Source organism: Pectinophora gossypiella, chromosome 4 (assembly GCF_024362695.1).
Source record: "Pectinophora gossypiella chromosome 4, ilPecGoss1.1, whole genome shotgun sequence".
In the NCBI taxonomy this organism is placed as follows: domain Eukaryota; kingdom Metazoa; phylum Arthropoda; class Insecta; order Lepidoptera; family Gelechiidae; genus Pectinophora; species Pectinophora gossypiella.
This window is the reverse complement of record NC_065407.1, coordinates 10,096,411-10,240,589: the sequence shown is the minus strand read 5'-3', so window position 1 is coordinate 10,240,589 and position 144,179 is coordinate 10,096,411. Positions and strand designations below refer to the sequence as shown.

Genomic DNA, 144,179 nt, shown 5'->3' with positions numbered 1-144,179 from the left:
ACGCCGCCGCTATAGACTCGTGATAGGCGAATGACTCATAGGAGCATTTTATGTTTCCATAAGCTTAACATTTCACAATGTTTAACAACGCTATGTAATTAATATAATACTTATTAATTATGTATGTTAGATTAGGTACTTTGTTTAAGTTTCATTCACATCAGTCAAACCCCAAAGGTCGAAAGGCGATCATAGTTTATATTGTAAAGTTTTTTCTATTGATATATCAGAGGAACGGTGGCGGTTTAGGTGGTGCGAGACCTCGAAGGACCCTCTCAGCCCCTTAAAATAAAAAAAAATGTTTACGGCCACCCGGTATGAGCAATCTAACCCGATGAAGTTGGCCAGGGTGAACCAGTCTTGGTTGATTTTGGCGTCCCCCCTATTTCGGCGCCCGGTGCGGTGGCACACCTCACACCGCCCTATGGCCGTTACTGCAGAGGAAAACGTGTCCCAAACCAACTCACGCGCAGAACATAATAAAACAACATCTAAAATCCGAATCTAGAGAGAGCATTGCAGGTAATTAATTAAAATGAATGTGCTTTTTACCTGGAAAACATGTTATTTAGTACATACAAATCATTATCATGTAGCTAAGTACTAGCTACAAGAATCTTTTATAATAGATTGGGAGATCACAAAACAGAGACTACTACCTATATTTATAATGTAAGTATAGTTAGTCTTTATTTATGGCGATTGCCAACCGCCTGAGTGTCTGGCAGAGCTCAGTCATCACAACGGACTTTCCCAGACAAATGCGATGCCAATTTTTTTTATATAAATAAGTAAATACGACGGGACTTTTTATGTCTCACCACAGATAATGCCAAAATATAATGCTCGTTTCATTACATCACTCGTTAATTTATCAGACTTATTACTAGCTAATAATATAAGGTGGGTGGGTATACAGGATGTTAGTGACATCGTAACGAACTCTTTGAGGGATGATGCAGACCATGATTCTGAGTTGATATCAAGTGGAATTTTCCGTCGCAAAAGTATGGAACTGAAAAAACAAAAAAATATCATGAATTTTCTGACAGGAAATTTGCTTTATATCAACTCAGGATCATGGTCTGAATCATCCCTCTCAGCATTCGTTACGATGTCACTAACACCCTGTATAGGTAGGTACATAAGTATCAATTGTATTGGTAATAATACTATAGAGTGGTCATCAAATCAAACTAAATCAAATATTCTTTATTGCACAGCCATACAAGAAACCTTTTAAAACATACACAAGAATGACAGCATAATTGGCGACCTTATTGCTCTACAGCAATTTCTTCCAGGCAAGAAGAGTCAGGAAGCATTGATTGTTAATTTAGATCAATTTTGAGAGAAAGTTCTAATGTTAGTCTGATCTTTATTATTTTCTCGATGCTACGTGAATACTAATTTTGTTCTATGTGCTTATTGTCGCTAATGACATTAGCTACTTGACAAATGGGTACACCTACAAAGGTATTTTCTATAAAAGCAATTGCATTTGGCCAAATTTCAGTTCCCCGCTGCCGGTCATGCTTCGTACACCACCAGGTGTATCCTTGACACACACATTCCGCCAAGTCACGGCGTGACTGAACTTCAACGGGACTGACGTGGCCGTACTTTTGGGGCAACTAGAAATCCTGATTACATCATATTTGTCATACCTTGTTACCTTGTTAGGTAATGCAAATTGGAGATAATGCCAGCGTCAGCAGATTTCGTCATACAGTAACAGTTGCCAGACGTAAGGTTTGCTCGTATGCAAAGGAAGTTTTAATAAACTGGAGTAGTGTTTAAAATATTTTTTCTGCTTCATGGTATACCTATACCTACGTTAACGTGTGTTTCCATAGGCGCATTTATGGAAAGAATAAAAGAGAAAATTGACCGAAAAATTCTGCCTTGGACAGGACTCGAATTTATTTATGGCGTTGATGGTCTAGTAATTAGGACACGTGCTTTTATCGATTGCGGTGAATGAGGGACTTTCCAGGCTACGTTCCTCAAAAACAATATAGATGGCGCTGTATAGATTTTTCTTCGTTTTACCTTCTAATTTTGTGAATAACTGAAGTATGCATCTTTGTTTTTGGGTATAAATGATGACCCTTTTTATTACACCCAGGCATAATTACATCTTTCACCCATTATTATACTGATCAAAATAAATAGAAGCAATATAGTTAGCAACATAATTCTATACATAATGTGATCCAAATATCAACAACAATTAGGTTTATTTATGCTTCTGCCATTATTCATAATACTGAATTGTAGCGTTGACAGCGACTCTCCGAACGGCGATTCCCGCTACGGCGAGTCTATATTGGAATAATTATGTACCCGAGTAATAAGAAAAGTAATGAAAGAAGGACCCAGAGCTACGGGGCATAATGCCCTTGCCCAGGGATACGGGTGATGACCTCAACGATTGCAGAGACGGGATGGGAGTCATCGGTACACGGCATTGCAGGACGGAAGGGCCAAGTCGCAGGGGCTGTAACCTGGAACCTGACAGAGGGCAGCGGTAACTGTCAGTAGTATTCAGAGGCGGAAGACAGGAGTCCTAGTACTTACTGCTTTTAAATAGACTACTCTGGGCGCCATGCCACCCCACTCGCATCAGACAGTGTACTGCGGGGCGGAAAGCAAGAGAGAAACCACTGCCCTAATTTTCCTCAAAAAAGTAGCATGTAGGATGCTACATCGACAAGAGCGTGGCTCTTAAATTAGTAATTCGTGAATACGCGTCATTCGGCAAACTGTTACAAAAATGCGAAGAGATTTTCTTTAGGGTATCGCTTGTTTTTCAGCTTTAAGTGCTTAATGTGGTGTGCTCACGTCAAAGTGTTTGTACAAGTGGCGAACATAATGTTTTACATTATAGTCACAATGTTCAACCGTGATTTTATAATAACATTACTATGCCCATTACGTCAGCAATAGAGTAAGACAATACTATAATATTATATACTTAATACTACCTTGTTAAAATCTCATACACGTTGTCAGAGGTAAGTACAGAAAAGAACAAAGGGTACTTTGCAGGAAACGACTTTCGGCCTTTTCAATAATTTATCAAATCGAATACACTTTATTCCACAGAACTTTTAACAAGTTTTTTCTTTTCTGCTGTAGCTATTAAAAGTTGCGATAACCGAAATCTGAAGTCAAAAATATTGCACAGGCATTTCATAGATCAGTAATCGCAAAAATGTTGTCCGAAATCATCTAACCGATAACAAATAATGTTATCTAAGTATCTTCCATGTAATACAAACACCTGTTGTTAATTTCCACACCTGGCTTTTGACTCATAATTAAACATTTAAAGAAAGTGGAAAATATTTATGAAGACTACACGCAGATTATGTTTATAGAGATTGCATTTTTTAAAGTGTATAAATTGACTCGAACACATAATTTAATAATGTTGTGAAATTCCATCCAATTATTAGTAAATATTGAGATTTTAATCTAAAAACGACATAATTATAGAGCTTATTCAAAATAGCCTAGTTAAAGTTCAGCTTTTGCAACGCCAATGTTCTTATAATCTTAACAAATAATTCCTTTCATTCACATAATCATTATGTAGATATTACACCATATGATTGTGGGAAATATTATACTGAATTATTCATAATCATTTTTATAGCACGTGTCAAAGTGAGTCCAAACATCGGCGCGGGCGCCTGCCGCCTGCCACTTATCTAATCTAGTGCGGTAACGTCTGACAAATTATTATTTAAGATATTATCACTTGCAATTTTCCGCATATTTTCTATTAATATCAAAATTCAAGGAATCAGTTTTAATAATAGTCAATGGAATCACCTAATGAAATGACTTTCAGTTGATTAATCATAAGTAGGAGATACTTAATTATCAAGTGGCAACTTGACAGCTTAAAATAGATTGATCAGTACTCACCATCTAACTTACCTGTCATTTTCTTATCCGCTGAAAAGGAAAAGGACGGGTAATCGACAGCATAAAATTTATGGAACACACGTCAAGTTTAGACATAAATTTAAAAAGCTCTCCCGAAAATTTATATTTGAATAACCCGATAGAATTAAGTTGACAGCACGCGTTAAACGCCCATTCAGTCATTCCTTAAACGTAACCTTTTCCTTTTCGATGGGTACTTGACAGATATAAGTAAATTAAAGTAAAATTAGGAGTGGTCAAAAAGCGATAATTATGTGAGAGGTGGTGAGAAAGCTCGGTGAGGTGTGGGTACTTGGTTCATCTTGCGATGGACTCCTACAATTGGAATATACTCGTGAGCTTATGCATTTTTTTTAAAATTTATTTGAACGATAAACTCAAACTGACATCAGTTTGATGAGAGAATGTATGTGTATGTATGTTTACGAGTTGCCATGCTATAACTCAATTATTTTGAGTATTTTCCTTAATTATTACATACTTATTGCGCTTATCACTAAGTACAAGCAATACTTAAACTAAGTGTTCGATTGTTAATACTTATGGTCCTTCAAACGTCACTCGATTAGAATTACATATTACTCGTCTTTCGCACTAGGCGGTTCACTATATCTGTGTCCTGCTGTCATTTTAATCATGTTTAGTTTGAAGGACCATAGGAAGCTACATACTCGCACGCAATCTCATTATGCCTATGTATAATTAATAGTAAGTATCGAAGGCAAATCTATAATGTCAGATGATAACAATAAAGTTGAAAATGTATTTACGGTAGACATACCTACCATAAATCTTCCTGGCGATCGATACTATACGTAGATAGATAAAATACTTACTTTATTGAGCACAATGGACACAAGATACAGAGATAAGGACAACATATACAGAAAAGCACAACAGGCGGCCTTATTTCACATGCAGCAATTTCTTCCAGGTAACCTTTATTAAACCTCCTTTCTTTTTTTCCTTTTTTACTATATTGTTGCTGACTAATAATTGGCCACTCTACTACTTCTTACTACTACTTCTTTGTTCGTACTTCTTCGCATCAATATGCGAGAAACAATATAACAAAGAAGTACAGGTGCGTGTATGAAGCGATTGATGAATGTGGAGGAAGCAAGAGAAGTGTGTCAGGATCGAAGCAAATGGAATTCTATAGTCTCTGCTTACCCCGGTGGGAAATAGGCGTGAGTTTATGTATGTATGTATGTATGTACAGGTGCAATAGGCGGCTTTACTGTTAAAAACTATTTCTTCTAGACAACTAATGTTATAGAAACGAAATATCTGTTACGTGAACTTGGTGTTGTGCATATAAATTGCAGATTATTTTGGTATACTTATTTATATATTAAGAACCTAATACGGCATTATACCAGGTAAATTTAGTTCTATGAATTACCCGGGATAAACAGTAGGTATGAAACATTCTTAGTATATTTGTGCCTACACTTCATACTCAAGGATAAAATGAGTTTAATTTTACCGCCGTAATTGCATTTATGGGCTTAAAACCCAAGCGACTGGTTTTAGTACTAATAAAAGTAAAGAATCCAATTTCCTATGGGTATGCTACGGGTTGGAATTACCAATAGACTGGTAAAACCGTGTAGCGCATGGACGGTTATGAATAGGCCTATGAGAAGTAACATCACGCCGGTATCTTGGAAGGGGTAGGCAGAGGTGGTGGTGGATTAGTAAGTGAATACTCACTGTTAATGTTCGGCAGCGGGTGCGCGGAAATAAAAAAAAAACAGAATGAATATCACTTTTATTGAAAATATTTACAAGGAAAAAGAAAATACATACTTAAGCAAAAGAAAAGCAAAAATAAAATAACCTAGAAACTCAACGACCAATCTTTGTGACAGCAAAAAATGAAAGAAAAGAAACAAAATACAATCATACCATAAAGAAGAATAAAACAGAAATTCTTAAAAACTAAGGAGTTTGTATATAATTATCAAAAAGTAGAAAATCTATATAAAAATGTCCGTGCGTCGTTAACACCCACTTTTCACCGACAACAGAAAAACTTCGGGCACAAAACCTGGAAACCACGTTACATCAAATATCTATGATTCAAATATAAAGTCGAATATATTAGGTTAGAGCCCCAGCCGGGATTCGAACCCGTGACACTACGGTACAAGCCACGCGTTCTCTGAACAGGGCTATCACGGATTATTTATTACTATAAACAAATAACATAGTATACATATTGGAAGTAAATATATTTTTGGATTTATTTTATTTTTAATAGGCTAGTTTCCAACTAGTTGACTAGTTGGTGTTGATGTTACTGTTTGCTAAACGTCAAAACACAAAATTAATACTATGGAATTTGTATGAGTAAGCACACTGTGACGTCATAGAAAAATGTGATAAAATGTCGGACTTATTATTACGTTTTTTTTTTCTTTTTTTTAATTTTGTTTATAACTTCATAAATGACACTTAGATTGTTTTACAAACATCGCATTAAAATTCATAAATAAGGAATCAGAAATCAGAATCATTTATTCAACGTAATTATCATGGATAAACTTGTTGAAGGTCAATGTAACATTTTTGAATTTACGTCATTTCGCAATGTATTATGGCTGAGGAGAAGAAATGACAAGAAACTGCAACAGCAACACATCTTTTAAAAACCAATGAGGGTATACATTACAAGTTATTTAATAACTAGAGGAACACATTAATTACCAGAAATTTTTATCATTTAGGTAGTCAATAATCTTATAATAAGCTTTTTTACATAAAGTAAGCTTCACATGAGCTTTAAATTTATTTTCTGACAAATTTAAAATATAATCTGGTATTTTATTGTATTGTTAAATAGAAAAAAAAATGTTTTTCGTTAGTTTTAGGTCTGTCTTTATTTAGTAATCAGAATTTCATAATTTAGTCAAAGATAAATTATAAAAAAGTAATCTGGAAATACAAGCCAGTCTAAGATGATCAAAAATCAATCTCATTTTACTTTTCGACTTATTATCGAATTTTATTTATGAATTAAGTAACAATGAGTACGACTTTTGACCGCTTTTATTGATGACGTCACAGGACAGTATTTCCATACAAACTCCAAAGAAAACTTTCGTTTTGTCGTTTCCTCCAAAGTAACTCATTGGACTAGGTTGTCAAGTGGCCTATTAGCTTAGCTTCACATACTTAGATCGAAATTCGGTTGCAGACTTCGACTTATTAGTAGGGACACTAAAGTCCACACGCGGAAAAGTTCCGAACGTTTGGGTACTTGCAAAAGTTGCAATAAATGACAATCATGTGCAATACCATCCTACTAATAGTTTCCCTGTGTTTTCCAATAAACTAACTACCTACTTACTTTCAGATGTACGTGTTTTCCCGATTAGTTATGGTTTCTATAGGAAAACGCATTTACAGGCGACAAGGGATACCCAGTTACAAATTATACTAGCGGCACGCTATGATGGCCTGTTTAACGAAATAAAGTACAGTAATTCGCTCCATCAATATAGTCATAGCTAAATTAATCCTTTCACGGACAGAGATCATGGGTCATCGATGGTTCATAATAGGCAATATGACACCTTGGAATCGGAACGTCATTAGACGTTCTGTCCTTGAAAGTGTTAATATAAAACTTGAAGAATGCAATAACGTATAGCCACTTACTTAGTTTTTTTAAATACGAAACTTGGTGAGAGGGAAAAACGTCAAAACAGCCGTCTTAGCGAATTGCTACTTTACTTGCATTCGTTGAATGGTTAATTAATTCATATTCATTTATTAATTGCAAAGTCACAAGTACCTATTTAGTGACTCACGAATCTATTTGGTGAGAGCCCTCAGCGTTCCTCATTTCTTCGGCCAAGCAGTGAATACCATATACGGCAAATTCACACAATAAGTCACGTAAAAAAAGCATCTTACAAAAATAAACAAACCTAATATATTTTTAAAGAAGGAAATGGAAAATAAACTTATTATTTCCACCTAAATACCCGTGAAATCCTTATAATTAATTGTTCAGGTATACGCCTGTATGACTGGGCCCAATTAGGGGCATACTTTACCTATCGAAATTTGTTCACAAAAGGAAAGCTTAAGATTTATAATCTGATTCTAGTTAGTCGGTGAATAATGAGGCAAAGGTGTCGGTAAAAGCTGACTAATCGCTGAATGGAGGTATATATACAAAGACTACACATAAGTACATTGGTCGGTTCCAATGAAGATATTTAAGTCATGTATTTTTGCGTTCGACTATGTTTAATATTGGTGCTGACTCTGTAGAACAAAACATAATTTAAAAAAATATTTTAGTTTGACAGCCCTAAAAATTTAAAAGCACAAAAAAGGGTAAAGACTGTTTTAGAATCTGTGTTGGAATTGCCACCACTATTTGTTTAAGCTACGTTTCTTTAGTTAATATTACAAGATCGAAGGTTATACAGGGCGTTAGTGGCATCGTAACGAATATTGAGGGGATGATTCAGACCATGATTCTAAGTTAATAATTATCAAGTAGAATTTTCCGTCGCAAAATTCATGATTTTAAAACCTTATTAAAATTATTTTTAAGTAATTCTACTTTTACCTTTGCACCGGAACATTCCAGTTTCATATCAACTCAGAAGAATGAGCTGAATCATTCCCCGCAGTGTTCGTTACGATGCCACTAACGCCCTGTATAACCTTCGATCTTGTCATATTAACTAAAGAAACGTAGCTTAAACAAATAGTGGTGGCAATTCCAACAGAGATTCTAAAACAGTCTTTTTTTATCCTAGTTAGGATGTGAAACAAAAAAGGTAGATTTATATTTAATTTATTTTTTTGATTTGCCTTGATGTAGATTTGCCGCGGATGGCATTAACTACTTGGCCGGAATTTACATTTCACTATTACCATCGACTATTACTAATTCAATAAAAAAAACTGCCGTATCATTAATTATTACCTACTTACTACATGTTAATACAATGTTTGCGAGTGATATATTGTGGTGCTAAACGATATGTGATCGTGACTAATAATGTGACTAAACTTTACTTGAATTCGTTCAAAATTTAGTACATGATTCCACTAATTTGTAGACACAATGGGTCCCCTGTGTTATGGGGTGGGAGATACCTACACAAAAACCTAAAAAACACCACACTTTGGGCTCCAGGTTATATAAAGTTCCTATAGACGTCCCACACTGCTGGGCACAGATCTCCCCTCGATCACCCCGAGGGGATTATGAAGCCTGTTAGATCTTTTAAATATTATTGTGAAAAAAAAATTGTAAGTAAGTATTTCATTTCAAAGTTTATACACCCGTTGCTATGACAACAGCCTACTTTGTTTACATTTTCGCATCATACATGTATTTCGGTCATCGGCTTCCCAAACGAGGCAGGAAAAAGGCTCACTAACATAATGTTATGAAATAACTACTTTGTAACGTTATTTAAGGAGGTCGGGGAAACACTCCCACTTACCTTGTTTCACCACTTGCTGATAAACAGTCTGATAGCCTATCAGCCGGAAACATCTAACAGTCAGATGAGTTCTGAATAGTTCTCAAATTCAATATCAGGTAAGAGCCCTGGGCATTCCCAATCGCAACTTGCTGATAAACAGTCTGATAGCCTATCAGCCGGAAACATCTGATAGTCAGATGAGTTCTGAAAAGCTCTCAAATTCAATACCAGGTCAGAGTCCTGGGCGTTCCCAATCGCAACTTGCTGATAAACAGTCTGATAGCCTATCAGCCGGAAACATCTGATAGTCAGATGAGTTCTGAATAGCTCTCAAATTCAATACCAGGTCAGAGCCCTGGGCGTTCGCAATCGCAACTTGCTGATAAACAGTCTTTAGCCTATCAGCTAGAAGTGTCTGATAGTAGTGGTACTTTCAGCCAGATGAGTTCTCAATAGGTCATAAATTCAAAACCACGTCAGAGCCCTCAGTGTTCCCAATTCCTTAAGTCAAATGAATATAACTTACTAGGGATTTTAGAAAGACCACATCATAGCAAAACAATACATAATAAATTAAAACAATATAAAAGTAAGTGCGCAATGCAAACTAATGTGAAATAGCAATTTTGTTTTTTTAGATGAATTGCTTCGATGTCCCTTTTTTCCCCCTTCATCGTCTGTATGCCCATCATGTTAGAAATGACCACATTGGAACTTTTGTTTTCACTCATCACGAGTATTACGGCTTCTGTGGTCTAGTGCTTAGAACGTCGGTCTCTCGCTCACAAATCGGACGTTGCGTGTACTATAGCCAGGCCCGATTGCTTAACGTGCCCTCTGAATCACGGATCATCTTACTTTCGGACAATCGAGTTATCAGCCTATAACTAGAGTTTACAAACCTCCGGATCGTAAGCCTCGACCACAGAGGGTGTTAAACAAAATAATATACTGATGTAAAATATAAATGATGAAAGATGTAAAGTTTTCTTTCACCCGGACCATGCGTGTTCTCTGCTTGTAAAAAATACGTATTCATTACTATTACGGTGAAATTATAATTTAGTAAATAAGTAGAACTCGTAATACTTTGTACGTTCATGTCAAATACGTCATGTAGTTACTTAAGTAAATACTTGGCGTATTTAGTTTAGTTTAGCGACTGTAATCCGACTTAGACCCACTACGGAGAAAAATAATAATAAAATCTAGAGATTTATACTTATAGTTACTGGGAAACTCATTTGGTTTTATAATTAACATCTATTCTAAGTAAGTATTTATATAATTAGGAATAATACAGACTCATACGTAGATGTATTAAACTTATAATTATACGAATGTAATGCGAATGTAATGCTTTGTCTTTTTGCTGGTTTTTCAATGTTAAATCGCGTGATTTATATGAAAGTTGACATACTTATTAGATAGACTAAACGTCAGAGATAGACTTTCCACGACGGACTAATAGTGCTTATTCTTCGGAGAAGATAAGAAGTGCATAATATTGAGATATAACCGAAGTCCAAAATAATAGCCTATGTTTCAAATTTCAAAAATATCTTTATTTAGTAGGTAATATAGTTACACTTTTGACATAACAAACGTCTCATCCGCCTAAAACTACTGTAGTTTCTCGCAATCTGTATAGCCTGGGAAAAGAAGCTGCAAGAATAACCTCGGCACAGGGGCCTAGACGTTCTTTTTAATAAAAAAACTTAAAATACAGTTAAGTTTAGTAATTTAGTAATTTGGCTGCCTAATACCAGTAAACATTTTTAAAGCATTATAATACCACTTGGCTGTTTCATTAACACTTCCATACACGTCTTGAGTTTTTTTTAATTGTTGTCCTCCTGTGGGAAGAAGGAAGGGCACCTAGCAATCGATCGTAAAAGTAAAGTTATTCCTGCCGTAGATGACTATTGATTTCGACCTTATTACGTAAAATTGGCGGTCATTGACCTTTATTGGTATTCGTAAAGTCAAGTCATACCCGCATAATTTGAAAAGACCATTATTATATTGCGTTCTTGTAGCGGTTAGCTACTAATACAATTGGCTGGACTATTATAGACGGCGATACGGCTCACCACCTATCAGGTTGCTCTAACAGATATCTCAGTGAGGCATGGGTACTTCGTCTTGTGATGGATGTACCTCTGATTACCCCAATTGGGGTATAGTCGTGAGTTTATGTTATGGTATTTTGTAGCGGTTGATTGGGAGCAGTGAACATGGGGGTTAAAATGGCCACATCGAATCAATTCATCTAAGAAAGCAATATTGCAATTTGACATTTGCGCATATAAATGTGAAATAGATATTGTTTTCTTCGATGAATTGCTTCGATGTGGCCATTTTAACCCCCTGTTCATATAGTTTAACTCTAACAAAGTTCCAATATCAAAAATGTGATAATTTACTACCGATCTGTGTTGTGCGGGCGATGAGTATGTGTATATTCAATACACACCTGCCTACCCCTTCAGGGATGAAGGCATGATGCTATGTACGTATATATGTTGTTGTAGAAATTCTTGCATCGCTGTTTTTCTTGGCCATAACACGTTCCGAAAAGGTAGTAAGTGACAGAACTAAAAAGTTGAATATCGACTTTTATTTTATAAGAGTTCTATGTTCACGATAGATTGAGACAAAAAATATGTTTGATCATGGAAAAACTAATAACAATGATCAATTAATTGCTATATCCCGGAAATTACCAAAATGTCAAGAAACTGCAATTTCATTGTGAGATATGACGTTAAGATAAAGCACTGTTCTCTCTCGCCACCCGTATAAGGAAGTAGCGTGGATTGCATTACTTCTTTTGCATTGTTGATTTAATCATGTTCGTATTGGAAATTCCCTTCAAGTCATTGCGTAGATAACACCTTTTCAGGTATTTTGATGAGGCAAAGAGTAGTTCAAAGAATCGACATAATTTGTTTCACTTTCAGCAAAAAATACCTACAGTCCGATTGTAAAAGCTGGAGCGCTTAAAATATCACTACGCAAATATTACTACTCACTGTCAAGGTCGACGACCTAGGTAATTACAATTAACAACATATTTATGTTAGGATAGATTGGCAATAGCATACAGGCATGCGTCGATACCTGTAAGTGTGTTCGTTTTACCGTTGACTTGAAAAGTCCGATGGCAGTCGCTTCAGTAAAAAACATACATGTCAATAACTTCAGCTTAAATAAGCGAGCTCCGTGAAAATAGAGAAAAGATTAGTAAGCTGCGACTTTGACATTGAAATCACCGTCGAACCGATTGACCCATCTGTGCGGCGCATAATCTACCCGACCTCATCGGTCACGTGAAGTGACTCACGTTCCACGAAGCCGTCACTCCAGGTGAGAGATGGCCAAGCGATAGCAGGGGCTGCTAGACTTGACTCACCAGGTGTTTACCCTTAGCTTAAAGCATTAAAGAAAATCCTTCAGGTGATCCAATATCGTCACCTTACAGTAAAAACCAAATAATGATTTTCTTCAACAAAACCTCTATTTCTTTCAATTAATTTCAATTCGGGTAAAAATTGAGACCACTTTTTTTATCTGGCGTGAAACTAACTTTTCTATTTCGAGGTTATATAAAAAAAATCACATCTCTTTTTTTTTCGTTTCTCACTGTATCCGCTTATCTAACCCTAAGATATGACAGGTCCGGTTTTTTACGGAAGCGATTGCCTGTCTGACCTTCCAACCCGCGAAGGGAAAACCAGCCCAATACAGGTTAGGTCACATACCCCGGACGCAGAGCTTTTTCGGGTATGTGGGTTTCCTCACGATGTTTTCCTTCACCGTTGAGCACGTGATGATACTTTATGATCCAAACATGAATTCGAAAAACGATTTCGAAAAACTTAGGTTTAGGCCCGTGCTGGCTTCGAACCTACCATTCTACCAACTGGGCTACCACGGCTCCTCACAAAATCACATCCGAATTCGATTTTTCAAATAGGCGCTTACGTGGTTTTCACTATAAGCCGACGATATACAGTAGTGATAAACCTCGTGATATTACACGGAACGCGCAGACTAATTTTCCCCTGGGATATAATCCAAGGAAATATTTGATAGAAATGTAGACGAAATATTAGGTGACGCAATGGCCAGACACCGAGGATCCGAGCGTGATTCACGGCTGGGTTGTTTTTTTTTACTCTAGCCTGGATTATCACACTGTTGGGCAAAGGCTTCCTCTCTGAACTTCCCCTTCTCCTGAGCGATTTCTCTCCAATCTGCTTCAACCGCGCCGCGTGAGGTCATCTTTTCATCGCTTTCTGAGTCTTAGGCCTCGCGTCCAAGAGGTGTCTTTGCCTTTTCATGCTGCATTTTCGTCTACTCCACCGCACAGCTTTTCAGCCACTTCGTATTTACCCGTGACTTATGGCTGCTTAAAAACTGTGACAAATAATTTGATTCCAGATCATGGAAATCGGTGGCGCCGTAAATAATAATTACTCTCAAAAAAATACTTTCATATATTATAGTAAATAAGACTGGAAGTAGGTAAAAATAAGCAAGTTGAGTATCGCACGATAAAATAATATATAAACAAAACACTAATAGGTATCACAACATCACAACGGTTTGTATCATGTGATGTGTCGCGACTGGCGAGCACGTCGGCAGTGGACCAATCAGAAAGATTTTATATTTATTTACTTACTTACTTACAAGTCATTTCATAAAACAACTTTATAATCAGCCTGTGATACGCCTTACTATTTGGCACAAAACTGTCTTACTACTGCAAATGGTTCAACTAATGTTTTATTAACAGTACGCAATGTGAATTTTACATGTATACATAAGATGACGCCTATTTCCCGCCTTTCTCTTTCAACCTTACCACTTACGCTCGAATAATAAATAAGAATAAAATCAAAAGGGTTGATAGGCGTCTAAGTCAAATTAAACAATAACCGGGTTAAAACAATCACCGCGGATCAAACGAATAAATTATACTGTGGGGTAATAAATATAGCTACCTACTAAGTATGTGTGTGTGTGTGTGTGTGTTTGTGTGTGTGTGTGTGTGTATGCGTCTAGGGTCAAGCGAGAGAACATGGGCCCAAGTATTCATTTACGAATCTACCACTGCGGTAGAGGAACATTTGTTTTCAGTTAGATAACTAGAAGTCAATTGGTAGATATTAAGTTCAACACCTTTATAGTAATATCCAGCGTAATCCTGCCGCATGCCTGATATGGAGAACGGCAAGGTTTCGTCCCAATACTTGCACCTTATGTGATACTTATACATATATAGGTATGTAACCACAAAACAAGATGAAGGGTAAGATGGTCAGACAGGCAGTCGCTTCTATATAAACCGGACCTGTCCAATCTTCAGGTTAGGTAAGCGGACCCTATGAAAAACGGGATAACGCTAGGGAGATGATGTATCCACAAATAAAAATGAATAACAGAAATATGAAACTTGAAATAACATGGGTTACTCGTATTATTATAAGTAAGTATTAAACTGATATTCCAGTTCAAATATCTTTGGCAAATGCACAAGGAAAAGGTCGGAGTAATAGGTTTTTGTCGCCAAATTTTCGGGAACTGTAATAATGATAAACTGTTTTTTCGATCATGACACACAGGGGTGACGCGTGCTCGACTTGTGAATGACTATCTTCACCTGTCTGGCCACGATTTGATGAATCATGCCCTCTTTTGAATAGTCTCTTGTTGGCAAATGTCCGTAATCTTTATTTTAACTGTTGAAATCAGTCGCCGCTTATAGTTATGCAATTGCGAATATTTATGTTTTTGGAGTTTAGAAGGTGTGTAGGAGGATCTCGATCTTCAAACGCGACCCTTAGGTACTTGTCCGTGCTACATGCTTTGATGCTCTAGCTACTATTACTAAGTAGGTACAAATGTCCCGAAGTTGACTACCTATACAAAGCTTCAGGTAAACGATTGGAAGATGTGATGTTCTTAGTTTAAAACAGGGTGTCTGTGAATTTGGCAAACGAACGTGGAATCAACAAAACACTAAAAGAGTAGGTACCTAGCATGCTCTGGAGAGAGCACGAAGTCGGATGGCTGAGTGCCATGATCACGCGTATTTTAAAGGAACTTTCATTATCTGCAAGTAGATATCTCATTATCTAACATAAATATTAACTAGGTTCCAGTTAAAAGTTGCGAAACAATGGAATTTATATGGACTATTAATTTACCGGCATTCTTATCGTCCAAGCAAATGGGCATATAATTTAAAAGTAGTAAAATATTATTAAATAGAATTAATATAAATTATTATAATTATTAACTTATAAAAGAATAAAAAATTGAAGTTGATTTTATTCTTACCAGATTCTACCCAATCATACTTATCACTCGATTATTATCATTACTATAACTATATGCGCACATTCTATAGCAGGGTCAGTACCATTTGCACAAGATACGGGACTGATTGCTTATCTATATAACCCTAGTTAGCCAATGCACGCTAATTCCATAGATAACCTAAATACAATACCAAACTACGCACTACTACGAACGTAGTACGAACTCGAACTCATTTGCACTTTCATGAATGAAATACCGCACTCTACTTCCTACTTTGCCTTTTAGCACAAAACATCTTATATCACTCTGTTACATTTGAGAAAATATACTTTACATCCACTTATTAGTATTCAAAATTCTCTGGCAATGTGTTATAGTGCCAATGTTAGTAAGTCATTATGTAAATTGCAATTCAATAATATAATAAAACAAGGTTGATATTCCCGTTATGTGTGGTGGTAGACATAGGACGTTATAGACCGAGAGTCGGCGTCGTCTGGCCGTGGTTAGAGCACGTGGTTGAAGCGTGCTGATAGTTAGCAAGACACGGACATCACGAGACCACCATTGAGCCATGAGAACTCTAATAGATTGTCAGACACAACTTGAATTGGCTCTATCCCAAGTTATGGGCTGTGACAATTTCTGTATGGCACAAAATCGCAACAATATCGCAACAATAAAAACTGATCAGTCCGCTCCCTTTGTAAGATCACCAGTCTCAGTCACGATGACTATTGATGACGTTATGTGTTCTGCAGTCACAATTGAATTAACAAAAAGTATTTTTTTTTCTTAACAGTTCTAAAATATATCTAATAGGAGCTATTTTGAATCACGTTTCAAAACGATTAATTTTAACAAGTGACTTATATAACGTTTAGTGTAGGTATGTTTGAAGGTAATTACGTACTGTATATATTTGCTAAACAGAAACTGAAAATGAGCTATTTATCGTTGCTCTGTGAATTTCATAACGTTCAGTGGAAAATCACAAAAAAGTAGATTACGGCAAAATACCTAATAGTAGGTACCATGTGGCGCGTAGAAGCATGCGGTCTCCAAACGGCGGTGCCAAGTCAATGAAGTAATCTTGCCTGCTAAACCAAGTTCCTTTGATCACCTCAAATAATCTTTAAACAAACTACATTAGAACTGTTTTAACTCGCCCACAGAAGTTTTATTTATTCGTAAACCAAACAGTCGTATCTTAACGTTTGATTTCACAACGAACACTTTATAGACGAACTGAATAAATTACGCCATTTAATATTCTGGTTCCCCTTTCAAATTGTGGGCCAGAACGAAATCCTGATGGTAAAATGCATTGGTACTGACTACCTGACTAAGACTTACTTACTTCCGGAAGGCACGTTAAGCCGTTGGTTCCGGTTACTACTTACTGAAGTAAGTAAGTGGTCGTTACGTGAGCCATGACAGGGGCCTTTGGCGGCTCAATAATTACCCTGGCACCAGGGTTGATGAGGTAGGTAATTCACCTCACAACCCACACGAAAGAAGAAGACCAAGACTAGTTACCAAAGCTAGTTGACCAAGACTTTTATTTGGGATGAGGATAAAATCTAGCCCTAAATAGAATATTTCCGTTATGATTGCACAATGTAAGAACTTACTCAACTTTTTTTAACGAGACTTATTGAAGGTTTGTCCTGATGGTTCAACTACTTGACCGTACAAACGTTGTAGATTTTTCATTTCAAAATACATTTTTTAATCGACTATAATATGTTACTGCAAAGTTAGCGAAACATTATTTAAATTATATTTCCTTACAATAGGTATTAATGTTACCCATATGATTAGGACATATTAAGTAGGTTACTTTAGCATGTCAACTCTTGGCCTATACGGTGCGCAGGGGTCGTCAGACGCGTCACAATGATTGAATGTTCGCAACAGTTGCGTCAGACGGTGAAAGTCACTTCTTGGAACGGTTTTTTATTCCATAACAATTTTTAAGAGGAAAATCTCGGATTTTCATCAGCTTTCTAGTGAAGCGTCAATTTGTAAGGCTCTTCACGATAATGCTGAAAGTAGATGCAGAAACTTCCGAATCGTACGCACTTTCGTCTCTTTGTATGGAATTATAAACACTATCGCAAAACATAAAGTCTATTTTTGTTTTATTTTGACAAATTCGGCGCGCTTAATGTGTTGAATCAATGTTTTGAGTTTGAAGCATGTACAGTACATTCGATTCGGAAGAATCGTGGTGTGCTTTCAGCTTAGTGGAGGAAGGGAGGGTATATTAAAAGTAAAGGTTAAGTCATATTTATATCATACGACCTATATTTTGTGCATTATATATTTATAATGGTGCTAATTCCTGTAAATACCATCTAATTTTATTTTAAGTTATATCTGTCATTTTCTTATCCGCCGAAAAGGAAAGGGACGGGTAATCGACAAGCATAAAATTTATGGTACACACGTCAATTTTAAGCACAAATCAATCAGTCAATAACCCGACACAGTTAAGTAGACAGCACGTCAAACGGATTGCATACCAGCGACGTACCTTTTGATTCGGCCGGGTTATTCATTCATTTACTCATTCTTCCTAAAATTAAGAGCTGTCTGTGAATCATCCGTCCCTTTCCTTTTCGACGTACGTATATGAAAATGACGGATATAACTTAAAATAAAATTAGGCGGTGTCTGCAGGAATCGGGGCCAAAATCTATACTTAAATAAGTACTGAATTCAGTATCAATAGGCCTACTTTAATTATCTAGTCCTTATGGTATGGAGTCATAAAATTGAATCCTAAACATAATTTGTAACGAAGAATGGCACGTACATATTGTTTCTTTATATTCAGAAGATCTGTTTACTGTAAATCGCTCCATAATTTATTTTCTTAATTTCCATTTTTATTTCAACTATAGATTTGCTTGTTGACATTGGTGCTATGTCAACGGCCTTTATCATATCAACACACTCACTACATTTCCATTTCTTTATGGCTTTGTTTATAGATCAGCGGGAAATTACAAAAAAAAAACTAGACAATAATGTCAATAAACTAGAACACGTTGATATACTTCTTCTTTTGTCGTGTGGGTTGTGAGGTGGATTACCAACCTCATCAACCCAGGTGTCAGGGTTATTATTGAGTCGCCAAAGGCCCATGACGTGACTCATGTAACGACTACGGACATGCACCAGTAAGTAGTAACCGGGACCAACGGCTTAACTTGCCTTCTTTCTTTTAGACAATCAGATGATCAGACTGTAATGTCCTCACCAAACTAAGGATCACAAAGTAATTTTTGTAATTTCTCCCCTCCGGGATTCGAAACTGGGGCCTCCGGATCGTGAGCACACCTCTTAAGAAATACTAACATTATATTATTTGAGATTGAACAAAGCCCCAATGGTCACTCAACTTTGCTTATAAGCCAACTTGTGGCTCTGGTGACATAGCTCTCATTTTAAAACGATTCCGACACCTTTGACACACATATCAACACAAGCTGCAAAACAACGTGGTAGTCTGTGTCAAGATAAGTAGGTAAACAAATTATATCTTGCTAAAAATACAGAAACAAGGAAAGCTAGGCTATTTTTACACGAATTCTATTCTATATTTAGATCGCCATCTTATCGTATGAACGCTGTTCTAGGAAACATGTGTAACGGCATAGTACCTTACCGTGACGCAACGTCAAAGAACCTTGACTGTTTTTTCTTGTCCTAATATTAATCAAACACTTAAAAGTACGATTAAAATGTAGTGTTATGGACATAGATATACGTAGAGGCCAGAATTGTAGAGCTTTACAGATTTGGAAAATGTCCACACAGGACGTCGAAAAACCGTAACATTGATGAATTACCGGATGTCTAGAATAGCCGACTCTTGTTTCTTTCAAAGTTTGCCCGATTTAATGAGAGAGTGGACTGAAGTAAAAGATATTGGAAACAATTGGGTAAATTGATAATCTGGTTGGTTATCATCATCAAATTCCAAAGGATATCTAACGAAAGGACACTTCCTTTCACTTCATTAGATCTCGGAACTAGAGTCGAAATGTTACAACAAGAGTTCATCAACTAGGTTCAATGACATCTAAAAAGAGACAGTCAGAAATTATCTGAGATTAAATTTATGATCCAGTAAACATGACACGAGAAAAAATACTTTATGGTTACGTTACGATATCAACATGTATTTATTTCATGTATGTGCTGTATCAGTACAGTGCAGAGTCTGTCTAGATCTTTTTTGTCGTGTGGTTTGTGAGGTCGCACCAATCTTGAAAAAAGGGTTGTCAACAGGAGGTGTCTAGGCATTATTGAGCTGCCAAAGATTCCTAACATGAAATGTAACGTTTGGATACCAACATTATTCGTCATTGACGTCAGGCTGACCATCTGAACAAATATGGAATAGTAAGTAGTGTATCAGCTTGGTAGTGGAGATACATACCTTAATAACGCAATGTGTTATTTTCATTAATAGCGTAGACTAGATATTATAAATAGGTACTCTCATGGCGTAATACTTGGGGGAGGGGGGGGATGAATACGTAATAAGAAATGAGGGACTTTCCAGACTACGTTCCCCAAAAACAATACAGGGTGTTAGTGACATCGTAACGAAAACTTTGAGGGATGATTCAGGCCATGATTCTGAGTTGATATCAAGCGGAATTTTCCGTCGCAAAAGTATGGAACGGAAAATAATTTAAATAAGCTCTAAAATTTTCATGACTTCTCCGACAGGAAATTCCACTTGATATCGACTCAGAATCATGGTCTGAATCATCCCCTTCAGTATTCGTTACAGTGTCACTAACACCCATACCTACTTGTATGGCTACTGTATGTACTTGTATGGGGTGTAAGTGACATCATAACGAATACTGAGAGGGATGATTCAGCTGATTATTCTGAGTTAATATCAAGTGGAATTTTCCATCGCAAAAGTATAGAATTGAAAATAATTTAAAAAAACTAAAAAAATAACATAAATTTTGCGACGGAAAATTCCACTTGATATTAACTCAGAATCATGGTCTGAATCATCCCTCTGAGTATTCGTTACGATGTCACTAACACCCTGTATAGATGGCGTTATTCAGCTTTAACGTGATAAAAAATTACCTATTTTCTCATCGCTCGGGTACATAATTACTTATTCCAAAATACAGCGTAATTGCAGAAGCATATTATATAAAAACAATTGTTGCTTGATATTTGGATATTTGGTTATCATTATACGTATAGAATTATGTTGCTATCTATATTGCTTCTCTTTATTTTGATCAGCATAATAATTGATGGAAGATGTAATTGTGCCTGGGTGTAATAAAAAGGGTCATCATTTATACCCAAAACCAAAGATTTAAAAGATACATAATATTATGTCTGTTATTCATGAAATTAGAAGGTTAAACAAATGAAAATATGTACAGGGACATCTATATTGTTTTTGAGGAATATAGCTTGGAAAGTCCGTCATTCCCCTTGGTACGCTTATATTATGAACTGATAGAAATAATAGCTTAATTTTAAAACCTTTCTATAATCGTATTTAAACCTTTTTATGGTCGTATTATACTGTTGGTTAATGTTTATGGGTTAGGTCAAAATGAATTGGGAAGGTTGTAACATCGGAGACAACGCAAGTATTAGTCGATTAGCGTCTGAAATATTTGAAATGTATTTTTTATATACTTAAATGAAGAAAAATAATAATTTTATCTGATGTAAGAATTACTGTATCTGTCTGATAAAGCCTGATGAAATGTTTGTTTTTTGTCGCGTCATATTGGTACCTACGTGTTGTGCTACAATAGTTACACAACATCTATGAATTACATTAAGAACACTAAGCATAATTGGACGTAAGTTTTTTTATTAGTTGCTTGTCTGTTTCCATAGACAAAGTCGTTGGAATATGCTAACATTTACAAAGAGAAAATTATCGTCGTGCGTCCGAAATTTGTATAGTTATTTATTTTCTTTATTTTTCTTTTTTCGATAAGATCTCATTATCATATTATAAGTAACCTATACTTTGTAAGTTTTACTACTTCTAATCTGACTATTACTAGTCCTGTAGGTCACTCTTTCCAGAATTCAAGATCCTACCGCTCTCCTGCTTACATATTATGCCAAATAGCCTTATTCACACTTACGAATCCAGATGTATTTGATCGTCGACCTGCTAATCTACTGCATAGTCTCCGTCGACATCCTAAAAAGGACCAATTGGTAACACCCCAACATCATCACTAATTTAAGAGCCACACTCTTGTCGATGCAGCATTCTCCATGCTACTTTTTAGGCAAAAATAGAGCAGTGGTTTCCCTCTTGCTTTCTGCCCCGCAGTACTTTGTCTGACGCGTGGGATGGCGCCCAGAGTAGTCTATTTCAAAGCCGTACTAGAATTCCTGTCCTCCGCCTCTGAATAGTACTGACAGTTACTGCTGCCTTCTGTCAGTTTCCAGGTTACAGTCATTAACACAAATTAAAAAAGAGCAATTCGTTTATATAATAGCGCCATCAGTATATAACCGCCTACCACCAGAAATACAGGATGCAGCGTCCACCCAAACTGTTAAAAAGCTCATAAATAAAAAAGAGTGGTTACTTAAGAACACTATATTATGAATTACTATATTCAAATAATATTATAATATATATACCTAAATAATGTACTTACCATTGCTTGTACCATTGACATGTAATTTATGTTACCAATAAAGATTTGTATTTGTATTAGTTAATCACTTTTGTGATTATAACTAAGATTATAAGAATTAACTGAACGAACTAAGGTATTATCTTATCTTTAAAATTGAATACAATTGTTAGTTATTTGTCAGTAGAAATGATAACAGGGAATCCCATTATTGTGGAAACATTCCACCTACCACATTCATTCAACCTTCTTTGGTCCTGATGAGGACCGATCACATTGGATCGCCATCGTAATGAAAGGATCGGCCAGTCTGCGTTACCGACTAAACCGTCCGCAGACTGTTACCAGGGTGCGCCGGGCGCGAGAAAACTTCAATGCGCCGTTCGGGGAGGCTCCTTTCATGCACCCCATTCTCTATAATTAAAAAACTAATTTCGGTTTCAATGATTTCAGTTTTATAACAACCATGTTTTATTACCTTGTTGACGAATGATTTATAAATATTGCATAATATAATAAATAAATATTGCTAATATTTGCAGTAATTATATCTGTAAGATAGGTCTTGGATAGGCTATCCGAAATTTTTAAAAACTTAAGTGATGAAAAATATATACCTAAAAATAGATAAATTCTCTCTCTTCCGGGCAACAGCAAACCAAGAAACTAACAAAAATATGTTCCTATGTAGGTACTTACTTTTAAAAGATGTAAGACTTACTTATAGTAAGTACATATACTGGGTTATAACATATATTCTCATTAAATGTGACTAAGTATCAATTGTGACGATATCTATTTCCTACTCCGAGAATTGGAATTAAATATCCGCTTGACCAAATTGCGTAACGAATGACGTCATTAACCAACCGAAAAATTGCGACAAAAAACCGCTTAAACGATCCAAACCTCCATCAATTTCTAAACGGTACAGAATCCGGATTGGTGATTCACAGAACGCATTAGTCTGCACCTTTCGCTCGAAGGCGTCCGAAATTGTCGACCTTGACATTCATCGCATAGTTTCTGAGGTCGCGAATGGAATTTATTGGAGATGGCATGTATGTGCTAAAAATAAGTAGGTATATTATTAACATATCCTCGTAAGGCCGAGATTTCCAGAGAGACAATAGTTAAATAAGAAAAATGGGGTTTGGATTTTAAAAAGACATTTGGTGCTATGACTTTTGTTAAATTTTTGTCACTAATTATAGTTTTTTTCTACTCCTCTACTTTAATCTGGCATTTAAATAACCAAAAAGTCTAATATAAGTACATACATAATTAAACTCTTTGAAAAAGTGTACGCTCTATGGCCTATAAAAGCATTGTTTACAAAGTGTAACTGTACTATAATGTCGCCAAAAAAGCATTGTTGTTGTTTTTTTTTTTGACCTGGAAACTGGCACCTTTACTTTGTTTGGTGCCATAGATATACTATAAAAAAAAAAGTATACATTTGCCGCCATTTTCCCGCGCGTTGGAAAATAAATTGGACAAAATACCGATCTACATATCAACACTGCAGTAAAACCTACCAATGTACCCAATATTACCATATCACACAATACCATTCAAAATTTACATCTTCATTTTTATAAATAAAATTTTTCTTTGTATAATTTTTGTTTCATTTAAAATTACGTCGTCGTAGAAAAAGTATTGTATGCAACGTTGTATAACTAGGTCAAAAAATGCTCGTGGCGTCTCTTATTGCGATGTTCGCCAAGGCTCACATCGCAACTCACGCCACTCGCATTTTTTGACCCTTCTTATACCACTGTTGCATAAAATACTATTTCGAAGCCGAAAACTTTTCGTTGCATCGTTCCTTTAGCAAGCGAGATGAGATGTGCTTGCATTATTCTCATTTTCTTACCATTTTGATAGTTAAGATGATTTAAAAATTATAAACTTATAATTCTTATTGTTTATCGATAACATTATATCTATCGGTTTTCTTTGATACTCTACATTAAAGAAGGTGACAACACCTTCTGCAATTCGATTCACAAGTACACAAGTAGGGTCGATTAATTCTTTAAAATATAAATCTTTCAGACGATTGTCTGAGCCGAGGTGCACGCCCATTAGCACCTGAGGGTACCCAGAGGGCCTGTCTTAAATTTTGTATCAGGTGAGAACACTCAGCGCTCCCTATTTGTCCGATCAAGTATAGAATGCCATATGCGGCTAATCTGCGCAATAAGTCATTTAAAAAAAAAAGAGGTTGTGTGTAATTGTAATATTATAGTAACGAACGACTGAAAGGTAAAAGTGTCAGATTTGCAACTTCGTCACTGTGGTGTAATTTCTTTCGAATATATTTTTATATTTCACCAGCATTGATCAGCTTAGAGACCATTAAAATCTGACCGACCTTCATAATCGGTTGTTTTCGATAACATAGTTAGGTATAATTAATACCACGCTTGTATCGGTGGTTATGTCAATGGACTCGGTTTACACAATCTTAAAGTGACATTGACTTCTGTTACGATGGAATTCGTAGACAATTTGGTGTATGTATTAATAGGTTTACTTAAATGTTTATTAATAATTTTACTCTTCATACTGGTTAAAGGTTAATTATCTATTAAAATTCCATTACTTATGTTGTACAGATTGTTACAGTCTGGTAATATTTTATGAAATGACGAAATTGGCACTATTACACTATGCAATTCATCGGGCCGGATGCATCGGGGTCGAGCAGTGTAATACTATTTATACCTACACCCGATACATTGGGCTGTACCCTCTGGCCTAAGCAGAACACCCTCGTGTGCGGGTCTTGTCGCACGTTGCGTTCGGTGTTCGTCACAGGATCTCTGACCCTTACGTGTAGAGAGGTCCTAACCTCCCTCTCGAACACCCCTCCTTCCTTATAAATGATGCATCGGGCCCGATAGATCGGATAGTGTAATAAAGTTTTATGTTCGTCTTATCGTGCTGGAGAGATCTACACCACATTGTACAGTGCAGTAAGTTCTATGCTTTTAGGTTATTGATAGATAGAGTTCCCGCATCTCTAGGTACGCGCATTCTTAGCTAGATAGATAGATTAGTGACATTGGACGAATTACGGGAATACTGAAGGCTTGCACACGATCGCTGACGTAGTCTGTAAATGTGTAAATTATGATGACGATGGACGTGTACGTTCTGCTTCTACTATTTCACCAGATATCCACTAAACCACGCAGACAAGACAAGATAAAAAATATATAAATAAAGTTTGGATTAATGTCGAGAACCACAGACAAAACAGAGTCGAGTTGCTAGTGTAATATAAGTTGGTAGATAACATTTTGTATACTTATAGATAAACGCATATCTGAGCACATGGACTTGCACGCATACGTCAACCAACAGCGTTATATGAATTGATAAGTTAAGTCTTTCACAAACGATGCTGAAATGAGTAATATTCCTTGGTTTTTTTTTTCAATTACAGTTACCATGGTACTGTATCAATCTGTTCAAACATTAGCCCGAACGTGCCGGGCGCCATGTTGCGAGCATGCCTTGACATGCCCGAACATGTTGCTGACGGTTGCGCACGCGCACCTAATTTGACACAAATTCAACTTTCATGTCACCGCTCAGGCGCGCCCGCCTGACTCTCGTCACGCTATAGATAACATTTGGCACGTACGCGTAAAGCATCTATCAATATCTACACGAATCGGATCCACTTGAGAGATATATCTTTATTATTCGCTTGTTTTTGTTGGATAAAAAATGATTTTATTAGCTACCTGCGCAACTTTTTGAAGTGCCATGACACCCACTTATAGTGAAAAATTCATAGGTGCCTTTTTAAAAAGTAACAAAACTTCGCCAATAAGCACTCTGTTTTCAGTCCACTGTATTGAAACACAGATTGAAATCGAGGTTTTGTTGAAGAAAATCACAGCAGAAAGTGATTTTTCTAAAAGGAGCTTAGGTGCGGGGCTTTCACTAAGTATAAGGCGACGTTCTGCGATACAAATCTAGTCTAGTAGTAGGAACATGTATGTCTACACCACTAAATACTCCATTAGGGATAACTGGCTTGAGTAAATAAAAAAAAATGTAAGTACCTACGCATGTATGAAACACGGCATAGGTACCTAAATACATAAAATGGACGTCATCAGAAAACCCTTGTCCCATACCAGTTTTATTATTTCCTTATTTTCCTTCAATTCAAAGTTCCCCCTTTTTAATTTCCTTGTTTATTTACGTCTAAGAGTGTACTACTTACGTACGCTAAATTATTGTAACATTGACGGAAATAGTAATATACTGACGGCCAGGTAAAGCTTTACTTCCTATGACTTCCTACAATAAATTCCCCGTATTTTCCAAGTTATGTATACTTACGTACACTGATGTATGTACTACATTGGTACCAGTACACACAATCTAATGTTATTTTAAGTTATACCTGCCATTTTCTTTTATTTTCTAAGTAAGTTTATCACAATATACAAAATTAACAATTTAATCAAGCAATATTATTGTCAACGGCCGGTATCACCTCTTAGATGATGTTGATTGGCTATACGGCTCATCACTATCACGTTTGTTATCTACTTTGTTTACCTTGCAATGGTTGCACCTCTAGCTCAATTGAGAATATAGTATATTGAGAATATAGTATATTGCGAATATAGTATATTGCGAATATAGTATATTGCGAATATAGTATATTGAGAATATATGAATGTGAACTATCACGTTGAATTAATAGAAAGCTCAGGTGAGGCGAGCATATCTCTGACTCTCTCAAATATGAAAGCAAGAGTCGTGACCTTAAGGATTTTCTATATTGATAATACATAAATCTAGGTTGAAATGAGACCACGGTTGCATTAGCAATCTGTCTGAAACCCGCATTATTAATTAAATCATAATATAACATAAGATCCCTATAATATTACTAGCGTACTAAAACAATTAACTTCTTTGAATTTATTTATGAAAACATAATCAAAGATAATTTTCTAAAAATATAGGTACGACAATTCATACCGCAATTTTTAACAGATAACAAAAATGACATCAAGTAATTAAATTCATGATTGTAAATGTAAAATTATTAATATACTTAATATAATTAATAATTACATACCTACACGTGTTGCTAAGGAAATAAAAGTAGTTACTTATGAAATACCTACTGTCTGTTGGTGGTGACCTTTTGACTGTCACAGTTATATCATTGCTTAATTGATTCTCTATCATTTTATTTTAAAGAAGTAGAACTGTGACTCATTCGATATCATTTGACATTATAACTTGAAAGTTGTCGAGGAATGTTATCGCTTTGCATTTTAAATTAATTTGGATGTAATTATTTTCTATTTTTAGAAATATCGGAATATTTTATGGCTAGAATTTTGGAAAGTAGAAGATTATATTAAGAATGACATTATATTATACTTAGTATAATAATTATGAGTGAGAGGTACACAGTTACCCCATCTCGTAGGAAAAAACTTAATCCCGTTTTCGATATAGGTACTAAAATACAAGCATCTGAACGTACCTACCTATTCAATTATGTTTTCTCCTTTACCTACTCCCAGTTCAGCATAGCTGTAATTTCAGTTTTTTTATATAAAGATATGAATATACTGAGATAATGTTATCGTTTCAAATTATTCCGCGTACAAAATTAATCAATCTTGAGCTCAGTTTTGGCTTAATAGCCCGACGCTTTTTATGTAACGTTCATAATGAGTTCCGAGAAATGCTATAAGGAAAAGACCTAAGGTTTATCTTTGGTACTTTTTAGCTAACACTGCATTCTTTATATAACGGTGCTTACATGCGTATCAATGTTGCATAACAAATATTTATTCGGTTATGATTTAAATAATAACCTGTCAACCAACCAACCAACCTGTAACCTGTCCTGTAATGTACCAGCTGTCTGTGTCTGTGGTGTCCGGAAGTAATAAACGTTTCTTTCTTTCTTTAAATTAAGAAATTGACGGAAATACAGGGCGGGAGGGGTTCATTCCCCAGCAATGGGACATAATAGAAAAGAGAAAACTTATTCACCTACATCATCTTTCTTACTATGCATGTAAGTTCATCATACAATGGATGTACTACCCCTTACTATCCCAATTGGAAATATAGTCGCGAGCTTTGTTTTGTTTCCATTTTATTACAGAGCCATTGACAGAGGGGTGATCAAGATATTCATATATTGAAATTGGCTATTTGACAGAGTTGGGATAAGTAATTTAAAAATTACAAATGTTTATATTATACCTTTCGAATCGTATCAGTTTCGAATCCAGCACAGGCTTAAACCAATGATTGTTGAGTTTATTTTCGAATTCATGTTTGGATCACAAATGATTATATTATATCACGTGCTCAGCGGTGAAGAAAAACATCGTGATAAAACCCACATTCATGAGAAATGCATTTTCGAAGGTATGTGACCTAACCTGTATTGAGCTGGTTTTTCCTTCGGGTTGGAAGGTCAAACAGTCAGCCGCTTTTGTAAAAAACCGGACCTGTCAAAATCTTCAGGTTAGGTTAGCGGACCCTGTGAAAAACGGGATAATGCTAGGGAGATGATAATCTTATTAAGTGTCCAATCATCTGACCTCTTCTGTCTTCAGTTACTCTGAATATTTGCCTCTTTTCCCTTACTAGCACTTACTCATTAGTACTTAACCCTTTCTGTGCAACTTATTCTTTATGAAAAAATGTTACACTATAATTGATGTCGTCATGAAATATTTCGCAATTTTACACACCTCTATGAAAGGAAGGCGTGGCTGTAGATACCAGACTACGGATTGTGAGGAGGAAAAAATATTACTGATTCATATTTTACACGGTATGACGTCATAGGAGGTTCTATATGAGGGTCTTCTTATCTTTTCTTTACTCTCAGCATATAATCTTGCATATACTTATAAGCATATATACCTAAGTTATTTTCAGAGATTCGTATGAGAATAACTTGTGGGTACTTCTGTGTACAGTCATGAACGAAAACACTAGTAGGTAAGTATTCTATTGATTGTAATATTATTGGACATAAACATAACATTAAAACACGATTATTAGGTACAAAAGTGACAGGAGAAGTATAACCGGCGGCCGCAACGTAGCATAAAAATAAACAATTCGATAGTATATAAAGGGAAAAAGTTACGCTGATTCTAAAACCATTTCGGGATTTCGTGTTAATTAGTTTATTTCTTTATTTTTAGGTCTCAAATCAGCCGGAAGTAGTCTGTTTACCTATATTGTCGTTATATATTGATTACCTAAATACCGTTTATAATTAAAAAAATAATAATATACGTATGTAACCCGTGGTCATCACTAGGGTGAGGTGCCCTACGAGTGTGCGGATCACTTCAATAATATAATGAGGATCACTAATTCCCATGATGTTTCTTAATTTAAACTATACAAACTTAATTAAAGAAATGAAAAATCTTATTGGGCCTGAGTACTCTTAGGGACCGCCCACAGTTTGGGCACATTACGTTAACAAAATAACAATATTAAAATTGTAATACAAACTAAGGAACGCAAAGGTATAAACGTCATTCAGCCTACTTTAGGCGATATTTAAAAAAAATAACAACTGCACGAAAAGAAGAATTATTCAATTCTATTATAACGTTTCATTTAAAAATATAAAAAAAATCCTTCAAAAATACTTTACCCACCCTTTCTAGGTACTTTAACTTTCTACTCGGGTGAGAGTACTCAGCGCTACCCAATTGTCCGGCCAAGTAGTTAATGTCTACGATAAGCCACGTCAAAAAAAATAACTTCAAACAAACTTTCAAACACTGAAGTTTAGACTTTATAGTATTTGCAACGTGTTTCAAAAGTCTACTTTCAGAAATATCATCCTTATAAAAAAACATTTCTAGATCATTTTAAATGTCAACATGAAGAAAACCGCAACATTTGCATCGTGTTTTGAATCACGCAGACGGTTCATCAAACTTGTGGCGCCCATTTTCTGCAAGTCATTGAACTTCAACACGTAGAGAGTACTTGTAATCTGAATGGTCAAAAACGTAATGGCTGTTAGTCATAGGGTCACATTACTATTCAGTTTCGTAATAAATTTTTTTGTAGTTGTCAGTACCGGAATTATTATTGTCTTGAACTATTGCGGAATACATCTCCAGCGCAGAGCTGCTTTCTGAGAAACTTAATGAGTGCCTTCGCTTCGTGATTCTTTCAAGATGTTCATAGAATGTCAAGGATGCTTGTCACAGTGTGCATGGACAAGGCCTCTCGTAATCCATCTGGTGTATTGTACGGGTTTTCTCTGACGTCTTTTGAGAACTTTGCGGAGATCCCCGCCGTTATGGTAGGTAATATTGTTACACACTAATACGTCATAGTTGAGTAGGTAAATGATCAAGTTAAATCCGCTTTTTATGTAAAGGATATGGCGGAAACGAAATTGAACATGATATGTAAACGGATCACGTTTTGACTGCGCGTATCTTCTTTATATCGTGGCGTAATCAAAATATAGGGAGGTATTTGGACTTTAGACACTATTACTGCTTTACGCTACATCTCGTTGCATTTTCGTCAAACGAGGCAGTGGTCAACGTAGATCTGGTTAAAATACAAAAAAATAACATAACATAAGCTAGGTCAGAACTATATCCCGATTAGGATAGTCAGAGGTACATCCATCGCAAGATGAACTAAGTACCCACTTCACCGAGCGTTCTGGTTCTGTTAGGCCAACGTGACCACAAGACCACAGTGACTATAAAAAATGACTTAGTGCACGAATTTATAACTATCGGTGAAGAAGAACCATAATAACCTAAAAATATCGCAAACGGACATACTTCTCTTGCTTCATTAGGTGTTCCACCTATCTCAGGCAACAGACTCACGCACATAGATACAAAGAACTAGAATACCTAAGCCATTTAGCAACTGTGTCTAATTTCTGCATGTGTGTTGAGATACTTTTTCCTTTCTTTCATTGTGTGTTTGTAAAGTTTCGTAGGTCTTCCTCCCCCGACCTCTTTCATTATTCTAAATCACTACCCACAAAATAATGGCAGCAACTTGCATAATGTTTGCATCATTTTTGCTTAAGAGTGTTTCAAACTTGCTTTGTTATGATTTCTGTCTACACTACATCACCTACTCAATCTGAGAGTGAGGTTACATTTGTATTCACAAGGTTGGGTCAAGATTACGAGCCAGTGATCACGTACCTATCTATGTAGAAAAAGTAAGTATTACAAGAGTGACTGATGCAAGCGACTGTTTAGTTTCTGTATTTTTCGCGTTTAGGATTTGTGTGAGAGTGGAATAAAGATAATCGTTAATAAACATACCTAAATAGAACAATAAAGTACCTACGAGGACTTGTTAGTTGTACACGCCGCTTATGCTGAATGAGGTCCATTTATTGAGGACGTCCACCACCGCCATAATGATTATTTCGACCAACCTCATAATTATATTTTTAGGATTATGTACCTAAAAGGTTAAAACGGGACTTCGCTGCCTGTCTGTCCGTCCGTCCGTCTATCTATCACCAGGCTGTATCTCAAAAACTGCGATAGCTAGACAGTTGAAATTTTCTCGGAGTATGTATTTCTGTTTCCGTTAAAATAAAATATATATTTCTTGCCCTTTTTTGCTCGATATCAATAATGGCAACAGGTAAGCAGTTGACATATTCACAAAATACATGGGCCTCCATAAAAACCGCTCTGATTACCGTGACTATTCTGCCTGTCTGTCCGTCCGTCCGTCTATCTATCACCAGGCTGTATCTCAAAAACTGCGATAGCTAGACAGTTGAAATTTTCTCGGAGTATGTATTTCTGTTTCCGTTAAAATAAAATATAACATACTTATTTTTACTAAATAACTTTCTATTAAAACACATAATAACGGGTTCTTACCGCGTTTAAATCAGGGATATGAGACTCCCGATATTTCGACACTGTTTCAAGTGCCATGATCACGGGATGACTGGTTACTATGTGTTGACACGTTATTATATGTTTTAATTATGATAGTAACCGCGTAAACCTAAAACAATGTATAACTTTCTATTATTATTCTTCTGCATTTTTGTCTCATATAATAAAATATTTATATTATATTATTATTATTTATATTATTTATTTATTTATATTTATTTGTAGGATTGACGATTATTCATAGTATACGCTATAGATAAAAGTATTATACTTACATAATTATTATATGTATGTAGTTTTAAATGCACTTTCAAATCAAGTTCAAAGAAATAAATGATGCAATGTTGATCTCGTTAGATAGGGATATGCGGCTCTATAAAATGATGACGTTTATTTCCAAGAAAATGACATTGCTTAGGGCCTTCCCCTGTCTTTTTATAAAACATAAAACGTAGCAGGAAACAGCAGAGATTTATATTTTACTACAGGTAAGTAGGTAACTGTAACAAATCATACTAAATTACCTATTTTTCTTCAAAATTAAATGTTATGCTTGAAATACAATACGGTTTGAACGGACTTTTAGTAGTAATTTTCCAATAAGTACCTTCTAAGTCACTCGAAGGATGTATCTACCTATATTTATACGATCCTAACCACCCGATTACACTAGCCATAGCGCGGCCAAGCAGTTTAGGACCCCGGCACCAACCCCGCTGGCGTAGTCGATGTTTTCCCAAACTAGCTAAATATTTATTGTTTTATCCACATGAATAATAAAAAGGCAGAAATAGTAGTCAATTTTACTTCACCGTTTAAAATAATTGTACCTAACTCATGCATATTTTTTTACGTGACTTACTTGTAGATTTGCCGCAAATGGCATTAACTGCTAGGCCGGCGAAATGGGCGCTGAGGGGTCTCACTCGGTAATACTTATTTTCGATGATTATAAAAAATATATTCAAGTATGATCGCTTAATATGATATACAAAATGATGATACCTGTATTGGTACCATACATAGAAGACATACCTGTGTATGTCAGCCTATGCGCTGCTGGGCACAGGCCTCCCCTCAATCAACCGGAGGGGATATGGAGCATACTCCACCACGCTGCTCCACTGTGGGTTGGTGGAGGTGTTTTAAGGCTAATATCCTAATATCCGTGCCCTCCGAAGCACGGAATCATCTTACTTTTTCGGACAATCAGATAAGTAGGTACCATACATCTTTAAAATCAGACTCTTGTATCCTTATACGTAAATTCAACGATATTGTTTATTTTGCGCTTAGAGCCAAATTCTTCACTTATCATTATCGCAATAGATTAAATCATTTGCGTCAATGAAAGCAATCGTTTGGATGTAATCTTTCGATTTCCCAAAACAAAACATTCATGACTTATATAAATACTTACGTGTATCACGGCTGTAAAGTCACTAACAAGGTAAGCAGAACTGCAGGTCCATCATAATGATGACTCGCAGTTACCTATAGTCACACCCCAGATACTATGGAAAAAACCTCATGTTATATAGACACTACACTACATTGAGGTTATCGTACAGTCATGAGCAATTTAATGTACCCACTTTAGTACTCTGTCGCACTAACATATTTGACATTTAGTGAGACTTACAGTTCAATTTGTCAAAAAAGTTAATGTGACATGGTACCAAAGAGTATACATATTAATGCTCGTGACCGTACACGCGCATCTGTGTGTGTGATGTACGATTGCAGACTTATAGAATGGACACTCTCCGCCCCGCACCAATTCTTATCAGCGCCGATGTATATGTCACCCCCTTCCCCCTTATTTTAGTCTATTTAGCCGTAAGCCGGACCGCGCGCGGACTGTCTGCTCATTCGGACGTCCGTCGGAAGGCAGCATACGGTAGGAAAGATATACAGGGTGGCCCAGAAGTTCAGGTTCAAAATGAAAAATTAGATAGAGGGGCTCATTAGCTACCAGAAACACCCCCATGTACGTATGTTCAGCAATTATTTACGGTTTAGGAGATATGACCCATTTTGTACCTTTTTCTAGATTTTCTACCTTACTTCAGAAATCATCATTTTGTCGCTATCCCTTTCTTAATAATTATTTTATTTTACTTCACAACTATGCCTAAGGCTGTGTACCGCTCAATCAAAGATAAATCAAATTCAAATCAAGTATAAAAAAAAAGGTATCGGAAGTCAAAGTGAGAATTCGACCAAAATTGTTACAGTTGTTAATACTTCGCCGAAGAATAATAAACACATGAGATTGTCATGGACCATGAAAGTATTTCTAAAAACTGCTCCATTTAATAGGCTTTTAGAAACATCCAAAAAAAGTACCCTTAATAAGGGCATAAAACTAAGTAATTAGCCCTCAAAGATTGCAAGACAGACAGATTTGAAGGAAAATTTGACATTCTCATACAATGTAGCTGCTTCTTTCTAACGTTGTTAAAGGTGCTTGCATAAGTTCTCTACCTTCGGCTTCAACAAACTATAGACAGAACACCTATGTATGGCGAGCGTGTAATAATTTCAATAAATATGTAAGGAAGTTGAAGCGGCGAGGAGATTACTCAGTCAAAGGTTTTTTGATGCCTAATCTTCTTTTTATGTTCTTTATTTTAACTTTAATTTGCCTGTGCACAACTCTCTGATATCATATTAAGTAGTTTAGGGTTATCAGTGGAAACCTGTAATTAGTTTTCAACTGTTATGTTTTTTGTCTACTTTCTGTATTTTATAACTGTTGGTTTTCCTTAAATAAAATAAATAAATAAATTATTACATTTTTTATTTATTATTTTATTATATATTAATTCATAAATAAGTTAAATAGAATAAGGAAAACGTTTTTTGTCACATTTAGATCTGTTTTTATTTAGTAAAATCAGAATTCCATAATTTATTTTTGGCCTAGAAAACTTCTCAATTGTAAATAAAATTAAGGAAACTTTAAAATATTATAGTATGAAGTCACGACTGTATCCCTATCGGGTTTGCCAGAGGCGCAAGTTATCCATCAAACACTCCTGTGTCATTCGTCCTAAGATAGGTACTTAGATTATAATGAACTTAATAATAAAACTGTATTGTGGTTTGTTATAAAGGCGTGGTTGGCGGATAAAATAAATTATGATCTAACTGAATGTTTATGTTTATTTTAGCTCTACTTAACTAATGTCATTGCTTATTAACACACGAATACGCAAAATTCTAAGTTTATTTTGACGTCAGCATTAGTAAGTATAGTGATCTAAGTGATAATTAATATAACTATTTTAAGTGAGTAGGTACCTAAGTAAGTATGATCTACCCAAGTCTTATTTCCAGTCCCGGTGGGGATACACAATATCCCAAAAATAATTTTGTGATAAGTACCTAATTTAGTTAAGACATTGCAGGCTGATTACCCGAAGGCACATTTAAGCCGTTTGTCCTGGTTTCTAATGTAAGTAGGTACGTAGTCGTTACAAGAGTCATGTCAGGAGACTTTGGCAGCTCATTAATTACCCTGACACCAGGGTTGCTGAAGTTTGTAATCCACCTCACAATCCACACAGTAGAAGAAGACTATTTCTTGTTATGTTACCATTATCTTAGGTATGGCATACCTATAGGATCAGGGGGGTTAAAATGGCTGCATCGAAGCAATTCATCTAAGAAAGCAATATTGCTATTTGACATTTGTTTGCATTGCGCACTTAATTTTATACGAGCAAATGTCGAATTGCAATATTGCTTCGATATGGCCATTTTAACCCCCATCTTAATCAGCCTGAACCTTAGATCCACCGCCGCGAATTTCTATGATCACAATACCGCTTGCACGCTTGTGGTGCCAGCTCTGTGCAGATCCATTTGAGCTCTTTAATATAACTTATATATTTTCATTCCTCTGACATTTAAACCTGTCCCCTGGTGACGTCACAATGATGTAGAAGACGGCACATGACGTTATCTTTGATAATACAGCTCAATTTGCCCGGAACAAACATGAGTTAGCCATGTTTTGCAGTGTTCTTGTTTGTTTTGAAGTGTAGAGGTATATAATATAATGCGGTATTATAGAAATGATATGACTAACTTTAGGAATGTTACGGAGGAAACGACAAACTGACGCTATTGTAACAACCTACGTTAGACGTTGGAGAATTTAACAGTTTTAACAGTGGTTTCCCTCTTGCTTTCCACCCCGTAGTACTCTGTCTGACGCGAGTAGGATGGCGCCCAGAGTAGTCTATTTCCAAGCCGCATAGTAAACCAACCAACCAACGACCAACGCACTAACGCTAACCATAATATACCTACTATAATAATGTGATGAACAGACAAGTACTTATGAATCAAAGGATTATAAAATTCTATAAAGAAGGTAAACTGTGATATTACCTATCAAAGGGTCTGCACGGCAACTGCGGCGCGTGTTATATCGATGCCTTCGACCAATAGACGCAGCGAATGCATTTTCGTAGATCAACGTCGAACGGCAATTGGTTGAAGCCCTCGATATAACGAGGGTAATAATGACTTTTATCTTCGTTTTTGGGTATAAATGATGACCTTTGTTATTACCCAGGCACAACACATCTTCCACCCATTATTATTCTGATCAAAATAAAAAGAAGCAATATAGGTAGCAACATAATTATATACCATATGTAATCCAAATATCAAGCGACAATTATTTTTATATATGCCTCTGCCATTACATTATATACCCGATTATTGAATAATTATGTACTAGAGCAATGAGAAAATAGGTAATTTTCTCGTTAAATTTGTACAACGCGCAACGCCGTCTATCTGGGGAAAGTAGCCTGGAAAGTCACCTGTGCCGCGAGCACTGGATTGTATTCTCCTATGGAAGCCCAGAGTGATAGATGGTAAGCACATACGATAGCCAGGTGCCACCCGGCACAGGTTTTTAAAAAACTTAAAGGGAGGCATCGAAAACCAGTCAAATGTAGAACCATATACTTAAATGAAAATAAACATTTTTTTTTATGCGATAGCCGCATGCTAAAGCCGCATGTCGTCATCAAACCACTTTGCTTGCTTGTGGTCTTTTAAAGGAAATTAAAAATCTTGATTACCAAATGATAGCATCCGTCTAAACATCCGTTTATATAATTTAATAAGTTAATATTTCATGCTTCATATTTAGTCAAATATAAGTATAGACGACCAATAATAAAAACGGTTCTCGTGCAGACAGAAAATATAATATATTTTTACAAGAAGACAAAAAAGAACAAAAGTCATTATCAAAATCAAAGACAATCAAAAGAATAAATCAAAAGGTAAAATTATATAAAAAGATGTGCTATCTTGCACAATAAGTAATCCTTAATATTGCGGACTTTGACAAAAGCAATAGTAATTTTACACTACCATTAGGTACATCACGTTGTAGGTTGATGACTGTTTGACAACCTGTTGGACTTTAGTCGACTTTACTTACTTATCTTTTAAATCTAAACAACATTTTGGGTCCAAAGGCGAAGTTTTCGTGAGGACTTTGCTATTTAAGGCAAGTCACTTTGTTAAATTTACGTCAATAAAACTGCAAAAGTATAGACCTATTCACCGGTCACGGTCCACCAGGTCTATAAACTGTAGTTTACTGAAAGTAGAGAATTAGTGTGTGTGTAGAGAAGGCGATCAACCACAATACGTTCTAAAACAAGATGATCACCTGCTAGACGTTTAAATACAAGATGTTTAACTACAAAATGATCAACTATAAGATGTTTAACTACAAAATGATCAGCTATAAGATGTTTAACTACAAAATGATCAGCTATAAGATGTTTAACTACAAAATGATCAACTATAAGATGTTTAACTACAAAATGATCAGCTATAAGATGTTTAACTACAAAATGATCAGCTATAAGATGTTTAACTACAAAATGATCAGCTATAAGATGTTTAACTACAAAATGGACAGCTATAAGATGTTTAACTACAAAATGATCAGCTATAAGATGTTTAACTACAAAATGATCAGCTATAAGATGTTTAACTACAAAATGATCAGCTATAAGAAGTTCAACAACAACATGATAAACTGTCTATTTGACGAGATGGAATCCATCAGATAACCTACATCAGGACAGGTTACGAGTTATCTTATCCTGCCCCTCCCCCGCCAATAAAGATTACTGACGTATTAGTAAAAAAAAAAGTAATGCTCGAAAACCAACGGCCTCTGTGGTCCAGTGGTTGAGTGTTGGACTCACGATCCGGAGGCCCCGGGTTTGAATCCCGATGGGGACATATCACAAGAATCACTTAGTGATCCCTGGTCACCTGATTGTCCGAAAGTAAGATGATCTGTGCTTCGGAAGGCACGTTAAGCCGGTTACTATTTACTGATGTAAGAGAGTGATTGTGATAATATATAAGCCATGTCAGGGGTCTTTGTCGGCTCAATTATAACCCTGACTCCAGGGTTGATGAGGTGGGTCATCCACCCTACCCACACGATAAGAAGAAGAGAAGAGAGATGCTCGAAAACCTAAACTTTCTAATTTCATAACATTCCTGGGAAAATCTGAAATAGACGCAATGAGGCGCACATATAATTACGATGTTCTGACTCATTCATTATACGGAAACATGTCGATGTTCTGATAGATGGACCGAATTAACCAGAATATAAATATACCAGAACATAGGCCGGTAAAAATAACTCTATCTGTGCGAAAATACTGCAGTGATTCATTATACATGTTTGTGGGTAATATGGAAACAGTATATTAACATGAGTTAAACCTATTTATACTGTTCTAGATTCAAAAGATGCAATATCAATTTATTTATGCATAACATAAGCTCACGGCTAAATCCCCAACTGGAGTAGTCAGTGCAGTTTCTTGCAAAGTAATAAATGAACTGGTTGCACTTAAAACCTCCTGGTTACATGTCGTTTCTGTAATAGACCAAAAACACCTACAAAAACATAAATTTTACAATTATGACAACCAATGGTTCATAATTTCACCACTGTTTATAAATAATTCGCTGGGCTCAGTGACTGAACTTTTGATCTTTGATTGTAGATTCATTATGAACTCAGTACCCACACTTCTTCACTAGGCGGTGAGCCGTATCGCCATCGTCAAGCTGTGTTAGTGAAAATTGTATGTTAAGATAAATTAATATCTCATTCGTGTAAGTCCGGTACCGGGCTTCGAGCCGGCGTTTCTCGTTTGAGAAGCAAGCAGGTAACACATAGGGACGACAGTGACTTTATTTTACATATGACTTATTGTTGATTTGCTTCGGTTGGTATTCACTACTAGGCTGAACAAATGGGGGAGACATTTTCCTCAGCCAATATTACGATCATTATCCCGTTTCTTACAGGGTCCGCTTACCTAACCTGAAGATTTGACAGGTCCGGTTTTTTTACAAAAGCGACCGCCTGTCTGAACATCCAACAGGCGAAGGGAAACCCAGCCCAATACAGGTTAGGTCACATACCTACGAGTGCATGTGGGTTTCCTCACGATGTTTTCCTTCACCGTTGAGCACATGATAATAATTTATGATCCAAATATGAATTCGAAAACTAATTCGACAATCATTGGTTTAGGCCTGTGTTGGATTTGAACCTGCGACCTTAAAGTGAGAGGCGAGCTTACCAACTGGGCTACCACGGCTCAGCCAACATTACCATATGCCCATATAAAAGACATCAACGAGAGCACTCCTATTTTTACATTTCTATTATTTTCATACAAACACAAATTTCTTAATTTTTTGTACCCCTTCTAGAATCATCAGTTGTATTGCATTTTTTTTATAATACCTACTGGCCACTATTGCCCAAGAAACCAAAGCATAATAGGTATTAAGTCAAATCATTATTATAGTAATTTGTATTATAATAATATCAATGTCTACTACGAAAAGCGCTTCGTTGTTTAGTTACGTAAATATTGACTTTGGAGCTTTGATAGCTAATTCAAATACAAAGAAAATCCTTTTAAATTGTGGGTACAATAATAATAGTTTTGGGTACTATGACCTAAGGTTATTCATATTTACAATATCAAATCGGATTTCAGAGAAAGGTGAGAATGTTCTTAGGCAGTGTTGTTAAGAACCAATTGCGTAGAGTTTTGAAACGTTTCAGGGATAGGTACCTAAATTAAAATGGACCGTGTGAGCACCTATATTAAAAATTGACCTTTGTTTGGATAAGACGTTGGAGACTGAATAACTTGATTGTCAAAAAAAAATAATGTTTGTCACGGGCTGCTAGCCCAAACGCCTCAAGGCTCATCTAACCTGCACTGGAGCAGCATTGTGGAGTATGTTCTATACCCCCTCCAGATGATTCAGAAGAGGCCTATGCCCAGCAGTGACCTTGGCTTTTATACTTTTAAAATTGATACCTACATAACTGAAACTCATGCTCGGACACATAAGTAGTGTTTTTTATTCGCTCTCAGTTTAATATAGAAGCAAACTAAACCCAAATAATTATTTAATAAACTAGACTTAACAGCTTCTTAGTTTCGTCAGTTTTATCGTTAACCACGTGGTAATAGTCAACGAGCCGCGGCGCGCGGCTGCGCACGCGCCGGTCACACGCTCCGAATATAAACATGACGTACCTACCTATCGTGAATAAATCGTGACGCAATCCGCTACGCAGGTCTACGTCATGATTATGTCGCATCGTTTCGAGAACGACCTTGACCGCCGTTGACCTGCGTTTTTTTTTATTCAATTTATCATTTTAGTTGTACTTATTAACTAGGACATGCAAAGAATGTAAATCGTATACCTAGGTAGGTATTTACATGTCGCACTTTTAATGAATAATAAAGTCTGGTTCGCGACAGCAGCGCGATTAATTTAGTCGAGTAGGTAAGTATGTAATTGAGGTTGCCTACCTACCTAGCGACGTAGGGCAAAGTATAAACCTATTAGCTTACTACATCTTACTGATCTAGTAGTCACCCAAAGGACACGTCAGGGTCCTTGATGGTTGATGATGGTTGGTTTCTCATCCACCATCCCACACCAACCAGACTACATATAGCGAGGTGCAATTCTTGTTATCATCTCTCTGAATTCCTAAACACAAACCAAAAATAGGTACCTCTTTGACCATACGTCGTCGTAACATATTAGGTAACTAGGTACCCACCTAGTCAAAAAGATTTTAGTTAAAAAGGTTTGATAATAATTTAAAATTATAATTAGCCGATTTTGGTTGAAATATATTTTGAAATGCCTTTAAAATCAAAATAAAAATAAATTCATTTTACTTTTATTTTTATTTGGCTTTTGATTAATATTTTTGACGATATCTTGCCAGTAGTAAGTCATACGACCTATTTCTTTTTAATTTACATTTAACTTTTTAAATGACCACAAAATAGTAAGTATTATTTTTGAGTTTGGTATCTACTTAGTCAAAATTAAATGTCCGCGTTGATGCCTGTAATTAAGTTTAGTTAGTTTTAATTAGAAACGATAATAATAATACATTATCTAGAATATCTTATAGCTGCCTTTTTTACGTATTAATTCTAATAAAAAGTAAAATTTAACAAAATTCAAAAATTCAAAATTCAAAAATATCTTTATTCAGTAGGTAACATAGTTACACTTTGAATCGTCAATTTTTACATAACGAACGTTTCATCCGCCTAAAACTACTGCAGCTTCTCACAACCTGTATAGCCGGGGAAAAGAAGCTGCAAGAAAAACCACGGCACAGGGCCCTAGACGTTCTTTAAAAAAAATAAAAATAAACATAAAATATTGATATACAATTGAGTAATTTAGCTGCCTAATATCAGTTCTCAGACAGTTAATCCCATGCATTCATATCTTCTAAATAATCACTAACTTTATAATAACCTTTTTTGTAAAGTTTTTGTTTAACTACTGTCTTAAACTCAGGTCTTAAAGCAGTTGAAAGGCAAATTCTGAATGTCAATGGGAATCTTATTGTAAAAACGTATACATTGCCTCTTAAAAGATTTAGTAATCTTATGTAATCGACTGACTTGTAAAGCAAGTTTATTATATTAACATGTAAACTTTATAACGCCTTCATATTATTATGATCATAAATTCATAACTGACTTCTTTGCTTCTACATTTGGACAGGCGTTTAAATTTTTTGTTCATAAATTACCATAACATTAACCATTAACGAATTTAACAAAAGGTACCTAATAGATATCTTATGGGAAAAAAATTGATCATGAAATAAGATAATTGTTTAGTTGTTCATAACTCTTGTAAGATCTGTTACGTACGTTGCATTTGCCTAATTTAAAAAAAGTAAATACATAATGTTGCAACATAAAAATTAAAAAGACAACTGAAAGTTCTAATAATAATTTAAGTACTTAATTTCCGATTACATTATGTACACGTTTAGAGATATTAATAATGAACGAAGTAAATTTGCTCCAACGCGTAACATTTATTGAATAAATTACTCTTCAAAGTGGTTTTCGTAGAAGGGACCAAATTTTTGCTCTGGCAATAAAAAAATGAGTGCTTGCTTACACGTCAAATGGTTGGTTACGATTTTCGATAAAATGCTTGTATTTCGTCACAATAAGTGAAAATTTACAACAATTGGAAGCTAAATATTAGAATTATAGACACTGTAGAAATATTTGAATGTGTATAGGTAACTGCAAAATCATTCCTTAGCTATAAAACTAATGTGTTAGTAGGCTAAGCTTATCACAAAAAATGGGTAAGTGAGTTTGTCGCCATAAAATGTATTTTATTAGCTAGTAACGTAAGATTTTGTAACGTAATCATAATTTGGTTGTAGGTGGCCTATTTAGTTACTTCAGAGGGTTGCTAGGGGCGCGAGAAATGAGGATTTTGATCCTCGGATTGGACGGTGCCGGGAAGACGACCATCCTGTACAAACTACAAGTGGGGGAGGTGGTCACCACCATCCCTACCATCGGATTCAATGTAGAACAAGTCACGTACAAGAACCTAAAGTTTCAAGTGTGGGATTTGGGTGGGCAGACCAGTATTAGGTGAGATAAATAGTTTTATTATTGAGGTTATGTCCCTATGAGAATGCTTGTTACTTTGTGTGAATATCAAAACTAATAGTTCTTATCATAGGTAGTTATGATTTAATGTCAGTACCTGCAAATACCTTTTATTGAAACCAAAAACATGTTAACTTACCAAACCTAAAGATTGTTGTTGATTTGGTTTCCTCTCATTTCATTCATCTTTGTTTTGATTTTGCTTAGAGTTGAATAAATACTGAATGTAAATTAGTTTATCATGTTTATTTTCTATGTGTTAAATTGCTTTAGTATACAACTCGAAAAGAGCTGAAAGGGTAGAATAAAACATACATACATAAACTAATAAATCCCTAATAAATAATAAATAAAGCCCGTAATCCCTAATGGGGTGGGCAGAGCCACAAGTAATCAAAGACAACTTGCAGCCACTGTTGATACGAAGAAAAAGTAGAATAAAAAGTTGTATTTAATCTATTTCAGGCCGTATTGGAGATGTTACTATGGGAATACAGATGCAATAATTTATGTGGTAGACTCCGCAGACAGAGATCGAATAGGAATTTCCAAAGATGAACTTGTGCATATGTTAAGAGTAAGTAGATCATAGTACAATTGTTTTCTTTATGTTTGTGAGCATAATGCAATTTCAAGGCATTTAGTTGAGTGAAGCAAATCACTCAAGGCATGGTTGATTGGTTTTGGTTGGATGAAAATTGAGATTTAAATATAGATTCTGGCAAACACAATTATGACATTTTTAAAACTAGCTGTCTCTTTTTTGCATTTATAGTAAGTGAAGGACTATGTTTAGACCAGTTAAAGTAAAATAAGAAATGTTTTGTCTGCTAGATTTGTCATTGACGTGATAATAAAAATAATAAGATAGACAAAATTACTTTTATAGGATAAATCATGAATACCGTTATAGTATCTCTAACATGTAGCTAATGGTTAAATGCTAATGCTTAACCGTAAGGCAAAAGTCTAACAAACTATTTACCTCGTTTGAGAAAGAACAGAAAGAAATGCTATTTAATAATTTTAAAACAGTTTTGAATGCAACTTGTTGGTGTTTGTTTACCAATTTATTCATTATTCACATTGATAATATCCCAATAAAGCACCTATACATGTAATTTGAAGGAATGCCTAAACAATCTATAACTGCTTCTAACTGGGAATCAAACCTAGAATTCTGAATGTTTGTTCAAGTGCTACACCACTATACCACAAAACTATATTTTTTAAATCAATAACAGGAAGAAGAACTAGCAAACGCGATTCTGGTGGTGTTAGCGAACAAGCAAGACATGGCAGGGTGTCTGACGGTGGCTGAAGTGCACCAGGCCCTGGGACTGGACGCCCTGCGCGACCGCACCTTCCAGATCTTCAAGACGTCAGCCGTGCGCGGGGAGGGGCTCGACCAGGCAATGGACTGGCTCTCAAATGCGCTGCAAGCTAGGAAATAACAATAATCGGTATGGTGTTTTTGTTCAGCTACATATTTTCCATTACAATCTAAATTAACACAAAAAACATTAATTATGTACCAGAGTATTTGACAGTCATGCGTGGTAATTTTCAATTAAATAATATTTAAAGAAGTACCTTCAGCACTAAAAATCAAATGTCAAGAGAAATTAACAGCTGACAATGTATTTAAATTGTATTTTATAGAACATATTAATTTTTTTTCGGAGTTATTTATGTATAAGATTCCTGACTGACTATAAGACTGACTGTACCATACAATTTTCAAAATAAGTCAAAAAATATTTTATCAGTGAATTAATAAAATTGAAAACCTAATCGAAAATAAGTAAATCTTTGTTTTAATGGTTTTGCAATTTTTTTTCAGGGGTTATCTGAAGAAGGAAAGAGAGGCAAGATTGGGCTGTACTGCGAGTGTATATGTGAGGAAGAGATAACGATATAAAAAATTAAGATAGATAGTCATCTATAACGCCATTAGTTTTAGTGTACAGTGTCGCCGCCCCGCCGGACGCAGAAATGTTAAGGGTTTTAATCTATATACCTATTTAAATATTATAAAGAGGTTGTATACCATACAGTGACAGGTCTAGTAGTTCCAGAATTTATTTAACAAAATATAACTTACTGTTTCGGACTGTGCATGTATTTGAGACTTCGTAAAATAATACTATAGAATAATGCAGTTAACGCACACAAATATCTGGCTCACAATTTACTCCTATGTAGAAATCTAATCTTAAAAAAATCAAATTACACATGGAAACATAAACAGCCTATACATGTCCCACTGCTGGGCACAGGCCTCCCCTCAATAAACCGGAGAGGGTATGGAGCATACTCCACCACGCTGCTCCACTGCGGGTTAGTGAAGGTGATTGGGCTAGTAGCCCGGGACCAACGGCTTAGCGTGCCTTCCGAAGTACGAATTCATCTTACTTTTTCGGACAATCAGGTGATTCAAGCCTACAATGTCCGTACCAAACAAAGGACAGTCTCACATAGTGATTTCGACAATGTCCCCATCGAGAATCGAACCTGGACCTCCAGATCGTGAGCCCAACGCTCTAAGGTTAGGCCACGGAGGCTGTTACACATGAGCAACTTTACATTTATGAATTGAATGATGTAGTCATATTTGGTTTGCTATGCTCTCTCCAACATCTTTAAAAATAATTTACGGATGGAAAGTAGTATTTGTCTTTCATAAAATAGACAGCCATAGTGCAAATTATGATTTTAGTTATATTTTATATCAAATGTTTCATGTTTGATCCGCTAGGTGTATTTTACATGAAACCGTGGCGCTAGTGGCATTTGCATTGTATTATCTTTGCCTACTTCATAAAATAGTTTGGAATAAGGTACAATTTTATGAATTTTAGATTATTGGAGCAAATTCAATGCATTTAAAGTTGTGTTTTGTACTTGAATATTGTAACGCAGAACATAGGCCGCTCATTAGACAAACAGATTATTAAATAGCGCAAATGCAAATGGTATTTATATACTGTTAGATTTATTTATCCATCAAGTATTTAGTACGTACATTCGTTTTGGGGCCCGCGTTATTAATGATAAGAGCGTAGCTAATAGGCTACTTGACAACCTAGTCAAATGGGATACTTTTTGCAAAATGTCAAAAGTTTTCTTTGGAGTTTGTATGGAAATACTGTGACGTTATCAATAAAAGCGGTCAAACGCCGTACTCATTGTTGCTTAATTCATAAATAAAATTCGAAAATAAGTCGAAAAGTAATGAGATTAATTTTTATCATCTTAGACTGGCTTCCTAGATTAACATTTTTTATTTAATTTATCTTTGACCTTAAATACCCTATTCAGATCTAAAAAAAAGTGGTCAACTGTTTCTCCTATTGCAAGTCAACATTTTGTACTTAAAGTTACAGCCTATGTTCTGTCTATACATTCAGTAAGATTCACTCCTAGTATAAGGAATAATGCAATGAAAATGTTGTATAATTTTATTACGGTTCATATTCATCTCATGTATTGTGTGAATCTGTGAACGGTTCGGCGGCGACGCTTTTCAAATTGTTTCGTAGATCAGGGCGCGTGGCGACGGATGCGTGGACATAAGTTATTATAATTATTGATATATATTTTGTATCAGTGACGTTCACCAAGCTAATTTATATTCTATTGCGGTAAGAGAGAAGATTGTTCCAAATACATTATCATGTATTAAAAATTTGGACCAGTTTTATTTGTCTACATTTAAAAAAATAAGGAACCTTTATTTTTCGTATCATAGTAAAACTTGCTCGGAGGGATTAAAAGGCCAAATCACCTAAAAAGCAATATTGCTTTTTAGATGACCTTCGTCGATGTTAACCCCCCCCCCCCAGATTTCATTCAACTTTTTCATGGTGAGATTTGTGAGGCCTTTTTGGAACAAGGAAAATGGACACGCGGGCGTGGCATTCCGCCTATTCTTTCGTTGTAAATGAATTCGAGTGATTCCATAGTAAATGTATGTTGCTTGATTTTTCCGCGTATCGTGTTTGCTTCTGTACCCGCTCTTTGGTTGTAGGCGAAACTTTACAGCATTTTATTGTTTTGTCTTCGTAATATTTTGAACGTCAAAAGATTATCTTCTTTTTTGTAAACAGGTAAAGAAATTACCTATGCGGAATTTCCCGTATAATTTGTCGTGTCGACTAACAGATTCGAACATTTAGTTCCTTAGCCACTTCAACCTTTCTTATTCGATCTTCCAATTTCGTACAGCTTTCAGCTCTACCATCATTCTTCAATCAATCAATCAATCAATAATACTTTATTGCACAATGACATATACAAAGGACATAAACATACGAATAAAAACATAAGTACAATAGGCGGCCTTATTGCTAAATAGCAATTTCTGCCAGGCAACCTTAGGGTGAAAGAAGTTAATGCATTGGAGCACGGGCTGGTGCAATAAACATATAATGACACGAACAATAATAAAAAGAAAAATAAAATAAAATAAGAAAATAGTAATAATAAATAATATATATATATATATACATACACATACATACATACACACATATACATACATACAAATAGCCTATACAATATAATAATACATATAAGGAGAATAAGGAAAAAAAAAAAAAAAAAAAAAAAAACACTTCCAAGTTCATTCTTCATCAGTGAAACATTGCCCAGATTTGGTGTTGAAGCCGTTGTGGTGTTACTTTATCTAGTCTCCTTTCATTACATTGAACACTATCTTGTATATCTCTAGTTTTTCTGAGCCTCCATTCTACAAGAGTGAATTGAAAATAATTTAAAGAAAATACCAAATTTCTATTTCATAAAGTTATTTATTGGAAGTTATATACTTTTTCGAGTGCTTTTCAATTTTGGCGTTTTGGCCCGGGAATGTGTTTTTTGGTTGCGGTTGTGGTCTGTGACGAGGCGGAAGAGCAGGGTGGATATGCCGGCGATGAGCGTCAACATGGCGGCGATCGGCAGCCAATACTTGAGCCGCTCGTTGGGGCACGCCAACTCCTCGTCTTCGTCACGCCAGGCTTGTCCTGGAAATAATACATTATCATTGTCATTGTCTTGTGTCCAAGTACTCGGTCAGTATTTGGACACAAGACAACCACGTAGCCGGAAAACTAAGTGATAATAAAATAAAAAATACATGAATTTTGCGACGGAAAGTTCCACTTGATATTAACTCAGAATCATGGTCTGAACCATCTATCCTTAGTATTCGTTACGATGCCACTAACAATCTGTATACGACTTGAACGCCGCGCGCACTTACGTATTGTTGTCGCGTGAAGAAAATGTTAGGTACCTACAACCTACTACGATAAATTAAGAAGATATAGTTCCAGGTATCAGGGATATTAAGCAATAAGTTAAATATACTTTATAACTGTACTAAGAAAGCTTGGAGGTGAGTTAATAAATGAAACCAAAATAGGTAAGTCGACCATTTTTATTTAACTATATTTTGGAATTAATTTATATCGACATTTCATTGTGTACATTGTTTAATATAAGATGTATAAACATATTTATTATGTAAACTTAATTACAGGATTATTTCAGTTTTAGATATTCAAAATGGGAAGCGAAGACTAAAACAGGATTTTTTGTTGCGTCGTTGGGTCAGTCGCGGGACACAGATCAAAGAACCCTTGTTTAGCCTTCGCTTTTGTGTTATTTAAATGAAAACCAGGACTTCTGTTCTATCGGCCACTTAAGTCGGTTGCGGTTGATTCTGGGACAGTTTCTGTTGCTGCGCCGGAAGATGAGGCGGAGTAGGAACGCGACGAAGCTGACCACGAGCGCCACGCCGGCGATGATCGGCAGCCATACCTTCATGTCCGGCCCCCGCCAGCGGCCTCGCGAGCCTGACACACACCACCAACAATCCCGTTACTCAGCCGCCAACGTAAACCAGCAGCACCTCCTTAACTCACTACTCAGGGACGAATTCGCAAACCGATACATCTCATCACTGTACTCCGAATTCCACGTCCGTGTAACAAACACAAATTTATTTCTATCTACGGTTAAAATTGCCGTTGTTTCAAATTCCCGATTTTAAATTGAGCAATCATAAGTAAGACTGCCCTCCTCATAGATTCATTTGAGGAGGGCAGTCTTACTTATGATACATGTAAAAGCAATTGTTATCGGAATGTTACACAATAAAAGACACAATATAGGAAGTAAGGCGTAAAGCGTTGCGAATTATGCAACTGGGCGTGTTAATAAACCTGTTGGGTTTCCTGTAGTCCTGGTCAAACACGCGAGTTACAAATAGAATATAGGATGTGGCGGAATTGATTTTGGATGACTTCTGTCGTTCTGTATATTTTATACCGTAGTAATCTTAGGAAGATATTTGTACGATAAGGTTTAAGAAATAATTATTTGCCGCAATTCAAAGTGTTCCAAACTGTGTTACCTATTCGTAAATGAATTAGCAAATAGCGGGGTAGGTTGTACCATTTGAAAAGCCTATTTTTCCGTCGCTATTTTTTTTTGAATTACCGAAAAAAGAACGCTTCCTCGTGAAAATTAAAATTAGGTACATCAGATCATGAACTAAAAAAATATTGAAGCCAACTTACTAGGTCTGCGTCGCGGTTGTGGTGTGGAACTCATGGTGTCAGTTTACCATTGTCGCAGAGATCAATGCAAATATTTCATATTGTAGTTTATTTACGGCAAGAGAGGTTTTGGAAATTATATCATTTTGAAATAAAATTGTATTTTTTTGTTAGTCTTTACGGCTGATGTTCATTTTGATTATAATCCGTCATAAAACTGTTGCGATTTATATTCTCTTTGCCGTCATACAATCCACTAACGAGTCCAGAATTTATTCCAAGGATTTCTATGATCAAAAATTTTCGTTCAAAGCTCGGGACTCTTGTAATTTATAGAATCTATACTATAATAAATGTTCGTAATTTAATCTTAAGTTTTAAAATATTACCAAATTCAAAATTCAGTTCAATTTCTGTTACTCATTAAGAGATCACAAGATATTAAAAAAAACACTATTTTGTCAAATGAAATCCTTCCCTTAAATGAAACCTATAGTATAGGTTTAAAACGCTGGCTTCTTTTTCTTTTTAAAAAGTAGGTGTGGCTTCTGCCATGTTGCCTTCTTTCAAGTTGGCAATTCTTACTTTCATCTTGACTTTGACACGATTTTACTTCTATTTTCTTTGAACTTGACAACATCCATCCAATGTAACTTGAATCAAAAACAACAAAAATAATGTGTATCTTAAAAATTATGGGAAAAAATGATATGTTCACTTAATATTCTCATTTGTTAAAGGGCGTGTACCTAGACAAATTGAGAGTTGAGGAGGTTCTATTATGAGCCAGAGAAGACCAGCGGCTGCGGCTGGCGGTGGTGGAGGGGGTCGGGGCGGCGGTGAGACCAGTCTGGTCCCCATCTTAGGTCAGTGAACCTATACTTTCTCAATACCAACTCAAAAAGCTCACCTTGATGACTTTACAAACAACTAAAACTTCGATGCATTTTACTCTGAAACTGTCCTGAGTCACTTCAACAACTTTTACTCGAAATATCTTAAGGGTATAGTCCTCTCGTTGATAGTCCTCGATCTAACAGTGCTCCGTCGTTGCAGGGGGTGTGATAATAGGATCTGGAATACTGTACTACGTCTGGAAGATATTTTTCAAATCTAAGCCGCAACTTCGTTGCAATACGAAAGAATGCCTACCGCCCCCGCCGGGAAAATTTATCCGCATGAGGTCTTGCCAGTGTAACGATTAGGGCAATACTCTGGTGTCTTCTGTTCTTTATACCTTAATTTTGTAAAGGCCAGAGGCGTGTAACTAAATAAACTCTTGAGTTGAGGTTTTGATAATTATGAGCTCAAGAAGATTGGCGCGGCCTGGTGGCAGGCCAAGGGAAGGGACGTGGTGCCGCCGGTGCGCCACGGAGACTAGTTTGCACCTCATCTTAGGTCAGTCTACCAACGTTCTCAATGCCAGCTCAAAAAGCTTAGTTTCCTAAAACAATGCCTTAACATGCAACTAAGTACACATTGCAACGTTTTACTCAAACTAATGTGAAATACAGTGGAATTTATGTCAACACGTTTAACCGAAACACCTGTAGAGTCCTGTTGTTGAAATTGCTCGATTTAACAATGCTCCGTCGTTGCAGGGGCGGTGACAATAGGATCTGGAATACTATACTACGTATGGACGAAACATTTACGTTGCGTGCCCAAACATTGCACTATACAAAATTGTACAAATCCCCCACCGGACCATGTACCCACGTACAATTCTTGCGGGTGCGGGGACAAATGCACGACATCTTGCGGATGTAAATAGGGAAAATTTATCAGTTTCTTTGTATCTTGGTTTTTAGTCAATCCCGTGTCGGAATACACAAAATTTCGTCAGAAAAATGACATGTACTAAATTCTATTTATTTGAAAGTAGCGTTCTTTATTCGATGCCCTGCAATAAAACTATAAAACTGTAACAACGATAACTCGTAATATATATTTTTGATGTTATTATATTTCATTCCATAATATTATGTTTGATTTATAAGTCCTGTTCCCGTAATCTTTGGTTACTTTGAACAAATTCCTAAAAAATAGTCTAAGCTTAAACAGCATATCACTAGGCCTATATATAATTAGAAGAAATCACTTTCACCAAATGTACATAAACATTGATTTAGAAAAGGCAAGGATTCCTAAAATAGTCAGATACTTCACCAGAAAAGTCAATCAAATGAATTACTGAAACCTAGTTGCCAGCCAAATTATAGTCCACAATGGTTTAATCAATCACATGTGTTAGAAACAAATAAGTAAGAAAGGCGTAGTCATATCACCCCTTTTATTGAACGTTTTCAAAACTGTCCTACGTACTTATGCTAGCAAAGATAATTTCAATTAGATAATAAGTTATAGAATTTTGTCAAAATTATAAAAATGATAGATAAGTTTGATAAAAACACCCGAGTCTCTGTTGGTCTGTAAATTTTTCACCATGTTCTGAAAATCAGTGCTCAGTAGATATAGGTAGTGGTAATAATGATAAGTTATAAGAGAATGCTACCTGATCGGTCCTACGAAGAATAAATCCGTAAAGGTTTCTAATTAAGCTTACGACTTGACCCTGTCTCCGTCTTAAAATACAAACTGACAATCATATTAACGTCGTTTTATCGTTTCAGGGGGCCTGATAATAGGAACTGGTTTGCTGTATTTCGCTTATAGGATGTTAACACCGAAAAAAAAGAAAAAGGCATATAACCCATTGATAGACGCAAATGGTCCGCCACCCAGCGGCTGCGTTGTTATGAAGTCATGTGATTGTAACCTAGATTGAACACACGCCTCTCGTCTCGTTCAGCTAAAGAGTTAGTTGATAATTAACCTTGTTTCAATTGATGATTAATGTTGCCAATGCAATTGTCTAACGGCTCGTTGTAAAGGAAGACCTAAACGGGTCCTGTCTTTTGTTATTGTCATTGTCCCCAAGAAACATTTTAGAATTAAATTATAACCGAAACTGTGCATTTTGTTTTCTTCTACGATTTAAATAGCCCTTGATTTATTTATTCCTGAAGACACTTTTTACTATATTCGAATTGCTAATAGATAATTGTATTTTAGATTAGTTGCAATACTCTCTTTCAAGTAACTTGCTGGAAGAAACTCTATTGTAAATCTTTATAGGTACTACAGTGCATGATCTGGAAAGCATTACTTCTTTTTTGTCTAAAGTTTATTTTAACACAAGACCAACATAACGCAACACGGACCTCCGCGGACCGCTTGTTGCTCTATGAAGACCAAAGACTAGACTGGATAATAAATAATATCATCCTCACGCCTCACTTTATAGAAATGCAACCGGGAAAAAAAAATGTAATATGCGCTTTGCTCTCCTTGACATATTTCAAATTGCACATCAAAGCAAAAATCTTTGGTAAAAACATTAAGTACCTAATTTATACTTTCATAAAAAAATGTTAAAGTAATAAATGTAGCGTTCGCTACTAGTTTTGCCACCAAATAAATTAAAGAGTGACGTATTTACGTAAAATGAGTTCCAGAAGGTCCGGTGATGATAATAACTTGATTCCTATCATAGGTAACTACTATTAATGAAATATTATCATGCACTAGTAGGTTTCCTCCCAAATACCCAGAGCTATAGAGCATAATCCAGATATTTCTTACGGATTACCTGAAAATTTCACATAAGCTCACGTCTATATTCCCAATTGGGCTGGTCACAGGTACATCTATCGCAAGATGAATTGAGTACCCACGCTTCATTGAGCTTTCTGTTAGACCAAAGTGATAGGGCGTGAGCCGTATCACCCTCATGTAATTTTTCGAGCAAAATTGCACACTTGCACAAAATGCGAAAATTGCACATAAGATAAATTAATACCTCATTGGTGCAAGTCGGGTACTCGGGTTCAAACCCGCGCTCCCCGTTTGAGAAGCAAGCCAGTGACACAAGGACCGCAGTGTATTTTTTAATCACCTGCCGCTTTTTCTTGCTATCGACTTTTCTTTTTGGTACGCTGGCTTGCTCATGATCTTTTATTCTTCACCGATTAAGATGTACCGTTCCGTTATGTATGTATGATCGATAGCTTCTTTAAATTAGTAGTAAGTATGGTAGCGGTATAAGGGCTATATGAATCAGGAAATTTCGGTTGAAAACGAGATTCGTTAAGGCTACTAAAATCTTGTACCTTTTCGGAAATAACATAATTTGTATAAAATCTTAGTAAGTATTTATTTCGTGGAAAACATCAGCTAAAGGCTAATTACAAGTCTCCACCTACTAGTGGTTATTTACCCTTTTACATTTATCCTTTACTTACTTTTACCCTTTTTTGTATGTACTTACTTTTTATCATTATCATTTCCAAAGTATTTTTAAACATTTTTTTTAATCTTTATTTAATGAGCTTTGTCTCAAAAGTGACAATGCCGCTCAATATTGCCTCATAGAAAAAAGTAAAACAAGGCTTGAAACCCAGTATTCACTCACAAGTATTCCCTCACATCTCAATACCCAAGTATTCACTCACATCTCAATTTCAAACCCCGCTTGACCAAATTGTACAGCATCTTGGCCTCCTTAGATAACGGAAAAGCCAAAATGCTGTTACATGCACCGATCTGATAAAATTCAGGACACATACCTAATCTGCATTGTAGATCTAAGGGATTCATTACGCACACATTTTTGAACATTATTGCTGGTGTTTACTATTGACTAGATTCTGCCATTGCAGGTGGGGTCCTAATCGGAGCGGGTCTATTGTTCCTAGCTTGGAAACTATTCGGACAGTCGGCGCCGCCTAAGGCAAAATCCAGCGGCTTCCCATTTTGTCCGGGAAAGAAGACGCAATATGGAAAGTGTGTCGTTCAAGACAGCCCTTGTGGGTGTGACTGACACATCTCCTGTTAAGTTCACTTCATCCAATTCGAGAGAGGGAAATGTATAGGTATTTTTTGGATAATATGACGTGCATCATATTGTTATAAGCTCGTCGACTTAAACTCTCACAAGTAGAGTAGATAATAACTATCACAAGTGTATACAAATTAACAAAATCCCATAAACCATTGTTAAATATTGGAACTTCTTGTTTCAAATACATTTCCGTTAAACAGCATTCTCTTTGATTTCTTTACTGTCACGAATAAAAATGTCTTCTTTGACATCATAATGGTCATATAGACGAATACAAAAATTAAAGATGTTTAGATAATTAGGAAAACAAAAATATCAGTAAGATACATTTTCCAAACTGGCTAGTTGCATGGTGAAAAAACTTTTGAACGACATCTTAATTATTATGGGTGACAGAAGACGGCGGTCGGGAGGTGGCGGAGATGGTAACGAGAATTTGATACCCATCATAGGTGAGTCACCAAGTTTTGTAAGTATATCTCTGATCATCGATGGATATGCTGAATTGGGGGCGAATAAACTGGAAGCGTTCAGCAACTAATTTCCCAGGCATGTCGTAATACTTGGAGGGATTGTGCCTTTTTATTATGATGGATCTTTATACAGGCCGTACATCTGTCACCATACGGTTCACGATATCGTGGAACTTCTTATCAAAAGTGGCTGCAAGTCATTTTCTGATTACTTGTAGGGATTACCACCTAAGTAGGGATTACGGGCGTCGGCTTATGTATATATGTGACCATCGATGGACTTTACAACAATACAACAGCTTCAATATGCACCACATGGTACCTGGACTACGCTCTCTGCGCAATGACTATTTGTTATTGAGCCGCCAAAAGCCAGGACCACCGGCTTAACATACCCTCCGAAGTACGATCATCATACTTACGGACAATCGGGTGAATAAATGATTTGTGATATGTCTCCATCAGAATTCGAAGCTAGGGTCTCCGAATTGTGGGCACAACGCTCAACCACTGGTCCACGGATGCCGTTATTTTGATAAGTCTCTTATTATTTATATAGGTACCTATTAAGACATTACATATCGTTTCAGGAGGTGAGCAGTTGGTAGAACGCTTGCCACTCACGTTGAGGTCGCAGGTTCGAATCCAGCACAGGCCTAAACCAATTATTGTCGAATTTGTTACGAATTCATGTTTAATCATAAATGATTAAATCGCGTGCTAGATCCCACATTCCCGAGAAATGCATTTTCGGAGGTACCTATGTGACCTCACCTGTATTGAGCTGGTTTTCCCTTCGCGGGTTGGAAGGTCAGACAGGCAGTCGCTTCTGTGAACAAACGGCCCTGTCACATCTTCAGGTTAGGTAAGCGGACACTGTGGAAAACGGGATAATGCTAGGGGGATGATATTGTTTCAGGAGGAGTAATAATTGGAGCTGGACTTTTGTATCTGGCGTGGAGGTTCTTTGGCCAAAAGTCTGCCGAGCCAGAAGATAAGAAAAAGAGGATCCCCATCTGCCCGAAAGGCACTCAATTAGCACCATGCATCGTTAACGAAGAAAGGCCTTGTGGATGCGAGTGATAAAATTAAAAGCAATTTTCCCCCATAACTAAAGACATTTTTAACTGGAAAAACGCATGCTTTAAAACTTGCAACTACTAAAATGTCTTATAATATTATCCATGTATCTTTTACGCCGTCTAAAGAACAGGTAGAACTGAATGTGTCCTGTCGGTTGAGCATGCACAATCTTCTTGATAATCTCGATAATCGTGTTATATAATTATCTTTTCCGACCATTAGCGATCTGTTAAAATTGGTGCGGGATCGAAAGTCTAAATAATTGGTCTTCTGTTTTGTTAACAGTTTAATACATTTCGAATTACAAATATTCAATATATTGGTCTAATATATCTGCAGTTGAATAAATGACGTGATGTTTTAATGTTATTGTTGGTATATGGTTTTTATTCGTCAAATAACGAGTAATGGGGTTTTTGAGAAGAGGCAGTGTCGGGGATGGAGAGTGCAAATGGACCCCTATTGCTGTTGGTCTATATTATTCTACCTTTAATATTAGATAAATATTATAAAGTTCTAAGCCAAGTAAAGCCAAAACAAAAATGATCTGCGTAAATAGGCAAAATACTAGGTAAATTTCAACCGAATATTATGCACAGCTCTAGTAAAGAAAAAAAAAGAAAAAGTAAGTACTCAAAAAGTTTGCATTGTGAGTATTTTATTTCTAAAATCAGACTTCGCTCGTTGATGTCTTTTATATGAATTTGCGGTTCCATACATAAAACTAAAGGCCGAAAGTAATCTTAACATAACATTAGCTCATGACTACATCCCAATTGGGGTAGTCAGAGGTACATCCATCGCAAGACGAATAAAGTACCCACACCACACCGAGCTTTCTTCTAGACCGACGTGATAGGTGCTAGGGTGCCTAGGGTGTGACGTCCTAATTTTGTGCACCAATACTAATAATGACATCAAATACATCAACGACCTCCGTGGTCCAGTGGTTGAGCGTTGGGCTCACGATCCGGAGGCCCCGGGTTCGAATCCCGGTGGGGGCATGTCACAAAAATCACTTTGTGATCCCTAGTTTCATTAGGACAGTACAGGCTGATCACCTAATTATCCGAAAGTAAGATGATCCTTGCTTCGGAAGGCACATTAAGCCGTTGGTCCCGGTTACTACTTACTGATGTAAGTATGTAGTCGTTACACGAGTTGGTATTCCACCTCACAACCCACACGATAAGAAGCAGACATCAAATTGAACAAAATATAACGTGTTGATAAAATATTATGAAGGTAAGTAGAGTATAAAAATTTCTCGGCCAATGACAGTTCCATATATGGACGTTTAGGACACACTACCCACTAAAACTACACCAGAAGCTCACTGATCCACATATCTAAGAAGGCAAGAGGCTCAAATTATTTTTAGGAGTTTTAATCATGTGTTAATAGTGTGATTAGTACTCAATGCTTTAAGTAGGCACCCAATATCGATCACAGTGTAGACTTCGTTTTACTTTTTTTTTTTTAATTTGTTGGTTTGGTTTTGCCTCAGATGGAGAGCGCTGAGGGCTCTCACCCACTTTCACGTAGGCATTTTAGTGAGAAATGAACATTTACGATATCTTTGAAAATATAAAGTAAATCCTAACTAAGTATAACTGTAAATAAATTATAATATCTCATTCCAAATTGCAGTGTTAGGTGTATTTTTATGGGGTATTTAGATCATCGAAGTCAAGTTTTTCCCGCTTTCCATAAACGGTTGTCACGTAGCGATATCTTAATTAAAGCTAGTGGTTTCCTACAAGCCGACACTATCCGCAAACCACGTGCGTGAGCTCAGTTACCGAAAGTCAGTAAATATTGTTGTTGAGATGCGGTGCCCGGTAGCCGGCAGGTGCATTCCTGCAGCCTCCCTCACAGCCAAATTGGGCCTTACCACTCCCCGATATGGTCCACCATGCGATTGTCCCTCACAAATATGTAGAGAACCCTGTATGGCATGTACGAAATAGTGATAACTCCTGTGTTTTTGAAAGGTTGTAAGTGGTTTGAAGTTGTTAAAAGTAGTCTTAGTAGTAGGTGGATAAGGCAGGGTTTGGTGCGGTGGGTGTAAAGTTTGGGAGCGGGGCGCGGGGCGGGATGCCGTCGGACTGGTTGCCGAGCGACGACCGCGGCGCGCGCGCCAGCCATCGCCTGTACACTCCCATACTTAATATTTTAATTAAAAACCACGTGGTCTCTTCAAATTTTACTAATCTTTTGGCTTCTGTCTTGTAAATTTCTTGAATAATATGCCGCATCGTTATGAAGTTAGGTGTCATTAACTCTGTTCTAAAATTCTCCTGCTCTAAATAAGTGGGGTCGGTAAAACATGTATTATTTTTCCTTTCATCTCAGTACTCACACTTTTCACACTATACTTCTTCACACAGTCCATACACACTTTCGTGTGTTGTCCCCTATCCCAATATCACTTTTCTAAAATGCACCTAAGTACTTATATAATGTATTATCTGTTCTATAATTATTGCATTGATATATTGAAGAAATAAACACGTTATCAAGTAGATAGTAAGTAGTAGTAGATTGATTCACAAGTAAGAATACAATCGAATAATGCAAACAAAGGCAATGTTCTCATAATATTATTATCGTTATCGCTGGATTGTAAATTACGTGCCTGTATCTTGCGAATGTTAGTGGCCAAGAAAAAACACTGTTTTGATATTTATATGTAAGTAAGTACAATATTTATTTAAATTTTCAGTACTTATTCTAAAGGTTATTTCCATCAATTTTAAGTTTTAGTAACAAATTTGGTAAAGTTAAACTTATCCGAAAAAGCTCGAAGCTCCAAAGGGCAGGACAAGTTGCACTCGAGTGTACAGGGCCAGGCTCAGGCACGAGTCTTGTAAAGAATTTATAGGAGAGGCGGGCGCGGGCCGCGGCAGTATACCGCGCGCCGCCTGCGCCCGAGTGCCGTGTGTGCGCCCGCGCAGACACACGCGCCGCGAAAAGTAAAAGTTTCAGTGAGTGCAGTGTGGTGTAGTGACGAGCATAGTGGAATGGATGGCGAGGTTTGTCACTTATATTCATTGTTTTTCTCACGCCGTGGGAAAAACAACTCTCATTGTACTTGTTTTAATTGTAGCGAGCGAAAGTCGTTGAAGGGTTGTGATCACGCGATGTGTGGGGGTGATAATTAAGCGGTATTAATCTGCTGCTTCTGTGGGTACTTGCGTAAGAGCAGGTTGTTTCAAAAGCTCCAGGCTTCTAGCCGCGGTGGGTTGGCAATCGCTCAACTTGAGTAATCTATTTTGCTACTTAGAGCTTTTGAAGCTTTCGGTTTAACTTAGTCGTTTGTTCTTTAATTATTATCCTAAAGCAAATTATGATTTTGTAACAAACGCTGTGATAACTTTGATTTTAATCAGTTAAAACTTGTAGATACCTACGAAGGTTTTTATTACCAAATAACCCTGACACCAGGGTTGATAAGGTTGATAATTCACCTCACTAACCACACGATAGAAGAAAAGATTACCGAATAGACAAATCTACGTAGAGTTTTTCAACTTGATGTACTTAAACGACATTCTGGTACAAACTAGTACTTACATAAATAAATAAAAAATAAATTAAATAGTAGGAAACATGTTTCAATGTCTATCATATGCGATATTAAAATAAGCCATTATATCTACTAATCCAATATGTTTAACAGTTTGTGTTGATGGCACCGGTTTAATGTGGTATTATGCCTCATTTGCAATCACTACCTTGATAGATCTTCCATTCAGTTATTCGTACTGGTTTCTATCGCATACCTTGTTATGAATCGACTTTTGTGTAGGTATACTTGTAAGGTACTTAGGCATTCATTTGTGTAGGTACCTACCCACTTGAAGCACCTTGGTGTTTACCATTCGCTACATCTTTCGTGTCAATGGCATATTACAATTAACATAACATAAACAGCCTATATACGTCCCACTGCTGGGCACAGGCCTCCCCTCAATCACGCTGCTCCACTGCGGGTTGGTGGTGGTGTTTTTACGGCTAATAGCCGGGACCAACGGCTTAACGTGCCCTCCGAAGCACGGAATCAGCTTACATTTTCGGACAATCAGGTGATTCAAGCCTGAAAAGTCTTTACCAAACAAAGGACAGTCTCACAAACTGATTTCGACTATGTCCCCATCGGGAATCGAACCCGAACCTCCAGATCGTGAGCTAACGCTCTAACCACTAGACCACGGAGGCTGTTATATTACAATAGGTACCAGTCAGGAGGCTTAATTCTTTTTTTCCTTGTCTTTCTTACTGTATGCAAGCCTTCCCTCTTTACGTCGATGACACATTCAGGTTACCACTGAATTCGACTTTATAGTTTGACTAACTTTTGCCCGCGGCGTCCTCGCGTCATATTCAGAGTAACACGGTTCACCTTTCCTAATGTACCAATTTTTAGCTTCCTACCTTGAAAATAACTGCGAAAGGTCCCATATTTCACTCCCTCTTTGAAGAGATTTTGTTAGTCACGAATAGTCCGCATACGAATTTTTAGCTATCTACCATGAAAATTGCGGAATGCTCCATACAAACTTCCATACTCCATTTTAGGGAAGTGGGAAGTTAGAAAGAGACAACAATTAGCCTATGTCACTTTCCATCCCTTCAACTATCTCCTCTTAGAAAATCACGTCAATTCGTCGCTTCGTTTTGCCGTGAAAGACGAACAAACAAACAAACAGACACACACATACAAATTGACATCACGTTAAATTCGCAATTACGTGGAATTCAAACATAGCGATATACATATACCTTTATTCCTTCGGGGATGCAAGCGTGATGCTCTGTCATGTTACATTCAGTTTATGTTTTTTAGTGAATTGGTGTAAATCTGGTTATTACTTTTTTCTTTGATGTGGCTTATTGTGGAGTTGCATCGGCTGGAATTCAGTACCTACTAGAATTATTCCACCCAAGTAGAATTATTCCATACGTACCTAATTATCCAGTGATCCTGTCCCTCAGGGTGTCGCTTCTGGCTATTTTAATATAACATAATAAAATGACTAAATCTGTCAGTAAAAATATAAGAAAAGGAAAAAGATTGACTCTCTACAGTTATGTGAGAAGTCTTTGGCCGCTCAATAACAGCCCTGACACCAGAGTTGATGAGGTTGGTAATCCATCTCACGACCCATACGATAAGAAGAAGATTTATTTTAATTTCTGCTTATGATAAATGATTAAATAAATAAAAACCAACGCCATAAGTAGTCGTAAAGTCTCCTAACTCCCTGACTCTGAGTGCTTGACTCGGGGGACTTCGTGCAAATGTTTGCCTAGATAATGTACTCGTACGGCGATTGTGAAGGAATTCCGCGACCAATCGGCCTTCGAGGTTGGAATACTTAACGAGGCCTACTTGACATAAGATTGACTTTAAATTATCTAGCGCGGTTGCCACTCACAGACTTATCGACTTTAAATATTGAATGTTTGTTCAATAAACAGTATTAAACAGGCCATGAATATAGTTGACCGCTCTGTTTACGTGAATTTTGTGATAAGAATTCTGTACGTTTCCTATTAAATAAGGATCTTTGGAGAAAGAAGGATACACCGTGCCCACCCCGGATAGGAAAGGTCATGAGGATAATGTTTATTTATCTTCCATATTTTTCTTATATATTGACTGTATGGTGGGACTTTTATTCGTTTAGGGAATAATTTACAACATCTACAAGCCTGCATCGTCTCTATATTTGTTGATGCTATCTATACGTATAATTAGTATTAAGAGTACGGTTAATTTTTGACGTGACTTATACAATAAGTAAGTCACATCTACAAATTTGCCGCAAATGGCATTTACTACTTGGCCGAACAAAGGGGAGCACTGAGGGTTCTCACCCGGTACAAAATTTAAGATAACCTGTCTGAGGGTGCCCAGTTGGGCGCGACCCTCGACTCAGGGCGTCGTCTGAGAGGATAATATTTCAAAGAATTAATCGACCCTAGCGGGTCGATAGCGATAGGCGCTGAATGACGGAAATCGTCGACCACGCCGGCGGGGTCGGGGTTCTGAAGTGTTTGTTGTCGCGAGCTAATTGGCCGCCTCTATGGCTAGAGTCGGGATCGTATATTACATCCTTCGGGCGCCGATACCAGGTCCGTTGGTCGGCCGGTCGGTTTATAGAGATCATATTCATATTTTAATCATTAAGCATTATAAAAAGTCACTTTGAGATACCTAGTTTGGTTAGGACATTTCAGGCTGATCACCTGATTATCCGAAAGTAAGATGATCCGCGCCTCGGAAGGCACGTTAAGCCGTTGGTCCCGGTTACTACTTACTGATGTAAGTATGTAGTCGTTACAAGAGCTATGTCAGGGGCCTTTGGCGGCTCAGTAATATCCCTGACACCAGGTTTGATGAGGTTGGTATTCCACCTCACAACTCACATCACAAGAAGATAAAAAGTAGGTAGATTCTTACTTATGTTTGCGAGTCTGTTATTTGTGGTTCTACTCTCATGTTTCTTTAGGATAAAAGTATCGAGAAACTATCGAGGTCTAGGTACGGTCACGAGCATTAATATTAATATACACTTTGGTACCATGTCACATTAAGTTTTTGACAAATTGAACTGTAAGTCTCACTAAATGTCAAATATGTTAGTGCGACAGAGTCCTAAAGTGGGTACATTATATTGCTCATGACTGTACTTCAGGATGTTGTGAATAAAGCGATTATATCAAGAAAAGGTACGTAAGTGAGAATGTTCATGATGGTCGCCCCGTTACGATCTTCGCTGACCCCTAGTTGCCTGTTATGACATCAATTAATTACAAAGTCATAACCGTAGTTAATTATAATTTTATTCCTCTATACGGGACTAACATGTCTATAGATAAGGGATTAGGGACGTCTCTCGCAGGGTTTCTGTTTTACGATGCACCGTTATAGATATGCTGTTAAAAACTTGTGTTAGTGTTATTGGTCAGGGCAACGCACTGGCTGTCATAAATAGTGTAATGTAAGTTTATTTCTCTGAACCAGCAATATTGATCTCAAACAGCCAATCATAAAGAGTGGTTGTTGTCAATAATGTAGGGGTATGCATGTAATATTCCACTCTATGCATTCTTCTTCTATCCTGTGGGATTACCAACATTGGTATCAGGGTTATTATTGAGCTGCCAGAGGCCCCTGAATGCAACATGCATGACTCTAAGCATTTATAGAAGCGCTTTAGCTGCTATATTTTAGTTTAGTATCCGGACTAACTACCGTGTTACATTTTGAAGATTTTCCCGTTAATCACGTTTCCCGTTAATAACTATATAACACCTTATTTTAAAATGCTCGGGCGAATAAGGAGCTTGGCGCCAGTTTTATATGATCCATCCGTAATTCCTATAGGGTGGCTTAAAATTGGTATCAAGTAGTGGAACATCATACTATTACGCCTTCTAAAATGAGGCCGAATCAGTAAAGGAATCCTAATGTTCTACCTAGAAAGGTATTTATTCTATTCCCTAGCGCTACTAACACACAAACAGCAGCTCCATAAAACCATAAGGCGGTACATTAGCGTGCGCGCGCGCATCTCGCCGTCACGATCGCACGAGCCAACTGACATTTATGCGCAACACGGGGACCCCGTATAATTTACGCAATATCTGTGTGTGATTGTCGTATAAATCAATTTGTATGCATATTCAATGAAGTTTTCTTTGAAATGAATATATTTTTTTTTCAGAGTTGTACCTACCTAAGAAACTATTAATCTTTTAAAAGCTTTTAATAAATAAGTATAGAGTACCCGTCACTACTATTATTTTGTATTTTTTTTCTTTTGTACCATACTATATCTGTTGTTCTATTTTATTTTTTAATAATATAGGCTCGCGTTTGACCACAATCTCACCTGATGGTAAGTGAAGATGTGGTCTAGGGTGGATCACGCTTACTCACTCTATATGCCTATTCACTCTAGCCTTGAAGACTCCATTTCACTATTTCTGTATCTTGTGTTCATTGCGCCCAATAAAGTATTTTTAAAGACCCTACAAGTCTAGTTAGTCGGGTCGAATAATATTCATAATTCAAATCTAGAGCTAAAGAAAGACGGTCCAGTTACTTTCATTTCACTGTAAATTTTGTAAGGTAGGGACAACTGTGCCTAATAATAACTGTATTTTTTTTCTTTATTCGCACAATGTACCAGAACTATTTCCAGGTAAATAGAAACACAAAAACGTTATATAAACCTTCTTTCCTTGTATTTTTATGACGTAACCACAACTAACGGTGGACAGACAAAGATATGCGTGATTTACAGACAGAGTACCCTCATGCAAATTGAGAGAACTAGTTCTAACGACAAATTGATACGTAACGTATGTGACATAAGGACTATAACGGTATAACCAACCATTGAACTGTAAGGAGTCAACGTATAAAACCTTAAGATGCCACCACACCAGCTTTAGTTTGGAAATATTTTTGTAAGTACATTAGATTGTAAATACATTTTACGATTATATTAAACCCTTAAGTACTTAACATGTCAACATTTATTAACCAAACTCGGTTGGTTTGGTTGTCGAACCAACTGAGTGTGAAGCTCCCCAAGCCAGATGCAGTCTTTGGCGCAGGACAGCGACGCTACCTACTCCATTTGTCCCCCTCTCGAAGAACCTTCCACCGGGTTTTGAGCTGACCAGGCCGACCTGGAAATCTTTAAATAAACTCCGCACACAGGTTGGCCGAAGTAAAGATAACCTGTCCAGGTGGGATTTTATCAACGGATCGGACCTGAGCTGCGTGTGTGGTGTTACGCCACAGACTATGGCTCATCTAACATCTTGCCCCGCGTGCCCTGATACCTGTACGCGAGAGAAGCTGATGAATGCCACCGAAAATGCTGTCCGAGTGGCAAAATACTGGGCTGTAAAAATCTGAATGCCATCCAAAATGACAAGAAGAAAAACCAAACTAAGTAAACAGTTTTCGTCTTAATTTGATACCTACTATTAAACAGAATGACTAGTTAGTACAATACATACATACATACATAGATAAACTCACGCCTATTTCCCACCGGGGTAAACAGTGACTGTGGAATTCCATTGCTTCGATCCTGAGACACAATCGACAACAACATTGACAGTACAATAAGTGATTATATATATCCATAAGATAACAATTTTATATATTATAATCTCAATGACCCCGATTCCTGCAGACACCGCCTAATTTTATTTTAAGTTATATCCGTCATTTTCATATCCGTCGAAAAGGAAAGGGACGGATGATTCACAGCTCTTAATTTTAGGAAGAATGAGTGAATGAATGAATAACCCGGGCGAATCAAAAGGTACGTCGCTGGTATGCAATCCGTTTGACATGTACTTAACTGTGTCGGGTTATTGCCTGATGTAAAATTTTTAGACGGTTGGTTTAGATTTGTGCTTAAAATTGACGTGTGTTCCATAAATTTTATGCTTGTCGATTACCCGTCCCTTTTCTTTTCGGCGGATTAGAAAATGATATAACTTAAAATAAAATTAGATGGTATTTACAGGAATTAGCACCAATGTGCGGTAAGAATTAGATCTGTCTAAATACTAAGCCAGTGTTGTGACGTTCAGTAGCATAGTGATGTATCAGTCGATACTAAGTCGATCGATTCTCTTCTATCTAACACTATCTAGTTTTGAAGATGCGTTACGCACACTAAGTACTTAAATGATTACGTATAATAATTACTTTTACTTTATCAAAGGTAAACAAAAACCTCGTTTGCTAATTTAGTGCGAGTTTAATACAGTGTCTGTGAAGGAAGCAAGAGAGTGTCAGGATCGAAGCAAATGGAATTCCATAGTATCTGCTTACACTAGTGGGAAATAGGCGTGAGTTTATATGTTTAATACGACTTTTACAAACACGGGTGTGACAGGACCTTTAGAGTCGCATTTTAATAATATATATTTATATCACCAGAATGATCTTACGGTATTTCACGTGGTCACGAATAAGCTTCTTGCTTTAATCAGCAGACGAATGTACATGATTGACCTTTTTCTAATCGGTTAAAGAATGAGATCGCTACGGCCTGCTTTTTAGCTCAAATCGTGAGTTTTCTTTTAAGAAAGGCATAAGGGTAAGTTCGTGTCATTGTCGTGTCGTCGTCTCGTACTTACAATAGGCGAAATGCTGGTAACCCTGTCACTTATGCAATTTGTCATTTTTAATGAAAAAAACTGGCTCCAAATTTTAGTTTTTATTTTTAGGTTTTTTAAAATGAAGATGCAGATCGTATATCTGCTTGTCCCTTTGTACAGGCAGATATACGATCTGATACAGAAGTAGATAGTTCAGAGTAAATTTATACTTTACAATTCATCTTCATTATAATTATCGTCTATTCTGTGGGCGCGAGGTGTTGACATCACCATAAGATTTTTTTTATTCCAATTATTTTCTAATAAAATGTTTTTATGGAACTTCTGTTGTATTGCGAGGTGGGGTTAAGTTGTTTATTTTTGTGTTTACTTTAAGCTCTTTTACAAACTGCAGTACTAAACTGAGAATTAAATGTAAATCCTGACGCTAAAATAAATAGAAAATAATGTTTTATTGCCACTGAACTCGTTTTAGTGCAACATACCTAGGTAGTAAATGCAAAGCGTAGAGCACTCGACATTCCTAAGGAATCTAACATCAATCAAAGGATTTAGAACTTTATTCCGTTTAGGTGGGAGTATTTATACTCCCACAATGTGAGTCTCGATAGTAATTCTGAGGGTACTGTTTGATTAAATGCACATTTTTATCACGGGTTCTAAATGAAACTTAGGGAACTTTTTCAATTATTTTTAAACATTATTTAAGCATCAACAATGCGTAGATCCGTAGTAATAACAATCTGTTCAATTGTATGCAGCCAAAAATGCCACGAATGCGGAGAGCAGCATAAATCCAACATCGGAACATTTTTTGTGCCTTTTTGAATTCCATTGTGTCAGGTATACGGGAGGATGGCCATGCGTTACAAATAATTAGGACAAAGCAGGATGTTCCACACGCACGTAGCTTTGTCAGTCGCCATTTGTAAAATGAGGGGTCTGAATTTTATGGTAGAGTCCGCTACTAATTACTAGATATTATTTTTTATCAGCTGTGCTTTGATTAATACATACTACAGGTGGTTCCGCTACAGATAAATTCACGCCTTTACCTATCCGTATTGGGATAGGCAGAACCTCAAGTAATCAATAAAAGAACCCACAGCCACTTCTGATATTCAAAACATAATTATATACATATACCAATAAACAGGCATCGCTTACTGAGGGTCATCTGGAAATTATATCAATTGCAGGACTAGTCCCGACAGTACATCGAGCATATTCATCCCGAAATGCGTCCATCTGCTATCAGAATATAGTTAATTGATTCCAAATGTTATTGATCCCGAGATGGGCTGTCCGTCCATTAATGATCTTTAAAAGGATTCGATTTCATTGCTGATAATTTTAACTTTCCCGACCAATAAATTTAAGTAAATGTAAGTTACAAAGTAACTTAAATAGGATCGGAAGAGATTATGTGTTTTATTTTATTTACCTAGCCTCAAGGCTTTTTTGTTTTTATTGCTCTAGATTACATTTATTGTTGTTTAAATATTATAGAGAACTTACTTAAAATGAGGTAAGACATGAACCTATTTACAATAAAAAAAAAATCTGTTTGAGAAACAAAATAAGGTCTGTTCAAAACAGTTCTTTATATTTAAGACATATATGTATGCATAATTCATATAATTTCATAACAAAAACAAAAGTTTATCAATAACCGAGGAGGCTCGAAATTCAAAACACAATTTAGTACTGTTATTCCGATGAATTTGCTAAATTATATGATTGATCCCTAAACGCGGAGCAGTGGGTAATTATTTTCCAAGAACCTGTCGGAATGCCCACTGGACTGACCCTGGGGGCAACATACTGTCCGACACGCAATGCTACTGAATTTATGAAACGCCTGCCCGAAGGACGGTCAGCAGGCAAACTATTGAATAAGTATGGAATATTTTAGTTTTTAAATATTAAAACATAGTATCTAGGGGTACTTAGTAATAATAAATGATTTCGCTTCATAAACTTTTTAAATATTTAGCTTACTTATATAAAGAAAAGACTAAAATCCTAATAAGTTTAAGTGGGTAGGTACTTATATAGTTATTTCAACCTACTAAAAAAATCTTTAATTCGAACACTTGTGTATCTTATGTAAGTATCTAAAGTTTTATAAAACTTATTGTTTAAAATATACATTTGTAGCTGCTAACTATACCACACGATACGTTCAAAGCGAGCCAAGATTGTCAAGAAATGGGTGCGAATTTCGTGACAAAATTAGTGTCGAAAAACTCTTTATAAAAATGGTCCATTTACTTACTTACTTTTTTCTTCTAATTAACAACAGTCTTCATACGTACATAAACTCACGCCCGTTTATCCCCAATGGGGTGGGCAGAGCCACAAGTAACTAGAACGTAACTTGCAGCCACTTCTGTATGATGAATATGAAAAGATGAGGTTGCCAACTACACGATAACGTTCCGAACCCACGCCAGTTCAAATAGAGGTCATGATAAATAAAAAAACTGAAATGTAATGGCATTTTAAGTGTCGATTTAAGAAGTATTTGCCGCCCATCTCCCGTATTCTACGAAACTGCAGATTGATAAAGTTCAACGGAATCTGAACTTACGCGTTCGATTATGCACTGCTTATAAAATAGTTTTAAGTAGTACCTTGTGTAACTTTTACTATTTAGTATTTACCAAATAAAATAGTGTATTTCTTGTATTTGTTTATATTACTACATATAATGACTCAGTTAGTTTAGTGTTATAGGCTGATCACCTGATTGTCCGAAAGTAAGATGATCCGTGCTTCGGAAGGCACGTAAGCCGTCGGTCCCGGTTACTACTTACTGATGTTAGTGAGTAATCGTTACATGAGCCATATCAGGGGCCTTTGGCGGCTCAATAATAACCCACACTATAGAAAAAGACTGGATATACTTAGTACTTACCTAATTTATTAAATTGAGAACCTTACGATCTTTGAAACAAAATTTATATTGTTTTAATGTCAGCCTGTTGTATTTGCTTCTGGTATATTAAGCTACGATTTGGGTCATTACTTTTTAATGGAATTCAAAATCAGTAGCGTGGACAAAGAGAGAGCTATAATGAATTATGTGGTAACAAATGAGACAACAACGTCGCCCGACCCTCCGGACAAACTACATAGATAATGGATGGGATTGTAAGTAAAGTAAGTAAGTAAGTAAGTAATATATTTATTTCCTCTACAAATAACATTGTTCTTATACTAGTTTACAATCATTTTATAACATGAACATTAATAATATTTGTAGAGGCTGGAGCCTAAACTAGGGTACCCTGTGTTATAGGTCTCCAGGCCTCCACCTCCAGGAATACGGTCATTAATAATGTTATAAATAGAGCAATACAAAGAAAGTAAATAATAAAAAAAAAACGTAAGAAATATGAGAAAAGTAATTTAAAAATACTGTTACAAAAAGTTTGTGTGTGTGTGTGTGTGTGTGTGTGTGTGTGTGTGTATGTGTGTGTGTGTGAGTGTGAGTGTGTGTGAGAGCGAGGGTACTAAACTTGGGTTCGGAATAGTTTCTTCTTCTTCCACTATTCGGGTGCTTATAAATTGGAGCTAAGCAGTTATCAATAATAGCTCCTCAGTCTCGTCATAACTCAGACTCATAAGCCAAGACATCACCGTTTTCTTGCATTGATACACGTTTAAAGGGTATATTTTGTTCACTGCATTATATCTGTTGTATAGGTACGACATTGTACATACGAGATAGTACATGCGGGCTCGGTGGATGCGGGATTCAAAACACAGCTGTGATCGCCTAAACAATGTAATGGTTAAGCAGTAGCTAGAAATATCAAAATAACTTTTTGTTACGACTACAGAGTAGTAAATGTAAATAAGAAGCATCATGTGGCTCGAAAATAGAATAAACTAGAATGAGTTGTAATTTTTATGAAGATTAGTACTAAGTTAGTCGTCATAAAATGATACAGTACAAGTAGATACCGATATTCAAACACTTTCTCTTACGAAAATAATATATCCGGAATGCTTACTCTTTGGTAGTACTAGGGATACTTAAGTATATAACTCATAGCATATGTACGAGTAGTATTGTGAAATATCATAAGAAAATTGTTTAAGAGAAAACAGAAAAACAAAAACCGTTACCTATAATAGAAACACTGAAAGGCAACATATTATCAAAGAATGCTTAAATTAACGTCCCAAGCGCTCAGGAACTTAGTTTCCTTGTAGGTATGCGCACGCGCAAGGCACGCGCTTTTCATTTGTTCATCGCGTTGATTGACGATGGGCTACTGGGCACCGAGAACGTTAGCTCGCTCTTTGGAAATATAGCCGTTGCAATGCACAAGGGAGTATACACTACTTCTTCTTTTTCTTTCGATTAGGTAGTAAGGTCGATAACCGACCTCACCAGCCAGTGAGCTAGCAAGTAGCTACCGACGGCCAATGGATGTTGAAATAATATTTTACTTACTTGAATATTACTTACCATTCATTGATGATCACGTCACATCATTATCTTAAAATTGCTATGAATAAAAATACTTAAGTTAAAAAAAAATCATGAATGACAGACAGCACAATAAAATATTCTATACCTACTAGGTATTGCTGTACGCTATAAATGCACCTTCTCACAAACAAAGACAAATCGACAATCAACTGTCTGGTACTGCAACTGTCAATTGTTGTATCTACGTATGTAAATATTTTAGAAAACGTCCGTAGCGGGATGTAGCAACCCTATATAATATAAAACGAGCGTAACAAAACCACTACAAACATGTTAGGATTTCTGAGCTCAAGAATTCTTTAGCACTTTACTAGGTATAGATGTAGCTGGAAGAATCCCGTAGTAAACGCGGCCCCGCTTGCACTTGCGGCATGGGTTACGCATCGCATGAGGCGTGGCAAATAACGCATGTTTCGACCGATAGACAGACGCCGTTATCTATGTTTGGTTGAATACACAAACATGACACCAGACCTATTTTACATTGCAGCCACACCACATAAATCCACCAACTACTATCCTCACACTTCTTCCACTGTCATCGAAATCTGCATACTTACTACTACTTACTCTTGATCTGGCCTTTGTTTAAAACATTTTGAATATGATAGGTTGAAGGCTACACATTTGTCGCGGTAATAGAGATAAGTTACCCTTTGCAGCGGAGGCTGACTTGCACAAGGTACGCAGACCATGTGCAATGGATGGCGTGCAAGTTCTCTCTAATTACACTAGCATTCTCTGCTGACCACCTTTATAAGTACCCCCGGCTTGTCTTCGACCCTAAACACGTTTAAAACAAAAGTGAGCGTGTGTTTGTGCACTAGATTCCTGAGCTGCTGGACTCGATCTCTCGGCTCTATCTTATAGGAGAACTTACTAGCCTACTAGTAAGTTCTCCAGTCAGTTACATAGTACAAACCTATTTGTACTATGTAACGGTACTATTTCATACGTTCGATCAGTGGTCTTTGAAAAGCTGTAACTAGATCGTTCCAAGAATTTTGATACTTACCTACTTAGAAATCAAATCATACTTCTGCACACACACACATACATAAACAGCCTATATACGTCCCACTGCTGGCATGCCCTCAATCAACCGGAGGGGGTATGGAGCATACGTAGGAAAGTATGCATAATATGAATGAGTAAAACTTGTACGTTCATAAAAAATGCACTTACTTAAATTGTATAAATATAAAATGTATAATTTTATTTATTAAAAGTATAGTTTATAGGCAGCAGTGATGAAGAAATAAGTAATTTAATGATCGATGAGAAAAGTTCGAAAAAGTAGTTTTGAGCCATGGTTTGACTGATTTCCAAATTATCTTGGCCACTGTTTGCACCAACAGCTCCTATTGAACTTTATAGAAAATAAGTAGGTAGGCACTGCATACCGTTTCAAATAATAAAACACAAATCTCAAACAGTAAGAATCCCTGTGTCAGGGGTAGCAGAGGACCGCGGGACCGGTTTGAAGGTTGTACTGGCATTTGTGGAATGATAATGTGATGACGCGAGCCCACGGACGTATGATTATAATATGCGATTCGGATTTCAAAGCAGTACCTCAAATACCGTCGTTTAATTTTTTTGGCATTCCAATTCAGGCGGTACGAGGATTAAGAACTAACAAAAGGGTCCAATTGGTGGTCGATGGGTATTGTATAGTAAAATGAAAATCAAAATAATTGGTACATAAAGGAGCCGTGGTAGTCCAGTTGGTAGAACGCTTGCCTCTCACTTTGAGGTCGCAGGTTCGAATCCAGCACAGGCCTAAACCAATGATTGTCGAATTTGTTTTCGAATTCATGTTTGGATCATAAATGATTATAACGTGCTCAGCGGCGAAGGAAAACATCGTGAAGAAACCCACATTCCCAAGAAATGCATTTTCGGAGGTATGTGACCTATCCTGTATTAGGATGGTTTTCCCTTCGTGGGTTGAAAGGTCAGACAGGCAGTCGCTTCTGTAAAAATCCGGACCTGTCAAATCTTCAGGTTAGGTATATTATGATGAAATGTGGTATATAAAGGTTAAATAAAATTCAGCAAGATCACACACTTCACCATTGTTAGGCATGCAAAAATTTAAAATTTCAAGAAGGCAGGAAGAAGTAGTAGATTACCTATGCCCAAACCGGAAATTCTCGCGAGGACCTTACTTTCATTTCATTTATAATATGACAACTCTCGTAGCATCACCACCACCTGACCACCGGACCTGTCAAATCTTCAGGTTAGGTAAGCGAACTCTATAAAAACGGGACAATGCTAGGGGGATGATGAACTTTCGTAGCATCAAAAATCATGCTTACCGGGTGCCACATGCGGCAAATCTACCATAATCAATCATTAATAAGTCACATAAAAAACACAAATCGCGCTTACCCTTCTAGCGTACTTTCTCAGCATTACATTACTGATTGTTGTCTCTTCATTTCCTCATAATTAAGGCGTTATTGAAAGGGCGCGCAAGGAAGCCGCGCCTCGATGGCCAATCGTCCATGGCAGAGACAATACAGGAACCAGCCACCCTGCATGAGCATCGTCAGGCGTGGTTGGACATCGTCGCGTGCCATTACACTCCAAAAGGTTCCTTTCTGATTGTCTATATCACTGACACTCGAATGAATTGTGCGAACAATGATACTCTGCAGTGCGAAACAATGGAATATTGTTTTTATGAGTTTTGCTGATGGTTGTATTTTGAACATACATACCTAACATACGCTAATGACTATATCTCAATGGGGTAGTTTAAGGTACATCTATTCCAAGATGAACTAAGTACCCACACCTCACCGAGCTTTCTACGTGATAGGTCGTGAGCCGTATCGCAAAATGTAATTGTTTGAATTATTATATATTCTAACTACAAATTCCGTTCACGAGTTTGTTCAACTTCATAGCGGGCTATATACGCAGTACTGTACCACACAGCTCTAATACAAATTGATAGATGCTTTAAAGCTAATAGAGAACAAACTACGCTCTTAATACGTACTACTGCCTCATTTACGATCTTAGCAATTCGAATGAACGCTCCTAAAATATAATTCTACTTTCATTATCTTCGTCGTAACTTTGTTTAATTTTGTGGGTTTAATGAGTAAATAGCTGAAATCGCAACCAAGTAATTTACATTCTCCTATAAACGCGAATTCATCATGCTTCATATCAAGAATTGGGTAGGTAAAATTAAAGAGCAAAAGTTCAGTCACTGAGCCCAGCAAATTATTTGTAAACAGTGGCGAAATTATGAACTATTGGTTGTCATAATTATAACATTTATGTTTTTGTAGGTGTTTTTGGTCTATTACAGAAACGACATGTAGGTAACCAAGAGGTCTTAAGTGCAACCAGTTAATTTATTACTTTGCAAGAAACATATTGGACTTTTGCAGCTTGTTTCTTTTTCATACAAATTCCATAACAATGTCGTGTCAAAAGTAACTGATTTGACTAGTTGGAAACTGTCCTATTCTTCTTCTTCTCTGGTGTGGGTGAGATCAATGACCGTCCTCGTCATTTCTGGTGTCAAGATTATTATTGAGCCGCCTAAGGCCTCCGGCATGGCTCAGATAACAATTACATACTTAGTTAAGCAAAAAGTAGCCAGTATCGACTGCGCGGAATCATCATTATTTTTCGGACTTTAATTTCAGGTGATTGTTTTCTTTTTGTTAGGCGTCTCATCACGGGGAATCCAACCCTGGACCTCCTAATTGAATTAACTGAGCTAATGGAACAGTCCCTAAGATTAACAGTAGCATCAGCTATATCGCAACCGGTAAAAGCTTGCCCCAAGGCACAAAGGCATTCTGTCCCAGTTGGCACGGCCCACTTATACGCCACAGGGGATCTTTGTATGCACGTGCCTGCAGATGTACACGTGCGATGCATCGAGGATTAGATGCTTTCAGTTATGCTGAACGTTTTCAAACGCCACATGAGATGTCTATAACTTATAAAGAGTACTCTATAATTTATCGATAATAGATATGGCGTCTAGTCTCATTGAGGCAACTGGGGATCCAGGAGCTGGCAGCTTTTTTCCGTGGAGAATAGGCCTGGCAGTTCAGAGGGGAAGTGCTGCCAGCGTTTTGGGCGCACTGCCTCAGTGTGGCGCGCTGGAAGAAGTGTTCTATGTATTTATAATACTAGTGACCCGCCCCGGCTTCGCTCGGGTGCAATGCTGAGGAAAAAATGAAATTATTTACGGCATCACATTAAAAACCTCAAAAATAACAGTATTTCACCACTATTTTATGGATTTTATTATACATAATTATAAACCTTCCTCTTAAATCATTCAAAATCCGTTGCGTAGTCTTAAAGATTTAAGCGTACATAGGAATATAGGGACAGAAAAAGCGACTTTGTTTTATACAATTTATAATAAGCTGGTGTTTTTATTGTTATTTTTATATTCTTTCGTATATTTTACGCGCAGTTACAATTTACAGTTTTAAGTAAGTATATGAAATTATAATCAATCACTATTACAGATTAACACACCAGATAGAAATCCATGTGATATCAATTATGTTGAGTCTAGTAATTATAGGTAATGTTATGTTGTTAGTATGGAGTCAGACCTAAACCAATGATTGTCGAATTTGTTTTTTAAATTCATAAATGATTATCACGTGCTCAGCGGTGAAGGAAAATATCGTGATGAAACCCACATTCCGGAGAAATGCATTTTCGGAGGTATGTGACCTAACCTGTATTGGGCTGGATTTCCCTTCGCGGGTTGGAAGGTCAGATAGGTAGTCGCTTTTAATGTTCAGGTTAGGTAAGCGGACCCTGTGAAAAACGGGATAATGCTAGGGAGATGATGACATATAGAGTCTAGTTACTTCATAATCACCATAAACAGCCTATACACGTCCCACTGCTGGGCACAGGCCTTCCATTAATCAATCGCATGGGGTATGGAGCACACTCCATCACGGTGCTCCACTGCGGGTTGCTAGTTACTCACTTATATAAAATATTTAGCCATTTAAAAAATGAGCGAAAGCTGTTTTTTTTATTTTATGCTGTTACGACGGCATACAATAAGTATAACCTGCTATACTTACCTAATTATATTATTCATTTTAATTAACCTCATTGCCTTTGGTAAAAAGCTTTTTTTAATAAGTTTATATTAAGTTAAGTTTTTATTTTGTTAAATAATTCATTCCAAGAATTCATTTACCATCCAACGCCAAGTATGCAAACAAGAAAAGAACCATACTCGTCAAATAGGTAAATATAGACATGGCGGTATATGGGTATTCCGAATTTTCTCCTAGTATACATTATATTTTATGTTAAGTATACTTACCTTAGACTTTACTTATAAGTATAATAGAGAGAACGTTTATGAGACGCAATACTCTTCTCGCATCCAATGAGGACTATAGTAACATTATATTAAGTATACACATCAATGACTACTATTGAATTAAATATTGTTACAGTGAAGATGCGTGCACGCCGCGCGCGGAGGCGGCGCCGCTGACCGCGGGCGGTGAGGGCTGCGCGTGTGCCGCCTGGCCGTCGCGTCGCGCACCCCAACCTATCGAGATCCTACGCCCCAAGCCTCGCAGGTATAACACTAGCATTTTATCTATTAACCTATGCCACTGCTCATCACCAAATATTATATCGTTGGTGTACAAATTGAACCCAAAAACAAATCCTCGCCAGTTGGTCGACCAAATTGCAGCATGGCTTATATATATGTTTCTGCCTAAATTTTTATTTTAATAGTGTTTTTGTTTTGGTAAAATGTTCTCGCGGCGTCCAGTGTAGCGACTCAGTTGGTTATACAGGGGGTGACTGAAAAGCAGCAGCAATGCTGAGGCTCCTCCTTTTCGGCCGCAACTGATAATGTGTTACATGTAATTAGGTTTAAGCAATTTTGTAAAATATTTGTGGTTGAATAAACTTCTTTTTATTTATTTATTAAGTAACAGAAAGTTTAGTGACCTGATTCGAATTGAAGTAATCCTACGGTTCTTACGAATACGTGAAACGGTAACGTCACATAAAATTGTCACCGATTTTTAACCGTATCGAAATTGGAATGCGTTGAACGCGGATTCCGGTGAGTTCGGAATTTGATGGACACAGAACACATTCTGAATCAGCATAAAAATATGCGGATTACTGCAGATGCTAATATGGGTCAGTACTCGAAGCTCGCGAGTTATTCAGACCCGTTAGTCTGTCGCGAAATGAATCAAATGCGCAGACAGGACAACTATCCATTATGTCTACACGTTAAGTCTCGATGCGCAGGAGAATTCTAAGATAGCAGAGTTATTTGTAGGAAGACCAAATAGATATTGTGCAGAGTGCTTGATGGCGCAGCAGAAGTTAAGTTAAGAAAATACGCAATAAGTAGAAGATTCGAATAATAGAAGTTAATAAGTCACATATAAATAGGAATCAAAATAGAGTTTAAGTTCACCCACACGGAAGGAATAAGTGAACAGAGAAAATACCTAATAGTACTTTTTTAAATTTAATATTCACTACGTTGAAGTAAAATAAAGCAGACGATAAAAACTATCCGTCAAACTAAAAACAATATACGTAGAGTTTAGTTCATAATGAATATAAATAAATTATATTTATATCTATAGATACTGAATTTCGACTGGAAATACTTTCTATAACATTAATGTAGTCAGCCTCGGAACTACGCCTGGTAGGTAGATATAGTAAATACTTCTATTGTATAAGTAACTGTTTTCCGACGTGAAGTTTGAACGAATGTTCAGAGGTGATTTCACTATGAGTACCTATAAGTAAGTAGCTAGGTTGGTGTATTTCAGGCTTTTAGGACAGAGCTAAGACTTTATTGTTACTGTTATCATAAATGAAATCAGACTTGTTTTAATCGTATTTTAAATTAAAGGCTTTGCCAAGTTTGTAGTTGTTTACGATATTCGTTTCTGAAAATATCACAAAACACCTTAGCTCCGTCTACACGGAAATACGGCAGTTTTTGGGGCGGCTCGACTGCACAAACCAATTAGCGGACATTTGTCTCGTTCGTCCGATAAGGCGATACATCGACATTACACCGGCGTGGGCTCCAACTCCTCGACATTCCACCAAGCCGATAAATCCAGTTTGCGAAATCCTGCGGAGTTTTTTAGGAAGCCCGCGGGCGATCTGCAATACGGTAGCGGAATGTCGACCGCAAATGACTAAATAATGCGCTTCGAATATCCAGTTCCCAAACTTTTTTGTTTTTCTCAAAGTGCGCTGTTGTATGAGCCAAGCAAGCGTTGAGTGCAATCATCGCTGCGCTCACACACATGAAAATGTTATGGGTGACCAAACTGTTGAATCTTCTATTTAAGTCATATCCTGCAATCCATACAGAAAAGCTCAGCTATTTTCAGTTTTATTACATCGGCATTATAATACAAAATTATCGCATAGAGCAGGTCATGAGAGTTCAAATGTTGACTAGAAATTTCGTTTCGTGTAAAATCCCCACAAAAACTGAGCAAAGCGACAATGGCGGTAGACTTTAGACATAATTGTAGTTACACAAGGTTTTTAATTAACAGTTTACGTTCTGAATGGAGTGTTTTTTATCTAAATATCAATGAATCAGTACTTTCATTCTTATGAGAACAGGTCTATGTTTATACTTCATTTGTTAGCATTAATATATGGTTTCCCACTTGCAATGTTGCTGTGCTGTGACTGAAAGTTGCATGTGTTACGATTGTTATGTGACATGCCTTGAAAGTCAAATTATTTATTAAATAAAAATACATAAACAAGTACATTCCATCCAACTACAGTTGTATCAACACACATATTATTAAAATCAAAACATAAAAAAGGGATAAAAAGCTATAAATAAAAAATGTCCTCCAGCTCACCACATCGAGGCAAAGTCCCCAGAATACTGGTCACGTTGCCCCTCTGCACCGCCGAACTGACCCTTTGGGCAAAATAACTGCCTGCTCTAGGGTCGGAAGTTGCCTCGATGAGGCGAGCCGAAAGTTGATGTTGACGAAGAATGCTATCGCTAAAAGCGCAATATCATGTTATAAGTAAATTGCATAAAAATTAAAACGTTACACAATGTAACATGCACCGTCAATAAACAGTACGGTGACGTCAGGCTGCTTGCCTCTTAGTGTATTAGTCTAGAGGAACTAATTACTTATTCAATGTTTTCAATATTTTTACTTATAATTCCAATGAATGTTTCGAGTTTCATTCAAGGGATAACGGAATGCTTCTGCACTTTTGCAAGCTTAAAGATATATCTCACTAGAGGCATCTCTACGCATATAAAAACACAAAACGATACGTTTAGTATGGGAACTTGGCGACCACGTGCGATGTCGCGCGGGTTTCACCGAGTTCTTGCGCGGGCGCATGACAATAGCGCACGCTGGGCTTCGGCGGTTGGGCTAGAAATTGTAGAGTTGCGAAAATAGCAGAACTATAATAAGTCATTTAGTAAATAAGGACTTTAAGGAGTGACTATATAATAGAACAATGTAAAATTGGCGTTTTAATTTTTAACAGAACCTGAAAATATGTTTCTGACGCATCTGACATAAATACAGGTAAGCTTTAATTAATTAAAACACATAATACCGGGTTCTTACCGCGTAAAAGTCAGGGATATGAGACTCTCGATATTCAGATGGTTCAGAACATTCCGACATCAAATGTAAAAACAAGCGGCAAAGAAAGATTGTAGACAGATATGTTTGCCCTTTATTTTGTTTAAAAAATATGGATCTACCTACTCCACTCCAATTTCATCAGACATTTCGTGATCACGGGACTTGCAACAGGGTTGAAATATCGGGAGTCTTATATCCCTGATTTTAACGCGGTAATAACCCGGTATTATGTATTTTAATTATGATAATAACCTCGTAAACCTCAAACAATGTATAAATTTAATTAATTCATATAAAAGACATCAACGAGCACACTGCCATTTATGAAATACTCGCAATGCAAACGATTTTAGAACTTATGATTAATGTTAGGCGAGTTTACTTAAATTTAATCTCTTGAGGTTGCCGTAGAACAAAGTAGGGATATTTAAGAATACTGTTGTTTTTAAGAAAACTGGCACTAAGTAGACCACTGAGAAAACACTAGAAGATTATCAATTTGAAAGAAAACAAGAAACATTTATTACTCCCGGACACCACAGACACAGACAGACAGGTACATTACATTCAACACAGGACAGATACCACACGGAAATCAATACACAAAAAAACAAACAAAAAGAACACCAAGATCAAAAATTTTAACAAAAAAATAATTAAGAAAAACAAACCAAAATCATAAAAAATAATAATAATAACAGAAAGTTGTCCTAAATGCAACGCGATGACGGTCCGATCATATGCGATGGCGCCCGGAATAAAAGGACCTCGCTCAAAATGCCGAATGAATGCCGATTCTATATTACCACTAATTCTACACCCTACCCTGTCGTTTTCTTAGCGGTTGCCACGTGAAAAGCGCAAACAATGAGTAAGTAAACTTGAATTAAAGGACTTTCTCCGATCAACCTTGGGATGGGAACGCAATTGTGAACCTAACCACGAACAATACTTCAACACTTTTATGCAATGAAAGTAACTGTTACTTATTAATTACGTATATATTTTTAAATACCGGTCTGTGAAGCTGTTACTGTGAGAGTCTTTGTGTTCCGTGTATTTGGCAGCATTATGCGGAGCTGTAATTTGCGTAAGCTTTAGATAACGGCTTTGAATACTAAATTTGAACCTCTTTGAACTGTGTTTAATTATTATGAATGATAAATATTCGCCTGAGACTCCCGTCGTCTCGTCGAGCTTGGTTATATACTAGTATCTTATAGAAAAAGCTATGCCAAGCAACAACTGTGAAAGGCATACTTACAATACAAGAAATAAAAATAAAATTGTTGTTCAAAATTCTAGATTAAGTAAATTAAATTCATCTTTTTTGGGGTTATGTATACGTTTTTACAATAAAATACCAGATAATATTTTAAATTTGTCAGAGAACAAATTTAAAGCTCACGTGAAGCTTACTTTATGTAAAAAAGCCTATTATAAGATTAATGATTACCTAAATGATAAAAATGTCTGGTATTGAATGTGTTTCTCTAGTTATTAAATAACTTGTAATGTATCCTCATTGATTTAAAAGATGTGTTGCTGTTGCAGTTTCTTGTCATTTCTTCTTCTTGTCATTGCGAAATGACGTAAATTCAAAAATGTTACATTGACCTTCAACAAGTTTATCCATGATAATTACGTTGAATAAATGATTCTGATTCTGATTCATGAAATGTGCTCCAAATGATGTCTGGGCAAACTAACGAAGTATTCTGGGAGGAGGATCCGAGCAGTTGTAGTACTCATTAATACTTAGTTACACGCCCGAAAGCACCCTTACACCCAAGGTTGACGCTTGCCAATGCATAATGTTAAAATGTTCATCAAGCCAGTGATTCACCTTCAACACCTCGCATCTGGCGACATTGTAAGTCGTTACATGAGTCATGTCAAGGGCCTTTGGCGGCTCAATAGTAACCCTGACATCAGATACACGATAGAAGAAGAATGAAATCGAGATACGTAGTTATTAATTTAAGGAAATAGTGTCCTGATAACAAGAGGATTAATTTTCATGAGCTCAAAGATAAGACGAAAAGAAAAAAAAATAGATTTTACTACCTACCTTGCTGCTTGAGCCTGTACTTAAGCAGGTATTTATTTTTAACAAACGCCTAGCGGCATGACTGCCTTCCTCTAGAACACTCTGGAGATAACTAGAACTTGGCAACTTTGCATTTCGAGACACTAAGTAAATAAGTACATACATAATAATTACCGGTTAGTACTCAGCTGTTGTGGTGGAATAGACCTAATTAATGTTAAGTACATAAAATTGCCTTTTACTTTTACCATGCTATAAAATATATAAGTTTTTGTAATTTTCTAGCTAATAGAATTAAAAAAAATAATTATATATTGATATCCTAGAATCTAACATACAGGGAGCGATAATTACATCCTGCGCAGTGACTGTGCTCTATATTTAGTGCAACTGCTTATGGTTTCATTCACCTCACTCTGAATGCAGATTGAACATATCTTTAACGGTATCTATTAATATTTTACGATTGGCTCTCATTCCACTCTCGAACTCAGTTGATAATTACCAGAAACACTTAAGGGTACATCGAACATTTCGAATGCCATGAGAGCACGGTAATAAAACATCGCTTGTGATATAAGGCTAACGACGATGACAGAAGTGCTTTGCGAACGGTACCATTAATCCGTGAAGCACACTTGTCGATGAAGACTACCTCTACGCAGCCCCACATTGTAGCGGGGCAGCGAAACAATGGTTCTTGAGGCGCGTGAGCGGGGCGCACCGGCGCGGTGGCGCGAGCGCAGTGCGGCCGGCACCTTGGCGCAGACATGCTGTGCCCCGCGCGTTGCTCTTGCTTCCTTTGCCGCGAACTACAGTCCTGTCACGCCGCCGACGCCCGTAAACCTCCCAACAAAATGTGCGACAATTTTATCCTTAAAAAGGCTGAGGCATGGGAGCCCATGAAATTCATCCGCGGAGCCGCTCGCCTCTCCGTAAGGCATTGGCAAAATAGAGAACCTATTAATCCGTCTAAAAACCGCATTACCACCCATAAGTCCACCAGTTGTGAACAGCTGTACCCCCACCCTTCGGAAGACGATTCAGGTCCGTTCGGGATGCGCAGAGCACCCAGCACGGACAGAGTTAAACCTGAGAGTAAACCACTTTTTAAGATACTTGGAAATTCCCGGCTTAAGAAAAATAACAGCAACGATGTCACAGAATGTAAAGCTCGTCGTAGCGTTCTGAATTTCAGAAAAAATGAAGCACCGAACGTCAAAAATATCCACGAAAAATATATTCCGTTACCATTAGCGTCTTCACCCGAGGAACATATTTACAGTGAACCTAGACCCTGGAATTCACAATTTGATGATTGTTGTCGACCACCTGTGTATCAAAGTGTAGAGAAGAAAAAAGATGAATCAAAAGGTTCGGTATCAGAGAAGAAAATTTACAGCAACCGACCGCCCTGTTATGAGGAACTAGCTCAGAGATTATCCCAAGAAAAGAACAAAAAAAGTAATTTGCCAATTTCTGAAAATGGCCTAGCGAATAAGATAACACAGAATAATAACAAGGTGGTTATATATTTCGGAGATTCTATTATTCGAAAACACAATGAACAAAAGAAGGAAGACCCTAAGAAGGAAGAACCACCGGCAAAAGAAGAAGCGATTTATGCAAATCGTCTTCTAGATGAAACCGGGAATCTAGGGCTTAGCAGAGAAGTGGATAAAGGTGGGACAAAACTAGTTTCTGAAGTGGAAGTTCCAGAAGCTATCTATGCTGAAGTTAGATCAGAAGGTAGTAAGGATACTTCTGAAGTGGTAACAGTTAATGATGCAACTTATAAAAAGGATATCTTCGGGACTATAAGTTCCGACGGATTTCTCGTAGTTGAGTTTGAAGGTAATTTTGAAAGAGCTCGTCAGTTAGTGGAACTAGTGCATTCGGGAGGTGGTACCGATCATCATGAAGCCACAGTGCTGGATGAAGATGATCACTTCGATTGGAGTTTCATCCAAGACTGGAGGAAACGGTAAATATTCATTGTCTTATTAAATGCAGTTATGTTTGAGGTCCCAGACGACACGACCTCGTTCATAACCCATTGTTTTACGACGGCTATAAATTCCTAATTAGTAAGAATGTTGATGTCTAAATACTTAGAAAGAAAGATTTAAAGTAAGTAATTAGTTCTATAACTTTAACAGTCACTTTCATTTATGTTTGAACAGAAATATTAGCATCATAATAGCTGTTGCTTCCTGAAACGTATTCAAAACCATTTTTATTTTATAAATATCTTGTTAGATACAGCTGGTAAACCAGCTTCAAAGTACTGAAGCTGTTAAAAGTCAACAGCTTATTCATTACATGAACTCTAGCTGTGTTTTGTTTGCCACTCGAAAGAAACAGTTGCAGGAAGACATTCGCATTAATTGCATAGCAATTCCCGTGATAACAATCGGCTGTTGTTGGTCGACGAACTCGTGCGAGCTTCTGCCTCTTTGTCCCGATACCATCAATCTAACATTCATCTGCAGTTTTTACAGAGTTTTGAACCTTATGATCAAAGCCTAAGCTAGAACAATCGTGTTATCGGACCTCATGAAATATTTAGTTGGTTATGTAGTCACACCTTTGTGCTGTCAGTTACATTGCATTCCCCATTTTTTATCTTATTGCAATAGTTGATACTTCCCTGTTACTGTGAGTTCATTAATACGACTTGTCTGCTCGTACCTACTACATTGTGCGTAATTAAAAAACATGACGTTTTCCAAATTTTTGTTTCGTAATGATTAACAAAGAATCCATCTCCCTTATTATTTTCACTTTCGTATCTATTTCGGTACTCTGTATGGAATTAGTATCTTTATAATTAACCGCCTCTAATATGTAACTGCTTAATTCAATTACGAATTTTAATACTGATGTTACGTGTAGTGCAGAATTTTATTACCTCTAAGTTAAAACGTTTCTAGAAATTTCAAAACCAAGAAACACTGTTTATCTAACTCTAAACAGGTACCTATACACACTAATAAAGAATTATCAAAGTTGATACAATTATTATATTATAAGTAGTTATTCAAGTTTCTCTTCCAAGTCATCATCCTATGGACCGCTCTAATGATATGTACTATGCGCCTGAAATTATAATCTTGGGAAAATGGCAAATACAACCAGGCGAGAAGCCTAATTATTAACTCTTAATAGGAAACAGAGCCGATAAAATAAGTGACCGAATGAAGTAAAAGGCCGTGAAGGACGATCAAGGACGGACCGAACAACGCCAAACAAACTCTTTAAATCTACTGTTCAAAATTGACCGTAATAACGCTGGCAAATAAGCCTGACCGGTACACCACAACACAATGTGTTCACGCTTGGGCGACAATTATTACACGATTGTGTTGGCTACCTCTTCTACCTAACATGATTACATGACGCAACTTTTGTTTACCAACTATTTTAAAATACATTTCCAAATTCATCTGTCCGATCTCATTATGTCTTTATTCTCCCACTAGAGTTTCTTTAATTACTTAATTCTGATCAAGGATGTAGGTAGAGGTTAATTTCAATTATTTACACCTGTGTGCTCTACCAATGTCGAAATTTCTCAACGTGATTGCTTGTTGTTGAGTCGATTTAATACATGTATGTTACCTAATATTTATTTGTAAACAGTTATTATTTTGATATACCTACCTAATTAACGAAGTATTTTACTATACACTTATCTATGGTAGATTTAGTTTTGAAGTTTTGGAGGCAAGTTTTTTTTTGACGTGACTATCATAGTTTCGCCTCAGATGCCATTAACTACTCTCCCCCGATACTAAAACAAATAAAATTAAGACAAGCTTGAAGGTGCTCCAGTTGGTAGGTATTCTTTGTTGTTGCACAAGTATATCGGAAGTGTTTCCGATCTGATGTTTTGTCCTTAGACACTCTTAAATCCTATTGTTCATCTACATACATTTATTATTATAATTAAGATTACACGTTATAAACCCACAACTTAAATGCATCATTAGCGTTGCTAATTCCCACACTTTTTATTGACTTGTCAACACTTCCTTAATCGCATTAGCAACCTGTCTTATTTAATATACTTTATCATAATGTCTTAGAACGTACATTGCCTTGTTGGGTACCTGCGGTTTGCTTTCTCCATCGTAAGTGTTGCGATGAGCTCGGTCTTGCATGTTTGTGACATGTTATGTCATTGTTTAACTTCCTCTACGGATTAGCGTTATTTCCGAGTCTAATCTGTTCTGTGACTTGTGTAATTAAACGCTTTCAGATCCAGATGTTACTGGACTGTATTTTGGAAAATCTTATTATGAACCTGATCCGATATAAATCACCTGTCTCGTCCAGTTCGGCTAGAATCCGATTTGTCTTGCTTGTTTGTCCGTCACGGTCACGCTTTCCAGTTTAGTCGCGCCCTTTATGCTGCTTTTTATGAGTTTCTTCATTGACTTGCGATTTATTCCTGTTTGCGTCTAATAGTTCACAAAGACTGTTTGCAATTCTGTCGACTGTTTTAACTATAGTAACACATTTTACAGGATTTAATGATGTTTCAGATTGCTTTTTTCTTATTGCATGCGCTTTATGTCATTTGTCAGAGCATTATACACATAATAATCTCTTCAGTTATATGTACTTCTCAAATGCTATTCATTTCGTCATATCACAAGTCGCAGGAATACACTTTTGTAATAACTCTTGGTTAGATACTTCTATCTGTTTCTAGAACATGCCAAATGATAGGTATAAAACCTTTTCCTTCCGTGGCCATACGCGAAATGGATTATTTACTATTATACCCCTCTACGTACTTACTTATATACTTATTATTCTTCGTTTACCTGATGAGTGTCGACTCATAATTATGAGCAATTTAAAGCTTCCTCGGTAGATTTGAAATAGGTGCGGTACCTATTATGACGTAAAGTTTTACTAGATCATTTACAAGCTGATATTACTGACATGATCGACATAAAGAGGTTTAAATGGATCATGGTGACTATAAACATTTATTAGAATGCTTATTAGAGCGAAATGGTTCTTAAAACTATATTGCTGTGTTGATATCCCTAGTCGTTTGACCTCGAAAGTCCCTTCACTGTTAGGCCCTCTCGATCGGTAATGGAGAAATTGCCTCTAAAGTAAGATAGACAGCGGTTGCCGAAGGTTCATGTACGTTCAACGGTTATTGGAAGAGACGTTAGTCCGATTGGCTGCGGTCGTACTGGCGTTCAGCCACGCTCACCTTCGTCACGCTGCTTACAAGCAAGCGGGATCCGAACTGCGCCCGTTATACGATAATTTTGTCGAAAAGGAGCTAAGGATGATCCTAGATGACGATAGTGGACCTGGCGTAGGGTAAAATTAGAAAGAAAGAAAGAAAGAAAGAAACATTTATTACTTCCGGATACCACAGACACAGACAGACAGGTACATTACATAAATTAAATTAAAAATTAAATTAGCAGCGAGCTTTGTTTTATGTTATGAGTAATAGAGTACAACATACCTAATATTACTCTTACCAAGTTATGAATTAAACGAGGAAGTCACCTTTATAGTTAACATCTTGTGGCTTGACAGAGCCGAAAAGTTTTTCCTCTACCTGTTAGGCATTGGGCACAAGGTACCTAGATATTGGCTGATAACTATAACATAAACTAGCAAGAAGAACTTCTACTGTTACTGATAACCGTTATATTGTTGCAGACCTTCAAGTGGCTGCCGGCCGTCTGAAGAAGGCGCATGGTGCGGCGGAGTCGGCGTGACAGGTGCGCGGGCGCTTCGTGTGCGAGTGTCAAGTGGTGCGGCGCCCGCGCCCGCTCCAGCGCACGCACGTCGCCTGTCGCCACCGCCGCATGCGCACCGTGCTACTACGCCGCCTAGACCGACCTCGCCTAACAATAAACGTCAGTAACTTCCTTTACTTTTAGTAGCAATGTTGTAGTGATTACTGGAGGGTTAAAATGGCCACATCGAAGCAATTCATTTAAGAAAGCAATATTGCTATTTGACATTTGTATGCATTGCGCATTTACTTTTATATGCGCAAATGTCAAATTACAATATTGCTTTCTTAGATGAATTGCTTCGATGTGGCCTTTTTAACCCACCTGTTGGTACGTAGTTGTTAATATAATAAGCTCCGCCCGACAGTAATTTTAAAATCGGATAAGATGCATAGTGTAGTGTACCTCATGGATCATTCTTGATACTAACTCAGTTGTAGAGATTACTCTATTTTTTCCTAGAATGTACAAGTGAGTTTAAATACCTACATAATATACGGATAACTAACTACTTACTAATTTCCAGAGTAGGTAGATGTATACTTTTATAAGTACAGAAGTTTTTCATTCCCCCATGGATACGCTACCTGTCTATGTGAAGGCACAAAAGGGTACTTAATAGGAAAGTTAATGTCGCTCTCTCATCTCACAGCCCATCAAGAAGATCCAGCACCTACATCTCCAGAAACTCCAGGCACAGCCCAGCTGAAGCCCGTGAGTGCTGTATCCCAACTGACAGTCGCAAGCGCACCGGTACGAAGTGCGCCTGCGCAAAGCAGCTACGCTTTAGAACGTCGAGCGCCTAAACATGACCACCATCACCGACCAGTGGACACAGTACCACCGGTGCAGGTAAGAATTTAAGATAAGATCATTTATTTCATTACAAAAGATACAAAGTATAAAAATATTGGTGCTTAAGTTTGTGATGCTTCAACTAGGTAATCTTACCTGCATCTTACGCACAAGAAAACTACAACTGAGAAATGTTGCCTCAGTTGTAGTTTTACAGTTGTAGCTTTTTTAAGGCCAGGCGCGCACTACGAGTTTTTCGCCGCGCGGCAGAAAAGAGCAGCGACATAATGTCACACTGTAATACTGCGCTGCTGCGGTGGCTCTGCCGTCAAGTGCGCGCAATACAATTTAAAACTGTTTGGTACAATATTACAGTGCGACATTACGCGGCGAAAAACTCGTAGTGCGCGCCTGGCCTAAGTACTTACAAAATAAACCGATATGATCTTTGACACAAATTCAGACCACTCAAACCACCTACACATTTTGTAAATTTCAATCAGTTAATAAGTACTTAGCCGCCGTCTAATTCAGATCATTTTTAACACCTACTCAATCATAAACGCGACGAAAGATAATATCTACAATCGTTTCACCAATGTAACACTTATGTTCGAGTCTTTGCGAATACTTACTTTGGAAAGTTTTAAAGCTACTGATCTTTACAATCAGATCAAGGACGATAGTGTTTGTAAGCTATCTCAAATCATATCAGAAGCGCTGGCGTTGTGGTCATAAAAGTAATGACGGAATTTGTGCGGAAAGATCGTGTAGACTACAACACCTGCCGCAAGACCTGCTCCCGAGACTAATGAAGTGTTTTTGCTTTGCTTCCAAATAATAATTTTGCATACTTACATAAAAACTTTTTAGTGATCACCGCCATTTTCTCGTAAGTTTACAGCTTGTAACGTCACAAACTAAAACTTGTACGTTTCACCGGCAGGTATTTTACAAAACCTAATCTACCTTTTGATTTATCCACTATTAAAGATAACAAATTTAAAATGTTTGTTCAGCGGTGACTATTTTCTTATCAATCTTCCGTAGAAGCTTGAATAATTTGAAACAAGTTTACAAGACATTCACAATTTATAGCCATATTAACGTGTTAGATGAAAAATTATGCAAATGTTATAGTCTCAACTTTTTCATTCATAATATTGGCGTAAACCTTCATATTTTTTTAAGGATTCCAAATATAGCGCGGCTGCAGATATAACTTCAAAATGATGAAGTATTTGGGTGGTGACTGTCGTAATACGGTTAATCATAATTGTTTGAGCCACTTGTTCTGTCTTTTTTATTTCTGTTAATACGCCTAGCTACCCAAGGGAAACACCAAAAAGACTTTATAAATTAAAAACAAATAATTAAAAACTTTTTGCTTGAGTGTGTGAACCCCGACGGTGTTAGTGACGTTTTTGTTCTTTCTCTTTGTTTTCTGCTTGCTTATATATATTACGTTTTTATTCTTGCAAACATCATTGTGAATAATAATAAATAGACTGCTGTGATTGCGTGTGCTGTCAACAAAAACCAGGCCTGGTTAAAAGAGTGAAGAAGCTGATCACGTAAGTGTTTCCCTTATTCTTTGAGCTGGGCTATTTTCAGGGTATGGAGACAGCGCAAGTGGTTAGGATTCTTCCTTTCCACCTTTTTTCTTTTTTTGCATGAATGTGTATCAAACACATAAGATGGTCCTTCGAACTACGGATTCATATCCGTGAACCAGTAATTTCTTACCGCAAAATCGCATTCTTTGATTCCGCAATTTGTTGCTCTTTCATAAGTAACAAATGGTAATAGCTTACAGACCGATGGGGCTGTAGTTATTTACTTCTATACTGCTTTATTACTTACTGCATTTCTATACTCAATTTCTCTCTATTCGCTGATTATTTTACCGCATATTAACCGCATCTGCATTTGAATGTACCATTCTTTTTGAATAAAACTGCTCGCTAATAATATTCAGTAGTGATTTGTTAATAAAATAAAACGCAACGCATTACTTTGTCACATTTTTATCCACAATTTTGTTACGAGTGTTCAAGTTATTCTACTAACTAGATATACTCATCCTACTTACGTATTGAGCGCAGAACCAATTCTATATCGCATCGCATTAATATAAAAATTGTTTCTTATTATTTAATAATTTTAATTTTATTGCTGATACATTTTTTATATTTCATTTACAATGTCTAAAAAGGCACCTGTTGACGAGGATGTCGAGGGCCCCATGCCACCTAATATTCTTATAAATGAAGCTCGAGTGCAAGCTTTCTTTCAAAGACTTCAAAGCATTTATGACGTTTCACGGAATATTTCTACAAAAGAGTTGCAAAATCGGTTCATAAGTTCAGCTGCAAATATAGAACAATTACGCGCTGAGTATTTAACCGCGTTAGATAATTTAAATATCGCTAAAATACAATATGATTCCACTTATAAGCCTGATTACTCATCTTTTCTCGCTTTTGAAGATATTTATTCTTCTATTAAAAACAGTTTGAAACAACTGCAAGTCTCAGTAGACCAATTGAGATCAACATCAATGGAAAAACCGCGTCTTAAACTGCCGCCGATTAATTTGCCTACGTTTGACGGGGATATTAAAAATTGGCCAACATTTTTTGAATGTTTTAACAACGCAGTTCATAACAACACAAGTCTAACTGACTCAGACAAAGTCTTTTATTTGACAGGAGTTTTGTCTAAATCTGCGTTAACTACTATTGCTGACATTCCTCCCACTGCTGATAATTATAGCACAATTTATTCTGCTTTGGTTGATAAATATCAAGATATTCGCACGCTAGGAACTACCTATTTACAACAGATAGTTAATTTGAAACCGCTGACTTTGGCGTCAGCTGATGGGCTTAATAACTTTTTAGATAAGTTTGCCGCATCAGTTTGTGCATTTGATCGACTAAAAATCAAAGATAAAGTTGATTTTATCTTTTTATTTTTGGCTTTGCAAAAACTTGACAAGGAAACTGCTTGCCTTTATGAAAATTCTGTACGATCAGAGAAACTGCCGACTTATGATAGTTTGATTCGGTTCATTAAAGAGCAAATTAAAATAATTGATCGCACTAGTAACAAACCATGTCAGATTTATGGCAATAAAAACAATAATAATCGCTTCCAAACGCCAGCTATTCCAAAAATTATTAACAACCCAAAAGTTACGAAATCTTTTGTAACTTCGCATAATGCAAACCTATGCCCTTTGTGCTCAAAATCGGGTCATGAACAATTTTATAAATGTCCTGAATTTATGAAATTGAGTCCCAGAGATCGTTATGGTGTTGTTAAAAAACATTATAGTTGTTGCAATTGTCTTAGTTTCAGTCATAGAACATTATCATGCAATTCAAATAAGAATTGTAATATTTGCCATTCGAAAACGCATCATTCATTATTGCATTTTCCGCAACAAAATGATTCGACTACTTGCACCCCCGCGTCCGCACAGACACCCGGTCCGTCGAGTGCTGTGTATGTAGCCGCAGCGTGTGACGTTAAGCCGTTGCTTGCGCAGCCTCTGCCGCAACCTGCAGTCACGTCGCCTTTTCCTGCTCCACCTCACGTTGTCACTGCGCCTGTTACTGCACAACTGCCATCGAATGAGTTTTCGCAGTTGTCGCTTTGCTCGCAAACATCGCTGCTTAATCAAAGCGCTAAAACGGTGTTGCTTGCTACCGCTCGCGTTGTAATAAAAAATACTGATGGTAGCGAATATATTGCACGCGCACTAATTGATAATGGGTCAATGAATGACTTTATTACAGTTGAGCTATGCAACCGCTTATCTTTAAAAATGCATACGCTCCCCGGCCAAATTACCGTGAATGGGTTTGGTGGGTCTTCAAAACAAGTGAAAGGGGTTACTAATGTTGTAATTCACTCGCGTTTTGATCATAAAGTATCGTTTCCGCTACAACCGCTGGTTGTTGATAAAATCACTGACCGCATACCGACATTGCCTATTGATAGGTCGATGTTACACTATTTATCCCGCACTCCGCTCGCCGATGACACATTTTCTGATCCTGGAGAGGTTGAAATGTTAATTGGTGCTAAGTTATTTCCGCGCTTACTGCTTTCGGGACATATTCAGGGCCCACAAGGGACACCTGATGCAGTTCAAACCCCGCTTGGTTTCATTTTGATGGGTGAAGCTCCGATTCATAATCGGTCTCCCTGCAATCTTGCACAGGTTACACATAATACTACGTTATGTACTTTTACTGGACAGTCGCTAGATACCATGATGAAGAAATTTTGGGAAATAGAAGAAGTTTCTACCCCGCACTCTGCTACGTTTAGTAAAGATGAACAGGCCTGTGAAGAGATTTATAAGTCTACCACTACTCGCGACTCGACATGTACACACGTCGTAGCACTGCCGTTTAAAACAGATCCTTCTGTTTTAGGTGACTCAATTACGAGTTCTAAAAAAGATCTTAAAGATAGACTCACCACAAAGACTCGCATGATGTTGGACGCTAGTGCGCCCACAAACACTGGTCAGTCTCTCAATGATGTTTCATATTCGAACCGCTTTCAATTTGATAATGTTTTTGCTTTTACCGATTCTACGGTAGCCCTTGCATGGGTTCATTCCAGTCCACACAGACTGAAGACATTCGTGGCGAATCGAGTCACAAAGATACAAGAGTGTCTTAACCCGCAAAATGTTTTCCACATCGCTGGTAACACAAACCCTAGCGACTGCTTGTCAAGAGGACTTACACCTGCACAGCTAATTGATCATCTAACATGGATGAACGCGCCTTATTGGGTACGCAATGATATTTTGGAGTGGCCTATTAAAGCTTACGTGGCTAGTCAAAATGATAATGATCTGCCCGAAGTTAAAATCCTAACATTGTCTAATGTTACGGTACCCTCTGATGATAAAGAGGAATCGCCTCTACGCTTATTAAGCAAACGAATCTCCCAATGGTCGAAATTGCTCCGCACAATCGTCTACGTTTTGAGATTCACGAAACGTTTAAAAACTCGCGGCCATATTACGACTGATGATCTAAACGCATCGGAAAAGATCATAGTTCGTGCTGTTCAAAAAGAACATTTTCCAGATTTATTAAAGGCGTTGCTACTTAAAAGGCAATGTCCAGCTGCATTTCGAAAACTAAGGCCTTTCTTAGTCGATGGAATTATACGAGTAGGAGGACGACTGGAAAATGCAAACTTGACTTTCGATCATAAACATCCTATGCTTATGCCTAACAAAGATAGGATTACTGAACTTCTTATTGATTTTGTTCATCGCACTGCTTGCCATGCTGGACCGCAACACATGTTGTGTTTGCTCAGGCAAAGGTTTTGGATACTTTCCGCACGCCGCACTGTTCATGCTAGAGTGCACTCATGTGTTCCATGTTTTAGGGCACGCCCTAAACTTGCTTCTTCGCCTGTTATGGCTAATTTACCTTTATGTCGTTTGCAAATGTCCAAACCTTTTGCTCATACGGGCGTCGATTATGGTGGACCGCTGTTTATTACCCTAAATAGGAAACGCGGTGTCAAAAGCCAAAAGGCATATTTATGCGCATTTATTTGTCTTACAACTAGAGCAGTTCATATTGAAGTGGCTACAGATTTGAGCACTGAATCATTTTTGAATGCTTTTAAGAGATTTTTATCTCGAAGAGGTCCAGTAGAAAAACTTTATTCGGACAATGGCACAAATTTTATAGGTGCTAAGTCATATTTGAACGAACTTTATAACTTTTTAGAGTCTGACGCTTTTGATACTGAATTTAAAGCCACTTTGGCTAACAACCGCATTGCTTGGGAAATGATCCCTCCCAACGCTCCTCATTTTGGAGGAGGATGGGAAATTACGATTAAAGGGTTTAAATCGCATTTATTTCGCGTAATTGGTTCTCAGATTTTAACGTACGAAGAATTATTGACAGTTCTATGTCAAATCGAGGCTTTGCTGAATTCCAGACCGCTAGGAATATTAAGTGAAGACCCCAGTGAACCTTTACCTTTAACTCCTGCTCACTTTTTGAATACCGCTCCACTGGCTCATTTACCTTCCGTTAATGATCCTGCAGTGATTCAGAATTTGTTATCGCGATGGATGTTACTAGATAGACTTGTGCACTCGTACTGGCGAAGATGGAGTAATGAGTATTTGCATACACTTCAGCTTCGTGACAAATGGAACACTGATACGTGTCCAGTAAAGGAAGGAACGGTAGTTGTTATGATGAAAGACAACTCACCGCCCTTACATTGGCCGTTAGGTATTATAATACGCACTTTTTACGGAGACGATAATCAAGTTAGAGTTGCATTAGTCAAAACTAAAACTGGTACATTCAAACGACCTGTGGTTCGTTTATGCCCCCTCCCTCATTTAACTTAAAAACGCACCGCTTTTCATTTCTTTTATTGTTTTTTGTTATACTTAGAGTTAATTTTTATTTTGTTATATTTCTGCTTTATTGAAAGGAAACCTTTCAAGGTGGGGGATGGTGTTTGAGCCACTTGTTCTGTCTTTTTTATTTCTGTTAATACGCCTAGCTACCCAAGGGAAACACCAAAAAGACTTTATAAATTAAAAACAAATAATTAAAAACTTTTTGCTTGAGTGTGTGAACCCCGACGGTGTTAGTGACGTTTTTGTTCTTTCTCTTTGTTTTCTGCTTGCTTATATATATTACGTTTTTATTCTTGCAAACATCATTGTGAATAATAATAAATAGACTGCTGTGATTGCGTGTGCTGTCAACAAAAACCAGGCCTGGTTAAAAGAGTGAAGAAGCTGATCACGTAAGTGTTTCCCTTATTCTTTGAGCTGGGCTATTTTCAGGGTATGGAGACAGCGCAAGTGGTTAGGATTCTTCCTTTCCACCTTTTTTCTTTTTTTGCATGAATGTGTATCAAACAATAATATAACCTGACTGAATATCAGGTGTGGCTGCAGCATTTTCTTATTGATGTCTTGCTCTCTCTGTCCTTTTCTATGCCAAAGTTCGAAAGCTCTGAGTTTCCGAAGCCCGTTGCGGTAGCTTTGCGGTTTAATCTAGTTTTGCAGATATCGTTTGTTTAAATTGATCTCGGTAACTAGATCTAAACACGTTACGTACTTGCGGTTAGCGATGTTGCAACTTCAATTACTTACTTAGATTGTTTTTATACGGTAACCACATGTTGCGAAATCGTGTGAGCTTAAGTGAACAGGCTAAATCCTGTTTACAACTTTAAACTATCCCAGTTGCCGCTTGTTTTTTTTTTGCCGTTAGACTTCGGTCGTTGGTCAAAACTGTTAAACGTTCTAAAAGAAACTAATCCACAATCTTTTTGTATACTTATATTTATTTTTGTTCAAACTAATTAAAAGATTCCAGAATAATCTTAGACATTACGAGATCTGATCAAAACCTTCCTAATATACACGAAATAAAATTAAGTTTAAAAAGTACACTAAAAGTTTCCCTTACTTTCCAAAAATTTTTAGGAAAAGCCCAATGCTTTTCTTATCTTCGTAAGTCTTATTTTGTCTTCTTTTAAAGCAAGATGAATAAAAGTCATGTAACGAATCCTCCCCACAGCCTCCGTGGTCTGGTGGTCAGAGCGTTAGGCTCACGATCTGGAGGTCCGGCTTCGATTCCCGATAAGGACATTGTCAAAATCACTTTGTTTTCCGTTTCCTTTCATTTCGTGCTTCGGAGGGCACGTTAAGCCGTTGGTCCCGGATATTAGTCGTAAAAATACCTCCTCCAACCCGCAGTGGAGCAGTGTGGTGGAGTATGCTCATACCCCCTCCGGATTGCGGGGAGGCCTGTGCCCAGCAGTGGGACGTATATAGGCTGTTTATGTATGTAACGAATCCAAGCTAATGTCCGATACGATTTGGTCGTGCACGCACGCAACTTCGGTATTCACTACGGTATTTGCTTGTAGGTACTTACCTACCTACTTTCTGCCTGAACCAATCGGCATTTCGTATGAAAATGTGGAATCGGTTCCAATAGACAAATAATGAGGATGTTTAAAATTCAACGAATTAACTTACGTGTAACCATAATCCGGATATCCTTTAAAACTGTTTAATTACTTACTAAACTTAGTTTTCCGTACATGTTCCGGTCATTGGTATCTACGATAGGTAGTTATTTATTTATTTATTAAAGGAGTTACTTAGTTGAGTTGCGTGCGACGAAAGTAGCCAGATAAGCGTTATGCTTTTTAAAGTAAGTAAGTACTTACGACTACATTTTCGTAATTTTCACATTTGCGATGTAGAAACGAAATTATAAATCACTTAAATTCTTATCTTCATTCAGTTACATCAAGAACTGTTCAGGTAAGATATGATCTGAAAATGTATTATGCTACTGTCGAGATCGTCTGATATCTGGTTATCAAAAAGTGAAATTAAGTATTTGTTAAACCGTTTTGTAGAGATAGTTTATACAATGTTGCAATCAAAGTGCGTAGCAAAAAATGAATTGCGATGCAATCTTATTATCTTAACGAGACTTTAAGTCGCAATCATTATAATATTTTCTCGAATCTAAGAAAATAGTTGTCTCGTGAGTATTTGTCTGCTTTAAGTACCTAAATACTTAAACCTATTATCCGCCTATAGCCGCAGGTACATTACATACAAATTAAATAGGAAGATATTATCCAATCACGACGTGGAAGTCGATGCCTGGATAATTTTTATAACCGTCATCTCGCTAGTGATTCGTCTCTTGTTAATTAGTCGCAAGCGCATCGCCGACGATTACAGCAATTACTCGGCGTAACGGCGAAAGTGTTGCAGTGGAAAAAATAAATAAGCATTGTTTTAGTCGGGATCCCACGATCTTGTGATAGGGAAAAGCGTAATCGGTGGGAAGCTTTAAAGATTTCTGAAAGCGAAAGTTGTGACAATGGCCATGCTTGAGGCAACGGCGATCGTCGCTCTTTTAATTGCGAGTCTGATGATGCAGCGTTTTCTGGGTTACTCAATACCATACTATAACATGATAATTAACGTAACAGTCAACCGAATCAGAGCTCTAAAACCAAAACTATACTAGTAAAACAACAGTCAGGTCGATGTGACCAGTAGCGCAACACGGGTCTCCGACTGACCGGAGATATGATCTCCTTATTTTGACGATTATATGATTCGTATACAGGGTGTTAGTGACATCGTAACGAAAACTTTGAGGGGTGGTTCAGGCCATGATTCTGAGTTGATATCAAGTAGAAATTTCCGTCGCAAAAGTATGGATTGGAAAATAATTAAAAAGAAAAGAAAAATTTTCATGAATTTTTTGACACGAAATTCCACTTGATATCAACTCAGAATCATGGTCTGAACCATCCCCCTCAGTATTCGTTACGGTGTCACTAACACCCATACCTACTTGTATGGCTACTGTATGTACTTGTATGGAGTGTAAGTGACATCGTAACGAATACTGAGAGGGATGATTCAGCTGATTATTCCGAGTTAATATCAAGTGGAATTTTCCATCGCAAAAGTATAGAATGGAAAATAATTAAAAAAAACTAAAAAAATAACATGAATTTTGCGACGGAAAATTCCACTTGATATTAACTCAGAATCATGGTCTGAATCATCCCTCTGAGTATTCGTTACGATGTCACTAACACCCTGTATACCATACCGCTACATCGAACAAGAACTAAGTATTACAATTGAAATTGGATATGCTTTTTGGGACCTGTCACTCATTTAAAGCATGTAATTGCTGTAGATCCAGTTGAAGAATATTGACAATTGGCCTAGTGCTCCTTGACCTGAGGCGGAGTAGATTCAAATCTTGTAATTTGGGTCCGGTTCCATTGTAAATACCTTGTGAAAATATATTGTGAATATGTTTTGCCTACAGAATGGTGTTCGTGAATGCAATAGCAGTTCCGACGAGAACAGATCGTCAGGACATGCTTCCATGTCTGACAGCGGTGGCGGAGGAGAAGCGGGAAGAGATGAGCCGAGGAGATCACGGCAACCGCCTCACACTAGAACCAAACATCGACCACATAATAAGGTACTGTATCAGCAGACGGCACATATGCATCATCGTGCTGGGGCACGGGCCTTCCCTATGGATCGATAGGGAGATCGGGCCTTAAACCATCACGCGGGCCGAGTGCGGATTGATGGTTATTAACGACTGCTAATGCAGCCGGGACCAACGGCTTAACGTGCCTTCCGAAGCACGGAGGAGCTCCAGATGAAATATTTTTTTTTGTGGACACCCATCCTATGACCGGCCTTTGCGAAAGTTGCTTAACTTCAACAATCGCAGACCGAGCGCGCTTAACTAAATTTCATTCCCTTGTATTTTGTTATTCTTGTTGTTATAATCAAGTATTTGTTCTATGGTTTTAAACTATCAGTTTTTTACGATGTAAAGTATTTATTAACTTCTCTTTCTTGATTGACCATGATTTTACTTTTCCAGCTTCAATCACCATGGCCAGGAGGTGGCGGATTGGAAGATATCAGGTCAGCAATCAAGCAGTTGACGCTACGATCTCGAGATAGCAGTAGCACTGCCACCAGTGGCGCATCCAGTGCTGGTGGAGGCAGCAACAATGGTGCACCTGGTAAATAAAGAACATTGGCATAGAATTCAGATGCGTCTAAATTGCACTGTCTCACAGCCTTTTTTCAGGATATAAACAGTTCAGAGACAATCAAGTACGAACCAAAAACCTTTACAGAGAATGGCAGCGCAGCGGAAGCTCGCAGGAGACGAGCGCCTCTGGTCCGCCAACCCTCACTGGATACCGTTTGCACCAATGTGACCAGTGCTGACGAATTTGTTTGGGTGGACTCACATAATAGGTATATTCCTTATTCTTTACATAAATCACCATCATAAATACCGACTATGGAATTAAAAACATATTTGTTTTAGGCTGGTAGAACTTCGTTGCGTTCCTTGGACAGCCGGGGAAATAAGTCGGGCTCTTCAAGGTGGACGGTGTCGGGAGATTGCCCCAAAAATGGCACCTGATGCACCGCCTAGACTTGCTTATTTATTGCAGAGGTTAGTAGCAACTCTACTAGTGTTCACATTGTTTAAAAGCAATAAAATAATATATACAAAGTACTTACAAATATTTTTCAGGGCATTAGTACGAATAGCGCGAGAAGCTCAGCGTTTGTCGCAAAACTTTGGATTTTGCTCAAAACACGAGGTAGCAGGAGCATTCAGGATAGTACTGAGCACACCCCTAGCTGATGCTTGCATCAAGGTAAAGTCTGCATCCAAAACAGTTCCCCTGTGTATTTTATTTAAGTGATAAGCCATTACAATAGCGGTTCATATTTAGGGATGTCAACGAGCAGCCACAATGTACGCGACTTCGGGCAGCGCGGCAAGAAGATTGGGATCAGCAGCTCGAGCACGAACTAGTTTAGCGCCTGGACGCTTCCAGAGATGGATGCTGGATGTTCGTGTTGCTTCTTTCGTCCATGAGTAAGTTGACTTACTTATACATATTCTACAGGATTATGTGTATTTTTTTATCACTGTTTCAACTTGACTTTGATACTCGCATCTTTATTATAGATATGCTGCAATTTATCTCTGCGCTGGGATGGAAACCCTTCTTGAAGAGATAGCTCTCATAGCCAGCAGCAGCTCTACAAACGCTCCAATTACACCAGCTACCATTGATTTAGCAGTTGCTAACTGCGCTGATCTTTGGGGACTATTGCAACCTTACAGCCACTTGAACGCTGGTCGAATAGCTTCAGGTAATGCAATTTTAGTTGTATATCAATGGTGTACTTACTGTTTAAATAATGTGCGCGAATTGCGCGACCTTTAGTTTATCCATTTGTTTGTTTTAGGCGCATTGTCACTATCTCAATGGGAATCAATGAGTTCACTTGGATCCGGCTCATCATCAGGTATATCACGACCGGAACATAGACAATTAGGACTGAGTCACGACTCCGGCATCACAACTAATGGATCTGGTATGGATTTTTTCTTAAGTTGGGTCTTGGAATTATTTTTATTTCTGGTATGAATTTTATTTTATTTATCTTATCTAGTCTACGTGATCCCACTGCTGGGAAAAAGCTTGTCCTTGATTCTTAATAAATTGTAAATCATTATTTTAATTATATTATATTTTTTTAATTATTTGTATGTAAGTGATGTACCTAGTGAAGTACCTAGAAGGGCTTTGGCGGCCTAAATAGTAACCCTAACACAAAGGTAGGAGAGGTCGATCATTGATCTTACAACCCACACGAGAGATGAAAATTATTATTCTTATTAAATAGCCATTTATGGATTAAAGATTACTTATGTTTATTATTAACTTTACATTTTGCAGGCGGATCAGGCACATCAGCAGGGTCTAACAACAGTTCAGGTGGATCGAGCACCTCGGTATTGTTAACTACTTGTGCGGGTTCAGCTGCAGAGCTTCGATGTGTTTTGCGTCGCGTGAATCCACGACATCCACCTTTATCACCATCTGCAGAACGGGCTTTATACTACTTTATGCGATGTGAACAGGTATAAACAATTTGTTGATAGATCTTACAGTTTATTGACTAAGTGGGTATATCTGGTAGGTAAGTACTTTTTCCGACCATAAGCCCATAATGTTTGTTTTTGTCCACAGTTGGAACACAATACCAGCACATCAGGCAGTTGCGTGAATGGCGCAGGCTTGTGGGGTGAGCGAGGTGCAGGAGCATTGCCACCTCTTGGTGAATGGGTCAGGGTAATTAGAGCTCATGCGAGCTTGAGACCACCACCTGGAGTTCCAGATGCCGATGATGTCATGCAGGCTGCAAGATTGTTATTGCCTCATGCAGATTGCCCACCTAGACCAGTCTCGTAAGTATTTTATTTAACCTGGCTTACATTTGGTTGAGATTTTTTATACCTACTTCCCTATAGGTATAATAACATAAAATTCTTCTGATTTATTTACAGCCTTGAAGAAGCAATAGAGCCTGCATGGTCACGTTGTACTCGAAACCCTGATGAACTAAGTAGAGCTGCATTAGGTCTAGCCCAAAGGGCACTACTCAGTGGAAGACCAGATCTAGTAGGGGGAGTCAGATCACTATTACCTTCAACGGGATTGGATGCCGCTGATGCGTCTGGGCTAACAGCACTAATGAAAGCAGCTCTTGCTGGAGATGATCAAATAGTGGCTGTAAGTTTTTCAGTAGTTTATACTATCACTGCAATATTATCGATAATTTGAACTTTGTTTGAACATCGTAATATATCTGGGTTTCAGATGTTGCTAGAAGCAGGTTCGGATCCAAATGCCGAAACTCCCGGCGCGGCTGCTCAACATAGTGCGTTACTATCTCCGCGTTCACCTTCAAATCCGACGCATTCGCCTGCAGCTCAACAGGTCACACCAACCTACACTCCACCGACAGCTGGTATGTTTATTAATTCGATCATGATTTTATTGCTAGCACATTACAATTTACATTTGTTACCCATCGTCGTAATAAATATTTAAGAAAACAATGTTCACCAAATTAAACAAATACAGTGCCAATATTAATGGTCTTTTTTCTTTAATCCATGAGTGTGTCTTTACTGACTTCTGCTAATTTATTTACTGCAGGTTGGACAGCATTAGTATACGCATGCGCAGGCGCCGGGAGCGGTGCTGGTGCTGCTGGGGGAGGAGCTACCGCAGCTGGCGCCATCGAATGCGCGCGCCGGTTACTTGCAGCAGGCGCCCGCCTCGATGGCGCTCCCGCGAGAGGCGAGGATGTCTGCACGCTTACGCCTCTGCAGGTAGGAATACCTAAGCATACCTACGGTTGGCTCTGGACCTGATCATAAGTATACATAATAATATACTATCACGCCACGTATTCCTATTGGAGTGGTAACTGTGGTAAAAGTGATAGATCAATAAGGTAACCAGCAGCCACTCCTACAAAATTTCGCCCCTGTTAGTTCTTCTTTTCATGACGGCAGCAAACCAAGTAAATGGTGTCGGCCCAAAATTTTGCACATTTTCAGTAACATTCATGGGATCTCGATTTATCCTAGTTTATTTTTTCCATTTCGTAGGTGGCATGCGGAGTCGGCAACCTAGAACTTGTACAGCTATTGCTGTCGCATGGTGCAGACCCATTCTTATCGACGCAACTCAACGACGCGCTCTGTTACTCTGCAGCGGCACAATATGGCTGTTACAGGTAATCAACTGTTTAGATTATCTATAATTTTAAGCTCTAACCTTATATTCTAATCATAAAATATTATGCAATCGATCGAATATAGGTCGATCGGAAATGATATACATATGAATGATCTAAATATTTAAAATACTTATTATAATAGGTCCAAGATACCTGCTTCCACCTCACTTTATTAATATAACATGAGCTCACGATTATACATCCAATTGGGCTAGTCAGAGTTGTAACCGACCGAGCTTACTGTAAGATCAACGCGTGACAGTAGTAATTAATATCGCCGTCTAGGCACCTACAATCGTCATGTTACTCTATTCCACTTCTAAACCAAATTTGCTGTTCAATAGTTAAATTTTTTATTACTTTTCAGCGCGGTAGCAGTCTGTTGCACGCACGGAAGACGCGCGTGCCTCCGCGCGGCTGTCCGCGGTGGCGCGAAGGGCGCGGGTGCAGGCGCCGTGTTATCCCTGGAGGAAGTACTCGCTGAGGGAGCCTCTAGTGGCGCCGCTCCTCGCCCCGCCTTCACCAAGCAGCAGCAGCGAGCCCTGCAAGACGCTATGTATTACGCCGCGGAGACTGATCATCTAGGTACAACTACAAGTACTACGACCTATTGTCTAGTATCTAATCGATTTCCTACCATTTTTAAATAACGTACATAGCTACATGTCTCTACCTACCCGAATGAGGCTAATGGATACGAATTAATTTAATTAATAAACCTGCTCAAAGTCAAACCAAACTTCTCGCGGTAAAAAAAAACACAGAAAAAACCTCAGGAGAAATCCCATAGTTTGCGTATAATAATAACCATGTGATTATAAATAGCATTCAATTTTTTAGCGGTCTCAACCTCAGCCGCCCATCATAATTTTTTTTTTTGTTTTCTCCAAAGAAAAATATGCCCATGAAAACGATGAAACGTGAAAGGTGATGATGATGAATAATAAAACTTAAGCCCTCATCCTAGGAGCACACTCCTACTCCGAACCTAAAATGAATTAATTCAAAAGTAAATTTTCAAGTTATGAATCGGCTTATTGGCACAAGCTCCTATGTCATTTACGTTCCCGCCAAAAAGCTCCCACCATAAACAAAAGGAAACGTTGTACTTTTAAAAAATAATAATTAGAGGGTTGCCATGTTATAACAAAAGTAACCTTTTTAAATTATTTCATTTTGATAATAATTTTATGTTTTTGTTTCAGATATAACACTTGAATTGCGTGCACTGGGCGTTCCATGGTCGTTACATGCGTGGACGCTATCATTGGCTGCAGCAGCGGATGCATCACTAGACCACGTTATTGACCAACTGCTGCAAGACTTTTTGCAGGTAAAAAAGTGGTTAAATTTTATAAAGGATATACCTGCATAATTTTTTATTAATTTTTTTATAAGTACTTATTTATTACAGGTCTGCCCATCAGACGACAGCCACTACAGCAAACAGTTTATATACGAGTGTCTTCCCCTGCTTTTCAACATTTTACGATACAGCAAGGTACTGAGTTTTGCCTTTTCTAAAACATTCCTGTGCTTTGCGGACATAAAATACTTGGATTCTTAATTATTATTTACTTTTACAGAAGGAAGGCACCGTGTTACTTCTAGCAGACATTCTTTGTGCGTGCTACGGCTGGGAGCCAGTTCCCGGAGTAGTGGAGCCACCACCATCCGCGGCACCTACACCAGCAAGAGTTGACCCCTCGTATGTCAATAATCCTTCACTGGCTGATGTAACCTTCAGGTATGTGTAAATATCAAAAATGTATCTTAAAACTTGTTTCTTTTTGTATTAATAAATAAAAATACTTGTTTTAGGGTGGAAGGACGCTTATTCTACGGGCATAAGATTGTCCTGGTATCAGAGTCGCCACGTCTACGTGCTATGCTAGCGCCACCAAGAGCACCAAGTGAAGGCCTGGCACCTGCGAATACTACACCTCCGCTTGTACAGATAAACGACATACGATATCACATATTTGAGGTATGTTGTAGATTGAAAATCTATTATAAAGTTATTTTAAAATATACTACGTTTTTGATGCAGTTCAATAAATAATGATTACGATTTTTTACAGCAAGTAATGAAGTACCTTTACTCCGGTGGCTGCTCAAACTTAGATATTCCTGAATCGGACGTTCTGGAAGTGCTAGCAGCAGCGTCATTCTTCCAGCTACTGCCGCTCCAAAGACACTGTGAAGCCCGTGCTGCCAAGACCGTTGACTTACACAACCTCGTGTCGGTGTACATTCACGCTAAGGTTTGTAAAGAGGCTACATTAAACAGTCACAATAATACATTGGCAAAATTTATTTTAATAGACTGTATTACATTTTACATTATATTTCAGGTATATGGGGCTACGCAGCTATTGGAGTATTGTCAAGGATTTCTCTTGCAAAATATGGTAGCTCTTCTAACATATGATGACTCTGTGAAACGTTTGCTCTTTGGAAAGCGATTACCTGGCCACAACGTTCTCGGTGCTTTACTGAATACTTTACAAAAACGCATAGAAACGAGGAAAAATCAAGCTAAAACTAGATAGCGTTATGGTTTTTATTTTTCGAAAGAACAGTAAAATAATGTATAATTCATAGCTGAGATATTTTTAAACATAAGAAGATGCTTAGTTTAGAGATAATTTAAATAATTACAGTTACTAAATCTTGTATCCACTCCTTACTTATTTATATCCTTTCGTATTCAAAATGTATAGGTGCGTATGAATCTCCGTTGTGCAGTCTTCCAAATTAATTTCAATGATAAACTTTTGTGACTTTAATTTTGGCTATAAAATATTATTATTATTTAACTGCAATTACTGATACTGAACAGGTGTTTGTATAATAAGTAGTAAATTAAGAAAAAGTACAATAAATATAGATATTTTTATGTATGAATATGTATTATTATTTCATTTTCAATGTTTAGTTACTTACATTTTATCACTTTTAATATTATTTCTAATAGAAGTATTATACCTGTATTAAGTAACTTGTTGTTGAAATAAATGATGCTTTGTGTTGTAAGTTTGTTAAATTCTTTAAAAAATACCACCGTTTCCCTCGTAGGTACCAGTTATGGTTATCTTTCATAAAGAACAAAAAATACATTAATAAGGAAACATAACGTTGTGTGACACCGAAATATCAAGCAACAATTATTTTTATATATGCATAAAAATAATGTGGTGGCAGCATTATTTTTTTTTAATAATTATCACACGTTGAATCTGTACAGCGCCATCTATGTTTTTTTTTTGGAGAATGTAGCCTAGACAGTCCCTTATTTATTTGTTGTGTTTATTATGGCAACACTTAAATCATTCGCGAAGTGGTACTATATGCTCGTCCGAATCTTTAATGATTACTTTTAGTGACTATGTGGCGAGTAATTGGCGAGTTCTCTATAATTAATTGTCTATGATGGAAATTCATGAAATGTCACCACGTTTAAGAAATATATCAAGTTGTCTATGGTGCACATGGTGGCGTGATGATTTGAGTGGCCGTGCAATTTTTCAAGTGCGGAATTATTGGATTTGTAACATTACAACGTTACTAAGTGTAGTAATATATCTAAGAATTCATGTTGTGACAGTGTTTAAAAATGCAGTTCTGTAAAGAGAGGATTCTCAACGCTGCACAGTTAAAAAGACTTAGTGAACACAAGTATTCTTGTACGAGTGCCAGTATATTGGACGCATGCCTCCAGCCTTGGTGGTGCTGGCTGGTCTCGAAGACACCGCTATGGCTCGCACCGAATCTCATTACTATATTAGGTTTAATAGTCAATATCGTCACCACATTAATTTTAGTTTGGTGAGTACTCTAACCTAGGCATTGTAGGTAAAGTAATAACTGCGAATTTGTGTCACGACTCGCTGCCTAGCGGAACGACTTTCGTTTTTGCCTAAGCTGTGTATCACTACTTTCTTTTTACCTGTTTCCCTCGTTTATAATTATCAGTTTACTGTCACTTAGTATGCTGGAATCTTTCATTCAAGAATCGTGAATTGAGCTTGTTTATTTATCTGGCTAATGTCGGCAACGTACGATTGGCAGCGGCGACGTCGCGCCACCGACTCTGATAAGATACAGGAAGAACTGTTATCATTTATGAACTGACTGTGTCATTATCTCATCAGACACTACAATCACATTAGTAGGACCTTTGTTTATTGAAGTCATTGACCAATTTGTATACTTTATCATACCTGTCGGAGCAGGGTTAGGACAATCAGATGCAGTGATTTGATGGTACATTTTACTGGCCCAGATGGACATTGCAATCTAATCTAATAGGTACAATTTGGTAAAAAAATCTAGTTTCTACATACCTACAAGATTTGTTTGCTTCTACATTAATAACTGATCATGGAGAACTTAGGACACAATATAAACTACAATTGTTATAATATTGTTTTCCCATTTCAATTTAGGTAGGTACCTATTGGTGTAATAATACTTAATAAAAGAAATAAACTTTAATATTAAGCAGAATCTTTGCGATAAGTTATGGTCAAGTAAGACCCTTCAAATTGAAAATGGGAGTGTCTGCTTTAAGTTGGCATTAGCAAAAGTCATTTTAAATAATAAAAAAATCTTTACACTGAAAAATCTTGGCTTCACTATTTAGCCAGCACCAGCATGTAATTTTATGTATGTATAGTAAGTACTTGAATAACATCTTTATCTCTATGATATTACACAGATATTATCCATGAAATAAAAACTTCTAAATTTGCTATAGGTAATATTAATTTGTATGAACAGCTATTGAAAACATAATTGTAAATATTTCTATATATTTACGTTTTTAAACTTAATACCGGTTAGTTATGGTACAAATATCTTCTTATCTCTACGACAGTTCTATATTAGGTACTTATTAGAAATACAAATTAATTCTGTTAAGATGTTGATGAAATTGGATGAAAATATGAGTAAATATTTGAAATATTGTTGTCCATAAACTATTACTATACTACCTACAAAATAAAACACATTATGTATAATAAGGAACACCCGCAAAAGAAATTACTATCACCATCATAAACTTCTACCAACATATATAAGTAACATCTTATGTCCCTTTGCAGGTATAGTCCAGATGCGCGGCAGGACCCACCACGGTGGGCGTGTGCATTATGTGCATTAGGAGTGTTTGTGTATCAGAGCCTCGATGCTATCGATGGCAAGCAAGCCCGGCGGACGGGCAGCCAGTCCCCACTGGGGGAGCTCTTCGACCACGGCTGTGACAGTATATCCACAATCTTCATAGCCCTTGGTGCTTGCATTGCTGTCAAACTCGGGGAATATCCAACATGGATGTTCTTTCAGGTTAGTGCGACAAGAATTAATTAATCTTATTTTTTTACAAATATACACCTATATTAATATGAAGACTATAATGGACGATTGGTCCAAAAATAACAATTGATGATGGATATGGTATTTTTTAATTTTATATTCAAATTATTTTGGCCAAAATATTAAAGATTCATTAGATATTTTTTGTTTACTTTATGTGCTAATTCTTTTGTTTTTAAATAATAACTCCTTTCTTGTGTAGTTAGTAATATCCTAAATGTCATAGAGGACACTAAACAATAGAGATATCATTAAAAAAATTACAGTTGAATCTTAAAGTAGAATGGTATTATTTTAATTGTCATAATAATTCTTATCAATCCATTGCTTTGTTGCAACTCTTTTATATTAAACACATTTTAGCTATCATTTCATACCTGTATTATTAATAACACTTTCCATTTCTTGGACTATAATCTTTGACCACACTGATTACATATTTTATAGATCTTATTGACCTTGAACATACATAAAGTCACACCTATTTCCCTCCAGGGTTAGCAGAGATTATAGAATTCCATTTCGATTCTGACACACTTGCTTTGTCCACATTCCGTGAAATAAATACATTAGTCATTATATTTTCGGGAACACCTGAACCAATCGTAGGTATGTATATACCCAGCAGTGGGGTATTTGCCTCCCCTCCTCAATAGTTGGGGGGTACAGAGCACACATACTTACCATATGGCTCCAACTGATGTAAGTTACCTTTATAAATATTAATTACATAAAGGTTAATTTGTGATAGCCCTGTTTGGAGAATGCGCCCGGCTCTGAACTAATGAAGTCGACTTTATGAGTTCGATTTCATGTGGGATCATAGATAATTGATGTCACATGGGTCCCAGGATTTATGCCCGGTTTATGGCAATTCAAATTCAAAAATATCTTTATTCAGTAGGTAACATAGTTACACTTTGAATCGTCAATTTTTACATAACGAACGTCTCATCCGCCTAAAACTACTGCAGCTTCTCACAACCTGTATAGCCGGGGAAAAGAAGCTGCAAGAAAAACCTCGGCACAGGGCCCTAGACGTTCTTTAAAAAAATAAAAATAAACATAAAATATTGATATACAATTGAGTAATTTAGCTGCCTAATATCAGTTCTCAGACAGTTAATCCCATGCATTCATATCTTCTAAATAATCACTAACTTTATAATAACCTTTTTTGGAAAGTTTTTGTTTAACTACTGTCTTAAAGCAGTTGAAAGGCAAATTCTGAATGTCAATGGGAATCTTATTGTAAAAACGTATACAATGGGGTTGCCCCTGCATGAGACTTATACATAGCTGGCGGAGTTACCATTTCAGGGATACAGGCGAAATTTTATCTTATGTTATGTTAAATTTCTAAATTGACTAAACCGGGAATCGAAAGCTAATATGGTAAATGTAGAGCAACATTCGGCGCGTCAGTTACCATTCAATTCATAACGGAACAAGTACAGTTTTGCATTTCTACGAATTGAACATTTTTTTCCTGTGTTAATTCGTCGTTCCATACGGCTTCACGATGTGTAGCGCGTGGTATGTAAAAATTGTTTACAAAAGCCACTTGCAAAGTATTGAAAAAGTAATTATTTCTCTAGAGATAATAAATATAGGTAATTCGAAGAACTATAATATATTACGTCCGAAGAACTATTGCACCACGTTGGTCTAACAGAATGCTCGGTGAGGGTGGGTACACAGTTCATCTTGCGATGGATATACCTCTGACTACCCCATTGGGATGAAGTCGTGAACTTATGTTATAATATTACGTCAGAATAAAGTTTGTTATCTGCATAAAAATAAAAATCTAAGCATGTGCCATTCTGCTTATCATCACAGTCAAGAGTTTAGTTGTGTTTAACATTTTTACGTCCTCGTTGTAATAACTGATAATCTTATCACTACACTGCATAATATTTTGATATTTAATTTAGGAGATTGAAATCAAAAGAAAGTACAAACAGAAACACTAGAAACATCGTGAGGAAACCCACATTCCCGAGAAATGCATTTTCGGAGGTATGTGATCTAACCTGTATTGGGCTGGTTTTCATCGCGGTTTGGAAGGTCAGACAGGCAGTCGCTTCTGTAAAAAACCGGACCTGTCAAATCTTCAGGTTAGGTAAGCGGAACCTGTGAAAAAACGGGAAAATGCAAGGGAGATGATGATGAAAATCAAAAGAAAGTATTTTTCTTATGGCAACAGTCTGGTGGAGAAGTCTTCTCATGCGCCCAGTTGTAGGCACCGAGAATCTTTCGGGGCTCTGACGTTGCTTGCGGGGTTGGTTACTACCAGCCGGGATTAGACTGCCAAGTGCCATTAGTTGGCGTGGACGATATATCCTTATCATCTTAGTTCAGGACGGCCTGTATATGCAGCTTGGAAGTTGCGTTGTAGTAGAAACTTCACAGACGAGCTCTCTGACGGGGCGCGCGAGAAGCTATGCTCTAGTGAAGCAGATGACTTTTCTTATGGTTTTCCCTAATAACAATTATGAGTAATAGTGTGAAGGTAGAGCGTATGATTGAAGGAAAATTTATGAAAATGGTGTTCAATGCAAAAGCTTATGGAAGTATTAGTAGAGGAAAAAGACAATGTTCATCAAATTCGTCTCTCACATGGGCTTAAACCGCTAGTTGACAGAAAAAATGGAATGGCTTGAAAAGTAACATATTGGCTTGGGCAATGAAGCAGCTCGGTAGAGTACCTACCATCCTGAAATTGTTGAAAGTCATCCATCCATCATAACAATACTACTGTCAAAAAAGTGACCTACAAAAATTATAACAAAGCTAATGAACAAGTAAATTAATCGACGAGCTTGAATAGATTGTGTCGACGTAATACCCTTTTGTTTGGATAGTGTATTATACAGTCGAGGTCCAGACGTCCAACCTTCACCTTACTGGTTGAATAAAATTACAAGTACTTACTCCAATATTACAACACCACCACTGTCTGTTTGGCACTAACTTCCTGTACCTATGTATCTCTTATTATCGTCAATACATAGTTTCATCATCACTAATTTAAGAGCCACGCTCTTGTCGGTGTCGCATTCTCCATGCTACTTTTTAGGCAAAAATAGGGCAGTGGTTTCCCTCTTGCATTCCGCCCCGCAGTAGTCTGTCTGACGCGAGTGGGATGGCGCCCAGAGTAGTCTATTTCAAAGCTGTACTATGACTCCTGTCCTCCGCCTGTGAATAGTACCGACAGTTACTGCTGCCCTCATACAATGAATATGGTATACACAATACATAGAATACAAAAAAAAAATAGTATATAGTATATATAGTTGAATATAGTATATATAGTTGAATAAGAAGTTTTTCCTGTACATTTCTGGAGAACTCCATGAATTTACATACGGTCGTTATTGTTATGATTACGATCTATATTTTTCCAATAAGACTATAAAGTAAACATTATACCAAGAGGAACCCGCGTCGAATCACTAATGAATTAATAAACACGTACATCATAATGGACTACGTAGCCGATGATGGGTAACTTGTCATCATACGTATTATATCCTTCAATAGCTAGTGTGATTACAATGTGACTTCTGATATATAGGTATGAAATTCGAAAGAAAAGTGAGTGAAAGGTAAACATTCTGTGAATATTAACAAGGAAACTTGCATCATAATGAGTTCGATGAGTGTCGCGTTGGATGTAAACCTCTAGAGGGTTCTCTCGATAGTACCTCAAGGAAATTAAGTTATGCCCGTGTCCCGACTTGGTTGGGAGTTGGGAGGCTCCTGTGTGTGAACCTATAGGGAATAAGCCTTTAAACAGCGTTAAATCTGCTCACTATGATACATACATTTTTCAACTTAGAAGGTACTAATGTTTAGACTACATTTCTACGAATGGTTGACTATCAGTAAAAATATTTCATTGTTCTACTTCACATACCAATTCATGGAGAGACCAAAATCGCTCAGTATTTTTTGTGAAGCAAGATTACAAATAATTTATACTCGTAAAAAATATGTGTAGGTACATTACATAAATTCACGTCTGTGAACCCTAATGGAGAGGGTAAAACCACAAGTAAGCAGGAAACGACTTGCAACGTCTCATGATAAGAAGTAATAAGACGAATCCGAAAAAGCCATGAATCGCACCATCACCCCCATTCTACCCCATATCGGACCGTCACGTCGAAGGAGACACAATTGCTTACTTACCCAGGAAACGCTCTGTACGTATATACGAGGGGAGGTCAAAAAGTTCGCGGAATGAGGGGGAAGGGGGTCGAAATTAAACACGAAACTATTTTTCCTTTTCAATATATTCTCCCTTAACCTTAACACATTTTCCGGATCTATCAAATAATTTGTTTCATCATCATCAATTTAAGAGCCACGCTCTTGTCGGTGTAGCATTTCACCATACTACTTTTTTAGGGAAAAATAGGGCAGTGGTTTCCCTCTTGCCTTCCGCCCCGCAGTACTCTGTCTGACGCGAGTGGGATGGCGCCCAGAGTAGTCTATTACAAAGCCATACTAGGACCCCTGTCCTCTGCCTCTGAATAGTACTGACAGTTACTGCTGCCCTCTGTCAGGTTCCAGGTTACAGTCCCTGTGACATGCCCCTTCCGTCCTGCATTGCCGTACCGATGGCTCCCATCTCCGCCTCTGCAGCCGTTGAGGTCTTCACCCGTATCCCTGGGCAAGGGTTCTACGTTATACCCCGTAGGTCTGGGTCCCTATTCGAACTCAGCCACCATCTTACTCCGGCCTACTGAAGTAAGAGGCGCCCACCCCCGCGGCAAGGACGCGTCGAACAGGAATTGCCCCAGTGGAGGGCAGAGAAGATGACTCTGTCCCCCCTGGGGCCGGGTTAATGGTCTTGTATGGAACCAGGACCAAGGGCCAATTTGTTTATTCCATCATAAAAAAAAGATTTCTCTTTGCTGTCAAAATAGGCCGAAATTGCAGACTTGACTTCTTCATCATCGCCAAATTTTCGTCCACGCAGTTCCTTTTTCATTTTTGGGAACAAATAATAATCGCTGGGGGCCAAGTCTGGACTGTAAGGCGGGTGGTTTAATTTTTCGAACCCGCATCGGTGAATGGCAGCCGTCGCAACATGGCACGTGTGGACGGGTGCGTTGTCGTGCAAAAGGAGCACACCTCTTGACAGCTTTCCTCTTCTTTTTTCTTTGATAGCCTCTTTCAATCTATCCAGTAAAGAAGCGTAGTAATGTCCCGTTATAGTCACACCACGATCTTTATAATCAATCAGCAAAATACCTTCTGTATCCCAAAAAATAGTGGCCATGATCTTTCCGGCCGATTGTGACACCTTAAACTTCTTTGGAGGAGGTGTGCCTTTTTTATGCCACTGCATCGACTCTTGCTTCGACTCAGGTTCATAGTGGTGAACCCAGGTTTCATCTCCAGTAACAATCCGGGCCATAACTTCTTCCTTATTCTCTCCACAGAGCTCTAAAAACTGGCGAGAACACTCGACACGCTCGCTTTTTTGAAGTGGCGTGAGCATTCTTGGAACCCATCTTGCGCTGACCTTAGTCATCCCAAGATGTTGATGTAGGATATTTAAAATACTTGTTTCGAATACACCGACCATTGCTGCAAGCTGCTTCTTCTTCAAGCGGGTATCTTCTAATACAAGTTTCTCTACTTTTTCGATGATTTCCGGTGTGGTGGCCTCAATGGGCCGTCCGGAGCGGGGGTCATCTTCAATCGACTCTCTTCCTTGCTTGAAAAGACTATGCCACTTGTAAACCATGGTTTTACCAGGGGCAGAGTCCGCGTAAACTGCTAACAGCTCTTGAAAAATCGTCTGAGCGGATTTTCCTTGCTTGGTGAGGAACTTAATGACGGCGCGGTGTTCAATTTTCTCCATATTCGCTGAGTTCTTCCCGATTCACTTGTTTGCTGGTCGATAGTTCAAACGTTAATGACCCGATTTGCTTCAAACTTGGTACATATACTGTTAATGAGGTGTGCAACTAGCGGCTACCTGTACGAGCAAACCAACCCCCTCCAACCCCTCCATTCCGCGAACTTTTTGACCTCCCCTCGTACCAATTCCAAATTTAAAAGTTGCCGCTGTTTTAAAAACGAGAGTTTTGTGTACGAAAATTACCATAGGCACGTTGAAAATGGTGCACCCCCAATAGTAGAGTATAAACACGGCCGCATATTATTATTATTTTATTTTATTATATTATATATAGCTACAAACCCACTGACTGACTGACTGACTGACATAGTTGTTCTCCCAGAAGGAGCGTCGGGGGGTCAAAATGATGTATGGGGGGTATGATCGGGACCTCCCGGTGAGTATGGGAAAACTTCCAGATCTTGGAAAACTGCTCCGCATCAGGGACACACCCTACAGTCTGGCGAAACTATCACACCTGGGACGATTCTTTTTTCGCAAAACCTATTTAATTCCTGGTCAAATTCTATTGTGGGTCAAAAAAAATCAAAATGGCGGAAAAACAAGATGGCCGCCATACTAAATTTTGTTTTTCCAGAAAATGTCTCGGGAGCAAAAACAATGTATGGTAGCGTAATCGAAAGGTCATTTTGAGTATGTAAATACTTCTTGATCTTCAGGAACTGCTCCGCATCAGGGAGGCACCCTACGGCCTGGCGAAACTATCACATCTGGATCAATTTTTTTTTCGCAGGATGTATTTAAATCTTGGTCAAATCTATTCGCCGACGAAAAAAAGTCAAAATGGCGGAAAAACAAGATGGCCGCCATACAAAATTTTGGTTTTTCCCGAAAATGCCTCGGGGGTAAAAATGATGTATGAGGAATGTGATCGAAACGTCATGTTGAGTACGAGTATACTTCAAGGTTTTCGAAAACTGCTCCGCATCAGGGAGACACCCTACGGCCTGGCGAAACTATCGCACCTAGAACATTTTTGTTTTCACGATACCTATTTAAATCTTTGTCAAATTTTATCGCCGGTCAAAAAAAAACAAAATGGCCGAAAATCAAGATGGCCGCCATACAAATTTTTCGTTTTTCCTGAAAATGCGTCAGGGATAAAAAATATGTATAAAGGTTTTGATCGGAACGTCATGTAGAGTACGAGTATACTTCAAGGTTTTCGAAAACTGCTCCGCATCAGGCAGACACCCTACGGCCTGGCGAAACTATCGCACCTAGAACATTTCTGTTTTCACGAAACCTATTTAAATCTTGGTCAAATTTTATCGCCGGTGAAAAAAAAAACAAAATGGCCGAAAACAAGATGGCCGCCATATAAATTTTTGTTTTTCCAGAAAATGTCTCGGGTGTAAAAAATATGTATAGGGGTGTGATCGGAACGTCATCTCGGAAAACTGCTCCGCATCAGGGAGACACCCTTCGGCCTGGCAAAACTATAGCAGCTAGAACTTTTTGATTTCACGAGACCTATTTTAGTCTTGGTCAAATTCTATCGCGGTAAAAAAATGGCGGGAAAACAAGACACGCGAGCAGCTTGCTGCGAGCGAACCACGCGACATCTAGTTATATTATATAAAGCTACAAACCCATGTACTGACTGACTCACTGACTCACTGACTCACTGACAGGGTTGTTCTCCCAGAAGGAGCGTCGGGGGGTAAAAATGATGTATGGGAGATGTGATCACGATCTTCCGATGAGTATGGGAAAACTTCCAGATCTTGGAAAACTGCTCCGCATCAGGGAGACACCCTACAGTCTGGCGCAACTATTATACCTAGATCAATTTTTTTTTCGCACAACCTATTTAAATCCTGGTCAAATCCAATTTCTGGTGGAAAAAAATCAAAATGGCGGAAAAACAAGATGGCCGCCATACAAAATTTTATTTTTCCAGAAAATGTCTCGGGGGTAAAAACTGTGTATGGGGATGTAATCTGAGTGTCTTGTCGAGAACGGAAAATGTTCTCAATCTTGAAAAACTGCTCCGCATCAGGGAGACACCCTACGGCCTGGCTAACCTATCGCACCTGGAACAATTATTTTTTCGCACAACGTATTTAAATCTTGGTCAAATCCAATCGCCGGTGAAAAAAAACCAAAATGGCGGAAAAACAAGATGGCCGCCATACAAAATTTTCGTTTTTCCCGAAAATGCCTCGGGGGTAAAAATGATGTATGAGGAATGTGATCGAAACATCATGTTGAGTATGGAAATACTTTTCGATCTTCGAAAGCTGCTCCGCATCAGGGAGACACCCTACAGCCTGGCGAAACTATCGCACCTGGAACTTTTTTGTTTTCACGAAGCCTATTAAAGTCTTGGTCAAATTGTATCGCCAGTGAAAAAAAAAAAACAAAATGGCCGAAAATCAAGATGGCCGCCATACAAATTTTTGTTTTTCCAGAAAATGTCTCAGAGGTAAAAATGATGTATTGGGGTGTGATTGGAACATCATCTTGGAAAACTGCTCCGCATCAGGGAGACACCCTACAGCCTGGCAAAACTATCGCACCTGGAACTTTTTTGTTTTCACGAAATCTATTTAAATCTTGGTCAAATTCAATCACTGTTGAAAAAAAATCAAAATGGCGGAAATTCAAGATGGCCGCCATACAAATTTTTCGTTTTTTCTGAAAATGCCTCGGGGGTAAAAATTATGTATAGGAATGTGATCGGAACGTCATGTTAAGTTTGAAAATACTTCTTGGTTTTCGATAACTGCTCCGCATCAGGGAGACACCCTACGGCCTGGCAAAACTATAAAATCTGAATCAATTTTTTTTCGGGTAATATATTTAAATCTTAGTCAAATTTAATCGCCGGTGAAAAAAAATCAAAATGGCGGAAAATCAAGATGGCCGCCATACAAATTTTTCGTTTTTCCTGAAAATGCCTCGGGGGTAAAAATTATGTATAGGAATGTGATCGAAACGTCATGTCAAGTATGAAAAGACATCTGGGTTTTCGATAGCTGCTCCGCATCAGGGAGACACCCTACGGCCTGGCAAAACTATCGCACCTAGAAGATTTTTGATTTCACGAAACCTATTTAAATCTTGGTCAAATTTTATCGCCGGTGAAAAAAAAACAAAATGGCCGAAAAACAAGATGGCCGCCATATAAATTTTTGTTTTTCCAGAAAATGTCTCGGGTGTAAAAATTATATATAGGGGTGTGATCGGAACGTCATCTTGGAAAACTGCTCCGCATCAGGGAGACACCCTACGGCCTGGCAAAACTATAAAACCTGGAGCAATTTTTCTTTCGCGAAACATATTTAAATCTTGGTCAAATCCAATCCCCGCTGAAAAAAAAACCAAAATGGCGGAAAAACAAGATGGCCGCCATACAAAATTTTCGTTTTTTCCGAAAATGCCTCGGGGGTAAAAATTGTGTGTGAGGGATTTGATCGGATCGTCATGTTGAGTATTGAAATACTGCTCGATCTTCGAAAACTGCTCCGCATCAGGAAGACACCCTACGGCCTGGCGAAACTATAGCACCTGGAACTTTTTTGTTTTCACGAAGCCTATTAAAGTCTTGGTCAAATTTTATCGCCAGTGAAAAAAAAAAATGGCCGAAAAACAAGATGGCCGCCATACAAAATTTTGTTTTTCCAGAAAATGTCTCAGAGGTAAAATTGATGTATAGGGGTGTGATCGGAACGTCATTTTGGAAAACTGCTCCGCATCAGGGAGACACCCTACGGCCTGGCAAAACTATAGCACCTAGAACTTTTTTGATTTCACGAGACCTATTCAAGTCTTGGTCAAATTCTATCGCGGTAAAAAAATGGCGGGAAATCAAGACACGCGAGCAGCTTGCTGCGAGCGAACCACGCGACATCTAGTATATGTTATATACATATATAACGTTTAGCGAAGTGGGCTAATGTCATTATCATCGAACGGCCGCATTTAGCTCTTGAGATTACTTGTCTCTGCCATAACAAAACGTCAACACACGATGTTCTTTGGAGTACATTATCATCGGCTACAAATCAACAATACAATACAAATAAACAAAACAAAAAAAAAACAAATACAAAAAAACAAATACAAAAAAACAAATAAAAAAAAAAACAAACAAATAAATAACAAAACAAAAAAATAAATAAATAAACAATGTAGTATCATTATATTCATAATCAGATACACGAATCTTATAAGACGTTACATCTTGTATACCCTATTTGACGTGCATCATTACAGTAGCATTGCTTATCTCTCGTCTCTTTCGTACTAGGCTTTTAGTGCGAAATAGACACATCTCTTGTCTCTTAGCTTAATAGGCGATGTGCTATCGTTTCGTCTCTGTCCTGCTGTCATTCTAATCATGCTACATTACACAGGGTGTGGTGTTGAGAAGAAAATGCTCCTGTAATTTCGATCTCTAGTCGCTAAGTATCTTAAGGCGAAAGGTGACCGTTCATTAATACCTACATTTAGGTACGATGACGTATTTTGTCTCTCAACGTCTTGATGAATTATCCAATTATTTACTTGACGTCGCATTCCCACTCTTAAAAAAAATATTTGGATTTTCCTGCGCTGCGTAAGCGTGTCACTGTAAAACTTCGTAATAAAGTCAATTGAATTAAAAAAAAAAAACAGTGCAGCATACCGTCGAGATTGACTATTGATTAGTTATGATTGAGTTACCTCTCCACCTGTAAAATATTGCTACAGCGCAGCGCCAAAATCCTAGATAGATGGTATAGGTACTAGTACTATTTTATACTTGCAAATCTTTCTTTACAGTTTTCAATAATCTCTAATAACAGCAAATTCAAATAATATAAAAGCCGTTTATTTCAAAAAGTATTTTTTTATAGTAACCACCTCTTGACATTGAAGTTTTTTATAAACGCTCGTTATAAGACCTAAGTTACGAAGAAAATTATTTAAGGGTCACATTTAATCACGCCTTCGTGAAAAAATCGATTTTAGTTCATAAGCCGTAACGTATTAGATGTGATTAGGTTTTTTTAGCTTATTACCTATGTATGTGTGCAGGTATATATTTGCTTTATTACCTACAGCCACATTTAAACGGATATAATTAAGATTTATCAGCTATAACAGACATAGCTACTCTTTCATAACTGTTAAAATGACGTGAATTATCTACTTCTACTAATTCCATCTTCTTCTTCTTATCGTGTGGGTTGTGAGGTGGAATACACACCTCATCAACCCTGGTATCAGGGTTATTACTGAGCCGCCAAAGGCCCCTGACATGGCTCATATAACGACTACTCACTTACATCAGTAAGTAGTAACCGGCACCAACGGCTTAACGTCCATCTGGGTTGATGTGATTCGCCTGATAATAATATCCTTAATTTATGAGCCGTGGCAGCCCAGTTGGAAGAACGCTTGCCTCTCACATTGACGTCGCAGGTTCAAATCCAGCACAGGCCTAAACCAATGATTGTCGAATTTGTTTTCGAATTCATGTTTGGATCATAAATGATTATCACGTGCTCAGCGGTGAAGGAAAACATCGTGAGGAAACCCACATTCCCGAGAAATTTCTATTCTATTCTAAATGCATTTTCAGAGGTATGTGACCTAACCTATATTGGGCTGGCTTCCCTTTCGCGGGTTGGAGGTCAGACAGGCAGTCGCTTCTGTAAAATACTGAACCTGTCAAATCTTCAGGTTAGGTAAGCGGACCCTGCGAAAAACGGGATAATACGAGGGAGATGATGATCCTTTATGTAAAATATTTAGACCTGTCTTAAAATCTTCACAAGAAGACACGGTTATTCCCAGAAATCGGAAGACATTTCACAGACAGTGGTATTTGACGACCGTAATCACGAGTATTATGCTCATTTATTTAAATATACAGTTTTATATTCAGCCATAATTGCGTTCGTATTTATTCCGTCTTCATGTAACGACTTGTATTTTTATATCTTAGAAAAAGAAACGTTTCAATTTGGTCGGTGGATATAGGACTGTTCAGAAACGGGATCGTTGCCAACCGAAAGAGCGGGCATTACGGGCGAATCCCGCATGTGGCCGCCTCTGGATTCCCGCCAAAACAAGTGAATCACTCTACGCTTTTTACCTTAACCAGCCAACCCGATAATTACACCATACATCATAGTTGGCATAAAAAAGCATATCCAGAAATAGTATACTTTAAGAATATAATAAGGAATAATACTAAGTTTATAAGGAATAATAATACTATGCTTAAAGTATAAGAAAGTACATTGCGTATAATAATAATATTTTAAACGTAAAATAATCTGTCAAGTATAAGATATAAATAAAAAGTGCAGGTTGATTACTTATAAGTTTTAATGCGGTTACAACATACATCAGCTAGTTAGAATATTCGGCCAGTCAGTTTGAGTTTTTTCACTAGGTGGACACAGGCTGAGTAGATAGATAGTACTTTTTGAAGTATAAGATACTTCTTTTATCCAGGGATTATTCAGCAAAACTATTTTAAGGTTGCTATACTAAGCCTACGTTGTCTACTTTACTGAGCCTACGTTGTCTGTCCATCTGTCGCACAGAATTATATAGTAATCTATTTCGCATGTATTTGATAATTAAGACAGTTAAGGGTTAATTGATAGGAAATTGCTTGGTCGTGGTTGAACCTTAACCCTGACAATTGAGTATGAACAACACGGTGACTAATCTGATGGTTTGGTTTTTATTTTTTTACCTTGTATAACTATCTGGGACTTGCGATGTGTTAGATATGTAAACATTGTTATAATACGGTTTACACTTTTTTAGTGCCATCGGCATATTAGACGTCGTGTGAAACCTACAACAAAAGCCTCACACAGTTTTCCTTACTTGTATTTGCCATAATAATTGCTTCGAGTGTCGTCATTTTCATTTCGCTTCGTGTAGGTATATATTTACCCGCAAACCTACACTTTTTAGACCGGACTGTACAAGGTGTTAGTGACATCGTAACAAATACTGAGGGGGATGATTCAGCTTATTATTCTGAATTAGAATCAAGTGGAATTTTCCATTGCAAAAGTATATAATTGAAAATAATTAAAAAAAAAACAAACATTAATTTTGCGTCACAAAATTCTACTTGATATTAACTCAGAATCATAATAGCCTGAATAATCCCCCTCAGTATTTGTAACAATGTTACTAACACCTTGTATAACTTACGAATGAGTAAAGAAATGAATCAAAGAAAACCTTATCTTATGCTTTATACTGATCATACGCAACCTTTTGACTTTGATCTGGGATATATCTTCAGTGAACTCTATCAGTATTTATTAAGCTACCCCGCTGCGGTATATAGCAGAGTACACCTCTGTTATACCGCAATGGCTGCGAGGGTGTAGGTCATCGAATCGTTAAGGATATTAAGCCGCCGCGCTCAAGGGGTTTTGGTCTTTCATTATATCAATAGTTAGTTTAGTTTATCGCTCCCGTACAAGCAAAAGCCATTATTAATTTGTGTGTTAATTCTTTTCCAGTGCTTTTGCGCAATGACGCTCTTCTACTGCGCGCATTGGCAGGCGTACGTGACAGGCACGCTCAAACTCGGGCGGATAGACGTCACGGAAGCCCAATACTCCATTATCATCATCCAGCTGCTCTCAGCAACCCTCGGCGCTGACTTCTGGGCCACTCAGGTAATGTTGACTAGCTGTTCTAGAACTTTTTTTCACGTACTGTAGTTTTGCAGCTGTAGAAGAGCTGATTCTTACAATTTGGCCATAATAGTTTAGAAAACGAAGAAGTTGCTTTTATTTTGGCTCCTTAGTTCTGGTGTTAGTCTAAGTAAAATATTGTAGATCCATGAAATGGGATTTAACGTTTAATTATTTATTTACTAGACAAAGCAAAAAGCTTTTTATATTTTGGCCAAGTTGTTCAGGCGTCCGTCTTTTACTGTTACTTCATTTATTACTTGCTACTAGGTTCATGGTTTTAGTAAATTAGCTCTTCTACAGCTGCTCCAATAATCGTATTACACACTGTAATTATAAGTGATTTCAATATTTTTTCGACCATGGGAGTGCTTTAAAATCATATCACAGCCAACAATAATCAACAATTTGGATCTGATCAGTGTTATAGATAGACACCTATTTGAGAGCGCAGACTGATTTTACTTCCCTCCCTAGGTTGTTTGATTGTTAATCACGTAAGAAGCATTAGATTCATAAAGGTGTTACAGAGTAGGCTACATGAAGTCATCAGTGATGTTTCGTACGACTCTAGTCAATTGTCACTGTGTTTAAAAATACCCACATGACTTTCTTTAACGCTTATAATGTCGAGTGACTATTCACTCTTGTTTCGTAATCGTAATGATACGTTAGACTGTATTAACTGTGCTCCGGGAAGCGCGGTTGTTGGATTCTTATGAAAGATCCTGTAATGTGCAGCACAGTTCAGTGCGTGTTCGGTTTAAAGTAGGTGTGTTGATGTAGAGAAACGAGTATACTCTAAGACATTTTCTCTAAATTATATTTAAAAATCTGCCTGGGATTTTGTCGTTGGTGTATTAGTCAAAATTAAGAGATCAAGCATTTTTTTATACCGTCAAAATATTAGTTGATCTTTAAGTACCGAACTGAGAACGTTATAATCCGACTTTTCTTACATTTTACTTATCTCCAAACATTATATGCGTGAAAAACGTTTACAACCTCTCATTTAAGCATATATTTTATGTCGTATTATAGAACGACATAAGAGTTACAAATCTTCATAAAGTCAAAGCATCGTAGGTTCTGACCGGCCTAATTTGATGTCATAGTGACCTAGTTAGATACCGTGTCAATAAGTTGGGGCTATACAGTCCTGAGACTAAAATGTTTGAAACATCGAGATCATGTAGAATTCGGTCGTGATTCTTTTTAGTCACTTAATGGTGCTGAATCTGGCGGATAAAACGTAATTTTATTTTAGTTTGATAGTTTTAAAAATATTTCCATCCTTCTACTGTTTCAGAACTGTCTAGTTAAAGTAAAAGTTTGGGTCTGGCAGAATAGGCATCATTATGTAGAATGTAGCGAGCTTCCTCACGGCGCGATGTAATTCGTGAGATATCGAAACAAGTGACGATTGAGTATAGGGTAGATGACGACCTAAATATACTATTTAACAATTTACAAAATGTGTCTTATGTTTGGTGTGTATGAAATAATTTAATTAGTTGTCAACAAATGGTCAAACGTCGAACTTTTTTCTAATACTAGGAATCTTACCGTAATATGGCACATCCATGCGATATCCGATCGCGCTGCGAGGAAGGTCCCATATAGGTTGGTTAGGCTACAAAATAAGCGGTGTAGGTGGGCGGAGCGTTGGAGGTGCGGTACTCGTTGGCGTTGGCGGCGGTGGCTGCTGCGTTCCTCACGGTCGGCGCCCTCGCCGCCGCCATAGTCGCAGGCGGCGTCGGCAAGAACGGCTCCACTGTAGCTGTGAGGCCATACATTGTTTAGAGCATCCTATTCGCGCAAGTTCAGACGTCGACCACATGTTCTACACCTTTACAATTTGTCACAACTATCTTCCTACTTATTTTTTTAAACTTCAGTTTTAAATGTACCACGGCTTAATCGCTTTGATATCTGAAAAGAACAGAATTGAGTGGTCCATGTCTGTCTACGGCTAAAGGGGTATTATTATGTTAAACTTGCTGGTGTCATGGGAGAGGTTTCATTGTATTGTGTTTGTACTCATTCTTCGATGAAAGTCGATGGTTATTAACGTGATGGTCACTTAATTAAATTTGACTTACGAGTACGTTATCAAAACTCATAAATAATGGGGTACATTATATAATGTCTAATAATCTTTATTTATTTTCTGCTGAATCTAAAATATAAGTTCTTAACGTCCATTATCATTGACCCAGTTAATCAATATCTGTGACTGAATCCAGTTATTGGAATCAATAATACCATAGGTCGACGGCTCCGGTATGCCTGCTCTGATTAAATCCAGATTTGTCACTTCGTAATTATCTTCATAACTCTTTATTAACTCTCCCACGTCACCAATGTCCTTAGGAGTCGTGAATGCGTTGGGCTTATTTCTACGTATAAAGTCTTAATATTAATAGATGATTTAACATAGAGTCGTTTATTACGGAGTAGTCATTAATTGGCCATAGTTGATTGAAACCGGCTCTTTCACGCGTTGTCTAAAAATCACATTTATGAAGTTCGTTATGTATCGCGATAGTATTTGAGGTTTTTATCGTATTGCAAATTATCGTGTGAAAGGGCTAATACGAGTTGTGATTGCTTAAGTTTAGTTATTACCTCGATTTTTGATTCCATCGCTTATCATGTGGGTTTTTTTAATAGCATGTTTTATTTCATTTTACTATACGATGATTATGAAACTGTGCTCATTGTTGATTTTTCACGCAACATTGAGTATGGTTCACGGATGTTTACACAAGGCGAACGTTTCTTCTGTGTAAATGGGCGTCCAATCCAATCTGGAAAAGTTGTAAACAAACAATATTACTTTACCATAAACAATTCCAGTGATTTTCGTGTCGCAGTCAAGTCAAAATATATTCATTACATTTAAAATATTCTATCAAATATTTGGTTGGTTCGAATTTTGAAAAAATCTAACAAATGTTTCAGAGCATATTATTAGCGTATTAGACTTTTTAATTCTTCTATATGACCGCCGATTGGTTATAAGCACGAAATATTCATAGGCAAAACAAAAAAAATGTTCACATTTGACAGTCAAAATAAGAGAGCAGTGAAAGTACCTAATTTGTTTACAACTCGTCCATTATATTGTATTTAGACGATACTAGTAATTATCAAAACTTAGAGAAATGCTTCATTTATTGGGTTTTTGTCACGCGTGCTCACATAAAGGATTCATATACTTTTATTCCATTACCTATTTATATAAAATTACTAGTGTTTTCGCAGTGTCAATAAGCTTTTGATGATTACTAAGTACGTTGAAGAACTTTATCATAAATTATAACTAAGACAGGTACCTGTTGTTACCGTAAATATTGCTATATTAGATAATTATTAATTTGTTATTGTAATGGCTGATTGCCGTATATTTTTTTTATAATGTGGGTCTTCACTCATTTAATTTCAGTTTATTGGTTAATATCATCATGTTTTAAATATTTTTATTTTGATTAAGACCTCATTTTTGGTATGCATAATAAAACATGGGTCATAATTAATAACGTTAACATTAAGGCAAAAATAAATCAGTACTTTGGTATAATATTTAAATTATGTAAATTATAAGATGCGGGTTTGATAAATTAATGAATATTTTGTGTTGTGAAATTTTAATTCGATATTATTTTGGGATGATATGGAAACGAAGTTCACGGTGGTGTCTGATTTCATAAATTGACGTGCATCAGGTGCCAGGGTCCGGTATGCCGTTGAGCCTCGTCGCTTGCTCGATGTGTTTCGCGGCACAACTGTACTGTGCCGTCGGGTTCCTAGCCACCTTCCAAGTTAGGGGATGCGGCAAGAACGGATCCACTGTCGCTGTAAGATAACAACCTTGATTCAGCACTGTGGCAGAGGCTTTTGGAGGAGGTGGCGAGTCACTCACCCGTTTTAATGTATGAAAATCGACTGTTAACCAGGAATTTTCTGGCGAAATTACTGCGAGTTATTAGTTAAATATATAACAGAGAAACTGACTATGTTTGTAATGTGCGCTGATATATATATAGCGCACATTACAAACAGCTGACACTAAAAATTTTAAATGTTGCACAAAACTTAGGATGGCAAGCACTTTGAAGGATTTGGAAATTCGATTCGTAATGCGGTAAAAGGGATTTCACGCGCACCCTCGCCAACTTCAAGTTTGGTTAAAAATTATACAAAAATGCACTACACTATACAAGAAAATACCTCTTGCATATAAATATGATATGCGTTGCGTACTACTAAAGATAATATTAACAATAATAAAAATTACAAAGGTGTAAACACAATGGGAATTATTGTTTACCCAAGTAGATGCCAGTTCCTCGTTAATGAAGTTGTAGATTATTTAAATAAATTAAAATATGTGATAGGAAGTTAAAAAAATACGGTTGTCACTTTAAGTTGTTAAATAAACATGATTGACTCGCCTAATTTTGTATCATACATGGCTGTAAAGCACATGGCATTGCCTTCTGCAATCAAGCATGATAGTAAACTACATCTCTTCGTCGTTAAGTTTCCTCTGGTGGAAAGTACCTACTAAGAAATTCCATTACACACATGAAACGATGTTCTCAAATCATGAAAAACTTATCTACCCGGGACTAACTCTTCTGAACACAACCATACATATTAACACAGGTCAATGAGTGAAGACAGCACATGTGATTGTAGGATTTTATTACGACCATTCTATTGAGTTCCAGTTTCGATTATTAATGTTAGGGTTCCTCCAGAAGTTTGACTTTGAATCTCAATCACATGTCCCAAAATTACGTCGGAAATATTTTTTAATGGACATGAAATTAATGCGATGATAAAAGAATAAGCAAAAACAACTCTGTCCACGTTCATTTAATGTATGGTAAAAAAAAATCCCGACGTAGTTCCGTGGCGGTGAATGATTGACTTTCCAGGCTACGTTCCCCAAAAAACCTGTAGATGGCGCTGTACAGTTTTGTCTTCGTTTAACCTTCTAATTTCATGCATAACAGATATATGCATATTTTATCTTTGTTTTTGGGTACAAATGATGACTCTTGTTATTACACTCAGGCACAACACATCTTCCACCCATTATTATTCTGACCAAAATAAGAAAACATTATATAGGTAGCAACATAATTTTATACGTATCTGATCCTTAAATCAAGTAACACTTATTTTTATAAATGCCTCTGCCATTACATTATATTTTGTGTACAATTATGTACCCTGAGCAATGAGCAAATAGGTAATTATCACGTGAAATCTGTTTACCATATTCAGCTTACGACATCGTATCAACAGTGGCTGCAAGTTGTCTTTGATTACTTGTGGCTCTGCCCACCCCATTAGGGATTACGGGCGTGAGTTTATGTATGTATGTAAATCTGAAGAGCGCTATCTAAATTGTTTTTGGGGAACATAGCCTGGAAAGTCCCTCATTGAGAGCAAAGGTGAAACTCTTGTAGAAACACCCATTAATGGCATGTGTGTATTTGTTTTGTTTCGGCCGCCGCTGCGTCCCGTCTGCGTCTCGTCGGGACTAACCGCATGACGACCATCGTTCACCGCGCATGTTTAACTACAGCTACCGACCATAAACATCAGTTTGAACCTGGCGGCGAATTACCTAGTGGTGGTGTTCACGCTCTACCTTATCGCCGGTTACCTTAGAGTCATATTGAAGGGCGGAGTGGGCAAAAACGGGTCCACAGTTGCAGTAAGACATTTTCACGTTTGTGCCGTTTGACACCTAACTGCCGCACGGTTGCCGGTGTGCTCTAGTGCTAATGTCGCCACTCACGCGCCGGCCGGCTGGCTCGGACAAATGCTCGTCATGGAGTGTTAAGGCCGTTTTGGGTTTTCGTAGTTTTGTGCTGTGTTTAACTCATTGTGTTATAACAATTAACTCTTTTTTTAAAGTTTTCTGAATATGTTTTCTAACAATCTCGTTTTTGTTCTCTTGGCTTTGCTTTAGTTGCACGGTTTGCTTTACACTGCATGTTTTAGTTTGTAAGTTGGTTTCTTATTCCTCTCATTCTTATTGATTAATTAAATTCTAGATTTTAATATAGTTACCCCTTTTTATTCTCAATAATTGTAAATATAACGAGCTAATATTTGTTCCTATTCTTAGTTTGTTTTGCTGTAACATTTTTTGATTTCATTTTGGTTTTTCTTACTTTATTAGTGTCAACGTTTGGTCTTTTGAGCCCAAGTTACAGCCGGTAATGTTCGCAGGGTACAAGCATCCTGTCTCCGGTGATTCCGTTCTCGCTGGTCGTTGTGCCGGCTTTCATCATCTTCCAGAAGAGTGAATCTCACGTGTATGAGAACCACCCGGCGTTGTATATCATCGCGTTTGGAATGGTCGCTGCTAAAGTCACCAACAGACTTGTGGTTAGTATGTGGAACATTTTATTATTTCGTGTTTATTACGGTTGCTCCAAACCAAAACACAGTAAGGTCCTACCTTTTTTTATTATCCTGATTTCCTTGTTATACCTTTACTGTTATGCACTTTCTTATTTGCAATTTCGTGAAGTTTAGAATTCGTTATACAATATAATAAAACACTTTAAAAACAGAAAGGTCTTTAAATATGGCTAAAGGAACACACACAAATATTTCACAAAGTTCATTATAAGTCACAAATGCTATCTGAGTACAGTCATGAGCAATATAATGTACCCACTTTAGGACTCTGTCGCACTAACATATTTGACATTTAGTGAGACTTACAGTTCAATTTGTCAAAAAAGTTAATGTGACATGGTACCAAACTGTATACATATTAATGCTCGTGACCGTACAGGATCTATGACCAACATCTATATTTGGGTCTAAAAATCTCATTGGACATAAATCGCGGCAACCATTGGTAGCGGTTTAAACATGTCTTCGGTTTCGATGTTTTTAAAGCGTGTCTTCTCTTCGTTTCAGGTGGCGCATATGACAAAGAGCGAGATGGAATACTACGACTGGTCGCTGCTGGGCCCGGCGATGCTGTTCCTCAACCAGTATTTCAACAACGCGATACCTGAATACTACGTGCTATGGTTATGCACGGTAAGTTGAAAGTCCTAATCGTTTCTCCCGAAGGAATGAATGTAAAGTTCAACATTCGCTATAAACTTGTCATAAAAATATCCTAATAGATATTTTCGTTGTCCAACACAACAAATTGTATACATATGAATGACATAGTCCGAGGACACTCCTGATATTTATCCCAAGATGGATATGATGCGTCGTATAGTGACTGGTTTTCAACCTACCGCTCTAGTAGATAGTTCATCATTTTGGAAAGGTCATTTGCGGCCACGGTGAAGAGAGAGCGAGTCTTGTCCCGCTCTCGCAGGTTGTAATTAGTCGATTCCGCGCGTCCCGAAACCTGTTATCAATTCTTACAACTTTTTTTTGACGTGGCTTATTGTATATTTGCCGCAGATGGCATTAACTACTTGGCCGGGCAAATGGGGAGCGCTGAAGACTCTCACCCGGTACAACGTTTAAGACAACAGGCCTGAGGGTGCCCAGTTGGGCGCGAACCTCGGCTCAGGGCGTCGTCTGAGAGGAAAAATATTTGAAAGAATTAATCGACCCTAGTGGGTCGATAGCGATAAGCGCTGAATGAGGGAAATCGTCGACCACGCCGGCGGGGCGGTATCGGGGCCCTGAAGTGTTTGGTGTCGCGAGCTGATTGGCTGCCTCTATGGCTAGAGTAATCGGGTCGTCGGGATCGTATATGACGTCCTTCGGACGCCGATACTTTTCAATTATTCTTACCGTGCCGGAACTTGTATAAGTGAGAGCGAGACAGGCAGTCCGCTCACGCTCTTCCTTACTTAGCGGCTTACGGCCGTTTAGACTAAAATAAGACCCAGAGTAGGTGAGGTAAATCTAGCTCGGCGCCTGATACGAATTGATGCGGGGCGGAGAGTTACGCTTCTATTCTTTATTCTATGCTCACACTCTCTCCGCAGATATGGGTATGCGTGGACCTGGTGCGGTACTGCGGGCAGATCTGCCTGGAGATATGCGATCACCTGAAGATCCAGCTGTTCCGCATCCCGTACCCGCCGCCGCCGCAGCAAGCCAAGCCGTCCACCACGCAGACGGACAGAAACGGTACGAACCGACGGCAGCCGCCCCGGCACGCGAAACGCGGCTCGCAGGCGTAGGGAGGTACGGGTTAACACTATGGGATAAGTAACGTGTCTAGATTAAAAACTTTATTTTCTCACAGATACATCAGAAATTTTGTTGTTTTAGTAGTAGGATTGTACCTATAAGTTGTTCATACAAATAGAGTTAGCGAGGTTTGCCCACGCCACGTCATAACTAAAATATTAAGACTTTTTATCTAGATCTTTAAAACTGCAAGTTGTCTTTCATTACTTGTGGCTCTGCTCAGCCAATTAGAGATTACCGGCGTGATGTATGTAAGTAAATTGGTAAGATTCTACCATTTATTTATTATGGAATCATATGGTTAATGATTTGACAAGTAAAATAACCAAATATGTAATAGACATTATCGAACCGCTTGCGCGTAAGAATGTAACATGATTACTTATCCCAAGTTTACTACCAGGTATTAGGAGTCCATTAGAACTCGCAACATTTTGCCGATACTTGAATTAGTCAAATGTTATTTTTATCTCATAACTCTATGTATCATACCTCTCAAGATACGAAGGGCGTTATGTGTGCTTACTTACCGAACTTGTATTGTAAATTTATCACAATATAAAATCGAGCAACTATAACACTCATATCACTGTTACGTGTAGAGAATCACATTTAAATTAGCCTTTCTAAGTCTAAAATCATTTAAAAGCGTCCTAATCGTTTAGCTCTCGTATATACCATCAAATGGTACGTACTTACTGCATTGTAGTTATCACAAATTAGGCAAGGTTTTTGTTAGGAAATGATCAATTAGCGTTATATTGCAATTCGGGGCATATTCCAAAGTGCTCTTTTATAAATGAATGTACTGCTTATTAAGCTTTCACATAAGGGTGATTATGTTCTGTAGATGTCAATATCTACTAGACTGCTGGCCAAGAAAATTATGTATAAGCTGCCATAAAATCGATTAAAAGAATACAGAACTCATAGACTAAAAAAGAAAAACTAGATTACATTCAGCTGCTTAGTTGCTTAACATCCTGAAGATGTGAAAGTCATTTATGAATTATGTCCTAGGCGCCTTCTTGTACAAAGAAATTTGCGTTCAAATTCACGTAAAAGCCAAAATAGTAGGATATATTTAGTAAGATTGGCTTGTTGTCAAGGGCGAAAACTTCTCATATCGAATATTCGTACTTATAATCAGGATTCAGGTGTTCTCAATATCTTTGGATTTAGCGTTTGTTGTTGGTGTTGTTGAGTTAGAGGCGTTTTAGGGTGTTGTCATAGTAAAAACAGAATAGGTTGTGTTCATACAAATTAAGGGAGACGGCTTTCTTGTAATGTCTGTGCTAGTTCTTTTCCTGTAAAAAGAAAACAGGATCAGAAGCCATTCTAAAATTGGACACACATAACAGGAATACACAGATACGGAACACAAACAAATGAATGTAGCGGGCTAGTGCCGTAGTATAAGGGCGAATGACAACCGAAGCATTATATCGGTAATCGGTTACCATTTTATCGTTACCCCGCACCCCCGTTTGTACGAAGACAATCTACCGTTCTTGTTTTACTATGGTGTTGTTTTAGATCGACGCCGCGCGGCGCATAGTTGCGAAATTGCCATAGGTGACTTCGATCAGTAAGTGTCGCGACTGTTAAGTTTTCCAGTTTTATCTATTGACTTAGTGTGTACACCCTTGTTTTCACTGGGATTTAAATAGCATAAATTCTGACTAAATTCTAAGTAGGTAATAAAAAATTAATAAATTAATACTTAGGTATGAAACTACAATCATTTGAGACAATTGCGCTACGTACTCGAGTTCTAGACACAGTTTAATTCCAGTGAAATACAAGGTCTTAGTTGATTTTTATAAATATATTAAATATGTCGAAGGGTACGGTTCACATTCACAGGATTTACCGCCAAAATAAGAAGCTAGGTTTTGTATCTAGGTGTAAATGTAGATAGTTTCGAGCTAGAAAATCTACAAGATTCTAAACCCTCTAATACGTACCTACCTACGTTGTTGTCTTGGCATGCAATATGCACTTGCGTCTAACACTGTAGTGCGTTTGATCACAGTCTATTAACTAAAGTAGTCACTAATGTTTGTATTTCCTTCCCTTTGCCTTTGGGACCAGTAAAATTATCCAAATATTAACAATTGATTTATATTGACCTTAAATCGCATGCTACAATTTAGTTTTTTTGATCAAACGCAGTACATGAACACTCAATCTATTTGAATACTAATAAATACATATTTTACTAACCTCTTCCCGATTTTGAACGCTGTCACGTTTGAATATGGGATGAATTTGTAAAATAGCGAGGTGTTGGCTGACTAACATAGCAAGCTATGTGTATATCTCTGCTCTATCGAATATGTATACTTTCTTATCGTATATTTGTTGTTATGTAGATTAAATGCTAGAAGCTTATATGGAGGAAAAGGTATACACGAATAAACGTCAATCTTCAAACTAGTTCACATCATTTGTAATCCGTCAAGAAATAAACTCATCGTAATGAAATGCCGTATAGGTATGTGAAAAATTCCTTAGTGACGACGGTAAAAAAATGGAAGTGGATGATATTAAATTTTCAATGACAAATAATAAAAATGATGGCAGGTACAAAAATACAATTTAATATTTAATTAAACCTTTTCTATGATCCTGTTGGTTTCCGAATTACACTGATCGGCATGTTAAATGGATTATTAGAAGTTGAACATTAATACCTGTATGTTGTCTATCTAGTCTAATCTTTCTTTCCTGAGTCTATCGTTGTAGTCGAATAAGACACTGATGGTATCAATTGTGGGTTAAATTCTATCGGGCGTAGAGAAACGAATTTCTGAACCATTTATGTATACGTAACACATGTGAGTATCATTGATTTTGTACAAAAATATGACGGACTAGAATACTATTTTTGTAAAAACAGCCTAGTTTAAGTAACGACAGAATGCATCAGCATATTTTGTCGATGTCTCAGTTGTCTACTTCTAGTTTCTTTATCGTTGTTGTTTCTGTCTAAGGCCTGTTACACACCGGGCGGGCCGAACGGAGGCGGCGCGGTGCGGCAGCACGTTCATAAAACCCTCAACGTATTTCACGATGACGAAGACGTCGTGTACAGGCATAACATTTTCTACTATTACGATACCTAAATACTTGGCGCACCGCGTGGCCCGTTTAAACAGATCTAGTTTTGTATAGAAGATATTTTGGGTGTTATTATACTGTAGCTCTCTACTGCTCGATACAAGTTGCCCGTAGTATTCTAATAGTAGTGTAATGCGACATAGAGGCAGTTGGGTTGCTCAACGTTCCGCCATGCCAGGCGTAGTGTGCCGCCATAGTGCTAAGTGATATGTAAATATAATGTTAATATACATAATATATTGTGTTACGAGTACACAGCCGGCTGTATCATACTGTGACGTGTATTTTTTATGTGAAATATAAGCAAATGTACATTTTCAAACTATTGTTTTATTCAAATAAGCGATGCCATTATAGTTTCATGCAAAAGTGAATAATTTTACACTACACACGAAAATCTAAAAAAAAACATATTTACGTAATAAACCTTTCAATTTTATTTCCGAAGACAATAAGCGGACAATATAAAATCAATAAGTTACTAGGTAACTTAAGTAGTCCCAAACGTGTATTGCAAGCCCACAAATATCATAAAAAAAAATATTTATACATTAAAACATAACTATACAAAGATACAGCTTAATGTTTCAGATGTAATAGTCCCTATAGTTTGCCAGTAATATCGCTACGGTTGAGGACGCTAAGGTTAGTGGAGGTTTTACAGCTTTGTTGTAAATGTGATAACATTGTGAAGATGTAACTTCCATATGTTTACTCTGTGTGATTTTTATTTCATCTTATACAGCTGTGCGAACATTTGTATATTTTTTTCGTTTATACCACAGTATGCTTTCGTGATATTCGTTATAATAGCTCAGGTGTTTCTGTACTAATTTTCGCTTTTGCTTAGTAACATGCATGCTTTTTTATTATTATTTTTTTGGACGTGTTCCTTTTAGCACAAAATTAATGTACTTTTTAAAAATGTATTTAAATAAAACTTAATATGATACGAACACTTCCAAAAATGGCATGACACTATTATGATACTTGTGAAGTATTTGTTTTTATATGCTTTCGGTTATAAATTTTAGTTTATATAAATGTTATAAATATTCCTTTGTTCAACAGCGTCGAGTGAGAGTGATCCGTCCGATAGCGAAGACGCTGCCCCACTACTGAATAACAACACAATTAGTTAGATTTATTTAATCCACACATCACATCTTGCTGGTGTAAGGTGAAATAATTTACCTATTTATTAATGAATAAACCGTAAATATATATGATATTTAAGTCTTGCAAATGAGATGAAAAGTATTAATTTTAAAAAATAGGTAAAATGGTACTGATTCCAGTACACACTCATCTAATTTTATTTTAAGTTAAATTGTCATTTTTTTATCCGTTGAAAAATTTGGATGTGCTGCAGGAATCTGGGCCAATTTGACACTTGAGTACATAAGTATCAAGATTGTTTTGTAACGTAGACTTTAAACGCCATCTTGCCCTCAACTTCGTATCAAGATCAGTATTGAGTAGTTTTTAGCAATCATAAAATTGTAATCATAATAAATGCCTTAAGCTATAGTAACATTTTATACATCAATGGATTCAAGTGTTTTTACAAATAAGCTAATATTTTAGTTAATAAAAAGCACCTTACACAGCAAATTAGAACAAAAGTATCTACTAAAACGAATGACTAGTCTTTAAGATGGAATTAAGAATTTATTTAATTTCCAAAAAGATACACTATTCAATATAATAAATAGATACAAACAATTTTAGATTTGCACAGTACAATTATTATAGATGAAATACAAATTTTGATAGTGGGAAAATGTTTTAAAACTCAGTAGAGCGTAAACACAGGGGAATGGGTCGTATATTCATGAGCAATAACATAAGCCCACGAGTATATTCCCAGTTGTGCTAGACAGAGGTACATCCATCACAAGATGAACTGAGTACCCGCGCTTCACCTAAGCTCGGCTTTAATGTGACCAATGCAAGACACGTTAAAGATATTAAGTACACAGAGTGTTAGTGACATCGTAACTAATACAGAGGGGGATGATTCAGTTCATGATTCTGAGTTAAAATGAAGTGGAATTTTCGATTTCTATTGGGTATTTTTAAATTATTTTCAATTCCATACTTATGCGATGGAAAATTCCACTTGGAAAATTCAGAATAATGAACTGAATCACCCCCCTCAGTATTCGTTACGATGTGATTTACACCCCGTACAAGTACGTACGGTCACGAGCATTAATATGTATACACTTTGGTACCATGTCGCATTAACTTTTTTGACAAATTGAACTGTAAGTCTCACTAAATGTCAAATATGTTAGTGCGACAGAGTCCTAAAGTGGGTACATTATATTGCTCATGACTGTACAGGTATACGAGTATGTATAGCTATTAGTGACACTTGAAACTTATTCTTGTTATTGCTGTCTTTATCTCTCTTATTCGCGCTATTGCTATGTAAACTTATTTGCCCTGATAGATAAGATACTATACCTTATGTTTGCGCAGAGGGGAAAATTATGTCTTAAAAATCGCAATGCAGCTTAGCTTCACTAAGTATTTATTTTTCACGCTAACATGCCTTAAATTATCTTTGTAATTAATTTCTATCTTATTTATGAAGAATTCTCCTTGACCAATGAGTACACAACGCTATGATGTGCTGTGCCCTACAGGGTAAAATTTTACTTCATGCTGAAAGGGGAGAATTTTGATTTGTTAAGGAATACAATGTGATTGTAATAATAAGTATGTTTAAGTATTTTCAGTGTATATTTGTTTAAATTTCTAATTCGTTTGGTCGTTAAGCGTTTCTTGTTTCTACAACTCAGTATGTTTTATCAATAACTTTTTTTTCTATACACACTTTCCACGCCCATTTTAGAGAAGTGGGGAGTTAGAAAGAGAAAAAAAATAGCCTATGTCACTCTTCATCACTTCAACTATTTCCACTTAAAAATCACGTCAATTCTTCGCTTTGTTTTGGCGTGAAAGACGGACAAACAGACAGACACACACATAGGTACACTTTCGCATTTATAATATTAGTATGGATTACATGAGCCATGTCAGTCGTCTCTGTCGGATCAATAGTATCCCTGACACAAGGGTGACTCTCTCTCTCTCTCTCTCTCTCTCTCTCTCTCTCTCTCTCTCTCCCTCTCTCTCCTTTGAATGAGGGATTTTCCAGGCTACGTTCCTCAAAAACAATATCTATACATTGTATATCTATGATTTTCCTTCATTTAACCATCTTCGTGGATAACAAATATGCAACTTTATCTTTGTTTTTGGGTATAAATGAACCCTTTTTATTATTCTTATCAAAATAAAGAGAAACAATATAGGTAGCAACATATTTGTATACATAATGTGATCCAAATATCAAGCAAAGATTATTTGTACCTATATATGCTTGTTACTCCATTGTATTTTGGAATAATTAAGTACCACAGAAATGAGAAAATAGGTACATTGTTTTTGGTGACCGTATCCTGGAATGTCCCCATTACATCATAAAATATGTCTATACTATTAATATTGTTATAAAAACACTCCCTTTTGCTTCTTCTTTTGAAACGGCGTAGCTTACTTAGGCAGACTCATCTATTGTGATTTATTGACTAAAATAAATACTCTTTTTAGTTTTAATAAGTTTCTTTTATTTCACGGTTACAATGAACCTATTTTGTGTGTTATCTTATCAGTTATCATTTCACTTAACGTTCATCACATACGTATAGAATAGAAAAAAACTAAAAAAAAAAACAAAAAAGCATTAATTTGGCGACGGAAATTTCCACTTGATATTAACTCAGAATCATGGTTTGAATCATCCTTCTCAGTATTGGTTACGATGTCACTAACACCCTGTAAAAGACGAGAAATCTTGTTGCAACATTGGTGTCATAAAAAAAACCAATACGTATACCAATATAATATTGTCTACCTACCTTACCAAATAGTCTGAACTGGAAGTTAATAATTCACAACGCGCAATTTAGAGCAATTATGCACATAATCTGAACGCAGCGGTAATGACCGGTGTGACGTCATACACCTCCCGCGCCCGCGCATACTTGAGTGTCAGTCGCGCGACCGCGTAACAATATTTACCAACATAAAGCTAGTGTTAGTGTGTTATAACTAAACTATGGACCCCTGGAGGTTTGTGAGGAGGCGCAACGGCTATGAAGACCTTGAACGACGAGGTTAGTACCTTTTTATACCTATTTATCTTTTGTAGATTCATTGTTCGCACACAAAGACAGTTTTTATTAGTAATACTTGTGATATTTTAATCGTATTTTTATCGGAGCAGCAAACTTTGCTAAAAAAACAAGTAAATCGGCACATTTTATAGCCAGTAGCCGAACAGGTCAATTGATAAAAATACTAATAGGGTATTTACCTAAAATTTTTATTTTTAGATACCTATCTATGCGAAATAGGACCCCCTCTTCATCAAAAATTATCGATCAATTACCAAAATGATATTAGATAAAATAGATCGGTACATACATACATACATAAACTCACGCCTATTTCCCACCGGGGTAAGCAGAGACTATAGAATTCCATTTGCTTCGATCCTGACACACTTCTCTTGCTAAATAGATCGGTATATCTACTTAATGATAATATGCTTAATCGAACTCGCTTATCTATCTTTAAAAGTAGACTGAATTGAATCATGATGAGTGGTATGTCTATCTGTATTTATTCTGCAGGCGCGATAACACGGTTTATCAGTAGGTCCTGAGTCAACTTGCAATGTGTGTAATAGGGAAACAAACTTATTTTAAAAAACCTTTCGTAAAGATGTACGGAAGGCTACCCGTAAACCTCCCGGTTTTGGTCGATCGAAAAGTTTATCGACTTATATAAAACAGCTGGCTTGTTTATTCTCAAGTAGGTATGTAAAGATTTTGTAAAGTTTCTGGTTAATTAAATATTTTCTTCGCAGTTCGATGTATTGACCTTTTCCTAGTGGCATCAAATCATTGCCTGTCTAGCTTACAAAATCACAGCTTATACAGAGTACAACAGCATAAATTACAATGTTTACAGACGTACACAGAACAAGATTGCCCAAAAGATTAGGCTTCGGCGCAACGTTTCGCTACACCCAACATTTGGCGCGGTGCCTGCTGAACTTCGTCCGCGCCCGCGCGAGACTGCGTAAGTATTTGTATACTTTAAGCACTTGCTATTAATATTTTAATAGGCGTCCCACTTGAATATGCAACAAGTTGGTACTAGTGTATTCGCTTAACTTTATTTCCATTTCGTTACGGTGACACACTAAGGATTACATACAAGAAAGCTAAGTAGGTACAGTATTTTAGATATATATCATTAGGTATCGTCTTTACAATTCTATGTGAAGGATATTTCCTATCGTGCATATTTTACTTAGACGAACAAAGCATAGGTGAGTAAAGCACTCAGATTTAATTAAAAAATTGCTTTGCAAACTTTACTCTGACAAACTTGTGTTGTGTGAGTTGTGTTGTTAAAGATAAACAGCAACAAAAAGAAAAGATTGTTTTCTGTGGAAGGCACAGCTTATAAATAAAAAATATATATGTCGTTTGATATTTTGCAGCAGATATTTGTATAGTAGACCAGTGGTAATCTAATGAACAGACAGGAGAAATATTTCTTACGTTTGTCTTTGTTACCGCCTACCTATGGTTCAAAACATTAATAAACTATAGAAAAAGTGATTTAGCTATAAGAGTCGATGACGTCAATGGAGTAAAACTGTGGTTCAACGGCATGCTTTTGTCTTTCATGCATAATAGAGTATTTGAAAAGGCTGTTTTTAAACGTGTGATAAGGCACAATAAGCAAACTCTGAATCTTTTAAAGTGGCTCAATTATTCTATTTAGATATGTGCCAACTCGCACTGACTAAATGGTTCAGTAGAGGCATTCGTCTTTCGCTTCATTTAACATTATATTCACAGTAGTTAAGCTCACAATAGACAACCCTCTATTACCGTATGGTGCAGTTAGAGCACTATAAATTTATTTTTACAACCCGTCGCAACTGGCTCGCCGATTGAAAACAAAGTATTCTTTTCTAAACGATTTCCACAACAGTTTGCAATCTGAACAATACATAGAGTTTCCTGGGTTCGACGTTATCGAGAACGAGTTAATGTTATATCGCTGAGATATAAAATATTTTGAGTTTTGTCTTTAAGATTTAATCTTATTGAAAACGTATAGGATTGAGTATACTCGTACATGCAATGACAAAATTATTGGATGGTTACTACGTGCTACGTGACTACGATTTGTAGCATTGCCCGTAGCACACTTAGCAGCGTAGTAAATAATTTCATTTCCTGTTATTATGACTGCGTATTTGCGTCGTTTTATATAATCAGACACTAAATCAAAATTGCCCACTAAAGTATATTTCCTCGAAAGAGACTGCGAATAGAGCAACGAAAAATTTTAATACCCCGTATGAAAGGAATGTGAAAAAGCTATGTTTCGCGTAAGAAGTATTCGAGCTATTTGTACTACCTACTAAAACATCAACCCAATTTTATCGATGCGATTTACTTATACTTGTAATAGAAAAGCTGTCAAAACAGTGTCCGGCAACTGACGGTCAGTAAGTAATCTGCTGACGTTACATTAGCTCAATGCGGAAGCTTTTAGCTCACATGTATATCAAAACTTGGTGAGTTCATGCTTGGAATGTAATACTTACTCTCTAAGTTATACAATATACTGCATGAATTATCATATTTAGGTAGATATATTTGCTTCTATGCTGAACTAGAAGCGAATGCAGAACCAGAATACGTTTAGCATATCTTCGTGGTCATGTCGTAAAAACCGACAAAGGGATTGTGTTTTTTCTAACATGTAGGATCATAATATGGGTGATGAGAGCCGACCACCGTACGTTTCATTATACATATCTTAGGGCTTTCTATCAAAAGTAGATACAAGATACGGAAGACTCGACCGAAACCCTCCTATACACACTCACTAAATTCGCCAGGCCAGCTTTATTGTGTGCCGTGTGACCGGACCTTCAAGTCGAAGTTCGGTTTCGCCAGCCACATCAGAGCCCACAACAACGACCCGGGATAGATATTTAGGAGTCGCCGTCGCCGGATTCGGTTTTGGACGACATGATGATGAGATACAAGATATCTTCTGAATGCTTTTGACTCTGCCCAACTTAGGTGTGATATGGTGTATGAAGTGTGAGTTTATGTATGTGTATGATGTATTCTGTAGATTGTAGATAGGTAGCTAGTAGAAGGTAGAACTAAGCAAGTACATAACATAACATGACAAATACTTTATTGCATACACAGGACATACATTACAAAAGATAAATAGAAAGAGGCAACAGTACAATATACGGCCTTATTGCTAAGTAGCAATCTCTTCCAAGAAAACCTTACTATAAATGTTTAGAAGACAACTAGCAGCCACATTTGTTATTGATATCCACGCAAATATAAACAAATAAGTAAGTTTCCGGAACATGGCATATATTTAAAGTACTAAAGTACTTACATCCCATCTAATATAAATATTAGATGGGATGTTTATTAGTTTATCAGAAATTAAATTAAAGCTCATGGTGAACCTTACTTTATGTAAAAATGCTTATTATGAGTGTAATAATTAGAATATACCGGGTATTACTTAAATGTGTTCCTTTTGTTATTAGGTAAATAAATTGTATACCCTACATTAATTTAAAAGATGTGTTGCTGTTGCAGTTTCTTGTCATTTCTTCTTCTCAGCTATAATAGCTGGCGAAATGACGTGGATTGAAAAATGTTAAATTGACCTTCAATAAGTTTATCCATGACGATTACATTGAAGTTATTTTTATCATATCAACGTGACAGAAATTTTCATTGAGTTAGAAATGGTTATAACGATGCTGTAATTTATACTACTCAGACATTCTAGAGTACTTTGTTACGTTTGATCATCAATCATATATTATAACGTGGCATTACAATTGTGTTCCTTTAACCGACTTTATGATAAGTAACTATGCTTGGGTCGATCTCTATTTATCCGGCCAAGCAGTAAATGCCATCCGAGGAAAATCTACGATAAGATCAACAGAATGATACTTACATTCTATTTAAGATTTCAATTAGCTAGCGTTAATTAAAGCACATAATAACGGGTTCTTACCGCGTTTAAATGGGAATATGAGACTCCACTCCAATCTCATCAGTCATCCCGTGATCATGGCACTTGCAAAAGTGTCGAAATATTGGGAGTCTCATATCCCCATTTACCTAAACACGGTAAGAACCCGTTATTATGTGCTTTAATTATGATAATAACCGCGTAAACTTAAAACAATTTATAGCTAGCGTTATTTTTTGTATCAAAGAAAATGTAAATCGAAAAAAGAAATACTCCGACGGGATTTGACCCGTAGCTATTGTCAATCCATATCCCGTCCGAGTCACTTTTTTATTTACATTTTCTCTTTGTGAGTTTTTCTGAGCACGGATGGGTAAATGTTATAAAAACAAAAATCAAAAAATTACATTTTATAAAATATACGCGTAACGTGTTTTGCCCATGACCCATACGTAACTCTTGTGTCTACCTTTATACTTATATATTTTATGGAATATTAAATATGAGAGCGTCACATATAAAACTGTATTCGCGACTGGCATTTAAGGCAGCATAATAAAAATGTCGGCCCCACAGTGGGCGCCAAAACCTTGATATTCACTGACATTTACCAGAACTCACATCTGTTTCCGCCAGCTTATTCGTTTAGCGCTCGGCGAAAGGTCTACCCTTAAAAAAATAATATATTAAGTACTTTGAATGAGCGAAGTTGCTCAATGGCATATCATGAACCACCACAGATTACCCCTTCCTATAGTTTATATGTAAATGTACATAAACAGCCTATATGCTATATGTCAATCAATCACAGAAGATAAGCACTACGCTACTCTATTACAGCATAGAATAAGGAATAAGTAATAAATACTACGTATACCCCCTCCGTGACAGCCTCCGTGGTCTAGTGGTTAGAGCGTTAGGCTCACGATCTGGAGGTCCGGGTTCGATTCCCGATGGGGACATTGTCGAAATGATGTGAGACTGTCCTTTGTTTGGTAAGGACTTTTCAAGCTTGAATCACCTGATTGTCCGAAAAAGTAAGATGATTCCGTGCTTCGGAGGGCACGTTAAGCTGTTGGTCCCGGCTATTAGCCGTGAAGACACCTCCACCAACCCGCATTGGAGCAGCGTGGTGGAGTATGTTCCATACCCCCTCCGGTTGATTGAGGGGAGGCCTGTGCCCAGCAGTGGGACGTATATAGGCAGTTTATGTTATACCCCCTCCGGTTGATTGAGGGGAGGCCTGTGCCCAGCAGTGGGACGTATATAAGCTGTTTATGTATATAACTACGTATAGAACGGCAACTCACCGCTACCCACCAGCAGCTGAGCTACTTTTACCTCAATCGGTCTTACTTTAATCTTCAATACGTAAGGGCGTCATACGTCACAAACACACACACACACACACAGATGTGACCATGGTGTCTATGTAAAACAAGGTTTTTTTGTATGAAATGACCGGGGTGTGATTACGGTCGATGGAATTGTGTGATATAATAAATAACCAACACAGTTCTTACAGTATTCATGACATCAATGCATTTACTACCCACCCATCCACAATAAACAATTACAATTTCAAAAACGCGTGTTTATTACTTCAATTAGTCATCTCATACCTACTCAAATTCTGCTTTTCCTCGAAAAGTTGCGTGTGACAAGCTTATAATTCCACTGAATTACTAAATTATGTTCTCTTACTAACAATTAGTGACAAAAACTAAGTAATATGACTGTATAGTGGATTAGTGGGGGCAAATCCTCTAGGGCACGCCTTTTAATCTGGTAAAACGTGCGTGTCTGCAAAGCTTCACCCTATTACCATGTTGTGACATGACAATATGTCCGCTCTACAAATGTTCCTAGTTATATGAAAATCGTAGTCACTGTACCTAATTTCGTAGAGATATTTAAAAACCATCTTACCTACATTTTTAGTTGCTCTTTCATGTATCAGAATCATTTATATTCAACGTAATTATCATGGATAAACTTGTTGAAGGTCAATGTAACATTTTTGAATTTACGTCATTTCGCAAGGTGTTATGGCTGAGGAGAAGAAATGACAAGAAACTGAATCTGTAATTTATTGATTACGATTCATACGAACACATGACCGCAATTTTATTCCTAAATAGCCATATTTTGTTTTCTGGAGCAGGGAGTAAAAAGACAATACGTTTTCCGACCCTTGTCTTTAATAGTACTTACTACGCGTAAAATGCTTTGTGCTTTAATGGCGCCCAACATGGGACTATTTACGTGGACGTATTGTGAATAGTAAATGCACGCGTAATTGAATTGTCCTGTCTGGACAGATCATCAGTTAATTGCATTGTGCAATGGATGGGATTCCCAAAACTGACTACGTTTCCTGATAAATTCAATTTATCCAAATAACATCGTTTTTCGTCTCTGAAGGGTATAAACTATTTAAGTATAATTTTTTACTATTTTTTATGATAAATATGAAGAATGGTTTATAATATTTGTGTGTAATAAAATTATTAAGAAACCCTAAATAGGTAATATTACATATTACTAATAAAATCCTGAACACTATTTGACGAACCCTGTTGTGGATGCCTAGTATTTTTGTTTTTTATATCAATATTTTTTATTTAAATCAATTGTATATGAATAAAAATAATGTTACTTACCACTTCGTCCGCGTGTATTCTTACTCATTCCATTAGATGGCCAAAAATCCCTTCTTTGTGATTGCCTATAATGTAAGCCCTATATGAGAAAACAAAGCTATCTTATCTTCAAACTTTCATATATCTGGTCCCAACCGATTGCGTTTGCGTGTTGTGTTGATAATTGATATATTGAAGGATTTAATACATTCAGATAATACAAAACAATCGTTTTAGCTAAATTAAATCACTTCTTTTTATATTTACCACCTTGTGCTCAGAAAATATAATTGGATTATACAGCTTTTGCCACGAAGCCTAGACCTATAATTTGTTTCCAACAAGATTTACTGACGGTCGCATTAAAATAGTGGCAGGCTAACCCATTTCCAGCCTAGCCCACTGGAAGCAAATCGGT

The 144,179-nt window shown here is 37.2% G+C and overlaps 3 protein-coding genes and 1 long non-coding RNA gene across 14 annotated transcripts; all 4 read left to right on the top strand.

The window, feature by feature from the left end:
• The first annotated feature begins 42,933 nt into the window (after positions 1–42,933).
• On the top strand, positions 42,934–47,147 carry LOC126366089 (ADP-ribosylation factor-like protein 1). Its single transcript, XM_050009021.1, has 5 exons — positions 42,934–43,132; positions 43,214–43,430; positions 43,914–44,025; positions 44,693–44,911; positions 45,292–47,147. The coding sequence occupies exons 1-4, from the start codon at positions 43,129–43,131 to the stop codon at positions 44,900–44,902; spliced, it is 543 nt and encodes a 180-aa protein (XP_049864978.1). The 5' UTR covers positions 42,934–43,128; the 3' UTR covers positions 44,903–44,911; positions 45,292–47,147.
• Positions 47,148–49,996: 2,849 nt separating this feature from the next.
• Positions 49,997–52,987, top strand: LOC126366109 (uncharacterized). The gene is made up of 2 exons (XR_007566311.1): positions 49,997–50,877; positions 52,645–52,987. It is a non-coding gene; the product is annotated as an uncharacterized LOC126366109 (long non-coding RNA).
• Positions 52,988–59,398: 6,411 nt separating this feature from the next.
• LOC126366019 (ankyrin repeat and BTB/POZ domain-containing protein 2) lies at positions 59,399–105,574 on the top strand. 2 transcript variants are annotated; one of them, XM_050008877.1, is made up of 25 exons: positions 59,399–59,505; positions 76,622–76,750; positions 87,564–87,763; positions 88,296–88,495; positions 98,347–98,505; positions 98,923–99,067; positions 99,185–99,308; positions 99,382–99,513; positions 99,595–99,721; positions 99,800–99,945; positions 100,039–100,226; positions 100,323–100,451; positions 100,817–101,001; positions 101,111–101,328; positions 101,428–101,653; positions 101,741–101,891; positions 102,083–102,258; positions 102,541–102,668; positions 103,039–103,256; positions 103,877–104,004; positions 104,086–104,172; positions 104,258–104,418; positions 104,493–104,658; positions 104,753–104,935; positions 105,026–105,574. In XM_050008877.1, the coding sequence occupies exons 1-25, from the start codon at positions 59,498–59,500 to the stop codon at positions 105,221–105,223; spliced, it is 3,912 nt and encodes a 1,303-aa protein (XP_049864834.1). In that variant the 5' UTR covers positions 59,399–59,497; the 3' UTR covers positions 105,224–105,574. The 2 variants fall into 2 exon arrangements, with proteins under 2 accessions (XP_049864834.1, XP_049864833.1); XM_050008876.1 differs by lacking the exons at positions 59,399–59,505; positions 76,622–76,750 and adding an exon at positions 82,621–83,847.
• Positions 105,575–106,157: 583 nt separating this feature from the next.
• On the top strand, positions 106,158–136,615 carry LOC126366061 (cholinephosphotransferase 1). Of its 10 annotated transcripts, none has more exons than XR_007566298.1 (10): positions 106,158–106,499; positions 107,780–108,020; positions 121,482–121,640; positions 123,312–123,440; positions 127,261–127,392; positions 127,914–128,072; positions 128,616–128,741; positions 129,659–129,860; positions 131,403–131,454; positions 134,061–134,123. XR_007566298.1 is itself a non-coding variant. In XM_050008967.1 (10 exons), the coding sequence occupies exons 1-10, from the start codon at positions 106,288–106,290 to the stop codon at positions 134,068–134,070; spliced, it is 1,365 nt and encodes a 454-aa protein (XP_049864924.1). In that variant the 5' UTR covers positions 106,158–106,287; the 3' UTR covers positions 134,071–136,615. The 10 variants fall into 10 exon arrangements, 9 of the variants coding, with proteins under 9 accessions (XP_049864924.1, XP_049864922.1, XP_049864926.1 ...); XM_050008967.1 differs by having other exon boundaries at positions 129,659–129,803; positions 134,061–136,615; XM_050008965.1 differs by lacking the exon at positions 131,403–131,454 and having other exon boundaries at positions 129,659–129,803; positions 134,061–136,615.
• Positions 136,616–144,179: the final 7,564 nt, after the last annotated feature.

Coding starts and splice junctions, on each gene's coding strand:
- LOC126366089 (XM_050009021.1), top strand. Junction 43,431..43,913: donor GGTGGGCAGACCAGTATTAG/GTGAGATAAATA, acceptor AATCTATTTCAG/GCCGTATTGGAGATGTTACT. Junction 44,026..44,692: donor AACTTGTGCATATGTTAAGA/GTAAGTAGATCA, acceptor AATCAATAACAG/GAAGAAGAACTAGCAAACGC.
- LOC126366019 (XM_050008876.1), top strand. CDS start 82,634: ATGCTGTGCCCCGCGCGTTGCTCTTGCTTCCTTTGCCGCGAACTACAG. Junction 99,309..99,381: donor TGGGTGGACTCACATAATAG/GTATATTCCTTA, acceptor TATTTGTTTTAG/GCTGGTAGAACTTCGTTGCG. Junction 99,514..99,594: donor CTTGCTTATTTATTGCAGAG/GTTAGTAGCAAC, acceptor AATATTTTTCAG/GGCATTAGTACGAATAGCGC.
- LOC126366061 (XM_050008965.1), top strand. CDS start 106,288: ATGCAGTTCTGTAAAGAGAGGATTCTCAACGCTGCACAGTTAAAAAGA. Junction 127,393..127,913: donor AAAACGGGTCCACAGTTGCA/GTAAGACATTTT, acceptor TAATGTTCGCAG/GGTACAAGCATCCTGTCTCC. Junction 128,742..129,658: donor ACGTGCTATGGTTATGCACG/GTAAGTTGAAAG, acceptor CTCTCTCCGCAG/ATATGGGTATGCGTGGACCT.